The sequence below is a fragment of the Labrus bergylta genome, chromosome 15, assembly GCF_963930695.1.
Source record: "Labrus bergylta chromosome 15, fLabBer1.1, whole genome shotgun sequence".
In the NCBI taxonomy this organism is placed as follows: Eukaryota; Metazoa; Chordata; class Actinopteri; order Labriformes; family Labridae; genus Labrus; species Labrus bergylta.
Genome location: NC_089209.1, coordinates 23699852 through 23821747, shown reverse-complemented (window position 1 = coordinate 23821747; position 121896 = coordinate 23699852). Strand labels below are relative to the sequence as shown.

Here is a 121896-nt window from a genome sequence, read left to right as displayed (position 1 = left end):
AGATCTTTGCAACGAGGGGCCGTGCATTATCACGCTGCAACATGAGGTGATGGTGGAGGATAAATAGCACAACAGAATATAACTTTTGTGAACACTTGAAGTGTAAACAATATTGTTGTGTTTATATTTCCTTCAGGATGTAAACAGGATACAAGTTAAGATCCTGATGAAGCTGTTGTTGGCTCCTTTATACCTCAGAGTTCTTTTCAGTGTAACAGTTCTGTCACTGGCTCTAACAACCATTCAGGTTTCTGTCTGATCTTCAACCCCTTCAGAGTCTGCTCCTCAGTTCTCTTTGAAGGCCAAATGTACAAACATGAGTCTGATTTGACCTTCTTGACCTTCAGGATGCCCCCTGGCCTCAGATTGGGATCTCCTGCCTTTGAGCAACATTATTTAGGGGATGGCTTTTGCCTGTCTGTCTAGGATGTGGACTTAAGTGAAAGCAGCACAAAAACAAAATCATATACTTTGAACTTGATGAACTTGCAGCTCGATCGTACTGTACAAACTGAAGTGCAGGTGAAGGTAAAGTTTTCAGCATGAAGTTAAGTTTACTGTTCATAGAAAACCCTTCTTGGTGTCCTCTGAAGCCCGGGAGGAGACTTTTTACAAGCCTGATAATAACCCTGATGATGTCATTGGGTCATCAGGGGTTATCTCTGCAGGAAGACTACACATGTCTAATAGGAAGTTTGTGTTATAAACTTTAGGACTGGAGATTTAAAAAAGATACCAGTATTTGCCCTGTTTCACCCTAATTTGCACTGGAAGTGACTAATGTACATTTACTCAAAAACATCCATATTACTGTATGTTTAACAGAAAAAGGGCAAAAGAGCAAAAACATTTGAAAACACATTTTAAAAATGATGAAATGAACCCATTTTCAAGAGAACCCCATAATGGTCCCGAGATAACGAGATAAATGAGTTGAGAGATAGAGACAAAAACAATACAATGTACTCGTAGTCGTTATCGCAGGCAAACAGAGTTATTAAAGTGTGATCATGTCATCTTGTCTTGTCCGCTTAGAGCTTTCATAGTATAGCAAATATTAAATACCTGCCTGTTTGGTAAACTTACTGAAACGATATAATACATTGACAAGAGGTCAACATTCTGCTTTATGATATTGTTTCAGTAATGGATGCATGTCTATGGAAGCCTAGAGAGGACATGAATCCATGTCGTTTTCCCGCAATAACAAGAAGCCTACATTCCAAGAAAGCAGTTGAAATGAACCTGTTATCAAGAGAAACCAGCGTTGGTATCCAGAGATATCAGGGGCTTAAAGGTAAACTCCTGCACACTGTTTAACTTGCAAAAAAGGTCAGGTCCAATGCCGCAATGTTGCCAATAAATGTTTGTTTGCAAGAAAGACAGTGTGCAGGAGTTTACCTTTAAGTTTCTGATGGACACTGTGGTAGATGGTCTCTGTCTTATGAAACAATATGCAAATGTTTTTTTTCTATTTGAATCATTATCATGGGAAAATGGAGTTGCATAAAGTGCTTTGATGTGTGTCCTAGGGCTTCTGTACATTCAGGGGCGTGTCCAGACTTTCTTTTAACTGGGGTGGCCCAACTGGGCCACTGACTTATGCAAGGGTGGCATGAAGTCTGTGGGCACAAATCTTTTCTATCCCCACTAATATTTACTTGTGAGTAACACAATTTGGCAACATAAAAATCTTCTTAGCTTGATTCTCTAGGGACTTAAAAACAAAGATTTTTGTGCAAAGTAGCCAACTTAAAAAGTTGCATGCAAATGCCTGTACGCTGTCTAACTTGCAAAAACACATTTATTGGCAATGAAGTCCAATGCTAGTTAAATCATGTGCACAAGTATTTATTTACAACTGAAAGTACTAACATTTGCCTGTCGAAAACAGCAACAATCATTGATTTGTCCCGCCTCTGATTATCCAAATAGCCAGTCATAGATTTGGATTTTGGTGTTTGCACCTGGGGTGGCCAATCACATCTCATGGGGGGGCCCACGCGCCACGACTCTCTCTGTCTACATGAAATATCAGAATACTGAGCTATGCGTTTATTCATGTATGATCAGGATTTGACATTTAGTAATTATATAACAAGTCAACTTCTCAACTCGTTGCGCTGCATAATGATTTTAACAAGCTATAAAGTAAGAGTTTAATTCACTTGGTAATGGCAGGTTTACTATAAATAAACCAGACGTGGATTTGAGGTTAATAGTCCCTCCTCTCTGCGGTCAAATGTATAAAATGATTGATTCATTTTGACTTCAGGAGAGAGCTGAATACTGTAACCGAGCCGGGTCTTCCTCCTGTGGTTTCCCCGTGTTGACGCTCTGTCAGCCTCTCTGTTGACATGTAAATGAGACAGAGAAGAAGAAGGAGGAGGAGGAGGAGGAGGCGACAGAAGCGACAGGCAAACCCACCGTGTGTTTTCACTCTGGAGTTTCCTCTCTAACAGCAGCGTGCACTTCAGCGGACTCTCTGTCGGACTATTTCACACGTTTTACCACCCGAGTTTACACACTTTGTTTCCAGGTGAGTGTCTTTTTCTTAATTAATATTCTGCATTTGTCGCGTTTGGTATCTGAAATATTCAGGCTTTTCATGGCTGTGTTTTTTAAAGTGCGCACTGTGACCGTGACGAGCTCTGCCCACATTACGAGCCTCCTCCTCCTCCTCCTTCACCACAAATCACATAACGTCAATATAATCTGCTGAACTTTTATGTAACTTTATTTTTCTCTGTAAATCTTTTTCATCTTGTTGTTTTTGCCCAAGTCACTGCAATACAAGACTAGTTTATTATACTAAAATAAGACAACATGGCAGTTTTTACAGTGACTGTATCTGACTTGAACACCTTCAGTCTTGACTTTAAATGTGGACTTTGTTTCTCTGAAGTCCTTTTTCAGAATAAAATCTACAAATAAAAAAAGTTTATTTTAAAAATTACTCATTTAGCAATTTTTAAACTAGGACAACATGCTCCAGAGGAGAATGTAGTCATATAAGATTATAAGAAAAAGTGTATAAACTTCCCACCATTCATTTGTCAGAGTAAGAAAATAGTGATGTCCTGTCAGAAACACACTTGTAAAACGCTGGTCAGATCCATAAATGTACAGGGGGTCATCTAACCAGCGTTCATCACCTTTATGTTATTAATAATAATAATAATAATAATAATAGTTACCATTATGAGCATTTGAAGGGAGCACTTCATCCTTCTCTTTTGGATAAATTCTCTTCATTTTTCTTCAGGGACTTTGACAATCTTTGGTGTTCACAGGAATAATGCATGCGCTTAGCAGCACAATGAGAGATATTGCTGTCAGATGGGGCCCTCTCAGGGAGGTTTCTTACTGTCATCAAAATTTGAGCATTTTGAACCACTGCTGTGGTTTAGAGTTTGTCAGTGCCAGGGGGCTCTTACTGGCCTGGTGATATAAGGTATAACACATTAATACATTTTTAAATACCTTTTTTTTTAAAACTTTTTTTTTTCTTATATGGAGATATGGAAACACCAAGAGCTAGAATATAACAGTACAATCATTGAAAAACAAAATCAAATACTAGAATGGAATAGACACAGGCACAGTACACAATGCATAAAGAGTTAAACAAACGTATAAGTTAGATTGCTGTACTACACTCTCTGTACTGTCTGCACATGTAGCAGAGCAGACAGCAGTCCACACTAAAGCCTTTTTCTTATCGTGAACATTTTTAGAAAATGTCAGGTGTTCACACATGCACCCCTCAGTGGGAGTAGTTGTTGAACATGGGAAGGCAAATGAATGCTTTTGTGCAAGCTTTTGTTTTTCTTGTCACCTGTCTTCTTTATATTTCTTTGGACTGGCCGTTCTGGTGATGTCAGAGTACGAGGAAACACCCATCGCTACGTCTTTAAATGACTTCTCAACCTCAGGAAAAGCTCTTCTCGAGCAGCACGAGGCCAAAAATGTCCAGCAGAGACTTACACCAAGCTCTCCATCATGCAGGCTTGCTGCAGTGTGTGTTCTGTCTAATGCATGCAGAAACACTCACACTCACATGCTCTCATGCAACAGAGAGTGGGATCCATAATAGGTCTGCACGTTATAAGAAAACTATGCAACGTGCATGCATGCAATATTGCGATAACGATGTGAATTGCGATAAATAAACAAAAATAGAGTGCAAATCAGCTTTAAATTAGAGTTTCTCTCTATCTGCTGTTCTTCATGTTTGACACACACCCTGTGTTTGCAACATGTCACTTCTAAATATAAAATCCCCCAGAAACTTATTCTTTATTTTTCTTATTAATTAAATGAAATTAAATAATTTTCAGTGATTAATCTGATAGTAGATAGTTAGCTTTAGCTTCTTTTGACTTCATCTAAATGGTAAGAAAGGATGAACATTACACACAGGTGTACAACATGTACACATGCTGAGAGAGAACGCATCGCTTGACTGCATTCAAAGTGTTTTTTATATATAATGTGATAAATTCAGACTTTCATATTATTTTTTTATTGAGAATGGTTACATCGTGATTTATTGGCCAGCCCATAATAATTCTTCTACATAACTATGAGTGCCACCTGCAAGCAAGCCCACAGTTATTCAAGACTTAAGAGTAAAGTGTTAAATGTTCTTGAGCTTGTATAGCGCTGTTCTAGTTATCAAACTGCTCAAAGGGATTTTACGCCACAGGTCACACCTACACATTCACACACTGATGGTAGAGGCTGCTTTGTTAAGTGAACATCAGTATTAAAGAATCCATTCATACACATTAGAAACACCGCCAATGAAGTAGCGGGAGAAACTTGGGGTTAAGTATCTTACCTCAGGAAACATCAGACATGTGGCTGCAGGAGCTGGGGATCGAACCCAAAGACCATCTGGTTGATCCACAGCATTAAAGAACGTAACCAAGGTCTCCAGCAGGTAAATAAGTAGGCGTGAATACATTTTTACATCTCCTTTATTTCAAGTGAAGTGCACCTGGGGCTTAAAAGGAATAAGAGCTGACTCTGATTGGTGTATAATGTATAATAAAGCAATTTAATCCATCCTCTTTACCTCCTGCACATCGCTTACCCGCCCTATGTGCCGCTTAACGAACAAAATGTAGCGTGACACCCCCTGAATCACTTTGTGTCTCAGGTTTTACACACTCAACATGTGGCCCAGAAACCCATATTAGTCACATTTATCAGGGTCTACTTTAAACACTTACACAGATTGTTGGATTTGATTCCCACGGTGAGAATTCTTGACCCCTCTGTGTGTTAGACCTTCTTAATGTGCATCATGTTTCCTTTGTTTCATCTTGTGCTTCCCTCAGACATCCTCACAGAAAGTTAACTTTCTTTATCTATGTGTCTGTGTTTGCTGCTCACTCTTGAACGACCTCTCCAGGATACTCCCTCTGTGTTTTCATTAAATTCCCAGGTCGGGAGTCTCTGATAATACAGCAAAACAGCCCTCCCCCAAAAAAAACATGTTAATCACCGTAAAGGGTCTGTGGTGTGAACTCCCATGAGCTTTAGTGTAATCATGTGAGTGTTGAAGACTTCTGAAAAAAAACCCGGAATAAATTACCCCAATTTAAAAATTAATAATTAGGCTGTAAGATATGGTGTTTTATCTGATGCTAATGAGGCTAAATCTCCTTCAAAATGTGAACCGGAGTAAGCGGTAAGTGAATTCTCTTCTGCTGAGTGAACATATCTTGAGGCTTAACCTAAATATTTAAATCCAGCCGGGTTCAATCTGAGGGTGTGTAACGTTTAGAGATATGAGCTCATTAGAAAGGCGGCGCTGTAATGTGTTATAATGATAATCCTCAGCACTTTACAGACACTTACACCCAGCAGGCATGAGAAGGCCATGCTCACCCTCAGTGGTAGTAGTACTTTTTAAAATTGCTTTAATTTGAATGAGATTTGGTTATTAGGCTTCAGTGTGTTCAGGGTGAAGTCAGGGTCTATTTATTTCAGAGGAGAGATACCGAGTCAAGACAGAGGAGTCTTGTTATTTCTCTATAGATTGACCTAGTGAGTGAAGTGGTGGAGCATGACTGTAGACATTTGGAAATCAAAGGGCAAGAAAAAAGTGGAAGAAATGATCTGTCTATATGACATATTGTCATTTTGTGAATCGCTCTGAAGCACTTTTCAGAAAAAAGGAAATAAAGAAATATGCTTCTCAAAAAAACTACATTTGAATCAAAGCACTTCATTACAAAATATAAAACTTCCATGAAAGCAACAATTTAATTTTTTACATCTTAAAATAGCAGCTTCAAAGTGGATCTAATGGGACAACAACTTTCAACAGGGAGAATGGCGTCTCTCTCTCATGTCCACAGAGAGCCCTGGTTGGTTGTTTTCAGCACTGTGTAACTTTGGAAGCGGGCCGCAGTTCTCTCGTGAAAAGTGCATACGGCCTTATTGTACGAGTTGACCCAGCAGCCGTCAGCATATCCAGGTCATCTGTTCCCACAAATTCACTTTCTCTGTTGTCATCTGACAAGAATCTGTTTTCTTTGATACCTGGGCGACAAGTCCTGACCCATCTAGTATAAAATTGGCTGCCTGGAGAAGCGGTTATCCATACTGTTGATTTCACTCTCTCTTCTTTATGAGCAGCTCTGCATAGAGATAAATTGCACGGTTAGCATGCACTCTTACATAGAGTGCATGCTAACCTTGGCTAGCGCTAGTGGGCAGATTAACGTGAGCAGCTAAAATCCATCGATCACCTAAGCTGCTCTTTGCTATAAACACATTCAACTCGCTGGATCTAAACACTGAAATCCACTGTTTGTGGATGGCAACCTGTGGATTACGTTAGCTCATAAGCTAATAGATAGCTAGCCTATTTACTCACCATGATGAGCCAGTTGTATTAAACTGAACGCATACATACATAACAACAACTCACCACTATACTTTCTTCCAAGGATGGAACAACATCCCTCATTTCCCCTTTGATAAATCTTTATCCATATTGGTCGTTCCAGTCAGAGAGACCGGTGGAGATGAAATGCAGTTAGAGATGTATTAATAACCTGAAAGACTCAGGCTTTTGAGAAAACTAGGTGTGTGCTGTCTGCTCCGTTTTACTTTCAGCTGCTCTGTCAGCTGTGGATTTAAACAAAAAAAAATCAAATGATAAAAAATCCAGATTCTTCAGTGAATCCATTGTCTTCCCACCCTTTACCTATGAAGGTACTGAACGGAGCAGTCTCAAGCAGCAGCACTAATGGCTCCATGACGCCATCGTTTTGTGTTCTCTGTGTTAAAATACAAAAATTCATGACAGATTGAGTTACAAGCACTCTTACTGATCCTTACTGAATCCACTCAACATTAATTGTTTTGTTTTCCAACGTGTCTAAGTTGAGTGCAAGACAAAAGTTTTCAGTAGTCGCTCCTCCTTGTACTGAGGACTTTCACAAATCTCTTCTATTTGAATATAGAAATGTATAATGTTTAAAAGCTGCTTTCATTCGCTCATACAAAGGTGAAATAACTTTGACATGGAAGCTTTTCCATTTGAACGCAGCGTCCTGTCTTCTTACTGTGTGTGTGAAGCTGATGGATACACTCCCACAGTCTTTAATACAAACAGCTCCACCCGTCTGTCCGTCTGCTCACGTCCCCGGGGAGCTGATCAGCAAAGCACAGTGCTGTGGAGGTCAGAGGTCACCAGGTGTATAATGGGCACATAACGAGTCATAATGGACCACAGGGCAGAGGGGACCAGAGAGTGGGCTGTGGAAACCAGACACTGTAAGAGCGTTGGTTTATTAGATTGTCTGTCAGATGGTGAGGTGGAGCTTTTTATCCACATCAGACACCAAAGCTAACGCTGCTTTTCCCCAATGTAATGTATGTAATCTATGATATTAAAGCTGTGTTTTATAGAGATCATATCAATTTAAGGATTAGGTTAATTTAACACCAGAGTCAGGTGGAGGTTTAATAGGCCAGAGCCCAGGATTAGCACACTGTTAGTCATAGCACCACTTCCTACTGAGGCCCTGAATAAATGAATAGCAGCTCTGTTGCATAAGAAAAGGAGCTTTCTTTACGTCTTTGAGGCCATGCTGGGGCTCTAAATCCCACTTTACTCTTTAATTGGAGGCTTGAAACAAAGAGCTCGGGCACTGAGTGGCCCCTCGCTCTTTCTCAGAAATTACATCTGATGTCATTAAGTTTTCTCAGTCCACAGGATTAAAGAAGGAGGGGCGAGGGGCGAGGGGGGTGTATGGTCGCTTTTTCAGGAGCAGTGTGAAAAGAAACAAAAAGCGGATACAGCAGAGAAGAGTCTGCACTGTTTGTGTGTGTTGGAAGGAGAGTTGTGGGATATTGTGTGTGTGTGTGTGTGTGTGTGTGTGTGTGTGTGTGTGTGTGTGTGTGTGTGTGTGTGTGTGTGTGTGTGTGTGTCGGGGGGAGGGAGGGAATCAGTTCTGGGTTGGTGGATGCTCGGACACACAGCTGACACTCGGCTCAGTCCAGCTGGAGGAGAGGCAGCAGGAGCACCTGCACCTCCTGCTTGTTCTGGTTTCCATCTCCAGCATGTTCATGATGGGCAGCTCACAATATGATAAACATGGTACATGATAATAACATGACAATACAGCGATTCTGCTATAATCAATATATTTAAAGACAATTATACAAAGATATATCACATTCACAATATCTGATTAACTGGAGAATACAAAAAGACCATAAAAGGTTAAGTGAAGGATTAATGGATTTACTCACTTTAAGTGCTGAGCAGCCGGCCGTCCCAGCCAACGATCCAGAGATGAACCATCCACATTCCATTTAAAATAACCAGACTTTCCCAGGTTGAGCACTTTTCTCTTTTTCCTGGGTGAAGGAAAATGTTTTGATAATGTTATGAGCAGAGACCAGTGTTTGTTTTCTGAAATCCGTCGGTTGTTTAACCATTTCACACAACCGGCTAACACTTTCAAACTTGCATAAACACCTGCATGCTGAAAATCTGATGGCATGTGGTCTGACCACAGGAAAGAAAAAGTGATATTGGTGGCAATGAAACTGTGGTCTAACTCTAATACTTGGGAAAAATTGGGGAATCGTTGAGAGTCATGGGGGTCTAAATTAATATTTTAGGGTTTGCAAGGTGAAAGTCTACATTTAGGATTTCTCCAAAATGTCCAGTTGCAGTGATTTGATTTTTTAACTTCCTTCAAGAGACTGTTCAGATCAGACAAATATGACTTTGGCAATGATTTCTATCAGTTTGTTTGTGATGACTGACAGCACTGCAAAAAAAATGAGTAACAGGATTTCTTCTTGGAGAAAGTGACCATGTGAGGCACACTCCACGACCACATGTGGCGTTGCTGTGGTGTTTTTAGCTTTGCATAGCCCTGCGGGTGGTCAACTCTTTGTGCGACACCACTGAGAGGGAGGAGACGCTCTGTGAGGAGCACAAAAAGCTGTTTCTGCTCACTGCTCCTGGACAATGGAGGACGTGATTACAGCTAGCAGACAGGCGAGGGTCTTCTCCTCTTTGTTGTGCAGCTGCATCCTTCAATCAAGCCCCCACTGCAAAACATGCTGATTTTGAAAGCAATATTAATGTAGAGTGGGTGCACTCTGGCGCCCCCCGAAGGTCTCTGAGTGCAACTGAACTTTCATAAAACACACATAATACTTTCACACCGCAGAGGGGCCGCATGTGTGAGTGAACGCAAACACCCAGAAGTTTCACTCAGACTTTACTTTGAGTTTCTCCTGAAAGCAACATAGTTTTTTGTGTACTTCACCTCCAGCGAGTGGGAGATTGGTCATGTTTATTCCCTGTGATTGGTGCATGACCATAGACACGTGATCATTGCGATCTCTGCGCACGCAATTAAACTGCTTCATTAAGTTTCTGTTCTCCAGTATATTCTTCTCTCTTTTGTTGAATACTGTTGACATTCTCATTATAGCGCGTAAAGCTGAATCGGTTGCCTTGTCCACCACTTTTGTGTCCTTTTTTGTACGCCTGTCCAAGATGTCCTCTGGTCTGGTGTCTTGCTAACTCACTCTCTCATTTTCTTTTAGCTTCATCTGTCACCGTCTTCTTCTTCTTCTTCCACACGTTGTCAGGTGTTTTTAAAAAAGTAGTTATTTTTGTGTGTTTTGGCCTTTTTAGGTCACTGAAAACACACCTCTCATCTTTCCAGTGTGAAGCTTTTCAGAAACTCTGTTTGAGGTGTTTATGTGTAGACGTGGAAAATGGTATTTTCTGGCTTGTAATGTGCTCACACTGTGCTGAGGGGAGCTGTTCACCTCTCTGAGGTGGCTGCCTGACTGTAGTACAGTGTCTAGCAGCCTGGTGTGATGGCTGTCATGTATTGGTTGTGGGCCGTTCAAAGGATGCGTTTTCTACCTTTTTTTTTAATGTGATTATATTGGTGTTGTTTGGATCCTGAGTATTTGAAGTTGGGGATCACTCTCCTATGGTGGTGCTGTGGATATGGTAGGATGTGTTGTGTTGTAATTTTCGAGTGCTTCATTGAGCTGGAACTTTGTCATCAACGATGCCGTGACACCCTCTCTTTAGCAAGTATAAGTGAATGTGTTTGGATTTCATTATCAAATTTTCTTGTGCGAATATTTGGTGACGCCACCAGATTTTTCATACCAAAATCACCACTGGTAGCTGCTGACTAACTGACATAGTTGGGACATTTCTTGTGTATTTTGTTGAGTCTGATCCAGCTGGATATAACCCAACTCTTACCAATTTAGCCCTAATGGATGGATTGACTGATGGATGCATGTTTGAGCATTTAAATTAAACTTGTTCTTTCTCTGTTTTCTGGCTAGTCCTGCTCTGTGCCGTTTGATAAGATGTTCCCATTGTTGATGACACACAGCTGTCCTTCAGAGTCGCCACACATCACCACCCTGACTGAGACATTGAACCCGGGGTTGTGCTCCTCGTTGAGCTTTTCGTTTTCCACCGTTCATTTTACAACATGTACAATCTTCAAAATGAAGAACTAGGAAACTACTATTTCACATGTCAGTAACTTTTATTAACAGTCTGCGACTTATAGAGTCCTTACAGGCATTATGTTTCAGTTTAAGTTAACATCTATTTACTCAGATGACCTTAACATCTGCGTCAGCGTTCACATGACAGAAGGTCCATCAGTGAGGCCAGGTGCTGTTTCAGCTTCCTGCTTCTCTGCAGAAGAATAATAAATGTTTGTTAGTGATTAAAAACATAATAATACATGCACAAACATGTCTGCTGCACTCTCCAGGGTTATTTATGGCTCTTTTCGTACCATAAACGCTTCAGGCAGGTCAGAATGCCTCTGCTGAACTGCTGCAGTGAAACAGATCTTGGGATTATTGAGTGGGTCAAAGTATTGTTTTAATCTGGTTTTGGCTCACTGTCCCTGAATGGTGCAGCAAAGACAGATGGCCGAGGCTTGAGTGAAAGCTGGTGGGTGGAGTGATGGAGGGGGGAACTTTCAATCTGACTACTTATGCTCATAATGTAGGCTTGTGATGTCACTGATTCACACACAGGAGCGCGTGTGCTGTACGCTAGCAGCCGAGTGGAAGCTGCAGTTTAGATCTCTGTTGTTCAGGAGAGCTGAGTCCAACAGCTGCTTCTGTTTCTGCTTCATTGTTTTTTTTTGGACTTTCAACCAGAAGGACGATGGGAAATAAAATAAAGGAGAGAATCAGAGAGAATAAATGAAGTTGACTAAAACAAAGATGAAATATTACTCAAATTGAATTACACTTAGATATATTCTTTATTCATCCCGATGGAAAATTCAAAGCATCTAGTAGCAGTTATGCAGGATATGAAATATTTGTTACATCGAAACTACAACCACTGTCCCCCCGCCCATACAGTACGTATTAACCCGACTGTAAAGATTGTACAACAAGATGAAGATGTACGAAAAACAAATGATGGCATGCTTGACAATCCCTTTTTTTATTATTATATTTTTGGGCCATTTCCTGCCTTTATTAGATAAAAGCTAAAGAGAGACAGGAAACATTGGGAGGAGAGGGCATGAGGGGATGATTTACAGCAAATGGCTGAGATTGGATTTGAACCAGGACTGCACCATAACCGCTAGGCTATCTGGCACCCCTTTTTAATGCAATAGAAAGTTTTCCTTTGGGGGGGATGTGATTTTCCATTGAAAAAAGTGTCAACATGCAACATATAGTAAATGGATTTGAGCTTATATAGCTCTTCTCTAGTCTTCAGACTACTCAAAGTGCTTTAACACCACATGTCACACCCTTTCACACACTGATGGTAGTAATCGCTATGTAGTGTCATCCATCAGAAGTAACTAATCCCATTCATACACCACGCAAGCTATTTGGGGTTAAGTGTCTTGCCCAAGGATCAGACATTGGACATGCCGCCCAGCTGGGGATTGAACCCTTGACCTTCTGGTTTAGAGGCAACAACTCTACCAACTGAGCCACAATATATGTTCACAATGGTATCATATTTTTAGGAGGGATGCATCGATTGTGAAAACCAGAGCCGATACCAACACCTTTGTTTTTTTTTAACAACTTGTTTTTGTTCAAAACTCACATCATGCAAACACTTTGAGCTGTGTCTGACCACGCCCCCTCTCTGGAAGGGATTGGGTGGCTCTGGTTATCTCCTTCCATGCCCTGTTGTTTACGGTGAGAAGGCAGACTCAGAGGGCAGAACAACTTTGTGATATCACAAAGGGAAAATCTCCAAACGGCCTGTTTGAGCACATATTTTCTGAAAAGTGGAGCAGGCAAAAGATGGAGAGGATGGACTATTGTAATAATTGGGGGGTTTGTAGACGAATTAGGGACACATGTTAGTGTTAGAGAAACATGGTGAAGTGTATTTTGCATAATAAGAGACCTGTAAGTAAAGAAGTATTGAAATTTAATCTTCGAGGGCTTTCCAACCCCCACTGTGTCAAGGACCTTTAAATCTTAGAAATTTTACTTAAAGTGAACTTATCATAGAACTTAAACTTTACTGATGAAGCTACAGTCACCTTTAGCAAGAACAAGAATCATATCCTACATGAAAAAGTATTTTAAAATCATGAAAACCTACAGGACACATGAAACATTGGCACTCAGGTGGCTTGAACTGATTCTGTTCTCTTCATCCAGTCACATCTTTTTACAGTCTACACTGTCACATCTTGCACGCGTCACACACACACACACACACACACACACACACACACACACACACACACACACACACACACACACACACACACACACACACACACACACACACACACACACACACTCTCTTTCTTCTTCATGCTGCTGTGAGTGTTCATACAAACAGGGAGATGATGACCCACATAACAAGAACATGCAGCACGCTGGGTTGTAGCTCAGAGCACTGAAGTTAATTTTAGTGCGTTTACACCTGCATCATTTCACAAAGGTAAGACGTTTCATTGTGAGATAAAGCCTCGCTCTGCAGGTTGTGTGTTTTTGTGTGTAGTCTCTGACATCTTGTAGACGTTGTGTTTCTGTGTCTGAGAACATGAAAAGACTTCCTCGAGGGACGTGTTTCATTTCTGTTAACATGAAGCGTCTCACAGCTTCAGAGTTTGACGGTTGAACAGAGCTTCTTCATGTTTCATGTTTCATGTTCAGTGAATATGAAGAAATGTGAGAAGCTTGGGCATGTTTTTGGAAGAGTGGCTACAAGTCTAAATGCTCGATCTGAATGTTGTTCTGATGAATTCAGATTATTTCTGCTTATAAACTCTGAGCAGCTCATTAATCACATCAGAATAGTAAAGTTTTGTACCCCAAAATATACTAAACTAGTTATTCTCATATTCATCTATATACATTTTATTAATGTAACTGTATTGTTCCAACAGGAACAATGTTTTTTTTTTTTGTCCCTGACAGGATCAGATTGTTATTCTGTGTCTGACTATATTAAAGAACGAATCCCAACAGAGACAGACCTTTTCATCAGAGATCTCATTTGTATCGGTCACTAATGGTCACAACGTTGTTATTAAAAAAAATATTAAAATGAACTAAAGTCACAATCAGAGGGTCAGATATTATTACTGGCGGGCCAGCTTTGGCTCGGTGGCCACCAGTTGCCCACCAGTTGCCCACCAGTTGCCCACCCCTGAAGATTTTTTAATCTTAACGAATTTGAAAAATGTGGGAGACCACAGACATAAGGACAGTTTCAACCGACTTTTAACCTTTGCAGTTCGGCCAGACCCGACAACACACCTGCCGTTTGTAGTAATGATTCCCCAGTGAGTATTCCACAGGAGATCTCACAGAATCTCGTGTGATTGTATGTGAATACAGAAGTAAAAAGAAAAGTAGATGACGATTGAAGTCTTCAGCTGGCTGAATGGTTTGTCTTCCTAAATCATTATAAAGGCAGTTGTGTTTATGTTTGCTGCCATATTTGTATGAAGTACGCAACATCTGGCTGGTGATGCTTCCCGGTCTGCTTGCTCTTATTGGCTTTTGCAGGTTTTCCGTCACATAACGTTTTCCAGACACATAATCGTTTGTGACAACGAGCCTGGAATCAGGCCACACCCCCCGATCGTTTGGGGGGCATATCAGGCCTAAAATCAAGCCTAAAATTGTGAAGTGTGTAGCCAGCCTTATTTAGACACTAGATCATGTTAGAATGGGGCTGGAGTGGGGATCTGGTGGCCTGGTGGTTGGTGTGCGAACCCCAAGTGGGGAGGCTGCGGTCCTTTGGGTGGGTGGCCCAGGTTCAGGTCCCACTTGTGGCTCCCTTTCTGCGTGTCGTTCCCCACTCTCTCTTGCCCTGATTTCTCTACTCTATCCGATGTCCGGCCTCTAAATTAAGGCATGGAAAGCACCAAAATTGAAAAAAGAATAGGGCCAAAGTAAAAAAAAATGCAGTTCCCCTTTAAAGTAATTGGTGATGACCTTTCTCAGTGGGTGGTAGAGTAGACAAATCCCCCCACCCTCTGTTCAGCTAATCATTATTGGACTGTAATCCAAAACCTATTATCACCAGCCAAATGACTTTTTGAAGAGTAACTAATGGAAATTAGAAAAATGCAGCCCCACATTCCTCTCCTGACTCGAAGGTTCAAGAAATGTTGGTGCACCTTTCAGAGTATCTCTGGGGTCAGTGAGCGGGGTCACATCAAAGCCTCGTTTGCCAGCTCTAAAATTCTCACACCCACTTAAACTTTAATGAAATTTTGCAGGATGGCATTTTGAATGAGCTGCTGTGCGATGTGTGGACAGGCGAGCACTAGCAGCAGCATTCCTCACATAGTTTGGATATAATCGGCCGTCCGGGGTCTTAAAAGATGCTCCGTTTCCTTTTCACTTATCAGTCGTGGAGACAGTGTTGACAGCTGCCGACAGACAAACTTCAGCTCTGCAACATGAGCATGTTCATGAGAACCTCTAAATGTGTGCTGTTCACTCAGCATGACTCGTCAGATAAACACTGTTTTGAAAGGTGTAATTCAGGGCTGTCATTACTGTTATGGAGATTTGATTTAGTTTGCTCACTGTCTGCAGAAAACAGCTGAAACCTGATCTGACAGGAGAGTCACTTTGTTCTCATATTACATAATGTGTGGTTATGTAAACAGATGTTTCTTTTATATGTTTGAATATGAAGTGCAGAGATTATTGTTGCAGAAAATATCTGTATATCTCTAAATATACTCGATGCTTAAACATAGACTGTACAGTGTATACTAAACGGATGTCTCCAGGGTGAGGTAATGCTTTATGTTGTGGATGACCGTTTTGAAGCTGAGCATTTTGCCTGTAGCCATCTTATTATCTTTTTAGCTGGAAGTGACTATATTTTGGTTGAGAGAATGGAGCTGGAGAGTTAGCAAATGTTGCTCGGTTAGTGAGTTGTGTCCATCGTTTCATGATGTTTGTGGTGCTAATTATGGCAGCCAACTCCTCAGACTTACTTCTAGTGGAAACATACACTGAAATCCTCCACCGCTTTCTGGACTATTTGACTCAAAATGGATCATCATTTTATGAATAAATATCATTCTGTATTTAAGAAGATTTGAAACTAGAGACTGAGACCAAAAGAAAAGTAAATGTTTTATTTGTCTTTTAAAAGCGTCACACTGTGTTGATCAGAGAAAAGACTGCACTTAGATTTGGAAATAACACATTTTAGTTTCTGTTTATTGCATCTTTACGTAGTCATAATTTCAAGATAGATTAAAAAAGTGGGTACATGTTAGGATGTTAATGAGAAGCATTCAGTTAGCTGAGGCTTAAATTGTGACCCAGCAGAATATATAGAATGGGAAAGGAGCTAGTTCATAGGTAGTAGTTTTTGACTTTAACCATTAAGCCTGATTTATACTTCTGGGTCGAATCTACACCAGTTAGCGTACCCCTGTACATACACAGAAGCATCCTGAGGTGCAGCTCCTCAAAATTGTAACTATACCCTGGTAGCCTAGCGTTAGCCTTTGGTGGGCTTGACAAAGTGCAGTCTGAAAGCAAACCAAACCACTGTTGCAACATAGACCCTGAATCACACCGAGTCCACCGAACTTTCTCTGTGAAAGCGACCATAAAGTAGTGACTCGGTGAGTCAGATTGCCAGAGGAATGTGCTTAGAGTGACAAATGTATTTTCATTAAAATATCCATGTTTGGCACCAGCACTCATTTTTTAATTGTATGACACTAATCAGGAGAGGGACATCTAGCCGTATCGATATTTTGTTGCACCCTCACAGACCATGGTGTAAGGTGTGATGAGCATTAATGATCAAATTTAGGGTTAGATCAGGAAATGGCTTTCCTGGCTTTTGGCTCTTCAACTAGTCCATGAAAGGTGAGTGGGCAAAGAAACCAGACTCAGCTGATGACAGGTATCCCAGTTTGAGATGCTTTTTCTTTCAAGGTTTGGCTCCACAAACCCAAAGTGCCAAGTGATTGTAGATGAGTTAGTGAGGTCAGAGATGTTTATCTGTGAGGTTATCAAAGCGGCACCTCCCATCACAGCTGTTCCTCTCGATGAAGTCGGTCACATCAGCAGGAAGAGCAAGACTCAACATGTCAGCTGTCAGTCAAGACGCTCTGAACCAAACACTTCCGATACTGCTGATTCACTGAACATCCTGCAAAGAGCAATGTTTAATCAGATCAAGAGAATTACAGTCACAGGGTGTTTCATCAGTGTGTTCAAGGTTATCATCTTCTCTACAGTGAAGCTCTTTTAAAATTGTGCTGTGATCTGAAAAGACATAAAGTAACAGGCAGGTTGCATTCCAGTGAGGTAAGACCTGAGAAACCAGGTTTTTGACCTCAGACTGACCCTGAATGTTTCCCTCCAGGACAGAGTGATAAAAAAGACATGAAGGACTCAGGTGTGGGCAGGTAATAGTGTCCTCTCTAAAACACCTGTGATCCCTTCAGGAAGTAATCAGGTTTCAAGTGTCATTGGACACTTCAATCCAAATACACAGAAGAAAAAAATAGTAATGTTGTTTTATTCTGCTACTGAGGCAACTTGACTTCATGCAGGAAAGATTATTGGGTTGGGTTACAAACCGGAGGATTGCCAGATCAAGTCCAGGTGCAGACCAAAATATTGAAGTCGTTCTAATTGCTGAAGAGGTGTACTGCCTATAGGTGCTCTTGAGCAAGGCACTGAACCTCCAACAGCTCTGGTTTACTTCCTATGTAGCAGCCACATTCTGACAGCGTCCACAGGTCCTGTTTGTTTGTGCATGTGTGGCCTATGTGTGAGAAGCATAAGCTTGGTATTTATCCTCAAGATGATGCTAAAGTCAGGGGCATGTTACTCAAACATATATGGCTACACTGAGATGAATGTCTCCTTTCCTAAAAGCTTCTGATTGACACAGAAAAGGTGTTTCAGATAGAGGAGAGCAGACATGAAGTCTCCCAAACAAGACAGATACGAGGGGAGACACAACAAAGTGTCCTTGATTGTCGTCGTCACAGTGCAGCTGTTACTGTCAGACCAAGGAAGTGAACTACAGTAAGATACTGTAGAGGAGAGGGCCCTCTAAACGTGGAAAGCCTGGGACCTCAAGCTTGACCTAGATCACACAAGTATAAAGTAATGTTGTCCTAACTGGCAAGGCTAAAGCCAACTGAGATTTCTGAACATCTAACAGAGATGCAGATTTCCATCACATGAATTAGTGCTGTCAGACGTTCAATTTTTTTATTATTCTCATATCATTTAATCCTCCCTTTTTTTCAACAGAAAGAAGTGTCCTGATTACATAACAGTACTGTTGTAAGGATTTAAGGGATTCCAAGAATTTGAAGATACAAGAGATGACAATCACAATAAGTCACAATAGTGATGTAGACTCTGTATTTTTTATTTAGGATTAAAGCATCAAAATGCCTTCACGCTCTTCTTATGTTAATGATAATACGTCAGAGATTCAAATGTAGACGAAAGAAATATTTTTTTATGCTTCTTTGATCAGAATTATGTAATTGTTGTTGTTATTTTCAAGAAAACTGACTGAGATTTCTTAAAAACAGGTGCAATACTTGGATCATTTCTTTTGTAGTTTATGGACCCACATGCGCTTTTTTCTTAGATTGTACAGATTTGTTTTATAGGAAGCTATGAAAACACTTCAAAAGTGACCTCACAATGAGCAAAAATCCCAATGAGTACTGCATGACCCTCTTCCATCATGCTTTAACACTCAGCAGGGGTTTCTGTCTGTCAGTCGTGGCTGTGTACAGTTACACTTTGTTCTTCTTTATGATTTATTTTAAATATTGTTCTTATAAATGGATAAAACATGGCGTGTCTGACCGTGTGAGAAAGCAGCAGTATGTCAGGAGCGAGCAGGTTAATAAGTGTTCTCAGACCTCCTCCTCCCTCAGCGAGTGAAAGGAGGGCTCGGCATTTCTTGTTGTTGAACTGAGTCCCGAGTTCCTAAAGTTTGCATAAAAGGCACGTTGCCTAGCTGCACGAAGAGCCTCAGTGTGACTGCCAGCCTGCTTGTGTGTGTGTGTGTGTGTGTGTGTGTGTGTGTGTGTGTGTGTGTGTGTGTGTGTGTGTGTGTGTGTGCGTGCGACTGAACCAGATTGTCTGCAGAGAATTCCCCCCTGTGCTTCATCGTATTCAGTTTTGAGCCGGCAGGAGGGAGTTTTTTTTATTTTTTTATTTAAATGTTTCCATAGTGAATTAGCTCTCTTTTCAGATAAAGTGAATTGACCTCTGAGGGAGAGCGTTTCCAGGCTTTCTCTGGAATTCCACTTTGTGTGGTCTGAGTTCACACTTCTGGCAAAGTTTCAAAGAAAACTGTATAACTGTATAACTGTCAGTCTAACATTTTGCAGATTGCAGGAGCACCTTTAGATTTTTAAATATTGTCTGTACATGTTTGTGGTGCAGCTCTAAACTGCACTCACTGGAGCAGCCCTTATAACACAAACCCCCACCCCTTCAGCTAAACTTGAGCCGGCCCTTTTTTTTTTAAATTCATGGAATGATTGAAAAGTTGGCCCATCCTCCCCGGGCACGTATTATTTGGGAATAAAAAACTTGAGCATTCGTGGTTACAGACTAACTAACAACCTGTTTATGCTGCCATCACTGCCGCCTGGTGGGGGCTGTGGGGGTACCTGAGGGGGTACATTACGACCCATCACTGGAGGTACTTTGACTTGATTATTTCTTCAAATACAAATCTGTTTTGTGGAGAGTGAAACTAAGGACATTTTCACACCTAACCTGTTTTGTTTGGTTAAAACTAATTTGAGTCTTTTTGCCAAGTGTGAGAGCTGGAGCCTAGAAATAGAAATAGGCCAATGATATTCACCATATACATCCAATTAAAACCAGCAGAACATCACAGGACTCAACACCATTTACTGATTCAACAACTTCTTTAGGTTTTTTTTTCCAGCTTATGGAACTATGGGAATTTTAGTTCCCAAAATGTCACTTGTCATTGCCACTCAAGGTGGCAAAACTTGGCAATGATTTTAGAAAATATCCATGTCTGTAGATTATATTTTGGGATGACCTTCCTGTGTGGCAGCTGAGTCACAGAAACCAGCTCATGAAGGGTAATATGGTGACATATATTATCCTACATTCTGAATGTTGCAGAGGTGTAATAGGGGGACGAAGTTATCCCCCCTCAGTGTCCCCTTTGGAGGTATAACAGAGGCGTTACAGGGGCTAGACGAGATCATCAGAGCCAGCGGGGGAGCACAGCGCTTCGTGTGTGTGTGTGTGTGTGTGTGTGTGCATGTCTGACTGTGTGTGTATGTGGTGCCGTGCTCTCTCAGCTTCGGAAATGCTGTAAGGGAAAGGGAATTCACAGACTGGGACACCAATTTCACACCATTGTGGAATAAATATGAACATCTTAAGGTGTAATGACCGCAGAGCTGCGTCTGAAAAGGGAATGTGATCGCTGTAGTTACAATGGATGTTGAAAACAGCAAGAGAGTTTAGGATAAAATTAACTTTTGTTTTTAACAGCTGTTGTTAAACTCAGAGACATTCTGCTCAATGTCACCACCTAGCAGGGTAACACCTTAAACCGTAACACCGGCAGAGCATTAAAAGTCTATCTTGTTCATTCAGTCACAAGTTTGTTAACTTCTGAGGTTTTTCATACACTAATGTATTATTACAGCTGATGCAGAGTGTTTGATGTGCTACGCTGAACTGGGAGACTGTTGGAAAGTAAAAAACACATCGGCCCTGAGACGTGACTTGGACCAGCTTTCAGTTTGAAAGTTTTGAAACTTTCCTCAGTGGGAGTGATTTGGCTGAGGAGCTGCGATGCACAGCCATGTTGGATGGCAGAGTTGAGATGAAGAACTAATGAGTTGGAAGTAATCCATCCCTCTCCGTGGATTTGTCCACGTTGCCCCGCAGGGCCGTGAATCAGACGTGTTGATGTCATCTGTACCATGTTATCTCTGTGTTTGCAGAAATGAAACACAGTCATTAGAGAGACTGTCAGCACAGATTAGACTCCGGGGATCCGATTGGGACATGTCTCTTCCTCTGCTAAGACGAGACGTACAATCAGTGCTGAGTAGAAAATGCTGTTCGCTGTCTCTCACATCCTGCGTCTGTCTCAGGTTACCTGTCTGAGCCCCTGTGGAAACAGGCGATCTGACAGTGCACACTTGTTTTATTATGTTAGCATCATCTCTTTGATATCGTTCAGGATTTATGAGAGTATGTTTCTTTTGATTTCAGAAGAAGCCAGAATCCAGATAACACAACCACAATTACATTAAGTTTTATTGTCTTTTCACCTTTTTGGCTCTGAGCTATAGAAACACGTAGATATGTACCCACTATAATCTGTGGATTGTGTGAAATAATGTTTCTATGAAGTAAACCACAAAATATAGAAAATGGAAACATTAATGAAGTGCATCGAGGGCAACTAAAGGACGAACACGATATTGTGTAAATAAACCCCTGCTGAATATTTTGGATACTTCCTCGTTTTTAATCCCATCCCTATTTCTTCTTGCATTCAGAGAACCCCCCAACCCCACCCCCCAATGTAAGTAGGATGAGGAAAATATGTAGGATTACTAGTCTACAGATGCACAGGAGCTTGAAATACGGGGCTCCGGTGGCCTGATGGTTAGTTTGTGTGCTCCATGTTCAGAAGATGTACAGTAGATCTTTAAGCGGCGGCCACAAGCTCAAATCAGACCTGTGGCTTCTTTCACTGCATGTCATTCCCCCCTCTCTCTCTCTGGATTACCACTATCTACTATCTACTATCCTGTCTCTAATCAAATATAAAAGGCCCCAAGATACATCTACAAAACAAAAAAAATCCACATATTGAATAATAAGTATTTTTTTTATTATTATTTTTGCATTGAGGAATGTAAATATATATAAAATATTAATCTTAATTGGGGCAGATGGCCTAGTGGTTATGTCGCACCTCATGTACGGAGGCTATAGTCAAACACATTCCTGTATAACCTGTGGCGCCTTTCCCACATTTCATTATCCACTCTCTCTCCCTGGTTTCCTTCTCTGTCCACTGTCCTCTCAAATAATGGCAAAAAGCCCCCAAAATACATCTTTAAAAGTAAAAGAAGGTTTTCTTCATCGAGTTAATAAACTGAAACCCTTCCTGAACACATCCACCATGTGATTCAGTGAATTTTGGGATTAAGTCAGAAAACAATCCAAGTTCTTCCTCAGGAACTGTGCAGGACGTTCTTGATGAAACATGTCGTCGTCGTAGTAACAGACCTTTGATGTTCAGCTGCTGGATTTAGTCGGATCTTGTGTTGTGTGTTTAACTTCTCCTGGACGACAAACTGATTCTCCTCCGTACACACTGGTGGAGCTCGAGTGGAGCACAGTGTGTGTAGATCATCATCATGTATTTTAAAATGTAATTTTACACTTAAACACATCGTCAATAAAGGGACCCTGCCCCTGAGTTCTGACAGAACCAGTAACATGTAATGCTGTGTGTTCATGTCAGGACGTGCTCGCAGCGTCTGTCTTCACTCTGATATGATACTTTAATGACTCTGGATTAATAACTGGTCATAAAAAGACATTTGACATGAAAGAATCCCACTTACCCAGACTGAACATATTTATGATGCTTCAAGCTGACAGGTGTTTCCATCTGCCCGTTTTAGCTGTCGTCTCTCAGAGTGAGAGAGACGAAGATGTCGGGACTTTTTCAGAGGCAACATGGAGTGGAAAAGTGAGAGCACATACAACCCAGAGAGAGGGGAGTTTTATTTGACATTCAATCAATTTTTAAATACACACATTTATGTTTAAATCCACTGAGTCTCACTTTAAATGTCAGTACTTTTGTTCATTACAGTTTGTAAACACAACATTCAAACTCTGGCCCTTCCCCTGATCGCCCCAAGAAACACATTTACTGCTTATACCTTTACTCGATGCATGCTAGCACAAGCTGACTGCTGGTGTTTGGAACCTGCCTGTCCAACTAGAAGCTATACAATTCTGCGTCCCCGGGTAAAAGCCAACACAAGGTTCATCCTCTTCTCAGAACGAGCTGTGTTTCGCCTCACTATTATTATATTTTTTCTTCTTTGCTGCTATATGTATGTATGTCTAATTGGCCTAATTGAATTGTGTCCAATCAATGAATTGTATCCACTCCTTAACTCACCTGTGCGCTGTCATTGGCTGGGGGAGACTCACCAGCCCCCGCCCAGAAACGTGATAATTTAGTGGCCTTACTTTTGTACAAGTCTATGTTTTATGTTTGAGGAAAAGGCTTCTGTGTCTCTCTTTAAAGTATTTTTGTTCCCAGCTCAACACCAGCTCTTCAGGCACACCTTACCAGAAGTCTTAGTTATCTGAAATTCAAACAGGGGATCAGACTGGATTTAGATTGGTTCTCCACAAGTACAGGTATTGACATGGGTATAACAAAGTTAGCTTTTTGGGAACTTTGGTATCTCTACCAATGAGTTTCCCCCCTAGTGGTTAAATAAAGTATTTCTGATGCTGATAAACAAAAAAGTAAAAGTCCCACCTGAAAGTTAAGGATTTGAATCATCAGTTGAGATGCTTGAACTCTTAGTTTAAAGAACCATTATTGTGTGACTTAAAAGTAACATTATGGGGGAATTCTGTTTGGCTTTGTCTCCCACTTGAGATCTCTTAGTGTAACTGCAAATATAAAACACACATAGTGCTGTTCCGCTTCCCCCTCGTAGACCACATGCTTTTGTTGTCAAGCCGAGGCTGGCTAAGCAGGTGTTCTATCAAATAATGCAACCCATCAAGATGTGCTACCATACGGCTTTGTGCTGTACAGGGAGCATTATTTGATCTGGGACACGTATAGCTTCTGCTATCGTTTAGCGTCATGGTAGCATTTTGGACAACGTAGCACATCTCTACAGAACACCTGCAGACATAATGAGAAGCCAAACAACCAGGTCAGCTGACAAGGTGCACTATTTCCTCTTGTCTGACTTCTTGCTCGGCCACTCTCTCTTTTCTCGTCTTAGCTTCATCCATCATCCTCCTCTTCCTCTTAGCCTCACTCAATGTATCAAACAGTACAGAGACGGGCTAACTGGCTGCGTTGTAGCATAAGGCTGCTGTGTCAACTAGTGCCCAAAGTTACATACTGCTGTAAATGTGACTGCAGCGCTCTGTGGACGTGAGAGAGACGCCATTCTCCCTGTTGAAAGTTATTGTGCTATGATACTGACCTTTGAACCAACTACTCTAAGGTGGAACATTTACCAAGATCATCCATAACATCCAAATATTCATATTAAATAGAAAAATCTGATCCAACAAATTAGGGTGCTGTTACTCTCTCCAAGTCTCTCAGAAACATCAAACTGGCATTGACTCTCAAACTCAGAGAATAAAAAAGCTTCTACTTTTGACAGGTGGGATGATTTCACAGCTCAGCTTTGAGCCCCTGGACCTTTTTATCCTGAAGGTTACAGACAGTTATTCACAGGAGAATGAAGAAAACAGGGAGATAACTGGATCTCTGTAGACGACTGTGAGATGTCTTATTGCATTCCAGAGATCAGAGATATGACACCTCGATGCCTGTCTGTTGATGTGTTTTAATGATAAGAAATCCTGATATATTTGAGGCTTAGCTGCTCTCCTCTCCCTGTGGTCAAACTACAGCAGTGTGTGTGTGCTCTTTCAAGGTTTTTTATTTCTCTCTCATGGTGTGTGAACTTGCAGCAGTACAGCCGGCACTCTGACCAAATCTGACCCCACTTTTTTTTGGCTCTCTTTGCAGGATTATTTCTGTGCAGCTCACATGACTCCACGAGGGCCGAACGTGGGTTTTTAACAACCTGGACAGTTGGGATGTCAGACCAGTCCTCCCTGTTTTCCTGTTTTCACTCTGTGTTTCCTGTTCTCTTCCCAGCTGCTGAGAGGATGAAGGGCAGGAACCCGGGCGGTGTGTGGAGTTTGTAGAAGAAACAGAAACACGGGGCGACTCCTCTCCAGCTCGTCTGTCCGCAGCAGAGCTCACCATGAGTTAGAAACGTCAGAGACCCCGTCACCGCCGCTGCCTTCCTCCCCCCCCCCCCCCTTGCTGTCCTGAGCTCCGTGTTTGACTGACAGCAGCATCACTCGCCCCACTTCATGATCCAGCAGGATGCCGCTGAGGTCCTCGCACTCTCCGAGCGCCTCCTCATAGCCTCGCACAAGGGACAGGCAGACAATGTGGTCCAGCTCATCAACAAGGGAGCAAAAGTAGCCGTCACCAAGGTGAGTGAGTGAGTCGCCCCGAGAGTGGTAAAGACAGAGGAAGCCTGTCGACACATTTATCTTCATTTTATTTCTTGGTCTAAAAACACATGAGACAAAGAAAGGCAGTGCAGGTTGGTTGGTCATGTCTTCAGTTTCAGTTTCAGTGTCTTCAGCAGTCCTGAACGCATAAAGCAGGTTACACGCTGAAACATAAACTAGCTGACTTTGGGCCTGATTCCTCTCTTTTGAAAAAAACAAAGCGATGTCCTGATTCTTTTGATGATGTTTAAAGATTATCTCCCCAGATTTCCCTGTGGTAGGAGGTGTCTTAAGATTTATCAAACCACTCTCAGAAGAACATCTTGAGTGCACTGATTTCTTAATGTATTTATTAATGATGTTTAAGGTCCGATGATCCCGTTATGTGGGGGGTCTTTATATTGTGTTTTATTTTTAAATTGACCAGATGCTCTATGCGTTCCCTTGTCTGACTTCCTGTCTGGGTCAATTTGCTCTGTTCAGCTTGACGCCTATCGCAACAGGTTCTGTTGAAAAATGGACTCTGTACGTATTTGTAGCCCAGTGGCCCCGCTGGCTGGCACTGGAGACGGACCACAGCGTGTGCCGTGGAAACATGAGCTCCAGAGTGTGCGGCATGAATTGAATAAAAATGAAGATTAAATTTGCAACACACAGGAGTTGCTAGTCTACCACTGGCTCCATCAGTTGATCAGCATCTCCAACATTGATCCTAGTTTGAGCACGTTTCTGCTCGTGGAGCTTATTAGAAACATGCAGAGGCTTTTCAGGTCGGGTATAATCACTTCTATCTGAACCACTTCTCTTGCCCGCTTCCATCGCTGCAACACCTGCTGGTTTGCAGTTTGCCTGGCAAACCAAGGGGTGTCCAAAATGACTGTGTGGGGGTGCCGTCTACAGCACTTCAACATAACATGTTTCTTTAATTTCTGATGATATAGTAAGGTCATTTTATTGTTTCATTCAGATATCTTACAGATTGGACCTTTAATTAGATTCAGAAAATATAAAAAGTGGAGCTTTGTTTAATATTACAGCAGAATCGGGGCGCTGGTGGCGCAGTGGTTGGTGCGCGCTGTGGTCCTCCAAACGGGCGGCCCAGGTTCGATTCCCACCTGTGGCTCCTTTTCCCACATGTCATTCCCCACTATCTCTCTCCCTGATTTCTGACTCTATCCACTGTCCTATCTCTCCATTAAAGGCACAAGAAAGCCCCCCCCAAAAAAAATAAAATTAAAATTACAGCAGAATTTTGAGTCAGGTTAACACTTTCTGTAGTTCAGTAGACATCAGATGTGTTTTTGAGTCATTCTGACGTAAATCGGTTCTCCTGCTCTGTGAGCTCATCTGTGTGTAATTAAATCAATTAGACACAAAACGGAGCATGAACGTGTGAGCAGCACTGGAGCCGCTAACGTATGAACACAACCTCATCATGTTTCAACACTCTGCTCATGAGAATGCATTCAGCTGCTCTACATTCAGCCGAGAGGATCGTGTACTGCAATGTTTTCACTCATTTGAAGTGTTTGAGGAGTCAGTGGAGCTGCTCCAGGCTGCCTCAGTGCTGCTGTGTGTTTAACACTAAAATATGCTTTAATTACTCTTCAGTGTGATCGCACAGGCTGGATTAATTTAAAGGGGACATATTGTCAAAAATCCACTTTTAGTGTTTTTGAACATATATTTAGGTAACCTGAGGGGAACCTGACCCACAAAATGTGAAATAAACCCATCCAGTCCTTTGAAGTCTTGCAACATAGAGAAAAGTGCTCCATTTCAAATTTGCTCTCCTTGTGATGTCACAGTGGGATTCTGGTAAAAAAAAAATCCCCTCCCCTCCCCTGGTATCTCCATCCATGGACTCCACCCCCAGCCTAGAACAAGTCCGCCCATTTTTATTCTCGCTAGCGAAGGAGTGATATAATTTTTTTACGATAATACGCTTTTGGGCTACTTGTCATTTAAAATGTTATCATTTGTACAAAGGTGAAACAAAGCAAATATTTTTGATATTTAGAATTTAAAATCTTGTCTGGTGGAAGCCGTGTGTGAATAACTGCGAGAGACGAGGGAGGACAGTAATAGGTGGACAGTAGTGGTGACCCGCTCAGGTGTGCAGGACAACTGTAACGCATCTGACAGTTACAATCTTACCTCCAGCTCTCACTGAACAATATACAACACATGTTGTCCGTGTCTCTTTTAATGTTTTTGTTGTCTCTCTACACAAAGCGAAAATAAACTCTGTTGTTTACGTGAGGTCATGTGAGGTGGTACATTCCTCCGCTGGGTAAAATCCTGTAGTCTGTGATGTGCCAAGGTTTTCATATCTTATAGTGTGCATGCACGCAAAATATCTGTTAAGATTCCCCTTATGTGTGATGCTGCCTTATTTGAAAATAGGAAATGCTTTTAAACCTTCTGTAGTGTGAACCAGGCCTTAGAGGTAAGAAACGTTTTTGAATTATTCTTGTAGATTTTTCAGCCTGCGGCAGTGAAACAGGCTGCAATTGCTGCAACGTCAGTCCTACATGAGTGTGCATTCGATTACAGCTCGTCCACTCATGTTGTAGTTTTTGTCCCTGACAGGCTCAGATTGTTACTATAAGTGTCTGACAACATTTCAGAAAGTATCCCTGCAGAGAGAGACCTCTTTGTTACAGAGGAAGATCATTTGTAGCCCGCAAACTAGTGTATCATCTCTCTCTTCAAAGCTGCGCGAGGCCATTAACAAAAACAGAAACTTGCAAAACACAGGAGTTACTCATCTACAGCTCGATAAGTTTCTTTATGTTATTTGTAATATAATATTGTGTGTTGAATAAATCTATTTATTAAATAAGACGCCAGACTCTTTTGACAAAATCACAAATTGTACCTTCCTGCACCTTTAGGAGTGAGCTGCAAGGTGCAGTGGTTAGCACTCTGGCCTCAGGTTAAGGTTCCTGGTTCATGGTCTTTGAGTGTGGAGTTTGTAAATTCTCACTGTGCATGTGTTGGTTCTCTACGGGTACTCCAGCTTCCTCCCACAGTCTAAAGACATGCTTGTCCAGCATGTGAATATTGTGTAAGATTCTCAACCATCAACTTAGCACACAACACAATGATGTGAAACAATCTGAGTCGGTTTCAAGGCAAGAATAAGAAATTTAGTGGAGATACTTTGATTGGTGTGTTTACCTGCAGGGCTAAAAGGAGCAATATGTAACTTCAGTGTTTAACCAGCCCTGCGTCAGTCTTTCCTTTCTGCGTTCTTACCTCTCTCCAGTTCTGTCTGAACCACTTCACTTGCCTGCCTCCACCTCTGAAACACCTGTATGGTGGTCGTTTGCCGGTCCAACCAGGGTGCGTAGATATCTCACATTCAGTATTGGTCCTTAAAGTTGCAGTCGTTACTGCCTGTTTCATGGTTACTGGCAAAGTAATCTACTTGAGCAAATACATAACTTTTTGTACCAATTTGTTCCTCTAGATGTTAAATATGTGATTTTGAAAATACAGAACACACGTTGATTTTCTTGAGTCTGTACTGCAGTGACTTTGGTTTCATCCCCTCTATCTGTAGCTCTCTCCTCCCTTTCCTGTCCATCTCTCTCTCTCTTTAGCATGAAGGTTAAAAGGGAAAAAAACAAACAATAACAAAGTCACAGCTGAGCTGCCGAGTGAACAGATGGATCATTGTACAACACACACACAAACACAAACACACTCACACACACTCCCCTGAGGTCTTTCTTCATTCTTTCATCCCCGCTCTCACATCTTCTGAAACACACCGAGGTTCAAAGGTCACAGGAGCAGTGCACAGGATGTGATGTAACACTCCTGTGTGACGGTTCGGTTCAGTGCTCATCCAGAACAAAGACGGCGATGTGCAGAGGTATTTATAGGTAGAGCAACACTTCACTAGATGAGTCAGTCTGTCAGAGTCAGTGTATCAGACTGAATCCCTGACAAAGAAGTCACTCTTTGTCAAATCATTTGTAAAGAGAAAAAGGGACAAACATGAAGATCATTCTTGACTTTGAGGACAGTAGCCTGACTCAAACAGTTTAATGAAAGGGACACGACTACCTGTTCATTTTTATCTCCCTCCACATGAAATGAGCATCGCTTCATATCTAAAATACAAAGTCGATGCATACAGGTAACTAGCGTGGCTAATTTGTAACCCCTGTCCCTGGCTAAACCTTTAGGATTAAAACAGAACTATTAGACTTAAATAAATACAGAGATAAGATAAAATAGTACTTTATTGATCCCCAGTGGGGAAATTCAAGTGTTGCATATGAGTACAAATAAAAAAATAATATATAGGACTCCAAATTAAAAATAAAGATAAAAATACAATGTATTTACAATTATTATAATCAAGAATTAAGTAAACTATACACCAAATAAGATCTTAACTATACACTACAAACTATACAGGACATTGAGACATATTAAGTGGCAAGTTGATTTTAAAGTGACCAGTTATAAGATAAAGTGAGAGAGATGAAATAAGAGGGCAAAAACAAGCAATAATATCAAAAATAAACATCTAGAAATAATATGAAATGAATGACAGAGTTGAGGGTTTGTCAGTGTGACAGCCGCTGTGGGTTAGGGGGATGAAGACTGACTGTAGGACACTCTGCTGTTGTACAGTCTGATGGCTCATCATGTAGAGAGGAGTGAGAGGAGTTTTCCAGGATGGCTGTGAATTAGTCCTTCATCCTCCTCTCAGCCACGGTCTCCAAGCTGTCCAGTTCCAGGCCAACAACAGAGCGTACCTTCCTCACCAGCTTGTTCAGCCTGCTGACCAGATTTAATGCCACCCCACCAGCACACCACATCAAAGAAGAGGGCACTGGCCACCACAGACCAGTAGAAGGTCTTCAGGAGTCTGTTGCAGACACTGAACGATCTGAGTCTCCTCAGGAAGAACATCCTGCTCTGACCCTTCCTGAAGAGACAGTGATATTATACCAACACAGACATCATAACTCAATACTAATAAGAGACTAAATAAGGACAAAGGATTATAAGAGGAAACAGAAATGAAAAGAGAAACACACAAAGCCGTGCTGAGCTCTGTTTGTGGTGTTTCTGTATCATGTGCTTTCTGTTTTCTGTTCTGGCTCTGCGAACAGATCTTTCATGACCACATGGCATCCTATTGTCACAGCTAGAACAACATGGTGTGTGTGTGTGTGTGTGTGTGTGTGTGTGTGTGTGTGTGTGTGTGTGTGTGTGTGTGTGTGTGTGTGTGTGTGTGTGTGTGTGTGTGTGTGTGTGTGTGTGTGTGCTGCTCGCTCTGATGGTTCAGTGTGGACCGGCTGTATTTTGGCGTTTTGGCAGGAAGCCTGTATAAAGCCTTAATCTGGGATAAAAAAGGGGGCGGAGCCTCATATGAAACATTCTTCTGTTCACAAATAGGAATGTGGGAATATTTCTTTATAGGCTGAAATGATGAATGAACTGAGACTGAGAGTATAAACAGACGTGAAGAAAAGGGAGGATTAAGGAGGAGCTGAGATGGAGAGGGTAATTAAAAGAAACATACAGAAGAAGACAGGATGGAGGTTAAGAGTTCACGGCTGGGTTCTGAGACTGGAGAGGTTAGAAGTAGGAGTGTAAATCTCTCCTTTACAAGACGGTGCTATTCGATGCTCTGGAGCTACAATGATTAATTTAAATACAGAACGATTCATTGTGATTCCACTCGGTATGAGTCCAAATTGATCATTGTATCAAAGGAGAAAAAGAAATAGCCAGTGTGTCGTTTCAGAACAACATGTCCTTCAGTTTATTACTTTGCAAGAGAATTGGCCGACTGTCTAAACAAATATTCTGTTGATGATGTGAAGAGTCTTTATCACACACACCTGTCCAGGTTTCTCACTGAGAGCTCGGCGGGGGAAGAAATCACTTTTGTTAATATTTCCGTACCCTCATGTATCGACCTGCACTGGTCACACAAGGTTCCTTCCTGAGCAGCCCGTTAAAGTTTCCAGCCTGTACCCACTGTTTGTTTTTGTTGTTTTAATATGACTTTGTATGTCCACATTTCCAACGTGGGCACCTGAAAACACACTGCAATGAGTGCAAAAAGCAGCGTACTCACTGCCTGGTACTTTTTGAAGGAGGCTGTAACTTTCCTACAGGTCTTTGGAAAACGCCGACTTTCTTTTCAGTACGACAGCTAGCTTACCTGTTGTTACTCAGCAGGTCCTGTTAGCATCACAAGCTAGGCTAACTAAGCAGTAGCCGCAACACTGAGATTGATTGACACATGTAGAGACAAATCAGTGTTGAACTTTGACCCACAGTGCATTAGAGATGTTTCTCTACTGGTTACAACAGTAACAGTTGGCAACAACATTGATTGACATCTATAGAGACAAGTGTGTTGTTTGAGTAAGTGTAAACTGGGACATGGACTGTTCAAAACCTGGACATATTAATGTTTGGTAGGTATTTGTGGGTACTCGGGACACAGAGCTTGAAAAGGAAACAGTCCCGGTCAAATTGGGACGTATCGACACCCTAGATGGCTGTCCTCTTCGGACCTCTGTAGTCAGGGGTTGAAAGAGTCTCTCTGCTGGTCTCAGACCGGCTGTTCACCTGAACTCGCCTCGTGGCTCCTCTCCAGGTCAGGCCCACTGAAACTCAATCTGAGGTGCACATAAATGGAGGCAGAGCCGCACCCAAACAAAGCACGAACCTCCTCAGACAATATGATACCTGAGGTGTAATGGGGCTTGTGCTTCTGTGTTACACACTGTACTGTATCTGGTATTACACTGAGTCCACTCGGATTAACAGAAATCATCTGGACTGATTTGAAGTTTGAATATTTCCCCTCATACGACAATGTGCCTTGTCGTGAAGTGAATCCTCTCAGAGAAAAGTATTTTAACTTCATCTGAAAGGGAGGATTTCCTGCTGATTTTTTTTACATGTTACCCTCTGTGCTGATGAACAAAGCTTCATCTTTTCTTTTTTTTTTTGAAGATTTGTTTTTGGGCTTTTTGTGCCCCTAACAGAGAGATAGGACAGTGGATAGAGTCTGAAACCAGGGAGAGAGAGAGTAGGGAATGACATGCGGGAAAGGAGCCACAGGTGGGCCCCGAACCCGGGCCGCCCGCCTGGAGGACCGGAGTCCCCATAGATGGGGCGCGTGCACCAACCACTGCGCCATCAGCGCCCCGGCTTCATGTTTTATAGAAAAAAGGTTGAAGCGAGTGCTGCACTGTCTAAGAAAATGAAGAGGAATCCGGCTTCAAGGATTAGGGACAAAGGTCAAATAGCTAATAAATAAATCAATCACTGTCACTGTTTATAGTGTGATTTATTTATTTAGCTAATAAAAAGATCACACTATAAATCACATTATTAGTCATTAAAAGTCACAAATAACACATTTTAACAGCTAATGTTTTGTCAAGATCACCCACTTACATGTCAGGGAGAACATCTCCAGCCATATGTTTCCACCTCCAAGTCATTAAACACCCTCTTAAAAACATCCAATGACAGCAGCTCGTTAAAGTCAGGGTTGGTTATTTTCTCCAGATAAACTTTTTAAGATTTGTGTTGAAATTGTCTTTATGTCCTGACAGAAATGAATAATTCATGTTCTCTGAAAAAAGAACGAAGACAATCTGTCATCTGTAGCAGTTGAGCTTGTAAAAACTTTGACCAATGTCTGCCACGAGGTACCAATCTGATGAACCAATCACACACCTCCCTGTCTCCCTGCTCCTTCTCTACTATCTCACAGTTTATACTGTGAGTCTGTCGTTGGCTGTTGTGAGTAGTAAAATAGTCTGTTTTTTGTATGTATTATGATAAAGTTTAGTGTTTACTTACCGCTGAATGAGACATGAAATGACATAGTTTCTAAACAATGCAAGTGATGAGCTGAGGTCCACTTCTGGAGGAACGGCACTCGTGCATGTAAGTGAGGGGCGTGGCTTTTGAGGGAGGGGGTGGGTGTAGAAGGAGCACTGAGGGAATGCTACTTTCAAAATCATGCTAGTTTTTGAAAGTGAGCAACCCTGCCTTTAAGTTTTAGTTTTTTGTTTTTTACTCATTCCAAATAAAGGGAGCAGCAAATTTAAACATCTTTTTCCCCAGTTCAGTTCTGACCTTAGGAATTGACGGTGAGAAAATGTCCTCATAAATGTAAGAGCATCTTGTTTTTCTTTAACGCACAAATCCCAGAACAAGGAAACACTTAATATGTAGAAGAAAAAACGTGCTTCTCGTCATGATGTTGAATTTAAGTTTATTTCTGTGTTTCAACACTTACATGACGATTGACTCGATTTAATCAGGATTAAGTTAGAACTATCCAACGATGAAAACTTACAACATCTGTACGAGCAGATACAACCCAGTGTTGGATTTTTCTGCTCCGTCCTTTTAAACCCCCTCAAGGTTAAGTAACCGCTCGGCTCTCAGGTCCTTATATTGGCAGGATGCAGAGTTTATCCTCTGCTCAGCTCACATGAACAGCTGTGCACTCGTCTCTTAAACTCAGCTGGATTAAGGACTTGTTTGTTTTCCTGTCGACTCATTACTGAGACGGATGGTTCTCTGCAGCAGATTGTCTCCAGTCATGCCATCAGTGATGAGCTCTGTTACCTACTCTGCAGAGATCTCCGACTCAGCGGCCTGTGGTTCTGTGTGCAACACAGCAGGGGTGGGTTTCTGTTTCTACACTCGGTGTTGTCTGTTCACTGTTTCATTTTCATTGTCTACTGATTGTGCTGTGCATTAGTGATGTTTTTGTTGTTTTATGTCTGAGGGAAGTGTTGTCGCTGTCTGTGTCAGAGTCTCCACTTTTAGTTGTGTTGGATCGCTGCAGAGAAACGCTGTAAGGGGACGTTTTTAAGTCTCATGCCTGGACTTCAAAGGGACGTCTTAAGAACGGCTGCAGGGGAAATCTTAAAAATTAACAAAAACATCCACTTGGACTCGGGGAAGAACTGATTTGAATTCATTGGTGAAAGTCAAATATCACTTTGAGCTCACGTATGCCTCTTTGTCCTGAACGGGATATCTTCGGTATATCTGGAGGGATCTGCTTTTAATCCGTTGGAGACACCATCTTGGTTCAGCGTTAAGTGGTCTACACCTTTTGCCCCTGTTAGATCTGCTGTGGTGAGAAGACTTGACTGATAATCACCCGTCCTGCAGAGAAACAGAGAGATATGTTTTGTGTTATTATGTTCTTCCTGTAAATGATTGTGGTGGAACCTTTCCTGCATAATTATTATAGGGTGTTTAGGGGTATTCATTATTTTAAATACAAACAAAATCCACATCCCAGACAGACTTTCTTTCTTGGTAATCATGGCTGGATGGAAACTACCCCCCCCCCCCCCCCGCCCTGTTTCACCAGCGAGTGTCTGTGAGACGGAGTGCGGCAGATGAGTGCTGATAAACATCTGAAAAACACAATTCTGCAATTAATTTAAAAGTGGCAACATGCATCTCAAAGTTGATCCTGTTTGTCTTTTTAGGCCAAAGAAAGTGTTTTCTTCAGTTTAAAAAGTCTGTCAGTTTGTCTTTAGTTGCACTTGACATATTGTCCTTTTGCCACTAGAATGACTGAGGGGCAGGACTGAGGGGGCCGTAAGGGCTTACGGTTAGAGAGAGAGAGAGAGGGGTTCATGAAAATATGTATGAAACATTTGCCTCTGAGTGAAACATGAACAAACTAAAGAAGGCAACGTACTGTCCTTGTGAACACAGAGCTCAGAACAACAAACCCAGAGGGGGTTTGACTTCACTTTACTTTTAGGAAGTCATTGCTCCCAAAATCTATTTTGCTTGATTTATATTCAGAATGTTGCGTATTAAGCTTTTACACTGGACTTGTAGTTTGCACATTCTTGAACGCACCTTACTGCGTTGTTGACTGAGTTTTGTCTTGTGTCCACAGTATGGCAGAGGCCCCCTACACTTGGCCGCCTACAAAGGCCACACTGAGGTTGTGCGCCTCCTGCTCAAAGCCGGCTGTGACCTGGACATCCAAGACGACGTGAGTACATCCACCCGACTGTCAGCTGCTGTTTCCCGTGTTTTATCCACTTCTAGCTCAAACTTCAGTCCTCATTGGTGATTTCCACTGTAGAGCTCCTATTTTTGCTTTTTTTTAGATCCACATTACTTTTTCTATTCTAACACAAAGATAACGGTGGTCTAATGACCTCCAGTGGCCTTGAATGGGACTCTTTGGACTGCCCCCTTGTGGGTTTGCCCTCAGGATGCAAGCCCCCCACAGACAGTGATAACCAAGATCTCGGTCGTTGCCAAATTCCCTCTCTGTGGTCAATGAGCTCCGCAGATCGCTGCAGTACATCCTCCAGGACTGCAGGGGGCAGGAGGTGCAGACTGAAGCAGGAGGAGGAGGAAGAGGGGATAAAGAAGAGGGCTGGGGAAGAGCCTGGAGGATCAGGGAGAGTGAAGGAGGTTAGCCAAACCTGATCCTACTGACCCCCAAACCTTCCCAAACTCCCACTGCTGCTGTGCTGGGTTCAGTTCTTATCTTCCCCTCTCCTCCTCCTCCTCCTCCTTCTGCTCCTTCTCCATCACTGCTTCTTCCTCCTGGGCTCTCATGTCACCCCTCACCTGCTGTCACTCATCACTAATCTGCTCGGTGTTCAGGGTTTCCTTCATGGCTGAGCATTCATGTGAGCGGGAGCTTTTCCTGGGACTGTTCACTCACTGCTTTCATTTTCTCAAACACACCACTGTTCACCTTTAACAGCAAACACAGCTGTGTGAGGACCTGCTGTGGTTTAACTGTGTGGGGACATATAAACATTATTACTGATAGACTCAGTGAAAACCCTGCACGACCGAGGGATACATGATGTTTGTTTAAAGTGTAAGTCTGTTATTTTTAAACCTGGACCCTGATTTTTTTTTAATTTTTTTTTTACATATATGGGGGTACAAATTGGGCACTTAGGCTCTGTTTAGAGAGTTTGTTTACACGATAACAGCGTTTTTGGTGCCTGAAAATGCAAAGTTTTGAAAACGGGTTCCAAAGTGCAAACTTTAGAAAACAGCACCATCTCCGTCATGATAAAAACTGTCAATATACAGTTCCTCTGAAAACAGAGAGAGAGACGTGAGAGACCCCTTTCTCCCTGCAGAAGAAATAGTGGTCTAAAGTATACCTGTGACACATCTTTTTTAAGGTGGAACAGTTACTTATTGTGGCTTTAAAATAACTGAGATATAACTAAGATTATTAACACTGATTTACAAAGTACATCCATCCATCTTTGTGTAATTTTAAAGATAGTTTGTGTTAGAATAAAACACAACCAGGTTGTTATTTCCGGTCTGTGTGACGCCTTGAAATGTTAGAGGTTGAAGCTCTGATGTAAAGTCCTGGTTTCATCTTTGTTAAGTTTGTTTAAGTCATTACCTCAAACTTCTGGGCCCGGCTGTTCCAAAGTAATCCAACATTATTTAAGCTGTCAGATAGGATTCAGTCTTTAAATTGGGTCGATCAGGTTCACCATTGGGTTGTTTAACAATAAAGGATTTGCCCTCAGAGAATATTTCACCACAAAGCTTCATTATGAAATGTTTAATTAGGACTATCAGCTTTAACGTGTAAAAATCATGATGTCATTAAGGGCAGAAATTAATGCTTTTTTTTTTTATCTCATGCCATTTTGACCATTTAGTCACCGTGAGCTTCTCTATGTAGTCTCAGTGATGTAAAAGAAAGACACTGCTGCATCTCTGAATGTCTCATTTCACTTTAACAAACCCTCAGACAGCTCAGCTGACGAGTCCAAAGTAATATTCACCTCATGACATCACACATTGACCTTATGACATCACACATTGACCTTATGACATCACACATTTACCTTTTCAATCGTTCCTTTGAGCTGTTTGACATCAGTTATCCATCTGTAGCAAGTTCCTTTTTCCATAGTTAAGTTAATTTTGTAATCTACGAACCACCGGTAGTTCCTTATTTTCTTTCAAAATAAAAGTGTTTTCATACCCAAACAGGAAGTAAAGTACATTTAGCTTAAGATTGTAAAAAATAAAAGCACAAAAAAAACTGTTTTGAAATGCAAAATAAATACATTTCAAACATGCGATTGAAAATGCGATAAATTGTGATTAACTGTTGAAATTCAGAGATAAATTTAAAAATGGTATCATTTGACATGAAATATCTAATTGAAAGCAGCTGTAAGAATATGTGCATTTGGGTGAATTTTGGCACCCCCATGTGGACAGAGCATTTAGTGTAAAGTCCCCATAAAGGCTCTGGGGATCTGGATTTGGTAATCGTTAAAAGTCTGTACCTGGATCAGGGGATCATATCCACTTTAGAGCTGCTATATCTGATACTTTGTAGAAAAGAAGAAGGTCACCAAAACATCGGGTGATTCAAGGGAATCATTTTTTTGAAGAGGTGGTGAAAAAGATCAACTATATTCAGTTTGTTAATATTAATTTCATAATTGATATCAAAGCCCACTAAAATAATCCTCAGAGCTGCTGATATCTGAAGGGTTCTGGGAGTTGCAGTCATTATGTTTATGTTTTTTGTTGCATGTTGCTGCATTAATTTGCACTGGGTGTGGTTTACAAAGAATTACACTTTTTGCTGTGTTGTTGATTTTCTTCTCTCTAAAACATACAAAGTAGTCTTGTGGCCTAACCAAGCTGCTCCAGCTTAGTTTTGTCTGGCACCAGAACTACTTGATAAGGTTTACGTAAAGATCCTTGCTATAGTACACACAGTGCGTCAACACTGAATGTTGAGTTCACAGTGGACACGCAGTCTTCAGGTCGAAGGTTAAACAGCATCACCAAAGCGTGCACTGACAGACCCATCCAAACCCCGCCCACCAGGTTTAAACCCCGCCTCTACAGGGAGTCCTGAAGGTTTCTTATTTAATGTAAAGAGTTTATTGTGTGTGTGTGTGTGTGTGTGTGTGTGTGTGTGTGTGTGTGTGTGTGTGTGTGTGTGTGTGTGTGTGTGTGTGTGTGTGTGTGTGTGTGTGTGTGTGTGTGTGTGTGTGTGTGTGTGTACACAGGGCGAGCAGACGGCACTGCACAGGGCCGCCGTGGTCGGAAACAATGACATCATCAGCGCTCTCATCCAGGAAGGCTGTGCACTGGACCGACAAGACAAGGTGCAGATCAATACACACACACACACACACACACACACACACACACACACACACACACACACACACACACACACACACACAGTGTAAGAGCTGTGTGAGAAACAGGGAGTTTAAAGCTTCAGGAAGTCTGCATTAAAACATCTCATAATGGCAGAGAAACGCTTGTGCCTGTAATCTGCTTAACCTCAGAGTGCTCGCAGTACAAAGAGAAACGGCCGACAGAACGGGGATTATAACCATGAACAACGTTTTTACTTGCATTCAATGTCAAAAGTCTTTACGTGCTGAATAAAGTGAAATTAAAAGTGTATTTTAGTGGACACTCAGAAATAATCCAGATGTAATAAATCCCTTTTCCACACGACTCCTTCACAGATTACAAATAATCACTCATCCTAACATCCTGTTATATGTTCAAATAAAACAAATCACGCAGTTAAATACACAATGATATCAACAAACAATGTCACTGAATAAAAAGAAGAATGTAGGATTGTCAGACTGTTTGTTGATATGAAAATTGACGGATTATCATGACCACAGGCCCTGGACACAAACTCGCTTTGGACCCCTACACATGCAAATATCCCACACACACACACACACTGCTTGTGCCCTCCCCACGCACAGAGTTTGTCTGTAGAATAACAGAGGCCAACCCACAACCACACACAGCACGTATTCCTTTGAAATTATGTTATTTATTATTTAATAGTTATTTAACCCTGTCTCGGATCTTAACAGAAAAAAAACAAAATGATGGAAAGTTAACTTTCTTATGTGCATTATGATCCTTGCACAATATTAAGAGGTAAAACACTCAACTCTCTCTCTCTCTCTCTCTCTCTCTCTCTCTCTCCCTCTCTCTCTCGTTGACCGTCCCTGAGAAACCACAAAAAGCAAGATGACTAAGAATACTAAGTCAAATATCTTAATAGCAAAAATACTTATACTACTAATACTACATATTAAAAAACATAATAATCTTAAAACCAAGACCATTCCATTGGCCAGGACCCTGCGCGCTGCCCCCGTGTGGTGATCCGCCTTTGGATATGAGGTCAGTTTAGTTTAGCTTGGCGCTGCAGTGACTCTTTGCCTTTGAAATAAAGTTTCCTTCAAATATGGATTTAAGTTTTCAGTTAAATTTGAAATCAAAGTCACAATATTCACCATTAACTAGTTGCTTATTAGCATGGTAATTAGTAGCATACTGGCTGCTTTTTAGTAATAATATTATTAACTTTATTTATATCGCACCTTTAAAAACACAGGTTTAAAAAGTGCTTCGACAAATAACAAAGGCAAAACCAATAACAAAGCAAACTAAACCAAAGACAGAAGAACATTAATAACAGCAAGAACATAACAAATGCAAAATACTAGAAATAATTACATACAATCCAACAGGAAAGAACCCATAGTGCACGATACCCAACAGACATATTTAACCCGACTATCACAAGAACCATTATAAGAACCCAGGCAACACGAGCTGAGACCAAGAGGACCAAAGCTTTAAAAAGATGCAAGAAACTAAAAGAGCTAAAAGCAAATCAAAAGATAACAGCAATAAGAAGGTAAGAGCAGTAAAAGAAATAGAAACGAGTGATTTAATGATCAGAGTAATAGTAACAATAATAAGAAGTATATATACACATATAAAACATAAATTATAAAGTAGGCAAAGTAGGTAAGATAGAAAATTATCAAGTTAGAACAAAAGAGCGGTTAAGGGAAAAGAAACAGTTATACGAGATAAGAGCATAAATAAAAGGACAGTAAGAAGTAAAAGAAGATGAAATTGGTAAAGTTATGAATTAGTCCTTATTAAGCTCTTATTATTACCTTATTCTACATGACCAGAGTCTAATAGGATATTAACTAAGAGTTTGCCCTCAATACCATCTTAATCACTGCTTATTGGCAGTAAGTTAAGAAGTTGTTGAACATGAATTGTGTTTGCTCATGGTTCTTGTAAGGTGAAGTAAGCAAAAGCATATTAAGATTATAATTCATGTTCATCAACTTCCTATCTTACTACTTAGTAACACATGAGGGATGACCCTCTCTCCCACTAGGCCACATCCGCCCAGTTAGTGCAAAGTGTCTGGAGTTAAATATTCAAATAATACAGAATAGAAAGAATAGCGCAGTCAGAGAAAAGTAGATGTTATTTATTGATTATTAAAGAAAGAATAGAATGAATGAAATTCCATCATTGTTCAAGAGTTTCCTTCAAAAGTAAAAAGAGGAGGCGCATCACCGAGTGTTCACATGAAGTCCGGGCCGTCGGTCTGCCTGTTGTTCAGTTTTCATTCTTCTTTTTGTCAGGATGGAAACACAGCGCTCCATGAGGTGTCCTGGCACGGCTTCAGTCAGTCCGTCAAACTGCTGGTGAAGGCCGGAGCCAACGTTCACGCTAAAAACAAGGTCAGTCCAACACATTCTCACAACAACAACAACAACAACAACCAAGGCATGGATTGAACGTGTTTGACCAGGCCAAAACTGATCTTGATGAAAGACTCTGACTCTGTCCTGCATTTCTCTCCAGGCTGGAAACACGGCCCTCCACCTGGCGTGTCAGAACGGTCACGCTCAGAGCTCCAAAGTTCTCCTCCTTGGAGGCTCCAGACCCGACAGCAAGAACCACGTAAGTCTGCAGCAGGGTCGTCATTCTCTTAATTACTCACTAACACGAGGGAGGATTCATGTGATGCACCCAGCAGCTCCCTGTTGTACACTGGTGTCTGTCAGCCTGCCATTAACTGCATTATTCATTATTTATTTATTACAGCATGACGGGTTTGAGAGGTGAAAGATGTTCTCAGTAGTCGTGCTCTCATCAAGATCCATCTCCTGACTCTCTTGAGTTCAAAGTTTTCTTTTGTGTTTTTTCCTGGTCACAAACTTTCTGTTTAGGTTCTCTCTCGTGGCTCTCACTGAAGTGGTTTTCCTCCAGAGGAGTTATTGGATGAAAACGATGAGCTGATCTCTTTTGAAGCAATAATATGTACCTTTTCCACCTAAAATAGTCGCTTCAATGGTTGATTTAATAGCACGATAACTTTCAACAGTGTCTCTATCATGTCCACATAGCGGCCCAGCAGCCTGTTTACTGCAGTATGTAACTTTGGCAGCAGGTTGAGGTCATCTCCATCAAGAAGTTCGTACGGCTTTACACTACTATTTTCACACAGCCGCCTTCAGTTATATTAAGCAGTCAGTTAGCCTGTCTCTGTACTGTTTGATACGATTGGATACTGTGATGTTCAATCAAACTCTACATACAGTATCAGCCACCATTTGAATGAAGGTAATTCCTGGTTTCCTTGACCTTACTATATGATCAGACATTATGAAAACATGCTGTGTTGAAGTGCTGCTTCTCTGACAACAATGTAGCAGCCAGTATGTCCTCCTTCTAACTTTAGATTCTGGTCCTGAATGCTCTGGATTTGTTTGGACCAGAGAAGATAGCCGGTTTTAAGGCTCCCCCAACCGGCCGTTTTGGATGCCGCTTGCTTTGGCTGATATAAGAGTAGTTATCCCAACAGACCAACAGATGTTGTAGTGATGGAAGTGATCAAGAGAAGTGGTTCAGATAGAAGTGATTGTAACCGACCTAAAAAGCCTCTGCATGTTTCTAATAAGCTCCACGAGCAGAAACGTGCTCAAACTAGGATCAATATTGGAGATGTTTTTGAAAAATGGAGAGAGGTTAGAACACAGAAAGGTTTACAGACCGATGCAGAGCTGGCTAAACACTGAAGCTTCAATGTCTGAGACATGACAACCTGCATGCACATTGACTCTATGGAGGAGAGGGGAGCTTTCTTCGATGATTTGAATTTGGACTGCAGTACCCATTTAAAACGCTTGGTGTCAGAGTTACATTCTGCTCCTTTAACCTTGACCCTATTTAATTTTGACATATTTGGGATCTAAATGACTAACAAGTACAAATTAATGTCATATTGCTTCAATAATTCGCTTCAGCCTGCAGCAGTGAAACATGCTGTCATGGCTGTAAAGTCGTTGTGACTCCTTCACTGCAGATTCCAAGTAATTTAAAATAAATAACATGTTCCTGTAGTTTTCATTTAACCTGAAGAGACAGGAAACTTGAAGAGAAACAAACTCGTACCTTTACTTCTTCCTCTCTTGCTCACATTTCCGTTTCATCATCCAGGATGTCGTCCTGCTGTGTACCGAGCGCTCACACGGCGCAGGACTCTCTGAATTATGAAACACTGTACGGTACATTTGCACTTCAGACATAATGTGCAGCCTCATGGGGAAACTTGTGTTACTCAGCGAACACACAAACAGGAGGAGCTGGTTGTTGACTTGTTGTTGTTGTGGGTCTGAGCTGGAGCTTGAGTGCTGATTGTTGGAAATCACTGACGAGTCCTTCATGTTTAAATTAATGAACAAAAGTTACTTTAGTTAACCAGAAGATCTAAGGACGCAAAATCTTCACATTGTTAAAAGATGACAATAAGAAATGAACTTTGCTCACTATTGGTGTTAAATAATAAATGAAATCACATAAAAAGATTCAGAGCAGAAGCCAACATCCTGATATTTTGACTGCTGAGTAATCTCTACTTTATCCCCTGTATTTCAAAGTAACAACTTATTATTACATTTTAAATGTCACATATAATGTAAAATACACTTCACCATGTTTTTTTAACACTAATATGTGTCCCTAGTCTGTCTACAAACCCCCCAATTATGAGAAAAGTCCATCCTCTCCGTCTTTTTCCTGCTCCACTTTTCAGAAAATGTGTGCTCAAACAGGCCATTTGGAGATTTTCCCTTTGTGACATCACAAAGGGCAGTAACCCCTCCCCCAGGTGGGTGACAGGTGTTTGTTCTGCCCTCTGAGTCTGCCTTCTCACCGTAAACAATAGGACATGGAGCGAGAAATACTGAGACACCCAAGCCCTTCCAGAGAGGGGGCGTGGTCAGACACAGCTCATTTACATATTTAAAGGTACAGAAACAGCCTGTTCTGAGCAGGGCTGAAATAGAGGGGTTTATAGACATGGCGGCTGTGGCTCAGAGGTATTATAGAGTTGGTTGTCTCTCAACCAGAAGGTCAGGGGTTTGAGCCCCAGCTCCTGCTGGCACATAGCAGTGCACTGCAAAACACTTAGCCCCAAGTTGCTCCCACTGCTTCGTCGGCGCTGTATTAATGTGTATGAACAGTTTTGATGTCACTCTCGATTATGTTGTAATCATTTCTAAATCTCCATAGTGTAATTTTGATTATGATTCATCCTTTAAATTGTTTAATGTCGAACGGAAGTACAATGTCTTGTAAATTATCTAATCTTTACTTTTGTTCGGCCAGGTGGGGGACACATGTCTCCATGTCGCTGCTCGGTACAACCACCTGCCGATGATCCGCATCCTGCTGGGAGCGTTTTGCTCCGTTTCAGAGAAGAACCTGGTGAGTAACTGAAGGATGGGAAATTATCACCTATCACCATCTATAGTGAATACTCTAAAAGAGGACATATTATCCCCCTTTTTAATGTTTTGGTTTGGTTATCATGATAAATCAATGGCGAAAGAGAAAGTTTTTCTTTTTTATATTTAAATATTATACACGCTTTCATTTATTTAATAACACAGTACAGTTTATTGACTGATATATTTCTATTTTGCTCAGGTTGTTGAGATTCTAGAGATATTAAGCATTAAATTGGAAGTTTTTTTGTTTGCATGCTATAGATATTCATATATAGAGATGGTCGACGCTCATACCACAATTTCTTGTTCTGTGTGTGTGTGTGTGTGTGTGTGTGTGTGTGTGTGTGTGTGTGTGTGTGTGTGTGTGTGTGTGTGTGTGTGTGTGTGTGTGTGTGTGTGTGTGTGTTTGTGCGCGCTTGTTCAGGCAGGGGACACACCGCTCCACGTTGCAGCTGCTCTGAATCATAAGAAGACAGTACGTTTGCTGCTGGAGGCTGGAGCAGAGAGCCGCATCTGCAACAACGTGAGCGCCTGCAGACTCTCTCTAACATCTTTACAGCAAACTAAAGACGTGTTTGTGTTGTGTCTCACACTGTCCCTGCTGCTGATGTCCATTTACAATAAATGAAGGCAACATTATACAGAGAGGAGGTCGAGAGGAACTATAAGAAACTATATATAGATATATTGTTGTTACACGGCTCATGTTTATTAACGAGGCTTCTTTAATGGATGTAAACCAGGAGATGTTGCTTTATGTCTTTTGGTCATTGTAAAAAAGACCGCTCACACAAGTCTACAGGCTGAAAAGTTAAACCATCAATAATATCAAAGTCTCAAAAGAAAAATAAATACAGGGTAGTCTCTGAAAATGTTGGGTACAATCCAGATCCTGAATGCAACTATTGATGTAAAAAAAACAACTTGAGGCCGTGTAGGATGAAATAATAGACAGACAACAGTGAAATAAACATTAAGCTCATGAGCCACAAAAAACAAACAAATATACTACATATGATTTATAGACTTTTGGTCTTTGATAAATAAATGGGATCTCTGCCGAGATCTTGTTGACCTTGTTTATAAATCAAATCAAATTAAATAAAACTTTATTGTCATTTTGCAATGCAATGGTTGTCAAGAGCAGAATAAAGACATGTTTGACAGGTTATCTCTGATTAACTTAACCCCTTGTTCAACAATTATGACTAAATATTTATATTAAAAAACATCACAAATAAAATACACAATGGGTCAGAGAACATATTCTGGTCACTGTTGGGGTTGCAGCTTCTAGAATAAAGTGATAAGTTAAAGTTCAATTTAAAGTCAAATAATTATTACCGCCATTTCAAGTTATTTGAGGATTTTTTTTTATTTGGGGAAAAAAATATAAGTCTAAATTGTTCAGAGCTAGTTCAGACGCACACTACAGTCCACAATCCCCTGATAACACCAATAAGTGGTCTATTTAAGCTACAGATTTCCGGTCTCTCCCCCTCTTTGCTCTTTCATTGCCAGCTTTGACCTGCATCAGTACTGCACTCTTGTTTTCAACCCCAACAGCCCCCCCCCCCCGCCCACATCCACCTGTAGGACTGGGAGTTTAAGATTTCATCCAATCATTACTCAAATGTCTGCATGTAAATTAAAACTGTAAGGAGTGGTGAGGTCAGAGCCTAGACGCCGAACACAAACTATGAAACAATTAAATATTTAAAAAGAAACTAACGTGATTTGTTTGACTGAACTGAATTTTTTAATAAAGGCTGGTCCACCCATCTGCATCTCCTGCAAACAAACTTTAACCACTATTTGAGGATTTATGATAATTCTATGATCTCTTTGACTGTGTGTGCGTGTGTTTCTGCAGGCAGCTCAGACAGCTCTGGACCAGGCTAGAGAGCACAACAACCCAGATGTTGCTCTTCTCCTCACTAAAGCCCCCCAGGTAAGATCACTAACTCTGCTTGTCATCACTACAGGCAGCATATAAAACAAAGGTTGTTCCAGTTGTGACTTCCTCCTGTGTGTGTGTGTTCAGGTGCAGAGTTTTCTGCGAGGCAGGAGTGTGAGGAAGAGGAGAGATAAGCTGAAGGCGGAGGGTCGAGCTCAGTCGGTGCCCAGAGACGAGATGCTGCCCTGCAAGGTAAAAATAAAATGTATCTGATCGTGTGACTGCAGATCATTCATACTTTGGTTAACTAGTGCAGCAACAAAACACTAACACAAAAACTCAAGCTAGAGTATTTCAAGGTCCACTAGAATATGATATCAAGGGATTAAATAAAACGTATAGTACTTGATGTTAGGTTCATGGTGGAAGAGGGAACTGGAGGGAATTGGTAATGCTTTTGAATTTTTAGAATTTTTAAAACCTACTGCAAATGTTGTTGTCCATGCATTTTTTTAAAATGTTGAGTACCCAAGCGTCTAAACATTTCCTGCTCTACCAAACCTTTCCTTCCTCTTGCTCCCTGCAGGACAGTGCGTCTGCTGCAGAGGACACGCAGAGCAGCGACCGCGCCGCCTGTAGACACGCAGAGGTGACCGAGTCAAACACCAGGCAGGGGAAGAGCAGGAAGCAGAAAGAAAAGGTGAATCCCTGAAGTCCCCATCAAAGAAACATTATCACATAAATGTTCTTTGGAGGGAAGAGCTCTTGTGAAAGTTCTGAGCAGGTGGAGTAGAGATGTGAGAGTGACTCACCTTTCCTGCTGTTGATGTTTCAGCCGTCGCTGTCCGACCCCCTCCGCCGCAGAGATACCCGGCACGGTGAAAGTTTTAACAAGAGGAAAGACAAACTGAGAGGAGCTGCATGCATCCCTCCTCACAACTACAAAGCCTACCAGCTGTACACACTGTACCGCAGCAAGGACGGAAAGATCATGCAGGTGAGATATGAGTCCTGGAATCTTTGTGTACTTTTTCAACCTTAGTTAACCTAATTAGTTTATGGTCCCAATTTTCTAGTTTTAAGCCTTCTTCAATACAACATGGTGTTCATTTAGTAAATGATAGTCCATTTATGAGTCCTAGCCATGTGCACTTCTGAACATTTCTAGATCATTTCTGGAGGACTGCCCATGAGTCCCATAAAAGAACAATGACGTAGTAGATGAAGCAACAAAGTCCGCTATACAAAGCTATAATGAGAATATTTTCCTTAAATCAATGCTATGTGGAGCTCAACATATTCAGTGTTGTGTTTCAGGCTCCTCTGAACGGCTGTCGCTGTGAACCTCTCATCAATAAACTGGAGAATCAGCTGGAGGCCACCAAGGAGGAGATGAAGACCGAGATCCACACAGTCCAAGACCTGATGAACAGCAAGATGGGACAGCTGGACCGCAAGAACAAGCACCAGGTAACACACACAGCAGGTAACACACACAGCAGGTAACACACACAGCAGGTAACACACACTGCAGGTAACACACACAGCAGGTAACACACACTGCAAGTAACACACACTGCAGGTAACACACACAGCAGGTAACACACACAGCAGGTAACACACTGCAGGTAACACACACAGCAGGTAACACACACTGCAGGTAACACACACAGATTCAAAACTGTCAGTGCAGTTCAGTGTTTCAGATTAAATCTTCTCAAAGAGACGGCACACAGCTGTTGATGTTGAGTGTCACTGCTGCATGACAAAATACAGACGTGGATAAATGCAGGAATGCATATCAACACAATCAGGTATGAAGGCCCAAAGGTAATTGCAGGAGAGGATCATGGGAAGTTAAAGAGGACAATGAGATGTTTTTCTACAGCTTACCGACCAACACTGGGTGCTGGGATGAGGCTTTGGCTACTATTCAAGAAAAATACTTTCAGTGTGTTTCAGTGTTTTTTCACCATGAACCAAACAAAGGCTTATCTTTGCTTTATTGTTTCTGCCCGCTCTCCTGATCCGTGTGCTTTTTTCTCACCGTCAGATCCGAGCTCTGGATAAGATGACGGTGGAGAGAGTGTCTGCAGAGAGGAGCGAGTGTGTGCAGAGGATTGAGCAGCGAGCTCTGCAGGAGAGGCAGGAGGCAGAGAAGAGACAGGTAACAACTAGCAGAACTCGACGTGGACACAGACTGCACTCCATGTTTACAACTTACTGCACTGTTGTCTATTACATCAGATATAACAAGTAAAGGTATGCAGTCTGTACTGCATGTATATTTTACCCCCCCTTCTGAACACAACCAGAAATGACTCCTTATCACGGGAAAGTAATAAAATAATAATGAATAAAATAAATACATATATGGATGAATGTTTGCTTACTCCATAAGTAACAACATCTTCTGTAGCAGGGCGACATTAGTTTGACTTGAAGTAATAAAGACTCCGATCTGTGTGTGGTGTTTGTGGCCTTTAAGCAGGCGTCCCTGGTCAGCGAGCTGAAGAGCTGGTGTCTGTCCAAACTGCAGAACATGGAGGTCCGCTTCACCGGAGACCCCGCCAGGCTGCAGCGCTCCTCCTCCGTGACCGAGGGCCTAAACGAGGCAGAGGGAGCCGGCCTCACCGTGCTGCCCCCCGGCTCACAGTGCCTGGAGCTCCACAGCAGCCCCGCCCACCCGGACTCCAGCTGGGGGGAGGCCAGCGTGGCAGAGAGCGGCGCCAACAACCACTACTTTGTGGTCCATGTGGAGAGTTCTCCAGGTAACAGCTGCAGTGAGACGCTCACAGAGAGTCCTCAGGTCTTTGTTGATTGTTAGTTTTGAGTTTTGATGCATGTTAACATGTTAGTCCGACTCAAATGATAGTTGAATAATGCAGATGGATTAACTCTTGCATGTATACACCACAGTCGGGCCCATACTGGACTAGGCGTTCTGAGTATACTCCACAGTCCCCGCGCCAGGCTTTGACCCCGAAGTCCTACTGCAAAAGTGTGTTGCATGAGTGTAGTCTCGTTGTCGTCTGCCTTCAGATATATCACCGTTAGCTAGAAGGATAACTTGCATCGCATTTGAACCAAAAGTGAAGTGTAGAGCTGTAGAGATGTAGAAAATGTACAAAGGGTTCATGTTTTAACCCTTTCCACAAACAAACCACCACATTGCCATCTGCTGACTTGCTAGCATAGAATGAATAGATTATCCGTCAGTGTGTGTAGAGTGGGACACATTACTCCAATTAAACGGCCTCATAGAGCTGGACTTAACTGTGTGTGCAAACATTTTAATAGTTCAGCTCTCATTTAAATTTAATTGACATTAAGACAAACAAATGTTACCACCATTCGAGTTATCAGGGAACAGTTTACATACGATACATATGACTTTAAGAGTAAATGAGAGAAATGAAACAAGCGCTGCACTGTTGTCAGGGTTTGTTTTGTGGCGAGAAAAGACGCTTTAAGTGAAACCCTGTGAGGATGATTTGTTCTTCAGGAGGATGTGATTAACATTTCATGAGTTCCTCCGTTGAGACGTTTTGGGAAAGAACCAATTCGCTGCTGGAGAAAAAACACAAAATCACTGAAAATGTGACTCCGTTTGCCAAGAAGGAAATTAAAGATGCAGAGTTATGCTGCTTTGAAAGCAGGAAGTAGACCGTGTAAAAATAAGCAGCCAATGACAGCCTTTCACCCGTCATCTGCATGTTATCATTTTTTTTAAATATCCCTATCATTACTATACAAATAAAAACCTTTAAGATTGTATAACGTCATTGACATGCTTTGTTCTGTCCTTCATTTAGAAGTTTAATGCTCATAATGTTCCATAAAATCAAGATGCTGCATCCGTGGCTCAGCAGCACTCAAAACAATCATAGCTGCTTTGGGGGAATGTTAATAGTGTTCTCCCTTAGAGCAGAATGATAAAGGATTCAGGTCTAATAATGGCAGTGTATGCATGTGGTGTACGGTGCATACTGCTGATATTAGCTACACAAGTACAGGTAGATCAGCCATGACGGATCTGTCTGTGTCACTTTAATACCATTTCAACTGCTTCTTTTGCACCACATCTGGTAATATGGACCAAGTCCCTACAGAATGGTAGGGGTAGCTCAGTCTGTAGGGACTTGGGTTAGAAACCAGAGGGTCGCCGGCTCAAGTCCTGGAAATTGGTCTGGTTCCTGTAGAGGTGCCAGCTCACTTCCTGTGCACTGCCAAATTACCCTTAAGCAAAGCACTGAGTCCTCAACTGCTCAGGAGCGCTCGCTGTGGGCTTCCCCCTCACTCTGAAACCTCTCCATTAGTGTATGTCCACAGGATCCTGTTTGTGCATGTGTGTGTATTTCGGCCTATTGGTGTGTAAAACAGAGTGTAAAAATGAATATCCCCTCGTCAGATTAGTAAAGGATATCTTCTTCTTCTTCTAACCCGTGTTTATATATTATAAACTACCTCTCCTGTAGCATCACAGACCTTGACAAACCAAATCTCATTTCTCTGTGTACTTGTTGTTTATGGTTGAAATGACAGTAAAGAAACCCGTGACTTGACTTGATGTAGTTTTTTAAGCATATATTGAAAACTACCAAACAGAGTGGATTTAAAGGGTCATTCTGGTATTTTTATTTTTAGACCTGTGTTTTATTTATATTTTGGGGTAAATGGACACAAAGCACAAAAAGTTTTGCTATTCTGGCTTCAAGACAGTTTGAGGCAAAGCATCTGATCAAAGTGTGTTCGGTAAAAGTAGTTTTTTGTCCCTGTCAGGATCAGATCGTTCTTCTAAGTGACAATTTCAAACTCTTAATCAAAGAAACGATCCCGACAGAGATAGACCTTTTTTTTTGAAAGAGGAAGATGATTTTTTTTTAATATCAGAAACAGCTGTTGCTTCACTCTCTGCTAAGCCACCAAAATCCATTTACAAAAACCCTACATTTGAGGTTGTAGGACATGGAGGGTTCCTTATCTAGCATCGTGCATGAAAAGGTTTTCTGTGTGTCTGTGTGTGCAATTGTGTAACTTTGGTATTTTACAGTTGAGCTGATTGTCTTACTCTGCTTCATTTAGTGTTTCAACAAACCAGCTATATGACCAAGGCAGTGATACACAAAATATCCTTGTAACATTAGTTTTTTTAAACTTCCAAATAGACTTAGTTTCTAAAGTACTGTAATTACTCTTAATCTTTAAGCAAATGGGCTCAGTGAATCTTACTTGTAAAATTCCCTGATGTAAATAAGTCTCAGTGAAGAAGTCTGAAGATGATTTCTTTAAACTATAAACTGTATCATCAGTCTCTCCAAACCACCAGACTGCATTGTCAAAAACAATAATGTCCCCTTGCAGAACAGGGGGAGTTGCTGGTCTACCTTTGACTCGCCTGGTTGTTAGTTTGTGTTCTTGTGTTTCTATGGTGTTACACTGGTTTAGTTCAGTTCATACATGATATTTCTGTAACGTAGAGGGATGCAATCAAGGTGCACAAAAAACCTATTAGTCATTTAGTCTCCAAAATATGTTTAAAAAGTAGGTCAGACGTTCTTCAATAATAACTCAGTCGTGCTCATTGAATCTCTTTTGTACATTTCACAGATGTGAATAAGACTCCCGGTGCAGAGGTCGCCTCTCCTGCATCAAAGACCCCGCTGTCTTCTGTCCAGGTGGTCCGACCTAAAGAGCGCTCAGTGATCTGTGCAGAGGCTCAGAGGAAGAACCCGGACCTGAAGGATGTGGACATGATGGAGAACCAGACGACAGGGAGAAGGATTCACAGAGCCAGCAGCCTGTCTCCGGCCACAGAGCGGCGCTGCAGCAGCAGGACTGAAGCCGGGGTCAGAGACAAGGAGCGAGGGCGGGACAAAGGGAAGCACCACAGGAAGCACTCCCAGGGCAGGACTAAGTCCAGGGGGGCTGCCGGGGTGCGGACTCTGGAGGTGTTTGGAGAGCAGCAGCCCGGCGAGCCCTCCTTTGCCCAGGAAAAGGACAACATGCACGCGTTGGAGGTGACACAGTACTTCTTCGAGGCGGTGTCGACGCAGATGGAGCGCTGGTACGAGAGGAAGGTGCAGGAGGCTCGCTGGCAGGCCAATCAGAGAGCGGAGGCTGACAGAGCCGCTCTGATCGAGAGGATCACCTACCTGGAGGACGAGCTGCGCATGCTGAGGACAAACAGACACGATGACTGCTAACACACGGCTCATATGATGTTACCATGGAAACTGGTAAACACCATGTGTGTAATGATATTCCCACATCCACTAGTTTTCCTTTTTCTTATCTACTGACAGTTTGGAAGCTCAAATTATAAAAAAATGTGAACCTGATATACAAGTTGTAAAAAGAAATAGAACAGAATATAACCATTTTTTGATTGATTGATTGATGACAAACTGAAAAGACTGGGGCCCCAGATAGCCGAGCTGTTATGTTGCGCACCGTATACCATGGCTACAGTCCTGGTCTAAGGTGCTGTGGGTTGGAATCTGACCCCGGCCCTTTCCTGCATGTCATCCCCAACTCTCTCCTCCCAACATTTCCTGTCCCTCTTTAGCCGTCCTATCCAATAAAAGCAAAAATAACGGTGATTGACAATGAAAAATGTAAATCTGGAGGGACATTTTTCAAGTTTAAGGACATATTCATTACCTATTAGCCACTCTTAAACAACAGCTCGTTAGTGTGCAAAGCTTACTTGGCTAAAGGAACCCTTTGTGAGTAATATGACAGGAAAGCCAGATATGAGCCAATGAGAGCCTGAGTTGAGAGTAGGTGCGTGCCTCTTCTATTCTGAACACGAGGATAAACTGCTTGAATCAATAACTAAAAATAAAAGGGATTCTGTCTTCAAACAGGAAGGACAGTAGCCTCAGCTTAAGACAGTACAACATGTCAAAATAAAAGCCTAACACAAACAGTTTTTTTAAATGCAGAATAATGGAATTTCAAACATGCGATTAATTATTGAAATTCAGCCATTAATCGCCATCAAAAACATGTAATCGTTTTGAGAGCCTTAAGGCTGTTGTCTTCTTTTGTGTGGTTCTGATTCTAGTGTTTGGTTTAGTTATGTATTCAGTGTTAGGGCACAGCTGTGAGCAACATATATGCTTATACCCCCCCCCCCCCAAAAAAAAAAAAAAAAAACTTTGCTTAACCAGGACTTATGGCCAGATGTCCCTCCAGATTTGTCCTTTTAGTTACTGGTGGAATCAGGAAATATTGACACCAACACAACTCGATGAAAGCATTTGAGCTTCCAAACCCAGACTTCACATCGGAGGATTATGGCCACAGAATGACAGCCAAAGACTGTACAAGCAGTGGACATAGCCACCATGCTGTCACTTACTGAAGCGTCTTAATGCCATCTTGTTTCTCGTAGCTTGGAGGGAGTGATTTGAAGAGATGACAAACCTGAAGAGGAGCGAGGGGTTGCACTTAGACAGGTGCATCACTACTTTAAATAACTGATATTAATTAGGATTCATATTTTTGCAGGTAAAACCATTCTTTGAGCTAAAAGAAGAAAATATCCTTTCGTTGTCTTTAGTTCTACCAATCACTGAGTCATTTTTCTGATTTCCCTGGTATCTCCTTAAAATCACAGGTAACCCCGCCCATAAGCACCCCCTGCTCTCTGGTCTCTTTAACTCTAAATGGGACCATAACTTACTGAACGAACATCCTGCTGTATTGAAACGGACTTGAAACTACAGATTGAGACAGTGATGTCATCAGGAAAATGTTTCCTGAAGGAAGAAATCAACTGCGGACATTTCATCATAGACATCTGTACAATCAGATGTCAGGAATCTTCCTACTCTTTTTTTATATTCAGTCAACAGATGCCTAAACAAAGCTCCATCTTAAAAACACCATCCTGTTGGTAGTCATGGTAACACTGCACAGGTGAATTGAGATGTGTACATACAGTTTTATAGTAATAAGGCAGCTCTCGTGCACTGTGTGTTGTAAATAAACCAGTAGACTGAAAGCTAGATATTGATCTCATGTGCCATTGAAAAGATGGACTCTGTGCGTCACAAGAATATTAACGACTCTTTGTTGTGTCAGCGTCTTTAACACTAACGAGTTTGAGATGATCTGAAGAAAGTGATTGCGGTCTGAATGGAGGACTAACAGTGTAATAAGCTTTGTGTTTATCAGTGCATGCTGGAATCAGACCTGTGACTTCAATGAACAACCCACTGCCTATTTATGACGGGCTGAAAGAACACAGTATGCACCACCACCACCACCACCACTACTACTACTACTATATATATATATATATATATATATATATATATGTATGTGTATATAGTGTTTCTTTTGATATAATGTGTATTTTGAGGCTGGAGTGTGCCCAAACTATATATGAAGACTTCTACAATGTGTCAGTTAAACAAGTGAGTAGGTGGATCCACACTAAAGATCCATATTGTTATGCTTTTATTCTTTATAACTTGTCATTCTTAGATGATTTTCTTGTTAATTCAGCAGATTTTGTGTATTCAATATGCTTCTTCTTCTCACCAGTACACTGTAGTGTGTTCATTTCATACACCCTGATGTTACACTGACCCACCCTGCAGAGGCTTTAACACTTAAGGAGTGTTGGGGTTTCCCTCCGGGTACTCCTGCCTCCTCCCACACTCCAAACACAGGCTCTTTAGGTTGATTGGTGACTCTACATTCTCAGTAGGTGTGAATGTGAGTGTGGCTGGTTGTCTCTATATGTCAGTCCTGTAATTGACTGGTGAACAGTCCAGGGTTTAACCCCCGCCTCTCACCCAATGAATGCTGGGATCGGCTCCAGCTTCCTGCGACCCTGAACAGGAAAAGCGATATAGATGATGGATGGATGTTTAAAAGTGAGGGAAATCTGCTTTTTCTTCATTTCTACTAATATGGACATTTTATAATAAAAATACAAAGACACGACTGTGAACACTGTGAAAGTTGATATCTATTTCTGTGGCACACTCCAGACTCTTTAGATTTGGATAAACAAGAAACTTTCAAACAGCGTCAAACTCTAAATGTCCTGTCAATTAAAGAACGTATCCTCCCTCAGACATTCATCCACACCAGGTTCCTGAGTGTTTTTTAAACTCTGCAGCGTATTGTAGCTGAACTCTGACGTCTTAAACTGTTGTTAACCGTCCCCTGAAAAACCCTCCTGTGACATTTTTGTAAATGTAAGGATCTGTTAACGGTTTCTGTTTTATAGCTTAAACTACAGCGGACACTTCAGCTTTAAAATGAGTTTGTTGAAAAAGAATCATCAGCAACTACTTCAGAGATCATTATTCCTCCCTTGCATGTTTCTCTAAAGTGATGGTTTGTGAATTTTCTGTATTCAGTTATGAAATCAGGAACATATTAAAGGTCACATATTACATAGAATACACTTCACCATGTTTTTCTAACACCAATATGTGTCCCTAGTCTGTCTCCAAAACCCCCAATTATGAGAAAAGTCCATCCTCTCCGTCTTCTGCCTGCTCCACTTTTCAGAAAATGTGTGCTCAAACAGGCTGTTTGGAGATGTTCCCTTCATGACATCACAAAGGCAGTAACCCCTCCCCCAGGTGGGTGACACTCCCACAGCTAGGTGTTTGTTCTGCCCTCTGAGTCTGCCTTCTCACTGTAAACAATCAGGCATGGTCCAAGAAAGCACAAGCCACATCCCCTTACAGAGAGGGCGTGGTCAGACACAGCTCATTTACATATTTAAAGGTACAGACACAGAAACAGCCTGTTCTGAGCAGGACTGAAATAGAGGGGTTTATAGACATGATCAAATACAGGATCAGAGTGGATTTAGAACAAGAAACTTCACACACGTTTGGAGGAGCTCTGAGATTTATTTAAACTGGTTAAAAAGGAGAATATGTGACCTTTAACTCAGTACTGAAAAAGAAGCATTAGTTGCAGCTCTCTTCAACACAAACTAACCCCTCTCCCGATCCTGAACAGCTAACTACATTTAACCTCTGCTGGTCTTTGTCTGCCTGTACATGATCGTTGTAACATAAAGCTGGATTGTGTTTGAAGCTGTTGTATGAAGAAAGCTCAGAGTTGTGTTGCAGTATTCTCGTCTGCTGTGTGTTTGGTGTAGTGACCGTCTGTTCAGCTCAACAAAATCTAACTGCAGAGCCACAGCTCCCATGACCTACGTTTTTTTAGACGTATGCATGGGCAGGTTTGTGGCATTATTTTAAATGTAGCTCTCTGAAGTTGTGTTTTTTTTTACTTTTACTACCTAACCAGGCAGGATATTATGTTAACCTTTGATGAACCTGCACAGCGGTCAGGATGCTGATGCCCAAAGTTGGTGCTCTGTGGCTCTGCAGTTTGATGTTAGTTGGTTAGTTTTTCATGAATAAATGTTGATATGAATAATGCACTCTGAAAACACATTTTGTATTAATTAAATGATCTTTCTACTTCTGTCTGTGATTTCATGACTTCCTGTTTAATACACACAACACATATGACACACAGCACAGTCAGAGGTGAGGCTCAGTTGGCCTTACAGGTTCATGAGTTCTTCTGAACACGATGAGCAGCAGCACAGACGGTTTTACAGAACGATGCCTCCGCATCAGTTCCATTAATCCGTCCTTCAGAGGGCGTCCAGGCAAAGACAGGTTTCAGAAGTTTCCCTGTTATTTCTTCCAGAGTTTCAATCAAACACTTGATGGTCTTCACAGAGTGCAGATCCAAAGTAGTCTTCAATCTGAAGCAGTGAACGAGAGTTAACTCCTGGCCAGCGCCAAAGACTTCTGCAGCTCCTCCAGGTGGTTGTTGGCTTGTGACACCATCATTCGGATGGCATCCTGAAAGAAGAGACAAGAGGGAAAAAACAAACGTGAAGATCAGAGCAGACGATGATCTACCTCATAAATTAACCCTGTGTATGAAGAGTGTTTGCACACGTTCTTCATACACAGAGATTTAGAACTGAGGGTTCATTTATGAGGTTTTTCTGGAGCCTTCACTGAAGCCCCTTTTCCACTAAGCCACTTCCAGAACTGGTTCAGACCCAGTGCCTAAGCTAGCACCAGTTCTTTGTGTTTTGAAAGCCAAAGAACTGGCTCAGGGCCAAAAAAGAAAAACAGTTCAAGAGTAGCACCAAGTCCTTGCTGGTCTAAGAGAAAGCACCGCTTACATCACAGGGACTGAGGGCAGGGTTATCGTGACCAAAACAGAAGCACGCAAAAATGTGTTATGACCACCTCAGCGACAGACCTGTTAATGTTTTTGAGCTCCAGAAACGTTGTCATCACATACCTGAGTTATGACCTGAATTATACTGTTTTAAAACAATTCCGTGAGTTGTATGCCACTAATGGCAGGGATGCATCTCTCTGCATAACACCGGTGTGCCAGCTGACCGGGGCCCTGAACTCTGCAACGGTGATGGACATGTTGGAAGCGATCTTGGAAGAGAACGTCCCTCTGCTACAGACGTCCTCTGTTACTAGTAAGTGTATTTTTTTAAAGTGTTTCAGAGTTCACATGGGCTTGAGTATCCCTGTTATAAGCTGTATCCCAGTTTGATCATATTGTGAACGCAATATGGGATATAGTGTTTACATGGACTCTCATTTTGAATCCACCTCACGCATCATCCTCAAGCTTTATGTCGCTTGTGACTGTATGTCTACAGTTTACATGCAGGAGAAACAGTCGGTCAGTTCTGTAACAGCCGAGGGTGATATCAGACAGACTGTTACTGACGAGAAAACGGGCATTTTCTGTTTGCATCAAACAATAGAGAAGAGGCCGCATTACATTTTAAGTTAAGAGTTGTATAGGTTTTGTTTGTTTGGAAAAAGCCACAGTTCAAAGATTTTTGGGTTTGACAATGCGTCATGCGTCATGCTATAGGCTTAGACTACCGAGGGAACTGGCACCTTAAGCTCCTCGCTCTCTCTCTCTCTCTCTGTGCATATACAGTACATCATATTACTGCATGTATCTATCTGTAAATCTCAGTCACTAACCACCTACTTTCCTGAGAGCTCTTGAGCTCTCTTGAGCTCTCTTAGGCTCCTCAAGATCGTTGGTTGACGGCCTGCCAGAACAACCCCTGATGTCAGCATGTGACTAACGCACATGCTGACATCGCATCTGATATATTGTTCAGCCATTTTGTAAAGCCACCAGACTCCCTGAACAAAAGAAGTTATTTTAGGTCACTGAACATGCAGGTTGCTTGTTTACCCCAGCTTGTTCTGGTGTTAGATACTTTTGTGTTTTACATTTTAAGTTTAGATAAAACATATTATTTGTGAAACACACAATTTCAAAAATAAACTACCTGATCAAGGTAGCAGTAGATCATCAACTCATGTGTTCTCAAAGATAAGATAAATGTCAATGGATTCTGGTGGCTTCATGAGAGGGATGTGTCCCGTCTCTCACCATCAACATCATCTGTTCACTTAAACAGAGCCTACAGAGCAGTTCTATTATTATAAATGTAAAGGCGAACACGTTCAGACTCTCTCTTTACCGGGTTGGTAGCGCTCTTATTCCTCTTGAACTCGTCTCTGGCCCAGTCTCGGAGGTACTTCCTGTCTCCCTCACTTGGAACCTGCCGGATGGTCCTCAGCATGTTTCTGTAAATCCCCAGGATCCTCTGTCTCTGTAAAAACTGACAGAATACATTGTTTACTATCACAGCACATTATCTTTAGTGCTATTTTATTTTATTAATCCAGAGGGAAATTGAGACTTCCTTCCATTATTGACTTTGTGAGATATGCTATTCGCACACGCACACACGCGCACACACACACACACACACACACACACACACACACACACACACACACACACACACACACACACACACACACACACACACACACACACACACACACACACACACACAATGAAGCAGCAGTAGCTACTTGGGGTTCAGTAGGACATGTGGTTGCAGGATTTGGGTATTGAACCCCCCACCTACTGGTTCAGAGACATCTGACTTTACCACTGACCACAGCCGTTTAGTGACCCTCCTCCCTGGTGTCAGAGGCCTAAACCCTCCATGTAGGGTGTGATGAGGGGTTTTGTTACCTTGCTAAAGGGTCTGTTGGCACTTGTCCATTTCCAGAAACTAGCCCAATTTCCAAACTTTGGTCCAAAACCCTGACTTGAACCTGCGACCCTCCAGTCCCTGCAAACTGAGCTGCTGATGTCATTTCATCATGTCCAAAATTAGTATAAGCAACACCCATTAACCCAATCTCCAACCCATTTCATTTGATTACATTAGTTATGCATCTGTTACAGTACATTTATCAGAGTGCAAAATCCACGCAGGAAATGTCTGGTTTCATTTCAGCTTAAGAAAACCCTCCATCACGGTATACTTAATCTATTCCACCTCAAAAATCACATTTCTGCTTTATTGGGACACCTCTTAACACGGTTACTCTTTTAACCATAACACCGGCAGCCCATTTGACTGACAGCGCAACAGCTACTAAGCTATCACAGCTGGCTGCTTTATAAGTATAGTCCGTGAATCGTTCCAATTCTTACTAATAATGTGAATTTTCTTCAACAGGTGTGAGTATTTACCTGTTTTAAAGAAAGCGCTGCGGTTGGTAACCTTGAAATCGTCATCTCTGTCAGATTGTTGTTACAACTTGTGTGACAGCGAACTGTCAGACCCGGATGTTGTGATGACGTTGTATCCGCTGAGCAGAGTGTTGTCTCCCCCTGGTGGAGCGGAGGACAGCAGGCTGCACAGAAACCAGCCAAACGCAACACAGGAGCTGAAAGTCTTTCTCTCTGTATTACACATTCCTGATTTTAAATTAATATAGCCTATCATAAAAGGGGATGTTTTTTTTCTACTTATTGCAGATAGGCCTACATTTTAATGTAGACAAAGGTAGACAAATGTTGAATCAGCATATAGTACAACTTATACTACAATGGTAATGCTATAAGTAAATTCTTGCTGATAGTTCCCTTGCTTGAATATCCATGAGGCTATAATACTGTACTTTTTCAGCTGGTTAAAGACCCCATGGACCTCGATATAATTACTGCGTTCATTTTTAACTTGTATGTTCTTGCACAGATAGTTAAATCCTACAGATTGTCTCAAACGGTGTATTGCTCTCACTACTGAATGAAGAATGGATTCAAGAAGCTTTTCCAATAAATTAACTTGGATGGACATGGTGCCATCTTGTGGTGAGAACAGTAAATAACAACATTTAAACCCGCTGGACTTGTTTTTTAAGTGGTCATCTTTTTCGGTGCTTATTAATTTGATATTTTCCTTTCTTTCATCTATTTGCTCTTAATATTTTTATCCATCACTAACCTTCATGTATTGCTTGTATTTACTTTGCAGTAATGACTGGAAGTTGTAAGAAAAGTAGAAATATTCTGGGGGGAAATTATTATATTTTTTACATGAAAACATTATGTAAAAAAAGTGAAATAGAAACTGGGGAGAAATTAAATGAAAGAAAATGAAATGATATAATGATCATATTTAGTTGATTGTGTGCTGATGTCGTGGGCAGAGACTATCAGTTGTTTAAGTCATCTGATTCTTCTGAAAGTTTATTTTGTATTCTGTAATTATTATTTTATTTAACCAAACAAGCACTTTTTTCTAAATCAAAACAACAACTACAAAATGTTTTTCATGCCTCTGAAGTGTCCACCTTGTATCCTGTGATTGGTTCATGTGATCAACCTTCATGCAGGTGAAAAAGTTGATTGTTTAAAACTGGAATCTTCTCTGACTCAGATTATTTATAACAGTTTCCATCCAGAAACAAATCATTTGACATGTTGGATGATTCCTGTTGGAAACCTCTCACTGATGTTTGTTTAGATTGCTTCTCTCTCTGCGTCTCCTCCTCTGCAGGCTTTTCCGCTCATTCAGCACTAAATGATTGGATGTTTGATGCAGAGTGACAGATAGAGTGGGTAGAGTCAGTTGTCTATAAAGCGGAAGATTGGGGGTTCGATCTCCAGCTAATGTAGCAACATGTCCGATGTGTCCTTGGGCAAAACACTAAACCACAAGTTGTTCCGTAAACTCATGAACACCAGCAGGTGTCAGCAGACGGACACATCAGAGGGTCAGTGAGTACATCCGCTGAGCTGATCTCCTCTGACCCCTCGGTGACCTTCTGTCCACATGCTTCATGAGTTGAGCTTCAGTGAACATTTATGTTTTATACACGCTGTAGCTGTACATACAAATCCATGTATTGTGACGTAGTTTCCACACTGTCAGTCAGTAGGATAAAACGACTTAGTGATCATCATAATAACAGGTGGAGTCTTCTTTTACTTTTTGTTATTTTTAAAGCTGGTCTCTGATGTTTACGGTCTATTTGATTTTTCTCTGACCGTCCACTGACTCCTGTCGATGACTTTTGAACAAACCTTCAGTCAAAACGATTGATAATTGATCGATGAAGGGGTAAATAAAACAGACAAACTTAAACATGGGGGCCACACTACAAAAACTCAAACTGTAGCAGTGTATTTGTCTCATTTCTGTTCAGAAAGATGTAAAGATGCGGCGCAATTCTTTCAATTCACTTGACTCCCCACAGTTTGCTGAGTCACGTCACAATGTTTGGGTTTGGTGACCAAAGCTGGCATCGTACAGAACACTAGTGTTGTAGTCAAGACCACACTAAGCAAGAGCAGGACATACCCAAGACCAGAGTGCTCCAAGACCAAGACAAGACCGAGACATTCAGGGGTCGAGATTGAGTCCAAGACCAAGACCAAGACCAAGACCAAGACCACCAAGACCGAGACCGAGACCGAGACCAAGACCAAGACCAAGACAAAGACCAAGACCATAAAGTTCACTGAAAAGTGTGCAGCAGGCGTGTCACTCACTTAGGCTGTACCAACAGGAAGTTTGCTGACATAACCAGGGGATAACAATCTAACTACAAATTCATTAAAGTTATTTTTTCTTTTAAAAAGGGGTGTTTTTCTTCTAATCACAGTGATGATTTTGAAAAATAACATATCAGTGGTGGTCTTGACCGGTCTTGATTTAAAATCCAGAGTCCACTGAGTCTGAGACCGAGACAAGGCTGAGTAAAAATGCTTTCGATTCCGAGACGAGACATTTAAAACGTTGTCTTGAGACCCGATTTAGAGTACTACACTACCACAAACGTCACCTGCCTCCATCAGCCAATAGAAAAATTCAGTTGCAGTAGCTGTGTTTCAACCTGTACGGTGCAATCGCTATGTAGGTTTCTAACACAAATGTAGAATTTAAATACTTTGTACTCAAATGTCCTGGTTTGGACCCTAATTGATCAAAACACTACTTTTCCAATGCCTTTAAGACTCAAAAACACTCACAGTTTGGATTTAAGAGGAGGTCCACTCGCTGGCATTTCTACACTTGAATTGCGTCTCATGTTCTTTGAGGACAAAACAGTCTAACACAGAGAATGTAACTTTGTATTTATAAGCCAGTCTCTGCTGCTTCTTATATCCTTTAAATCATCAAACTTCTTTTTATTGAAACAGCAAAGTGTGACTCGACTAATGACCAAATTAAAGAAACCAACCTCATGAAGAAAAGGACATTAAGGGAAGTTCAGTAACGACTAAAGTACTGAGCCAGCACATCAAGCTGTGATCGGTCCGCAGGCCAGAACAGAAGCCGTTTTCAGAGCGAGTGAGGACAGAGAACGCGGACGTCATCAAAGCTCAGAGGCCACGGGAGGAAGTGTCTCTGCAGAGCTGAGCAGCAGTGGGTCTGGATTTTTCTTCAAAGCGGCTCGTTCTCAGATCTGGCAGTTTGTCTTCCTCACATACAAACCCCAGCTGTGAGCAGAGCGGACTCTTGGACCGGACCCAGAATTGAAGTGTCATCCTGTTAAATAATGTCAGGCTTCTTCTCAGCGTGCTCCATTAGCTTCATCATTTGTCTGAGACACTGCGAGGAACATCTGAGCCGAACAGCTGGGTATGAGAGTGTTTGAGCATGCTCAGAAATATGCAAAGATGTTACAGTGCTTTTATCTTTATATCTGCAGATTGGTTACAGCTTAAAGAAAACTTTTTCCATGTTTCATGTCGACCTCCCACAGTCTTGATTGTTAATGTATCAACTGAACTGCCAGTACAGTTTTTCACTATTGCAGAAACACAGTACATGAAAGTCGGGCCCTGTTTGTCAAAACTCCACAAACACACAAACACACAAACACACAAACACACAAAAATCAAAAACATGAAATGAAAGACACAACAACTTAAATCTCCTGCAAAACCAAACACTGCTTTCAAAACTATATAAACTCTCCTTAAAATGAATCTTTTACTTCAAAACTGTAAGACGGTAGCTCCAGAGAAGATTGGTCAGTGAGGACGTCGCTGGTGATTTCTGTGTGATCTGATTGGTTACATGTGTCATCAATCAGTCATTATACATGTGGCCAGTTAAAATGTTATCTGCAGATAGTGTACAAAAGAAGCCGGTGTAGATTTTACTCTTTGTTAAATTATTTATAAAGACCCAAAATTAATCCATCTAGTTTAAAGGGTCAGATCAGTGTGGGTAGTTTTGTCTTCACTCATGGAGCTTAGCGTACGTTCAAGCAGGAAGACTGGTTATATTACTACCCTACCCCTCTGAGTGCATGAAGTCATCATGACATCGCCAAAGACATTGCAAATGTATCTACTGTTATATGAATAATTGTAAACTCTTACTTAAGTCTCTCCTGATTGAAATGCACAAAGGGGAGAGTTGGAGACATGTCGTCCATCTTTATTTGCGGTGAGTGGAAGACCAGCAGGTAGACACAGCCAGTCCTGTGTTCAGTGAGGTAAAATCGTTGTTTTTGTCAATGGAGTCAGGTGGCTTTGAAGTGAATGATATAAAAAGTGTTTCTGGGGGACGTCGGTGGGCTAGTGGTTAGTTTGCGCAGCCCTTGTACAGAGGCTGTTGTCCTCAGAGCTGGCTGCCTGGGTTTGAGTATTGTATTTGAAACAATCATTTAATCGGGTTCTTTTGCCCCTAAAGGTTCGGTTGCAGCTGTTACAATAAGTTTCACTGCTGCAGGCTGAAAAAATCTATACTGGCGCAATTCAAAATACAACATTAGTCTTCATTTATGAACCAGGACGGCTCCTCAGATCCTCTGGTTCTTCTCTTTTTCTGTTCCACAGAGAGCAGGATGAAATCGTTTGCTGATGCTGCGTTCAGGTGTGTTCAAAAGAGAGCTGAGAATATCAATTGTTTTCACTATCATCAATTCATAAAGCTTTAAAGTGAACACTTGAGTGTTTAGATGATGGTTTTTAGTATTTACGTTTATTTCTCATTGTGACATTATCTAAATGTATCAACACTTGATCATATTATAATTTTTGCGGTTGTTTGAGAGTTAGGCTGAGACAGGATATCCAGCATGGCGGCTGCTGCTGATGAGCCTCCGGAGCCCGCTGCAGTAACAGATGGGTGATGTCACTCAGGCTTCATCCATTTATATTTACAGTCTATGGTGGACACTTGATCGAACTGCAAATTTTTGCACTTCAGCATTGACATTTTTCAACACTGGAGGTTTCTCTTTGATCAAGCCTTGAATCACCTTAAAACTTTGATTGTGTAGCCAGCATTATTATCTAAATCATTTTTTAACATCAGGTCTTTTTTTCTATCACTTATCCGCTCACTAGTGAAGCACCTGAGTCTGAAAGATGCTATATCAATCAAGTTTGATTGATTAAAAAACAAATTGTTAATCAACAACAGCTCAACCCATCCCAGTATTGTTATTTATGATATACTCTATTTACACCACGTACAGATTATAAAAACCTTTCCCTCGTGTTCTGTAGATATTTCTAAATATGGGAAAGCAATTTCGAGATAAGTCCATCCCACAGTTTCCTTGTTGATGACGGTCTGGATCATAGTATTTAAATAGAGTGTTCTTTCCCTCCTGTAACCCAGACATTAGTTCATGTCTACTGAACAGATACATAAAAACAGAAAGAGCCCGAAAACCCCACATCTGGGTCACTCTCAGTTCATATCAGATCCTTTTACTTCCTGTTAAATCCGACCAAACTCCCCAGAGCCGCCAGCTTTACACGCACACACACACACACACACACACACACACACACACACACACACACACACACACACACGCGCACACACAAATGCACGCGCACACACACACACATGCACACACAAACACTTGGATTTATGAAACCATTTATATTGTGCATCCTTTTTTTGAGCTCTTTTCAAAGAAATTTGTGTAAATGCTTATTTAGGTTTCCCAGACACAACATGTTACGATCCTCAGCACAGTCGTCCTTTCAGGACAGGAAGTCCTAAAGAATCAGCCGGCGGCTCCAAACAGCCAAAAATAAGAGAGCGTGAGTCTGTGTGTTACTTTCAGCGGCTGCATTAATAAACATCAGAGATGACATGAGTGTGGGATCCTTCCTTCCTGCTCTGCTGTGGTTCTAAGTGGTGGTAGCACGGGCAAATCCGACGTGGTTTGTCTATTTGGGGATTAGAAGTGCCCGGAGTGCTCTGAAAAATCAGGATTAAAGACGGATGTGCGTCACACGGGAAGATTGTGTCTGATACATTATTCTTGGAAGTTATGAATGTTTTCAGTGGAGCTACTTCTTAGCAATCGCCGAACACATAAACCTTGAATCCATGTGTTGTTTTTTGAAAGGAGTAAACCAGGAAGCAGAAACATGTGTGAAAGAAAGACTTTATTTATGAAATTTGCTCTGAAAGCATTACATTCTGAACATTTCCTGGAGTAGAAGGTAGAAGTGATGTTTGATTGGAAGCTGACGGATCTGAGAGCGTGCTCGTCTTCTCTTGTTCAGAGAAACCATCCGTTTGTCTGATTCATCCCAACAATGATATGAAACACTGTGAGAAGAAGTGACATTGAGACTTGAAATATTTGCTGAAATAAGTCCACAGTCCATTGTTGTTGTCTAAAAGGATTTTTAGTTCACGCTGAGACCTCGGCTTTATGAGGATTTCACATTTTCCAGAATGAGCTTTCTCATATCTGTGCTGCTTGCATGTTAGCAGGGGGAAATAGCTAGCCTTTAGTCTGGTTACAGACCCTGAATCACCTCAGATTAGTCAAATAGGGTGATTCATGGTCGGTCACTAATACCTCCTAACATTCAACCAATCAGAGCTTGGAGGGTTGAAAAAGAATTAGGGGAACCTTCTTGTACGTCATAACAATCCAGCTACATAACTCACCAATATAATCACAGACAGTCTAAGGATGGATACGGTACTACTCTGTGATTGCTTTGGATAAAATTGATTAAAGTGACCCCCCCCCACACACACACACACACACACACACACACACACACACACACACACACACACACACACACACACACACACACACACACACACACACACACACACACACACACACACACACACACACACACACACACACACAGACATCATGTCCCACTTAAAGAATAACATGATATAAAATGAACAGCCTCATGTTATTGTCAGTGCATGTTTAAAACTAGAGCCCGACCGATAAATCGGCCAGCCGATAATATCGGCCGATATTATCATATCTAGTGACTATTGGTATCACCTAATTTTATCACAGATACGCACCGATATTACTAGATTTATTCACCAGTCAAGCATTTTATTTGAGTATCATAGTATTACACTAGCAGGTATCTTTACCCAGCAGAGGGCGCTATATGGATTACAACAAGCATCATCACTCTCCAGTGTTTCGAGCAGTGATGCTCGTACATGTGCAGTTATTTTCCAGTTGAGTGACCATCTTGTATTTATTACATATTAGTGTTAGTGTCTTCATTTGAGGGATCAACACAATCAATTTGTGTATTTATACGTATCAATCTATCTCAACAGATCAAACTTAGATCATAGAAAGATATCGGCCAATTTATTGGTTTTGGATTTTTGATATCGGCCCCAAAAATTATCAGTCGGGCCCTATTTAAAACTTGAAAAATAAGATGTGAAAAACAACTTGATCTAATTTAGTGTTTTGTTTTTTAACCATGCTAGAGCTAGAATAGCCATTTACCCCTGCTTCATAAGTAACACCATGTCATCTGTTCCAGCTCCATCCAGTGCATGCACAGACATGTTGATCGAAGCCGTCTCATCAAACAACAAATTCCCCAATATGTGGACATTTCCTTTAAACATGGAGATTCTGTTGTTTCAGCCTCATACATTGTGGGACTGTGGAGTGAAACTGAAGCACTTGTCATCACAGCATGTCCAGCCTCGGAGTAGCTTTTACGCTAACTATTTACTGACGTGATTAAATGCTAAGCTGGATGAAACACAGCTTAGAAATCCCAAATATATACTTTGCAGTCACTCGTTGTACTCAAACAGCAGCGAGAAAAAAAAAGAACAAACAATAAAAGCACAGCCATCAGACCATGTTGGAGTATAAAAAAATGTTCACTTAAGGCGGTTACATCACTGATAAAGCTCTCCGTGTTTTTTGAAAGTCCTTTCTATTAAATATACAACAAGAAAGAATTAGTATTGCACGTCTGCAGCATGCAACAAGCAGTTCTGTACAAGCCCTGTGTCGTGCTTCTTTGCCAACTTAAGGTATAATGGCACATAGATCTATTGCTGCACTAAAAATAAATAATTCATGTTAACTAAAAGGACGCCAGTGAATGAAACAGGCCCATAAATACTGTAGATAGAGACTTTGTTCAGTTACGGAGGTGTTTGCTGCTCTTAAGCCCATAAGATGCCGCTCAGTCCTGACTTCACGGGTTGATCCAGTCTGGTTAATGCCAGCAGCATTTACTGTCACTTAAATGGGAAATGTTGTCAGTGTAGTCAGAGTGTTGTCAATGGAAGAAAGCTTGGTATTTAGCTCACTTATTGCCTCATTAGCCATCTGCTCTGGACACTTTCTGCTCCAAAGCTGCAAAAGTCACAGAGGCTAAGGCAGCCAAGTTATTTATGCTGGTATTTCTCTGACAGTCTGATCAGAAAGATGGAGTACTTCAGAGGGGAGAAGAGTGGTGTTATAGGGAAAGTCTCGAAAGGGGGCTGATTGCACAAAGATTTGACTGTGGCTCAGAACTACGAGTCCAACATCCTCTAATAGACGGTTAAGTTCTGCAGTTGTTCAAAGCTTTTTCTTGACAATCTCGGACAGAAACACGTCAGACTGCGTGAACTAAGGGGAATATTTGGACACTAAAGAGACAGATGTTTGTCTCAGGACATGGTTGAAACCAAAACAGATCTAAAAAAAGAGTTAACAATTTAAAAAAAAAGGTTTCCAGAAAACAGGCTCACGTTGCTCTTCGTATGCCAAGGTCAGAACCATACAAGGACAGTATGCCCCCCCCCCCCCCCCCATTTTGTTGCCGTCAAAATGGTAATGGTTTTCATTGATAAAATTCTACCAGAATAGGCAACAGATCTTTAGGGCGCCCCCTAGGGGTGTCTGGACCCCAGGTTGAGATCCAATGCTCCATAACATTGCTTCTTATTAATATAGACAGATATCTGCATATGAATGCAGAACCTGCAGACAATGAACAGATATTTGGGTTGAAAGAGTTGTTATAAATGTTTATTACAAGGCTGGTTTGAATACTTGATTCTGATTGGCCAATTTGCTAGCTAAGCAGCACACAATCTGGCCGCTAATATTTTGATGGCGGACTGAAGTTTTATTTCATTACATCAGAAATTATCAAAAATTTGGAATCTTTGGTGTTATTCTCTAATAGTGTGTGTAATGGGCACTGGACAGTCGGTATTAATATTTGTGATCTTGATTATCAGTGGATCTCAAAGTTATGTTTCCTGCCCCCTCAAGATAGAACCATGCCCCCTTTGCACCTGACCACACCTCATTCTAGGACAAACACACCCCTGAATGCTCACTGTAGCGCAAGTTCATTTGTGCTGGCAAACAATAGAGCCCTACAACTTGTGCAACCAGCCCCAAGAGGTCATTTAATATGACTGTGGGGGATCCGAGCTTGTGATATGACTGTAAAGGAAAAGGAAGCTGCATATGTGGCCCAGTCCAGCGCTGACCTCTGAGTCAGTTTGAGATATTCAGCCAGGCGTCTCTGATATTCCAGTTGAGGCTGAACCACACAGGCTCAGCAGTACACACACCAGTAGATCAGGTTAAACAGGATGTAGGATCCAGGGAAGATCATGCGAGAGTAAGTGTCGATAGCATGGGTGTTCTGGATGATCCTGAAGCCACGGATCCCCTTCTTCTGCTTGTTCCCTGTGGGCTCATTGTCCAGGGAGAGATGCACCACCATCCGCTCCTGTTTTTCTGAAGCATCCTCTGCTGCCATGGAGGCCCTCGTGTACCCGGCCAGGCTGTTTGCGTCCGCCTCGCTGTACGTCCCGTCCAGCATCATGGTCCTGGCGTGGGACATGCCGCAGGTGCAGGGGAGTGTCTGCGACTGGAAAAGAAGGTAGTAAAGAATGGAAGGTTGATTACAGAGTTGAAAACAGTATTTGGAGACACATGCTCTTTCTGAAATGGTCAATGTACCTGCTCCCTGGCTTTTTCTCTGAGCCTGCGGTCTTTTCCGTCTCTCATGGTTGTCAGGTAGTTGACGGCAGCGTATTCAAGCACAGACAGGAAGACAAAGACGAAACTGACCCACAGGTATATGTCCACAGCTTTGATGTAGGAGACTCTGGGCATGGAGGCGTTCACTCCAGTGATGATGGTGGACATGGTGAGCACCGTGGTTATACCTGAAGCACAGAGAACAGACTCAGATTCCTGCGTAATTCGGTGAATATTCCTAATGACATCATCTCTGAGATCTCAGAGTTCAGTACACAAAAGACTCCTGAACTTGTAGAACAAAATAACTAGAAACTTGATGAACTGCTAGTTTTTTCAAGAGTGGTTAAGAAACTGTTCAACAACTGCCAAGGCTATGCTAACCAAATCCTGACTCTGCCTCTATTGACTACTTAGCTAGCTATCAAAAATTATTGAAATGTCCCAAAATGTTGGGCTGTCTGTTTCATTCTCTCCGAGGGCACACTCAAACTAGGCAAAGTTGTCCAGTACAGTGCTTGAGCACTATTGTCCCCTCTCCCCATTCCCCAGCTGGCCTGCACTCACACTGCTCCAGGACTAACTGGGCCTGAGCATGGTTACCTCTTGTAGCTACATTACGTCGTAGAACAACCATGCATGGCTTCATGTTATTTTTGAAGTGTGTTCAGTTTACAAGACAGGTGGACTCCAGAAAAAAAAGAAAAGAAAAAGAAAAACGGAAGCGCAGTCGAGTACACGTCCGAACATTGGAGAACAACACAGAGAACATGACCGCTACTTTACTGACTTTGTGGCTTATTTTGAGAAATTTTAGTCAGATACAGCCAGGACACTCCATGATGGGGATTTCTCCATGACGTAGGCTGTCCACGTTGTGTGCCCATGCTTGTGCATGAACTTATTTGCACAGATCGAAGCGCTCATACTAGTCAACCGAACTGGACTTTAGGGGTAAAATGTGCTTATGCACAGTAAGGATTTGCTAGTGTCAGTGCGCCCTCACACTAAGCCCATATGTCCTTTAACATGCCCCAACATGATTGTCCCCACCCTTCCCATTCCCCCGCTGGCCTGCACTCAAATTTTCCTAGGCCCAACCAGGCCTGAGCACAGTTACCTCTTGTAAGTACATCATCACGTCATAATAAGACAAAGGCACAGCTTTACATCATCATAAAGCATCTTTAGTTTAAGAAAAGTGCGGTCTCAGAGTCAGCACATTTGAGAACAACACAAAACATGACTTCAGCTTTACTGACTGTGTGGCTTATTTTGAGTCATTTTAGTCTAATACTCCCCGATTTTCTTGTTTATGCAAGGCGGTGTTTATACATCTGCCTGTGCAGAGTATTACTATTATCTGTTGTCTGTACTTCGCTATGTTTATGTTTTTTATTTACCAGCTGCTCCAAACCATTGCCCCATGCAAGGCGGATTAATAAAGTTGTTTGAATTGAATTGAGCCACTGCACCGTGCCAAAGCACACCTCTTCCACCCATGTCAGGACCAAGGAAGTCTTCCATCCTTGAGCAAAGTACAGATCTCTCACACTAGTCAGCAGACTGGACTTCAGGGGTCAGGCGTGCTTGGTTCACGGTACAGATTGCCTAGTGTAACAGCCCCTTCAGTGTCTTTTTGTGCTAACTGGTTCTGCTTTAAATACACATCATATATTGACAGGTAGCGTTTTTATTGTGTAACTATGAGTTCAAGTTCTGACCTAATGAGACTCTGGCAGGGACGGCCCTGCGGTCGATCCAGAAGGACACCCAGGACAACATGACCATCAGCGTGGCGGGGAAGTAGGTCTGCAGCAGGAAGAAGAAGATGTGACGCCGCAGGGTGAAGTTGATGTACAGACGGTTGTACCAGCCTGGAGACAGAGAAGAAATGTTCAGCCTGTGTTTGCAAAATTGTTTTACAGTACACGTGGGAAATAAAACAGAGGGATTACGAGCTGAGATGACACAGAACCAGGTAAAGTTATCAATTTATCTGAGCAGGAAAGACAGAAATCTGGAGGGCATTTTAAACATAACAAAGCAAACAGTGAGGCAGTTAATGACAGAAGAATAATGTGAGGGAAAGTATTAAAAAAGCCCAAAAGGAGTGTTTTTCATATCATTATTCTAGTTTCAATGACGGACACATTTCTCAGAGGAACACCTTTTCTCCAGGTACAGTTCTAATCGAATTATCTAACTGAAAGTACCCACGGCGTCCTTGAGTGGCATTGTCAGAGTGCTCAAGCATTGTGTTTAAAACTAGGACAGTGCTTCTGCAAAGACGAGCTGCTTCTGATGTCAGATTATTGTTCTTTTTAAAAGCCTTTAAACCGTGTTATGTTGTGATAAGGTTAAGGTTGTCACTGCTTTGAAATCCCCTCTATAATGGCGCCATTTTGTTTTGTAATTATCAACATGTAGGTTTTTCTTTTAAGATTTTTTTTGGGCTTTTTGTGCCTTTAATGGAGAGCTAGGACAGTGGATTGAGTTGGAAATCAGGGAGAGAGAGTGGGGAATGACATGCGGGAAAGGAGCCACAGGTGGGATTTGAACCTTGGCCGCCCGCTTGGAGGACCACAGCCTCCCTGCATGGGGGCGCGCTAGCCACTGCGCCACCAGCGCCCGAACATGTAGGTTTAAATGTTTGTACCAACTCGTTTGCTGATGAGTCAAATAAAAGTAATAAAGTTTAGGGAAATGTCTGATGGATTTCTGTTTAATAATTATTCCAAATACAAATGGTGGAAGGATGAACCATCAAAACTGCTCTTTGAGTCCTATGTCATAACCCATCCCTTCACTGAAAGTATTTCAGCTGGTGTCATCACTAAAACGTTTGCAGTCTCTACTTCTCAGTTGATTTATTCCTTCAGTAAATATTTTCAGTTTATGGTCTCAATCTCTAGTTTGAAGTCTTCTTCATTACAGTATGATGTTCCTTTTGTTCATTATGCTCCTATTTAGAGTCCAATAGTCAATAAAGTAGGGTTTGTTACAGGGTGGGCTACCTATGATTGACAAGACGCTATAATGGAAACTTGAAAAGTGTCTAAAATCCTGTTAGTATGGAAGTAGTTTTACCTTCTGATGATTTGTAATAAGTGCAGAGGTTGTGTTTTTTATACCATGCAAATAGATTTCTATGATTTATAAAAGTGATGATTCCATGTTTCAGCACACACAGAGGTCCTTTGATAATAGATATCCAGTCCGAATTGTCTCAGTAATCTAGGGCGGTCTGTTTTTTTTTTACTGGTCGAGAATGATGGAGGTTTTGATGGATACTGTTAACAAGTTTTGACAGTTTTTTAAAAGCATATTCTGTTGGTTGGTTTGAATAAACAGGAAGAGCAAACAGATTTCCATCCGAAGAACCAGATTCTGAAGAGTGATGACAGAAAGATTTTCTATCTTTCAACAGGCTCAAATTAAAGGTCACATATTTTGCAAAATACACTTCACCATGTTTTCCTAAAACTAATATGTGTCTCTAGTCTGTCTACAAACCCCCCAATTATGAGAAAAGTCCATCCTCTCTGTCTTTTGCCTGCTCCACTTTTCAAATAATGTGTGCTCAAACAGGCCGTTTGGAGATTTTCCCTTCATGACATCACAAAGGGCAGTAGCCCCTCCCCTGGTGGGTGACACTCCCACAGCTAGGTGTTTGTTCTGCCCTCTGAGTCTGCCTTCTCACTGTAAACAATAGGACATGGAGCAAAAAAGCCTGAGCCACATCCACTTCCAGAGAGGGGGCGTGGTCAGACACAGCTCATTTACATTTAAAGGTACAGACACAGAAACAGCCTGTTCAGAGCAGGGCTGAAATAGAGGGGTTTATAGACATGATCAAATACAGGATCAGAGTGGATTTAGAACAAGGAACTTCACACACATGTTTTAATGAGCTCTGAGACTTATTTAAAACGGTATAAAAGGAGGATACATGTGACTTTTAAAGCCTATATAGTCCTACTTTCCAATCAATTTCACTAGATATTGACAATAGAGCAGAAAAAGCCACTCAATGCAATCTGCTCTATTGCATTGTTATTTATGTAGTTTATATGACCTAAAATCAGCCATCTTGTCTCAGCCTAAACTTAACTAAAAGGTTATTGTAGTTGGCTGTAATCGCTGTCATGTAAACGTGGCCTATAATTTCGGTCAACCAAGTATCAGCCAAAAAAGGGGAGCTGACAACATGCCTGCATTCAGACCATCAGAGTGTTTAGCACCAGGCTGTAAACCTGCGTATTCCTGCAGCGAAAAACAATATTTTATACAGGATGTCCAGAGGAACTGCAGTGTTCTTCTCTTTCACATTGGCCTAATTGTTCAACACCGGAAGTTGCTGCTTGGGAAATACTATTGCATTATTATGCTTTATTCTGCATGTGGGTTGTGCTAAAACACACCTTGAGGTGTCTGCTGTTTACGGAAGAGGATTAGGGTCACTGGAAAAAAACATTTTTGGTTCTGACTTTTTTTTTCTTCGTTCTGACTTTAATCTCAGAATTCTGATTTTTTTTTCTGGATTCTGAGATTAAAGTCAGAATCCTAAAAAAAAAGTCAGAACCAAAAAAACTTTTTTCAGTGGCCCAATCCTCTTCCGTAGCTGTTCATCTTTTCTGTGCAGCACATTTGGTTTTAAGGCTCCTCTTCTCTTCAAGGCAGATATTTTCTTCACAGTGAATTTCGGATGCTTCCCCCTCGCTCCTTCCCACATTGCCAACATTTGTCATTTTAAGCTCTAAAATAAAAACAAGACTATGGCCAAAAAAAAGCCAAACTCAAGGCTCAAAATCCACAAACAAATGGTTGAAGTTACGATGGCTACGTCTGCTGATAGAGTCTATGATCAGTATTCACTCTATTCTTCCATCCTTAGAAACCTGCTTTCTAATATATTATTTCTCTCTCTCAAAAATCGTCTTTCCATTAGAGCACATGTGAGGCATTTCCTTTGTGCATTAAATATGTTATGTAAATGAACTTTCCTTGACAGCCTTGCCTCGCGGCTCTTTGACTTTCCTTATAGAGGTTCAACTCTGCAGAAGTGATTACTTCTGACTCTGCAAAACGAGGGTCTGAATTACCCCTCAGCTCGCCTCGGGGCAGAGAGTCCCTGCTGATCACCCCCAATTTTCTTTAACTTGGGCGGCTTAAACATGGATTTGTTGAAGAATATGCTAAATATTAGCATAATGTCAACTTTAATATAGATGGTATTAAAAGTAGATTTTGACACAAGGTTTCTGATCACTAAATCAAAGCAGTATGACCTGACTGCCACAGAGTGAATCTGGGGTCTCCGATCGCTCTCGAATGCACTCGCCCAACATGACCAGTGAGTGATCAGTACTCGTATGAAGTCAATATAAAACCTGTGTATCTACCTGTGCTGCTGTAGAAAGCCAGCCTGGAGGTGGTGTGAAACTTCTGGATGAGAAACTGAGACAGAGAAATCCTGTCGTCCGTGCTCAGAGACTCATCGCCGCTCTTCCAGTAAAGCATCAGGTCTTCATCGGTGTAAGCATCTGCAGGACAGAGAGCATACATGTAAGAAAAGAGACGCACTGTGTGTAGTATCAGCTGCAGAAGTTTGATTTTTTTCTGACTCACGCACAAGCAGAAGGTACAGAAAAATTCACTCATAGCAACCTTGAATGCTAACCAAATAGATAATAGCCAATAAAGGTCGGCTTAAAAACAGAATCATGTCATGTTTATTATGACCTGCAGCTGCCCTCTTGGACAGGAGTGAAAGAGATCGTGATCTCAAAGGGTTAATTACCTGGTTAAATAAAGGTTAAAATTAAAAAATCTAATAAGTGAGTGTTACCATACTCAGTAGCTTTTTTTTTTTAACTCACTTTTCATTAATTTGCTATTTTCAAAATGTTTTTTTAACCGCCAAAATATCTCATGCAATCCAAAAGAAATGTCTGCATGTAATGACAGTGGATCAGTGGCTTGAAAGGCAATGTGCACATTTTTAAATCTTTCAGGAGTCCCTCGGAGGGGTTCTCATTGGCAGCATCTCCACAGCAAATATTGATTCACTGACGAGTGATGTGAACGGGTAATAAATGAGTGCAAACATTTCTGATAAACATTGAAGTCAAAGATCAATATTTTAAAATGCTGGAGTGGGTAATTAACATGAACATCCAGAGTGTCTCTCTCTCACTGAAAACAGTACTAAAACAGTAAATAATTAAGCCATATCTCAGAAGAGGGAGCAAAGTATTAAATATCAGCACTGCTGTGATTCGGTTATAAGCACGACGCTGCTGACTGAGTGCCAAAGTTAATCTCAGTACTGCTGATATTCAGAACTTCATGACCTGAAGTGTGATGAAGTTTTTAGACTAAAGTTTCACAAGCAGCAACAAGAAGTGAAGCGCCTGTAACTAAAGACAGTGCTTTTTCCTCTGGCAGCGAATCAATACAAACCCAATGCATACATAGTTCGGTGTCTCTAAAGTCTGAATTCATCACAATAAATAAAGAATGATTATAGTGAAAGAAGAAAGGATCTCTCACTCAATATGTGCAGTGTTGACCTGTTTGATGGAGACCCAGGAGTATCGGCCAGGACGCTTCAACAACATGTTGAAGATAGCTCAAGCTAACTATCAGCTACCCTCAGATTGATTGGTGAAGATTTAGTGTTCAAAATAGAAAAAACCTTTGCACATGCATATTATAAGACAGGTGCGTAGCAATGTGTCCATCAAAAACTGAAAGGTGAACTCCCGCACACTGTCTAACTAATCTAATTTATTGGCGACATTTTGGTAGTATACCTCATCATTCGCCTGATGAAGGTCTAGTACCAAAAAGTCTCCAATAAATGTTTGTTTGCAAGTTTTCAGTTAAATGTGTTTTAAATATTTGTTAGTTTAGTTGTTTTATTAGTTTTATTCGTCTCTGTATTGTAAAATATTCAGAGAATGATATCAAGCAAAAAAAAGTATAATTAAAGAAAGTATAAGAAAGGAAAACAGTTCTGCAGTCATCAGCTTCTTTCAACATAAACTGACGTGCCTGAGACAGATTGTAAGGAAAGGTTGTGTGCTTGTAACATTTTCTCTTTAATGTTATTTCATTTTAGTTAGTTATCTTCTTATAGCCTGGTTTTTATTATGGTTTCAGTTACTGAAAATGTTTTTTTACATTTTGGTTTTCGTTAGTTTTAGTTAACGGTGATATAATAACCTTGATGCAGAACTGTAATCTATAAGTGACAACAGAAACGTGCTAATTCAGTTTCTCTGTGAAAGTATCTTCATGCATTTCTGTTGATTGAATTAAAATTTAATAAAATATAAATTTTGCACGTGTTAACAAACAGATTTCTTGTGTTTTTTAAACCCTGTTGTTTTGAGCTCTCGGGGCCACCGTAACAATCAGTGTTTATAATCGGCAAGTTGCTAATTGAGATAACGCTCCACAAAAACACTTGAGGGCTTTAATAATGAGGAGCTCATTATCTTCACTGTCTCCTCAGCGCTACAGTAAAGTGTGTGTGGGACACACAAACACTCACAGCTCTCCAGCTCCAGCGTGCACGTCTGCGAGTCCAACGGGAATCGACTGAAATCCATGTTGCACGCGGCGGTGACTGTAACCCTGACGGATTAAAAAACAAGAGTGTGAATGTCACCAGTGAGGGCAGATATCTATGCATGTGTTTGTGTGTGAGGTGGGGGCTTCATGTCTCACCTCAGGCTGTACAGGACGTGACCATCAGGAAACACCCGCAGCATGATGTTGTCGGTCGTGGTGTCGTGGATGAACGACCTCTTGGAGTGGACGAAGAAGACGTCGGGCACCCAGATCTTCTTCACCAGGCGTCCGTCAAACGTCATGCTCTTGTTGGTGGTACTGGGGAAGGCGAGGCGCTCGTCCTTCCAGTAGTGCCTCAGATACAGGGTCATGGTGAAGTCCTGAAGGGGGGTGGGTTAGATATGGAGACAGCATCTGGATTTAGTCTCACAGTGAGGACTCCTGAGCTCTGGTGTGATTACACGGCTGCAGATCCTGGATTATATGGATTCTTTATGACTTAATATACACAGCGGAGAGAGCTGAACATATGTTAACTAAGCACAGCACCCATTAGTCCTAGATTACCCCCGTCTGCTCGCCCCCCATTCCTCCTGTTTCCATGCAGGGAGGAGCGGGCCTGCAGACTCACATCCCCTCCTCTCCCCACTTATATAAGAGCAGATCAGTTAAGAATAATGGCTGAATCAACACATCACACTCTTGGCACCGATCATTAAAGAGGCTTTTATGGGTGGAAGACGAGTTCAGGGGCACGCCTGAGTGTCTGCAGGGAATAACAGCTGTAATGTGCTGTTAGTTTACTAATGAGAGGTGTTACCCTGGGCTGTTAACTCTTGCTTTCACTTTTTTTTTTTGTGCCTTTATTGTAGAGATAGGACAGTGGATAGAGTTGGAAATCAGGGAGAGAGAGAGAGAGTAGGGAATGACATGCGCGAAAGGATCCACAGGTGGGATTCGAACCTGGGCTGCCCACCTGGAGTACTATAGCCTCCATACATGGCGTGCGCACTACCCACTGTGCCACCAGCGCCCTGTCATTTACTCTCAAATGTGTTATAATTTGTTTAAGGCTGGCTACACACTTTACATTCTAGGGACGAGTATGGACCGAATTTGAGGCTTGGTGCAATCGATTATTCATCCAAATGATTGTCAAGTGTCAAAACTATTTCATTGACTGCCCTCGACTGATTCAGAGCCTCTCCATCTCAATTCAAACCAATTCCAGATCGTGCTGCCTCCGACAGAATATCTGTAGTAGCCAATGAGAGGGAGCAGACCAGGAGGTGTCACCAACTGGATGTTGCTTACTTTTAAAACTCATCTGCAAAATGTATAAGCCGCGCCCATACCGTCTTCTCAGCAAGGATTTCACCCAAATTCTTTTCTTGTTTTTTATGTTTTTAGAATGCAAAAGAGAATGCACGCCAACACAGCCAGCTGACGACATTGATCGTACTCCATATTTGTTTTCCATGGGAAGTCATGTTTGGAAGATTTTCTATGAGCTCTTGTGTCTGTGAAATCATTACTACAAACTGCAGGTGTGTGATCTTGCGGTCTGGCTGATTCACCCAGTGTGTTCATTTAAAATCGATTGGAACTATTCTAATGCCTGTGGTCTCCCAAGTTTTTTTAAAATTGGTTAAGATTTGAAAATCATCTAGTGTGTATCCAGAAATCAGCCAGCAAACATTGAGAAATTGATTATTAAAGTCCTATAGAAGGTTGCACCAGGTCTGAATAAGTTCAAATGTAGCCTAGATGAACATGAATTCTAATTCAGGATGGAGTTTACCAACTTGTGTTTTGATAATGTGTTGAACTTCTGTGATAGCAGCCAACAGCCGAAGCTCGTCGGGGCAGTAGACATTAGTAACAGTGGGCTTCATCAATCAGAGACATCACTGTGACACTCAAGGTTTAAGAGTAGAGTCATTATTTTCCCCGAGATCACGAATCAACCATGTTTATCTGAAAACGAGGTCATATCATTTACATACTTGTGTCTTTTACAGGAGCAAACATGGCTAAATATCAAATCCGCTATTGAGAAAACAAATGGGATTTTTACTTCAGGAACCACTCTGTTGAGCTCTATTAGGCACAAGAGAAAACACTGGAATGAACACAAAAGGTCAGATCAGGACAGTATTTGTTTAGTTTGGAAGTTACAGTCTACTAGTTAAGATGAACCTTCCGTCTCCACGGTAACCCAATAGTGACTCTACTTAAGTTACAAACTAGTTTACAGCTTAGGCTTATTGTGGTACACTAGAACTTAAGGCAGATGTTATACAGAGGAGCTGAAATCTGAATGTCTTGTGTGGCCATTAAAAGTTTAAGAGCAGTTGTAACAATTATTGTTAATGACAATTAAACATTCAATTTATTAGCAGCAAAATGCACCTTTGATGAAGTTAATGCACGCTCATTTAAAGAGCTTCATTTAGCATCTGATGAGCTAATTTGAGGAAAGAGTTTAGATGGAAATAGCTGAGTGGATGACATTACAGTAAGTTTTCTGTCCTTATGACTGCATCCAATTATCAGATTCACAGAATTTGGATTTCTGTTTTCTGGCAGTTTTTGTGCTCGGAGGGCTGTTTTAACCCCAAATCCACCCAGTCCATGAGGAGCACCATGCAGACTTTCTGCAGACTTACAAAGGACCCTGGTTGGGGTGTAGACTGCACAAGAGTTTACTGTTTATTACCCATTACCTCATTACAACACTGAGTGTTTCTATTTGGAGACAAAAAAAGCTTTTAATGAACATGTGAAACAAAAACTTTAAAGGACCAATGTGGAACCCTCACACATAGGGTTTAAAATGTGTACTGCAGTCCTAATCCAAAACATTGGAGAGAGCTGTCTGCCCCCTTCTCCCCATACTCTATAGTCTATGCTCACGCAGGTTGCCATGTCACGGACACTGAAGCTTCAGTGTTTAACCAGCTCTGCATCAGTCTGTAAACCTTTCTGTGTTCTAACCTCTCTCCATTTTTCAAAAGCATTGCCAATATTGATCCTAGTTTGAGCACGTTTCTGTTCGTGGAGCTTATTAGAAACATGCAGAGGCTTTTTAGGTCGGGTACAATCACTAATATCTCAAACAGGTCTCTTTCCCGCTTCCATCGCTTCAACACCTGTTGGCTTGTCTTGTGGGGGTGTCTTATAACCACCTACTGCTCTGGTCCAAACAAATCCAGAGCATTCAGGACCAGAATCTAAAGTTAGAAGGAGGACATACTGGCTGCTGCATTGTTGTCAGAGAAGCCAGCACTTCAACATAGCATGTTTCCTTAATTTCTGATGGTAAGGTCATTTTATCATTTAATTCAGTAGATAGCTTACAGATTGGATCCTCTTTAAACATGTCAATCTGTCAATTATGAACTTGAATCATGTGAGCAATTCAACATGAAAGGTAGCAACACTGCAGCAGTGTGAATCTTCCTTTAAATGTCGCATATTCTCCTTTTCAACACGTCTGTGAGTTTTTTTTGTCATGAATCCACTCTGATCCTGTATTTGATCACGTCTGTAAACCCCTCTATTTCAGCCCTGCCCAGAACAGGCTGTTTCTGTGTGTGTACCTTTAAATATGTAAATGAGCTGTGTCTGACCACGCCCCCACTCTGGAAGGGCTTGGGTGTCTCTGGCTTTCTTTCAACATGCCCTATTATTTAAGGCAAGAAGGCAGACTCAGAGGGCAGAACAAACACCTAGCTGTGGGAGTGTCACCCACCTGGGGGAGGGGTTACTGCCCTTTGTGATGTCATGAAGGGAAAATCGCCAAACGGCCTGGCAAAAGGCAAAAGACGGAGAGGATGGACTTCACTCATAATTGGACATTTTGTAGACAGACTAGGGACACACATTAGTGTTAGAAGAAAGAAAGTGTATTTTGCATAATATGTGACCTTTAAATAACCATATCATTTAAAGATTATAACTAATAAGCTGTTTATTTAAAGATGACTCAGCACTTTTCAGCCTCTGTTTCCAAGTTGGCAGTATAAGTACTGTGATACTTTTATTTTCAAAGTTTTCTTTGACGTGTAATATATTTGAAAATTATTATCTTCATGGTTGTTTGGACTTTCATTTTTCAAAGAGCTCTGTTAAAGGTAGAAAATAAACATCATGCTTTAGTGGAATTGAGTCAATTAAAGTTACATAACACAACAGTATGTCTCTGACGTTTCTGTTGCAATATACTGTAAGGATAAACTGCTCGTGAGAGTTTATGGTAAAGTTCAGTTAAGGTGAGCTCACTCTGCCCTCCCCGACATGAGTGGATGTTGACCACTAGTCACAAAAAAACGTTTTTAGTCTAATTGTACATCTTCAGCAGGAGTCAAAGGTCACTCAAGAGTATCAACATCACAGCATTTTGATACATTTTTAATTTTGGGTAACATAGTCATCTGTTCTGCCACTTGTTTATTTCGTATTTAAAGTACTGGAGAATCTTTTGTTTTTCTATTTGTATGTTTATTTAAATCTCATTTTGAATAAAAGAGGGAGAGAGTCAGAGGTCTGGTCATGGTCAGGTCAGACAGGGACGCCTGAGGCTGGAGTTTTGTGCACAACACAAGAGCAAAGTTGAAGTTCTGCTGTTTGGTCAAGGCCGAGGGTTGTTTTGTCGGCCGTTTTGGCCAAATAAACAGGTGAGTTCAGGTTTTATCCCTGAGGGGAAATGTTACAAACTGCACACAGATGAAGGTCTCAGCTGAGATCTGAACCCCCTGTCGCCCATTCTGACACAATTTACTTTCAGACATGTATTCAGAAATACTTTGATTTCAGTGCTCTAAAGTGTGGAGTTTTCTTGATGAGAAAATCTTTTGAGACCTTGATCTGGATGAGTTGTTGGTTGGTGAGTGGACGTGCAACACACACCGAGGCATATTTGGGATTTTGATCTTTTCCCAAAACTGCTTCCTTGTCCTTGAAAACCTTGTATTTGCATAATCTGCCATCTCTAAATGATACAGTCGAAGATAATTTGCTGTGTCACTGTCGAGCATGGTGCAGCTTTGTGATGTGACATAATGTCATTAAGAGGAGCCGTGGTCTGACATCATTATTTATTTCACCGCTCTCTGTTCAAAAACAATTAAATGCACGACGCTGAGATCCAAATTAAGATTAATCCTCGCTCGTCCTTCAAACGGGAGCTTACACGACATCAGGACGACAGTTTTTTGGATCCAATTTTTGCTTCCAGACCAGAAGGTTGATTTAATTACATTACTCAACATGCATCAGTCTGACTTTGAACACATAAAAAACATCCCGTCAATGAGTTTTTATAGCCAGACGCTGGTTATCCAACTGAAAACAACAGCTTCATTACAACAACTAAAAGAATGTGTTCATCTGTCCTTTCCAAATACAGAACCCCTCTGATAACAGAGCTTCACATCACTACTATCTAACAAGGAGGACTATTTTACATTTATATATTTACGCGTTGTGATCTGGTCGGTCTAATTATTAACATGATTGGACAAGTCACTTCTAAACAAAGTTTTTTTTTCAATGTGGAGCTCATGTGTGTTCACATGCTGTTAGTGGTGTTTTAAAACCTAGAGCCTTTTTTATTTTTTAGTGATAAAAAGGTACAAAAGTTTTGGAGTTACGCCAGCATTGCTCGCTCCTGCAGCAGTGAAACAGGAAGTAATGGTTGCATCATAATCCTCCTGCAAAATGTTCAAAGTCCTTGATTTGTCCCTGACAGGCTCAGATTGTTATTCTAAGTGTCTGACAACATTACAGAAAGAATCCCCACAGAGATGGACCTTTTTGTTAAAAAGGAAGATCTATCCATCCATTTTCTATACCGCTTTTCTTGCTTACCCGGGTCGTGGGGGGGCTGGAGCCGATGCCAGCTGTCATCGGGCGAGAGGCACCCTGGACTGTTTGCCAGTCAAGCAGGGTTGACATATAGAGACAGACAACCAGCAACATGTTAACTCCACACAGAGAGGCATTCTTTGACAAGGATTCGAACCAGGAACCTCCAAGCTGTGAGGCAACAGCGCTAACCACTGTGTTGTTAGGTGTTTCATAAATATTGTGATGGATCTGAATGTGTTACTTCAAATGGAAAACAGGTGGAGAACCAGGAACATCCTCAGTGGGCCGGTCTGATTGTAGGGCAGCGATGGCCAAGTGTACAGTCAGTGATGGTAAATAGATCATCAGGCTGCACTCGCTAGGGATGGGTACCAGTTAGAGATGAGCCCGAATCTGAATCTGAATTCTGAAAGGCACAATGAGATGCAAAGACGCCTGAATGGACTACTGAGGTCACTGCTGCTTCAAACAACACTGCAGCAACACAAACCCTGCGGCCAACATCAGTGGTTTTGGAGGAGACCTTGTCAGACTTCAGGTTGGTGGGACAACTTTGAAAAATGAAATGGTCAAACCTCTGGACCCCTATGGATTAGGCTGGGCTTGCACTTTAACTCTAGAGCACCTGGACGCATCAATGCTCATGTGCACTGAGACAGGCTGAGATTGCAGAAAACTGTTAATGTTCTCTTTATTGTTCAAATAAATAATAGTTGTGACCTTAGGGTATGTGCTTGAAGGTATGTGCTTGAATTGGAAATGTGATTTCTGATCAAATGCAATATGAATAACAAGGTCGTAGAAAATAGTTCACTGATTCAGACTTCTATACTAGAAAGGCTAAAACGATATATCTCCTGTAAAAGGTTGTGAAGTAAAGCGGGCTGGTCTGAGCCATGAAACTCAAAGGCTGAAAAGAAGTCAAACTCCAGCCCTGAATGAAAATGACATAAAACAGATATAATGTAACCAGTTGCTGCAGTGATATATCAGTAATGTTACCTGCAGTTAAAAAAAATCATCTTTCATTACAAGAACTTGTATTTATAAGGTAAATTCACTGTTTTGTAAAAAGAATCTGGTACGTTTAAGGCAAGCGATGCATAGAACTTTCTGGTTAAAAGAAGTCTAGAAGTCTAGTGCTATATAAGTTCAAGTCCACTTACCAATCTGAGCCTGTCAGGGACAAAAACAACAACTTTTAGAGGGTGTTATCATAGTTAATTGGGCACATTTACCACAAAGCATTAGTATTCAGCCATTACAGTTTCACAGCTGCTGCAAGATGCAATCTACTGGATCAATTCCAAAACTTTAGATCATTTAAGTAATTTGAACCTAAAATATGTAAAAACAGGGTTTAAATTTAAAAAAAGCAAAATTATCCTTTAATGAAGATAGAGTTTTAGGATCATTAGCTGCCTTGTCTCAGCTTAATCTCCATGTGTTGAAGCAGTCTGAGTTTATTTGTTAAAGCCAGCAGCCTTGGACTCAATCTGTCACAGATTTACTGGTCAAATTCAGCACCAGTAACATAATCCAGTGGAACAGTAGTGTTAATAACGACATGATATTTCTTGTCCTTCTCTAATCTCATTCAATTCAGTTTGTGAGTCTGAGATTTCAGATCTTATTGAATATTAAGTTCAATTGATTCCAGTAATCCTCTCTGAATACATCCAAACTAAGTCGACTTTAACGACTTATCAACACTCTGCAGTTATTTCATGTTTAATAGCAGCTCAACCCGATTTACCAGAATATGAAACTTAGATAGGATTCTAGTAAGCTTCAAATCATATGGATACTTGTTTTAATACCACGACAACAATTGCGCCCCCCCCCCCACCCCCCTCGTTAGGGGGACAAAATCGCCTAAAATTATCTTGTGTGACGCCAGCCTTTGACCATGCTCGTTCACTTTCATTTGCAGCACTTTTCAGTTAAAAATAGGACTGAAGGTCTGAAGTTTTTTATAGCTATGGTACCTTTAAGGGAGATTGTTTTGTTTTGGCATCAAAAAGTTCTAAAGCATTGAGCATTTTGACAACTTAATAACAATCATACTTCAGATACTGCAGTGTGTCATTGAGGCCACTCACCATGTCCACCTCTGATATGCTGTCCAAACTCTCCACCTGCACGTCCACTCCCACAGGAACAGCTGGACCTGCAGACCAATAGCAAACAGATGTTAGTTTGCATTCATGTGTGTCACAAAGAAACAGCTCTATACTCTATACATAAACTGTTTCAGGTTTATTAAAGTCAGCTTGTTCATATATTACGTAGAAGACTTGAAACCAAGACTAAAAGTACATTGAAGAACGATTTAAAGTGCAGTGCTGAAAACACTACTACTGCATATAAATATGAATGCCATAATAACCTGGAAAACCATTTGAACAAATTCACATAATGGTAAATGGTAGATAGACTTGAGCTTGTATAGTTATTTTCTAGTCTTCTGATTACTCAAAGCACTTTAACACCGCAGGTCACACCTACACATTCACACACTGATGGTAGAGGCTGCTGTGTAAAGTCACAATCAGAAGTAACTAATCCATTCATACACATTTATATGCCGCTGATGAAACAGCAGGAGCAACTTGGGGTTAAGTGTCTTGCTCAATGACACAGCGGACATGTGGCTGCAGGAGCTGGGGATCGAACCCCCGACCTTCCGATTGAGAGACGACAGACTCTTCTACTGACCCACAGCCGCCCTATAAGCAGGTGTTAAATATAGGGTTATATGTAAGAACTTGATTTTGGAGCATTCTGAAAACCACAGATGACTATCAATGACAGTGTTCTTTAAATAATCACAATCTTTATGTAGTGTACGAACATGACAGCTAGATGATAAAGTGTTAATGCAGCACTTTCGTGCCACATGTCACATTCACTCTTTTACTCACACTTTCTTACACACTGATGTCAGAGGATGCTGTAATGAATCAGACTGACCAGCAGGATGTAATCTCATCACATTCACACAAACTGAGGCTTTGCATTCAGGAGCAGTTTTGGCTTCAGTATCTTGCCCGAAGACACTTCAGATCAGAACTGAAGGAGCTGTTAGAAATCTGGCTGTGGAGTAAATGGTAGCCTGCAAATCTTTGCTTCTGAAGTAGTTTCTTCAACAAAACACCACCCTGCAGTGAATAGCACTACACCGCAGTTTGAAGATGTTTTCACACATGCTCTGAAGGCTGCCCCTGAAATCTTCCTGAGTTGACAGTTCACATATCTGAATGATTATTCCGACTTCACGTGGAAATTTAGCAGGGAAAATTCCAGGTAAAGGTCATGATGAAAACTTGGCCGTATGCTTTCACATAATGCAGCTTGCCAAAAAAAATTCTGGAATATTTCAGGAGTTTTGTGCATGTGTGAAAAAACACAGAGAGTTTACAAAAATGGCGAAATCATAGTGGTCAATGTGCAAAACTCACTAGAACAGGGGTTCCCAAAGTGGGGATCGCAAGACCATGAGAGGTGGGTCGTGAGACTCCTTCCAAAAACACGTGTAATTTAAGTAAAAATAGATTTAAAAAAGCATATTTTAACCATTATTGTGAACATATATACAAAAAAACTATATCAAGAAATTCATTATTTTCTGCTTCTAGCATTTCTTTCAATACATCACTAAAATAACATTTGCCTATTAGTCTGCCTGGCTGTTTTAACCACCTCCATGGACAGTGAGGGTCCCCATGTCTCTAGCACCTTATTTTGGGGCCACATGCCGAAAAGTTTGGGAACCCTTGCACTACTAGAAAATACAGTTAAGGTGATGGGAAGTGATGCTTAAACTGCTTCACATCCTGTTATATCCTTTTTTTTCTCAAGGGAAGAACATTTCCCAACAAAATTAAGATATGCAAATATTTAATTAGATTTAGAATAAAAACAGTTATTGTCCGTATCCCTGTCTTTAATGGTACCATCATACAAATGACAACTTCCTGTACATAATATAATACTGTTTATAATTCAGTCATGTGTGGTGTAGCATTGAGGAGAAGTGATTTAAGGTTCCACTGAATTACGTCCTGGTATCCGTTTCATTAATCCACACACACCCTCTTTGTGTTTGTGTATTAAAGTGACATTGGCGGCTGTAGTATTGTTAATCTGAGCAGCAGGGAGGGTGCCAGCCTTACATAACGGGTGGCATGACAAAGCTGCTACCTGGAACAGAGAGGGAGAGAGGGTATTTTATCGTCCCCGGTCCAGCTGTCGTCAGAGTGTACTCCCTGCTTTTACTCACACCATATGTCCCACATCACGTGCCAGACTCTGTAATCCCTGAGCTCCGAGGATGACATGTTGCCTCACCGGGTTCAACACCGGACACCTGCTGGGAAAAGCACCCGGACCAGCGGGGCTAATGGGGCCGGACGGGTCTGAAGCCAGAGCTAGAACCAGAGCTGGACTGCACTGTGAGGACATATGGATATATAACTGTGTTTCTTTTTAAATGACGATGTACAGACGCCTGTTTTGCGTCAGAGTGAGAATGAAGGGAAGAAGTTTGTGTGTGCTCAAGCAGGACAATTGTGCACACATTAAAAAAAACATGTAGTTTTCCCCTAGAAGATTTCCTGTTTTTCTATTTTAGGCCGACAGCATCAGCGAATTATTCCACTACACTGATTATCAGATGAGGCCCACAAATGCGTCACTGGAATGCTCCACTTCACAATGCTGTTGGTCTTTTGTAGCCCTCAGTATCACATCTGTGTGCTTTAACATCATAATAATAGTTGTTATTTTTTTTTTTTTTGTATAGCACATTTCAAAAAGTGGTTACAAAGAGCTTCACAAGAGCAGTGTAACGAGATAAAAGCATTTCAAAAGAGCATTAGGACAATAATAATTTAAAAGAGAGTATAAAATAAGATTTAGATTGTAATACGTTGGGGTTAAACAGCAAGGCTTCAAGCAAAAGTGCACTTGAGAGGCGCAAAATAAAAATGCAGAAAATAAAAATGCTGAATCTGTATAGGCGCTGGACTGGATTTTGGTATCAGAAGAGTTCTGATTTTATTTGGTCAACCACTAGTATTTCAGAGGGATTTAGCTGCATGCACGAAAACAAAAATTCACTCTAAGCACCTCTCTGGTTTTGAGGCCATCTTTAAGCATCTAACAGCTCTTCTTTTAAGATTGAATCAGCCCTCCTCGTACATTTCTTATCTTTTAACTCTAACACGGGTTTAAAATCCTTCAGAGCATGCATTTATTTTACTTGATAACAGCCTTTGACTTTGTAATATTTTAAAATGTCACATTAGAGATTCAGGTATATAGTAGTATATAAAAGCAAGACTATTAGGGCTTTCACACTTGCAGGAAACTCCTGAAAAACTCCTGATATTTCCAAGAGGAAGCAAACAGCCACATTTTTCACTCAGACTTCACCCTGGTGTTTATCCTGCTAGAGCCCTAGCGTTTTCTCCGCAGAAAGTCTGAGTGAGGTGATGTGAGAATGCTGCAGGATATTCTCTAGAGAATTAACCTCGAGCAAATGGCAAGGGGAGTGACGTTTCTATACTGTGACTGCTGTGACTGTGACCCCCCTCCTATCTGACAAGTACAATCTCTCCCTGTGAAGAGCATAATGTGAACAGCCAGGTCAGGAGAATCTCCCGAGCAGTCCTCCTGAAGTTATCTAGATATTTTCAGGAGTGCAGATGTGAAAACAGCTTAATATCATCTTTAAGAAGTGTTAAAGGAGATATGGGGGTTTAGAGTCTTGCCCAAGGACACCTCAACAGGAAATTGGGGATCAAACATCCAATATTCTGGTCGATTCATGACCAACTATACCACTGAGCCAGAGCCGCCTGCAAAACAAAAGAGGGAAAATGCATCGACCACAATGCAGTCTTGGAAACCCATCAGGGGTAATTTTAAAACGATTTAGCTTCATAACTGTATACAAACATATATCTATGTAAACGAGCAGCTATCAATCCATGCTGGGATTTCTTCTTTCAACTACAACAGCATTCTAGACTCTCAGCATGCAAGTCTGAATGTAAACAAAGGCAATGCACCAAAACGGAAGTCATTGCCTGTAGTCTCTAATCGCTTTCCAATGGTCATATTTAAAAACCCACAAAAGTTTGCTGTTGCTTCCATCAGATATAAAGCATCAGATGGCAGCTGATAGGCTCCCAGATTGATGAAGTGAAATTAAAAGAAAACGGAGATGTAGCAGTCATGAAAGTAAAGGCTGGGTGTCCAATGGACCACCAATAAATTTACATCTGTCACCTAAACTTTTGAAATCATGAATATATGAAGCTATTATTAATGCAATTAAATTGTACCAATTGTTTCGCTATGTCAAACTCCGCTCACCAACTCTGTCTCATTTTTTTACCATCCTGTTCCTGCAACAGGTCTCCTACTCACTGAGAGTTTACGTCCCAGTCACTTACTGTACAGATCCTTTCCACTGAGAAACAATCGGAGCCAGAGAATACAGGGCTATTCTGTCAACTTAACTTTCTTGCTTGCAATAGCCCCAAAGGATTGCATTGCAGCCATTAAAGCCATGTTGGTCTGGAGTCTGAAACAACCTACTGGAGTAACTCGAAAACCTTTTGAGCATACACTTCTGCAGAAGTTCAGAAATAACCCTCAAACTTCATTAGTACATTTCCAGAGAGCTATTTATTCATAGTTACTGCTGACATAAGAGAAAAATAAAGCAGCGTGTCGTCTGTGTAAAAAGAGACACAAGAGGTTTTTTTTCAGTGTTTTTTTCCCCACAAACATGAATACACACAACACTGAGTGTTAACATCACAGAGGAGTACACACTGTGAATTTAAACATAAAAAACATCCTGCTTATGAGCACACAAAGCTGCAGAACAGGCACACCAATAATTTCCTAAAGCTCCACAAAACCCCTGCAGCTTTTATTTAAGTCCACGTCTTACTCTTAAAAACAGAATTATTGTCCAAGCAGAAACAAAAGAAACAAAAGCACATAATCCATACACAGCCTGACATAAAAGCAAACATTTTATTAAGCACGTTCAGGGATTTATTCAGCTACTGAATATTTTATCAGGCTAATTATTTGAGTTCCTGTGTTTATGGACTTTAATTTCCCACGCTGCATGAAAGTTTGTAAAGTCTTTAATTAAGAAAGTTACACTTACAGCCTACAAAAGGATGATAAATCCAAAATATACAGGAAGAACGTTTTGTGGAGGGACTCTTAGTTTGATGTGTGCTAAAGAATATAAGTGTTACGACTGAAATTGGACATTAGGGGAATCTTTCACTTATGGAAGCAGTTTTACAGGGGGGTTTCTGCAGGTACTTTTAAAGATCTGCAAGTTTTACCTTGTCTCTTTACTGCTTTATGCTAATAGAATGAACTTCTGCGCAGGCATCCGGCCAAAAAAGAAAGGGAGGAAATAAAAATCAAGAAGTAAAGGGCCAGTTCCCAACCATTAGGGATAAATGTGCACCCACCCCCACCCCTCCTGTCTACCTGCAGGTTGTGTCGTTCTGCAGAGAGACCTGCAGGATATTGATTTTCTTTTCAGCTTTATTTTACAAAAGTGTAAACCAGCCAACTGTAGAACATAAAGAGGCTGGTTTACTGCTGCTAGTGCCGCAGAGCTGTGGACTAGAAATGCTTCCTAAGATTCATCATTATAGGGGTGTGTTAAAGGGGGGGGGGGGGGGGGTATTACCTTATTACCTTTGTTTGCTGCATTAAAGCAAAATCGCCTTATTGTCAAGCTGATTAAACAAAGTGCGTGCACAGTTTTAGTTTTAGTTTAATTTTAAATCACCTGTGCATGGTTAAAAGTTTTTTCTGCAGCTGGCATGCTTTCAGGTGAACCGTTTTCTCGGTGTTGCTGCTGTCAGAGTTGATGATGATTAAAAATGTTTAATCTGGCACCCTGCTGTCACCATGGCAACAGACTTGTTAGAACACATCTTTAGCAGCATTGATCATAAGGGGGAAACTGTAGTGGAGAAACTGTACCTACATCTGTTTTTTTTTAGTTATATTACGAACACTTCTCTTTATTTTAGGCAGCCAAACCTGCTTCATTCAGCCGCATGATGATAACACAGCAGGTGGGTGGATAAAGGAGCCTGCAGCTAAAGAAAAGAGACATTGTTAGAAGAGTTGGAGAGCGGAGAGGATCCAGAAGCAGAGCTGCAACCTGCTGCTGCTGATTCAACAAGCACAACATCAATGACGCCTGATGGCAGCAGCTGCTCACAGTCTGAAAGAACCTTTATACACCTGGATGAGAGCAACAGAAGAGACCAACAAACATGTCTCTTGATAAGTTAGGGGTTTAACTTAGAGATACACTTTTAAAAGTTTTGTGTGTCTGTGTGTTTGACAGGACATAATACGTAGAGAGGAGGGTAAAGCAGTAATTCAGATTAAATATTCAACTTGTTTTAAGATAGTTTTTCTGATTATAAATACCATAATGTCATTGTCACATGGACATGTGACTTATGTTAAACTTGTGTAGAACAGATTCAATAACAATAACAAGTCTATTAGAGACTTGGGTTGTTATGAAGGTTGGATCAGATGCCTTTCATTAGCGGAGCGTAGTGGGCGAGAGGGAGTGTAGACCTGGATGAGAGAGTTTAGGTAAGGAGGAGCCGTTTTTGTCACCGCTTTGTAAGCGAGCAGCAATTTTAAATTTGATGCAAGCAGAAACTTTGTTGCTTTGTCAGTGTAAGCCAACAATCAAAGATGTGCCATGCTGGTACAAATGATAAGTTTCTGACAGTATATAATTATGTTTCAGACATAATCTAATAAGATCATGGGTAATTGCTTGACTGAAATATTATTGATTTACTGTTTAGTATTACAAATATGGCTCATCATGTTCCAACTGTCACTTGTTACATCAAACAGCATCCACAACTTATTTTCTCCATTCAAACGTTATATATGGGGCGCGGGCATGTTGTTTTGAATTCTAAAAAAAAATTCTAATCCTCCTCACAGCCCTGATGATACAGTAGACTATTTTTTCACTCAAATTGAAGCTTTCACAGAAAGCCAAATATCTGCAAATTACGGCTCCACTCTATTCTTTTACCCAGTCACATTTTCACAGATTGTTTTGTCCTGTGCTGTATAATTTCTCCTCATGTGCCCAGAGCAGAGGGAGATAAAGACTGTATCAACTCTACCTAGCGGTGCTGGACGGCTCGCCTCCTGTGTTTGTGGATTAGCAGCTGCTGCAGACAGATCCAGCAGAGAGGAAGTGTTTATGGAGGGTTCCTATGAATGAAGCGGGTGAAACGAGGAGAAAACAAGCAGCCTCTTTAATGCAAATGTGACTAATGCATGACGGGTCTAAACCCGAGGCAGACGGGGAGGAGGAGCTTTATAAATAGAGGCACGCAGGAAATATGATGACAAATATTTGGTCCCAACAAGCGTCTTCTTCCCTTCAGCTTCCTGTTTGATTTGTGAGGCCACCGCAGGGGACCAATCTGAGCAGTGCAGGTGCTTGAATTAAGATGACATGACACTTTATCAACTCTCACAGCTCCTCCTGCACACCGGTGATAACACGAACATGATCCACTGGAGAAGCAGGAGAATCTTCACTAGAAAAATTACCACTTCTCTGTTCAGTATTTTCATTATTAGGGATCATAACAATGTGATTTTTGCTGTCCAGACGTACACAACGAACTGCTCCAGTCAGGATTTATCAGATGGAAACTCAGAAAAGTTCACCAACACCCCTGTTGGCGAGTAACAACATCGTTCTCGATATGGTTCCCCGAGTGTGTAAGAGGTTTTCATTAGTAACACTGCAGCCACTGCCAGGAGGAACCAGAGCATCTGCTGCACTCAGACGTCCTCCTCCGATACATGAACACACCACAATCTCACCCACAGCAGCAGGGCGCTTACACGAGTCAGCTTCTTCTGATGTTTGACTAAGACCATCTCATTCTTCTTCTTCTTCTGCGTCTGCAGCGACAAACAAAAGCTGGAAAACGACAGAGACAAAAGTGATCCTCAGTGGGATCCTCGCCTCCATCTGTGTCTGCTGCTGCAATCTCACAGGAGCATGAAATGCACCATGGGACGTTTCATTTAGCTCACCACCTCCTCCTGTGTTCAAACTGCGCCCCATTTATGCTAAACACAAGAGGATGGAACTCTTTAGTCCAACAAATAAGCTTCTTGTTTTTAATTGCCTCATGAAAGTCACAGCAGCAGTGCCACAGGCCTGACAGTCGACGTGTGAAGGAAAGACACACACAATGGCCTTAAATTGAAATACTGCTTCTGGCTGAAGACGTTTTCTTGGAGAAATGCCTGAACTTTTTTGTTTTCTTCACATCGATGACAGGCAGCATAGCATCAACATCGCTCTATTCAAATACATCAGACTCCACTGACAAAAACAGGAGCAATACAGAAGTTATTGTTTGACTGCTAGCCCCATTGATTAGTTATTTTATTATAATAGATCCAAGAAACCATTTAAAACACACCCTCACACACACACACACACACACACACACACACACTCACTTTGTTTACTTGTTGTCTGACAGATCTGACAATAAATTCACACTTGCACTACATTTATCATGATGTAGTAGCCTCCTTTCAGTCTGTTTATTGTAATTAAATCTCATTAAAATATGTTTATTTTTATTTATTTCATTTGGGTTCAGTGCTGAAGTACGACAGATTTCAGCTGACAGCTGAGATAGAAGGAAAGAACAGAAGTTAGTGTCCATCAGAGGAATCCTGATGTTTGGCTGTGTTTGATGTGAAATTGACGTTTTAACAGGAGCACAATAAAAAGGAACTCCTGTTCTGTGAGGTAAAATTTCTGTTTTTGTCTGTAATATAAAATAAAGTGTCTGGTTTTAAAATGAGATCACCTTCCTCTGTAGCAAAAATGTCTCTCTCTGTAAGGATCCTTTCTGTAATGTTGTCAGACATTAAGGGTGCATTCACACGTAAACCGTTGGTCCGTTTGAAACGAACTCTGGTGCTTTCTGTCTGATAGTCCTTTTGGTTTGTGGTGGTGTGACTATTCAAACAAACTCTGGGGATCTCAGTTCATTTCCAAGTACATCAGAGTTCAGTTTGGCGTAGGTGAGAATGCATTCCGGACCAAACAAGGGAAGTGGACCAAAAAGAAGTGCATTGTGGGTTTAAATTTGCCGTTTGTAAACCATGTCAAACAGTTTTGCAGATTGGGTTAACATTAGCATCACTAACAACACCAGCCTTCAGTCCTCCTTGCAGGTTAACGTGCTGATGCCTGTGCTAAGTGTGGTTACACATCTCTGCGGTCGATCTGCCACTTTAACCTGACACAGACTACATACATGTATAACTGTATCTCCATTTTGTTGATCAAAATACTACCCAACTGCACCGCACTAGGGGATGCCATTCTTCCACTGTCCTGTTGTTTTGGGTCATAGTGATTAATTGCCCCACTGACCGAAGCTACGGCCCTAAGTGGTCAATGGCCACAGTACACAACATTTAACAGGCTTTGGTGAGCTTGACACAGTGTAGTGTGAAAGCAAACTGAACCAAATGAAAAATCCAACACTGTTACAACCGCAACCCAGAACTGAATCCACCGGACGTCATATGTCAAAGCAACCAATAACAACAACATTTAGAGGACAGACTTTGATCAGGTGCTTGGATCACATTGCAGCCATTACAGCCTGTTTCATGGCTGATGAACCTGTTGGTCATTTAGAGCCCATCCTATACAGTAAAAGACTTTACAACATAATGCCGCAAAGTTATCTCTGCAGTATTTCACACAGTGTAATAAAACTCAATAATTCTCTTTCTTCTTCTCTGGCTTTCACTCTCTTTTCTTCTCCATCTTCTTCAGCTTTGTGGAGTGGAAAAGCACACAGGTGGGATAAATAAACCTGTTTCTGCTCCGTCAGTCAGCGTGCTATCAACATTTACTTCATGCTCAGGTTCAACAAAGGGTGAACTGAAACTAATCCTGTGGGTGTGTCACACCCCTCAGAAGAGCAACACACAAACACACACAATCACAGACGAAACACAGCTCTCAGGTTTTTACCTGCGAAGGCCGGCCTCATGGTGAAGTCGTGCTCGTCGATGCGCAGGAGGTGACTGGTCTTCAGCTTTTTGGTTTTAGTTCCATCTGATACCTTCTTGGACAGAGGGCTGCAGGCAGACAACAGAGAGGACAGGTTTTAACCCTTTCATGCATGAAGTATGAAATAAAAGAGCAATACTTTATTTTTTAATGTTACTTTCTACTTCTTGGGACTTGCAAAGTCACGTCACTTTGATCTATTTTTAATATTTGTAATTTCTAAGATGTTACAGAAGTGTTGAGTGGACATCAACGCTTTTATTCAAAAGATCTTTAATGCACAAAGTAGATATGAACACATTTTCAATTTGTTACACATTCAGGGTCCATTGAGGGGGTCCTTTTGAGATCTTGAATTGGAGTTTTAAATATTTCCTGACTTATTTAAGAAAAACATGCCTTGATAAAGATTTATTTGATGACTTTTTATATCTTTATATAAAGATATTCAGTAGAGAGACAGCATAGAGCTGGAAATGGGAGACAGAAAGCAAGTGAGTAATGAGTAATGAGCCACAAGTCAGATTTGAACCTGCGCCACTCGCTTTTAAGACAACAGCCTCTGGGGGCTCACAAACTAACCAGCAGCAACAGACAAAAAGAAAGCTCTGTCGGTTCAAACTAACTCCTTACTAACGCCAAATGTTTTGCCTGAAGGCTGCAGGAACAGCACAACAGCAGACAGTTATGATGAGAGCAAATATTATGGGAAAGCGAGGATTTGAATCCAGACTTTTTTTCATAGAAATACATTGACTGAAACCAGCGTGAGGCTTTAAGTCACAAAATGGATTGTTGTTGTTTCTAACAAAACCAATTAATGATAGCAACCATTCCAGGTACTTTGTCCAAACTATGGCCCCTCCCCTTTCCAGGTGAAAACACTTAAAATCTAAAATGAATGGGGGTTAATGTAAAAGATTATCTTTAGTGACTAACAACACAAATAAGACTAACAACACAGGTGAGACTAATGACACAGGTGAGACTAATGACACAGGTGAGACTAATGACACAGGTGAGACTAGGAGACTTAGGACACAGGTGAGACTAACAACACAAGTGAGACTAACAACACAGGTGAGACTAACAACACAAGTGAGACTAACAACACAGGTGAGACTAACGACACAGGTGAGACTAATGACACAGGTGAGACTAAGAGACTTAGGACACAGGTGAGACTAACGACACAGGTGAGACTAACGACACAGGTGAGACTAACGACACAGGTGAGACTAAGAGACTTAGGACACAGGTGAGACTAAGAGACTTAGGACACAGGTGAGACTAACGACACAGGTGAGACTAACGACACAGGTGAGACTAAGAGACTTAGGACACAGGTGAGACTAATGACACAGGTGAGACTAACGACACAGGTGAGACTAAGAGACTTAGGACACAGGTGAGACTAATGACACAGGTGAGACTAACGACACAGGTGAGACTAATGACACAGGTGAGACTAAGAGAGTTAGGACACAGGTGAGACTAATGACACAGGTGAGACTAACGACACAGGTGAGACTAACAACACAAGTGAGACTAATGACACAGGTGAGACTAAGAGACTTAGGACACAGGTGAGACTAATGACACAGGTGAGACTAACGACACAGGTGAGACTAATGACACAGGTGAGACTAAGAGAGTTAGGACACAGGTGAGACTAATGACACAGGTGAGACTAACGACACAGGTGAGACTAACGACACAGGTGAGACTAACGACACAGGTGAGACTAATGACACAGGTGAGACTAATGACACAGGTGAGACTAACGACACAAGTAAAACTAAGAGACTAACGACACAGGTGAGACTAATGACACAGGTGAGACTAACGACACAGGTGAGACTAACAACACAAGTGAGACTAAGAGACTTAGGACACAGGTGAGACAAACGACACAGGTGGGACTAATGACACAGGTGAGACTAACGACACAAGTAAGACTGAGAGACTTAGGACACAGGTGAGACTAACAACACAGGTGAGACAAACGACACAAGTAAGACTAAGAGACTTAGGACACAGGTGAGACAAACAACACAGGTGAGACTAACAACACAGGTGAGACTAAGAGACTTAGGACACAGGTGTTACTAATGACACAGGAGTGACTAACAACACAGGTGAGACTAACAACACAGGTGAGACTAATGACACAGGTGTTACTAACGACACAGGTGTTACTAATGACACAGGAGTTACTAATGACACAGGAGTGACTAACGACACAGGTGAGACTAACAACACAGGTGAGACTAAGAGACTTAGGACACAGGTGAGACTAAGAGACTTAGGACACGGTGAGACTAACAACACAGGTGTTACTAACGACACAGGTGAGACTAACAACACAGGTGAGACTAACAACACAGGTGAGACTAACAACACAGGTGTTACTAACGACACAGGTGGGACTAACGACACAGGTGAGACTAAGAGACTTAGGACACAGGTGAGACTAACAACACAGGTGAGACTTACAACACAGGTGTGACTAACGACACAGATAAGACTAATGACACAGGTGAGACTAAAGACACAGGTGAGACTAACGACACAGGTGAGACTAACGACACAGGTGAGACTTACAACACAGGTGTGACTAACGACACAGGTAAAGACAATCAAGCCATCATTATGGAAGCTAACCAGAAAAAGGGAGGAAGTGAGACAAGAAACACTGGTGACAAGTACTACAAAATAGGAAACACTGTAGACAGAGAACTCAAGAATGTAATAGTGACAATACACACAGGAAGTACAGAAACACCAGGATAAGAAATTACAAAATAAAACAGGAAACACTAAAGACTAAACTAGGAAACATTAAATTAAATAATTATGAAAGGAAAAAAAAGCAACACCAGGGAAGAAAGACAAACTAAAACAAGACAGGAAATCTAAACTGAAAATATAAAAAAACAAATCATGACACATAGCTGCTAGCCTATCTGGCATCCCTCAATACCTGTACATTTTACAGTTATAATAATGCTCATTAGTTGATGTCACCTGCAGGGGTCAGGTAGAATAGCAGGATTTTCAAGGTATTGTTGAGCTGCACTGCATTTGTGACCTTCTGTCGGCCATTTTGATTTTGGAGACATTTCAGGTACACTTACTACTTCTGGCCATTAGGTGGCAATGTATGGGATGACTTACTAACGTCCACTCGTGATGTTGAGAAACCATTCCATCCATATTTAGGAGAAAACAGCTCTTGAATATATTTCCTCTGTAGTGACCCGTAGACATGAAATGTTAAAATAGCATCAAAGATTTGATCCCAAAGTTGAAAACTTCTGTTATTCTGTTTGTGGTCTTTCAATACTCTCCACAACGCCAACCAAACTGCCAGAGAACAACATTCAAACTTGATGATTATAAACTCTGTGAACAAGTCACTTTCTTTTTGGTTACAACAGAAAAATTATTGTTGAAGTTAAACAGTGCAAACACCTGCTTTAAAAAAAAGGACAGATTTTAGTAATGTGAGTTTATTTATGGGGGAAAAAAGGGCAACTTAGAGGCAGAACAGCAAAACACATTGGATACAAGAATAGCTGATTTATGAGCTGTGGTGCCTCCTAACATACAGAAAATGAGTCAGCAAACTTCAGTAGATGGAGCACAGAACTTATCCATAAAGAGAAAAGCTAAATGCACAGGTATAAAACGTCACAAAAATAAAAGGAGTGCGGGCGAATTTTCAAACAAACAACACGCCGATTTGCCTTTTAATTGAGAACGTTATTGACATCCTTATCAGGAAGTATTGCAACCATCTGATGTGTTATTGCTCATTTGTTTTTATGTCTTCAGCTTATCCAATCAGAGGAAAATAAAAATAAACAAAGGTTGAGACAACCAGCACAACTAATCATCTCTTCTTCCACAGGTAAAACATCAGCACAATCTGTAACCTTTTATCAGCAGTGTGAGCCCGATGAGGATATTGAGTGGTGAGTGACAGTGGAGCAAAAATGGCAAGCATTTCTTTGATATAGTTAAATTATATCTGCACTCCTCAACCCTCTAAGTGTACCTTTTTGAAAAACAAATACAGACTTCTGCAGGGAGAGACAGAGAGAGAAAGAGAGAGAGAGAGAGGGAGAGAGAGACAGAGAGAGAAAGAGAGAGAGAGAGGGAGAGAGAGGGAGAGAGAGAGACAGAGAGAGACAAAGAGAGAAAGAGAGAGAGAGAGGGAGAGAGAGAGACAGAGAGAGAAAGAGAGAGAGAGAGGGAGAGAGAGAGACAGAGAGAGAAAGAGAGAGAGAGAGAGAGAGACAGGTATCTCCTGTCATTTACGTAGGAAATCAAGCTGCAACCTCTGGTGTTGGAAATCAAGCCAACGCAAAAGTATAATAAAACCTGCAGTTCCTCGAGTGCCCACTTGAGGCTGGCTCTATTAGCCAGATAATCCCTGTTAGTTCCCTTATTAAAATGTCAATTTTTACAGCAGCAATAAACATGTTTACAGCCTGGTATGAAAATGTCTCTAAAGCTCATTTCTATGTGTGTACACACTGTACAGGGGTAAATTTTGTATTAATCATCCGTTTTGAATTCATTAAGGTTAAGAGTTATGCAGATTAGTCATGTGACATAATAAGGCTGATTTAACCAACGTTGTGCGTTGTAGCAATAAGCCATAAGGCTCTGCCTCACTTTGCTTAAACCCTGACTCGACTTCTGTCAGCTTTGTATTGTTTCCAACGTTTGGCATATGCTAGCTGGATAACAAGTTCCACCTATTTGCTAGGTGGAGTTAGGTGGAGTCAGTGTTTCCAATGTGGCGACCACCATTGTTCAGCTTCATAACTCCTCAACAGACGTCACTGAGCCTGGCGACTTGTTTCCACTTATTGTACTGTATATGACTGGTGTCGGCAGATCTGTAGAATAGATGATGCATCCTAGTGTCCAACGCAAGGAAATGCATCTCTTTATGGACGGATAGAAACCTGATATTAACTACCTGTAGCCGTGGGGAAGGGGCTAATCGAAGAAACTAGCCTGTTAGCTAGTTAGCAGCATGTTAGCTCCCTGAAATCAACCCCAAAGCTCAATTAATTTAATGTATTTTAGGCACATTTTGGCTAAAATATTACAGAGGGGAGGAGTTTTGCAGGCACATCTGATATCACAGAGAATTCCACAGTAATAAGTGGACTACTACGACGATGAGTTGTAGTACAGTCACAGGATGTATTGGTTTTCTGTTTTGAAGTGTAACTTCTCGGCCCTGACACAGGACTTGCGAGGCGACCACACAGTCAGCCGTTATAAGAGTTAATTCTCTGATGTATGTTTGGTGTGTGTGGGACACAGCAGTCTCTGATTGTACAGCGAGGTGGTCAGCGTGGATGGATGAGTCCACAAACAACACTAGAGGCCGCTGTTTCTTACCAAAAGTCAAGTCTCATTAAAAGATGAATGGTTGGATGATATTATCAGAGTTCTTGATAATATGAAGACGTCATGGTCAGAAAACACAGAGCTCCACAAAAAGCTGCTGATTGTCGCTCTCTGTATTATGTCTCTCAGGAATAAACAGTTCCCTGCTTTCTTCATTGACAATTTGAGTGACTGGTGCAGAATCATACAACATTATTCTGATGAAACATGTTGTGATTTTCTGAAACAAGCCAACATGAAAATGCAAATCTTTAAAAACATCTCATAGTGTCTCCTTTTTGATCAACGTTGTTTCTATCAAAGTCTGATGAGGACCAATCCCAGCAGCAGAAGAGCAGCACGTGTATGTATGTATGTTTGTATGTTTGTATGTATGTAGAAATTAGGTATCAGAGGTTTGGATAATAAATTACAAAAACATTTCTAAGCATAAAATTAGATTTTTATCTTGTCGTCTGCTTTTTTTTTTTGCTTTGCTCCTCCTAAGACAAACTGAGCAGCTGGCGTTGAACAGGTTGAATGATTTCTCTCTCTGATTTTTATTAAAGGTGATGGATGTTCTGCAGATTTAGACAACAGGAAATCCATCTTGAAAGCAGCTGCTTCTGCAGGACGTATACGATTCTGCTCAGAACTTTTTTGCTGTATTTTCTGTGATCAGTCTTGAATTGTGATTTTAGCAACTAAAAATAGAATATTCAGTCCTCTTTTTTTGTCCTCTGTAAAACTGTTATTCTGGTATGAGACGCAATCTGAAAAGGTCGACTTATTTTTTTCTGAAAGTGTAAGAGCAAATAAAAAAAGATTACAAAATAAAGTTGATTTAACAATAAGATGCTGTATTTTTTTTAATGGCTCAAAGCAGAGCCTGTTAGATCGTCCAAAATCCAGGTTTTTCCTGCAGAATAAATCCATGCTACATAATGAGAAATGAAGTAAAGCTGCTGCAGAGTTTGATCCTGTTTGAAGTCTGACTGTCAGTGAGGAGAAAACAGCCACACATCAGGATTAAAGGGAAGAATTGGCCTCTCTGAGAGTCTTCATAAAGAATTCACCTGAAATAACATTATTCACTGTGTTCTTGCAGGGAGGGACTTTCTCCTCCGATGTAAACACAAACACAAGTTTTCTGGAGGACGATGGGTCAGTGTCTGCGCTCTGTTCGGTTCATGCACAAAATAAAAACCAAATGCCGCAACTTTACCCATATATTTAGAAGGTAAAGTGATGTGAAAGGGTTCAGAGTATGCCAGGATTGGAAGTAAATGTTGAGATTCTGATTATTCTTGGTAATGAAGAGGAGAGAACACTCTGTGTTCGTTGGTCTGTTGCACACAGTTGTGCGTAAATTTAAGCTCTCAGAGTAACGATAAAGAAAGAGCCAGGGATTTTCCTGTTGATTGTGTGTCCCATGGTGACTTTGGATGGCCATGTACATCTCTTAAAGAAAGCTTAATAAATAAAGATATTACAAATCAAAGGTTTTCGCTACTTACGTCCCGGGTTTGTGCGTCTCCGCCGGCGCAGACCAGCGCTTTTTCCTACTTCTGTGTTTCCTGCACTCCCCGATCAGGACCAGGCACAGGATCAGGAGCACAAACCTTGCGTAACAGGGCATAATAATAAGTTTAAAAGTCCCGCAGCGAGTTGATCAGTGCCGCTCTGGGTGTGCGTACGGTACGCTCGGTGCGCGGAAACATCGTCTTGTCAGCGGCGGCAGGAGAAGGAATGCAGGGAGTCCGGGAACTGTGTTGGAGGAAGAGAAGAGTCAGAGAGGAGGAAGAGAGAGAGAGAACGACGGGATGCTGAAGTCTGATCCGCGCTCTGATTGGTCTTCAGACTCTGGAGTGTTTTTTTTTCTCTGCGCAGCATCAGCACCAAATGAAGCCGCGCGCGCTGCAGAAAACAGAAACACGACGACGTCCCCTCTGAGGAGCCGATCCGAGGCAAAGACATGAGGAGAGTAGGACGTTTTTTCTCAGAGGAAAGAGAACAAGCTGTCCCATATTCCCTGTACTTTATTATTTTTTATGACAATATACAGAAAGAAAAAAAAATCAGGAAACAAGAACAGGAGTTCTGATTTGATGCAAAATCTGCTTGGAAAATGTTTTAAAATGCCATGCAAAAATGTCTCATGTTTCTCTGATTTAATTCTCCATGAGTGCACGGTTCTATTTGCATTTCTTGCAGCGTTGGACATTATTTAATTATTTCTAACACTTTTGCAGTGTGGGACATGTGTGAGGGCATCCTCTCTCTCTGAGGTAATATGCTGATGTTCACATCTGTCTCACTCAGGACTCTCTAACCTTCAGTCAGTTAAAGGATGGTAAATCACTTTAGAAACCAAACAAGATATGATAGGCTACTTCATGTAGTATTCTAATATCTGTCCTTAGATTCAGCTCAGTCAGGATTAATTTATTATACAGATGCATCGATCCACTTTTTCAGTTCCAATCAGTTTACGATATATGTACTGATATTTTAACCATAATAAACATTGATATAGTTGTTGGTATTATGTGTAAGGCTACATAAAGTTGAAGTAAATATAGCAAAAAATAATCAAAACATATAAAAATAAAAATGATTCCAAAGAAATGGAATCATTTTTATTTCTGAACTTTGTGCTGGCTTCACATACAAACAGGAAGCAACAACAACTGAAGGTTTTCAAATTAAATGTGTTAACTGAAGAGTAAGAATTGTAGTTTTTTTTGACATAGAAGGAGCTGTTTCATCTCGTCTGAATGTCCTGATTTGAGGGTGCTTCATGCAGTTCCATCTGAATGTCTTTACAGCTAAACTTTGTCTTTAAAGGTGACGTAGATCAAGTCTGTCAGTTCAACAACGATATGTAAATTACACCAATATCCGACCTGATACAGATAATTGATTAGAATCCCTAATATTTTTCATACATTTTCCAATATTAGCCAAATCCCTGCCCCATCTTTTTTGACCCATAATGAGTTTGGACAATCAAAATATTTTTATTTTAAACTAGATATTCTATTATTGTATCCATACAGCTCCATTTAAAGATCATATCAGAGTTTACAATATTTATTTGAAAGGACAATGTCAGATATTTATCCAAATGGTAACATTCTTGCTGAGAAATTAAGTGCCAAAAACTGCAGTTCCTTTAGGGTCCACTTGAGGCTGTCTCCAGAAGTGACTCAATCCCCATAAAGCCCCATGTTACACTTTACATTTTTTACAGCCTGGTAGAAAAAACTGTTTTGTGTCTGCAGTTCATTTCTCTCTTCATGACTTCTGCGCATGCTGAATATTTACACAACTCACCTGTGTACATTATATTAAGGCTTAAAGTGATGTAGAATTAGGGGCGTGGCCTCTTTGAGTGACAGGTGGGAGCTGCCTGTGTAACCTAAGATAATTTAGTCACTGAACTTAACATCCAGGCCATGTCTGTGCTGTTGGTGGGATTTTTGAGGGAAAAAAAAGGACAAATAGTCGGTCTTTTTGTGTGATAACATAACTACATATAATATAATTTAAACAGATGATTTATATGAAAATCCATTATCCACTTATCGTTGTCATGATTGAAAAATGACCCCTATAGTTTTTATGTACCAGGCTGTAAACACATTTATTTCTGCTGTAAAGTTTGGTATTTAACATGTGTCTCTATGACAGTTGACTCACTTTTGGAGACAGCCTCAAGTGGACACTCGGGGAACTGCAGTTTTTATCAATTCTGCATTTGCTTCATTTTTTGTAGATTGTTTAGCGTAGATAACTAATAAAGAACCTTGCTATGTTTAATACACCTTTACCATTGAATGTCCATGAATCATACACAGTGGTCCTTTCAAAGTAAAAGACAGGCTACATATTCCCTTGTTGGTTATGGAGGCAGAACAAGACCTTATGAAATCTGACACGGAACAAACAGAGTTTCATTCAGGCGATTTATTTTCTGTTTATATCCCGTACACCAGCCGAGAGCAGAATCATTGTAGAGACAGAAACTGTGCTGCCTTCAAGTCAAACCTGAACATGTGCAGGTGTAAGATGTTGCTCCAAATGCAGAAAAACAACAGAGACAGATTTGTTCCCCTCAATAGGTCGACTGCTACGAGCACCTCTGAGATATTTTTCCATGCTGCCGAGTTCTGTTCGTGTCAGAAAGCCGTCAGTTATGAGGAGCAAAGAGTGAATGTAAATTACCTCCCAGTTTCTCCGAGTCTCATCAGAGCGATAAACCCTCCTCAGAGTGTATCAAAGAGGGTAAACGGCAGACAGTGTGCGGGTCTATTTATACGGGGAAAATTAGTGTTTGCGGTCGGCTTCAGAAAATGCAAGACAAACAAGAGACTAATGCACAGAGACGTGGAGTGAACACCATCAAACATCAAGACTGTCACAAACCAGAGGGATTCAAGCGTCCACAGAAAAATGACTTCCTGTTTCAAATTAAATTTAAAAAATCTGTTGGATGTTTTAAAAAAAAAAGCCAGTTGTGTTGAAGGAATACAGACTGATAACTGAACCTGCTGCAGATCAGACTCGTGGTAACTGGTGAAAATAGTCTTATAAATTATCTCACCAGTAAACGTTTCCATGGTGATAACAGCTCAAAGCACTCTGCCCTCCTGTGCTCTTCAGAAAACCATAGTTTTATTTGGCAGAGCTATTCCCTTCACAGAATTGTCTTTGGATTTTTTTTGTTGTTGCTCCAAAAGTCTTTTCTTGACCTTCAAATGCTTTCCTGTAGTTTAAACGTTGTTTTCAGTGCAGCTGGAGTTTTAAATTTAAGGGTAGTTTTTTTTTTTCTTACATCCAGGCCCTGCATAATTTGGCATATTATTGACAGTAAGGATCAAAAGGTTGATGGCAAACACTCCGACTCGCCCTCTGGTTGGCTAAAGCCTGGCTCACACTGCAGGATTATCGGGTCCGATTCTTCCTTCCTGACAACCGCAGGGTCGCTCAAGACTCAAGGCTGCTCTGAACCGATTATCTGCTCAGATTCTCTTGTAGTGCGAGTCGTACAAGGATCCTATTTTAACATCCCCGATCTGCTCGGTGAATGTCGGGAACGCCTCGATTTATTTCAAACAGGTTCGATATTTAGAGTGTTACAATTACGTCATGAAAGCGTCTGACAGAAGTCGAGTATGACTGCAGTCACCAAGAGACGAGGGAGGACAGTAATAAGTGTTACGGTGACCGGCGGCAAAATGGCAACCTGAACGGGGGCGCTGAACAACTGCATGCTCGTAGTTACAATCTGAATATACAACACATGTTGTCGGCGTCTCCCCAGACATGTATGTGTTTACCTCTGCACAAAGCATTATAATTGCAAATTTAACTGCCTGCTCCATTGTTTATGTGAGGTGGTGCGTTCCTCTGTCGGGTACCATAATCTTAAGTCAATCCTGTAGTCTGTGATGCGCCAAGATTTTTATATCTTGTAGTGGGAGCGTGTTTGAGATCATGGAGAAGATCTGTTAGGATTCTGTTAAGAGAGAAGTGTGTGATGCTACTGGATTTTAAAACTCCTGCAGTGTGAGCCAGGCTTTACCCTGATATTCTTACTAAACCAACCAAAAAAAGGCAACAGTGTTTACTGGCCAATAGGAGACAGAGTAGGGGGTAGAGAGGTATCATCCCTTTGTGATCCTAGGAAGAAAAATTGCAGCATACTTTGGAATATTGTGAATCAGAGTGGATTTAGAAACGGGGATCTATGGAGACTGGAAAACAAGTGGGTACAGTACACCCTGTATAACCTGCACTACACTACTGGGTAACAGGTACTAATGTCTCTTAAAGGTGAGCATTGTGTATCTTTTTTTAATTGTTAGTTCAAAGCTGGGAATTACACACACATTAAAACACACAGTTTATGTTTCTGGCATAAAAATAGGATTAAATATTTGGGTTTATTTCTGTAACATTGCCTGACACTTAACATACTGAATAACAATCTGAAAGAATTAAACATACTTTAACAGGCTCCTTTGATCCAAGAATGACATTGCAGCCGCTACAGCCGGTTTTAGCCGCAGGCTCATGAAGACATCTACTGGGTTGATCCCAAAACATTTTGTACCTAATAGTCGTTTAGACTCCAAACTAGAGCCCACGTTTAAAAACGTACCACATCAATCGCACCTGTATGAACTGAAGCTGGAGCGCTGAGGCTGGAGCGCTGAGGCTGGAGCGCTGAGGCTGCTGCAGAGGTATAATGGACTGAAGTGACCCAACAGGACATTAAAGCACATGATGATGAAGAAGAAGAAGCCCTAAACACACTCTCTGTGAATAATATACTTTTCCAATAATGACAGTGAGACAAACCCCTCCCACAGTTCAATGAGGATTACATGTTAAATTACATTTTGAATTAAATAATGAGAACATGATGCAGCTCTAGGACAGACAACAGACACATTAAAGAAGGTATGTGATGTGTGTGTGTGGAGGTGTGACTTCCTGTTCTTAAAAAATGCACCACACTGGAGAGTAAAATGGACACTGATTAAAAGACACCCAGGAGGTCTGGTGGTGATTAAAGTGCCTCCACTGCAGGAATGAGATCTCCCCTCAGAGGAGACTGAACCTCTGCTGACGAGCACAGTGGGAGGAAAGTCTGTGGAAGCCGCTGACTCGGCTCTGGTTCCACTGCAGCGGGTCACAGTTCTGTGGTAGGAGGATTGGACTCGAGAGAAGGAGGGCGTGAGGGGCCTCGCTGGTCACAGCTCAAAGTCGAACTGGTACTCATTAGCCAGGTAGATCCTGCGGAAGATGAGAGCGGCCAGAGCGAGGGTGAGGAGCACGATGAGAACGGCAGAGCCCGTGTGGATGTCCTCCTCCTGCTGCTGGCGAGGAGCCGGGGGGAAGGCCGGCCTGCTGGCTGCGTCTCTGCCGTCTCTCTGACCCTGCTGGCTCTGCTGCTGAGCCCGACGCTGCCGGGGGCTGAGGGGGCGACCCGGACTGGGGACGGCAGTGGGTCGAGGCTCCTCTTCTGAAGCCTCTGCCTGTGGAGCAGTGAGACAAAAACTAAGCATCAAAGAGTCTTCATAACAAAAACAATATGCACCTTGTGTTACTTTTACCACAGAATCATTTCTGAAGCATTTGTTTCTATTTGACTGTCAGAAGCTGCACACAGCTGACTTAATCTGCCTTGGATTCTCCCCGGGATTTCTATGATGGCGTTCAGTTTCAGCTGTGAAGATCCGGCCTATCTGTCTGAGTGACAGTTTCACTGTTTCTAACAAGCAGTATTTGGAGTTTCTTAGTCACGCCTTACTTTAAATCCTCTATAATTTGTGGTTACTAGCAGTGAAGGGTATCGAGCTACTCTTCAGATTCAATAGTTGTTACAATGGCAGACATTTTTAAAGCACTCATTCCTCTTTAGTTTACATGAAACAGTCGACAACTATACAAGATTTAGTGACATGGATTCAGCAGGCGAGGTCACGCTAACGTCAGTCCAATGGCATCCTGGGAGAACAAACCCACGGGCTGATGATCATTCAGGTGTGAGCTTTCTGTCTTGGAGTAAAAAATATGTTTTTCCCTGCTCAAGAATATAGCTGAGTTGTCTATGTGCAGGAAGGAAAACTCTCTCCATCGCCAAGGACAGTACGCTCTCGACGTATGGAGTCAAACCACACACTTCTACTAAACCAGCTGTCAGAGAGCTGCAAACACTGAGACCCAGGTGCAGCTCACAAGGAGTTGTTTTCTCTCACAGTGCCAAAACAACCCAAAATAATGTCAACATTAAGTTTGAGGATTGAAGCAAAACAAGTAACACTAAAGTTACTTTTATAATGCAGTAACTCAGAACCCAAAATAAAGAGGTTTTAATGAGATTAAATGACAATTAACAGACTGAGAGGAGGCTCAATTAACCACATCATGCTTAGTCAGGTCATCAGCAGGAGGGCCAGCGTAAACCTTCTAAAGTGTTTATTATTTTAGAATGGGGTTTGGTTAAAACGTTTCTGGAGAATCTCAACAACGGCAGGCGTCGCAGCACATCATGGATTTTCACTGAAGGCCAAATAATGAATCACGCAGGTTGAGTTTCTTTAAACATGTTAAAGTAGATATTACCTTCTCTCAGAGTGAAAACACAACTTTGAAGATGGAAACCGTTGACTCATAGTTGTGTGTGTGTGTGTGTGTGTGTGTGTTTACTTGTTTATTAGGATTCATCACAATATCTTGTGTGACAAAAAACAACAACACAGTAGGGCACATGTTTAAAGGAAGTCCTCTTTGTGTCATTAAAGAAATAATAAACATTATAAACCTTTAAGGTTAACTTTTCTTTGGCATGAACAATCTATGATCATCAAAATCTTCTATATATTAATCTGAAATCATCTTAAATTGTCTCTGGCGTTAATGTCCCTAAACAAAAAGAAGAGTTTATTAAAACAGATAAATGAACCCTGCAAGAACATCTTCCACATTTGTGCCACTTTTTTTTTTTTTGTGCAACTTTATAGAAATAATCGTTATTCTTGATCATCCTGCTTCAACACATTCAAACCTACGTCAATGTTTTTCCAGCATAAATACTGAAGGTTAAAGTTATTTCAGAGAAACTGTGAAACCGCTGCACAGGCCCCTAAAGTGCAGTTTAAGGGCCTGTGTCCACTGACGATGCTCTTAGCACTGGCAGCAACCACAACCACAGTTTCAGAGCGCTGCTTCTTGTTGCCAGGTTACAAAAGTTAACTTCTGATTCCCTTGGTAGTGGCCGTTAGCTCTGTTAAAAAAAGTTCCATATGATTAATATTTGCTTTTTATTCAAATGAAATATCACCAAGAAAATATATAAATGAATCTTGTACTGGCATTAGCAGCAACTCTGGACGTGGAAATTTAAAGAGTTGGATAAGTTTCTTCTCGGCTGTCATAGTTGATATGAGCTGATATCAGAAGTCCTGCCCCTTCTTGATTCGGATTGGACGGTAAGGGTGAATTGACATTGGTGAGTGAGTGAAATGTCAAGACGCTGAACATGTTTTTGCACTCTGGGTGCTGAGAGCTGAAAATGCTAAATTGCATTGTTGTCGTTTTCTTTCAAAATGTAATTCAGTGGACTCCTTCTCTCAGACAGGGACCAAAGAAAGTACTGAAGAACACTAATCACTTAAGGCAAATGTATATTGGTGCAAAGGATTAATGTTTCAATGCACTGTATCTCCTTCAGAGTTTGACTGTTTCTTAACTTTCTGTAGATTCTGCCTGAGAGACAGAGTCCACTGAATTAAATCTTGAACTTCTAAGGTCAATGAGAGCACTGACCTCCACCTGTGGAGCGGCTGAAGCGCAAGAGTTTCCTTCTGCTTTGCATTGGTTTGGTAGTAAGAATGGATGTTGCCAGTGCGAAATACAGCCATAGTGTAAAAAGTCTTGAGGCTCAGGTTTTACAGATAAAACATTTATATATTTCAGTCAGTCAGAGTCGGCTGTGGACAGAACATCCTTCAGGACTGTGCAGCGGCAGTGTAGGATACCTCGGTCCAAACAGGTTTTAAATCGTGTCCCTCCAGCTCCAGATGGTGAGTCCTTTTTCTGACCTCCTCAGTTTTATCCAAAAACTCACCAACTCTAATCTAAGTTGACCCTCCTCCCTGCTCCTCCACACTCTGCTGCTGTGGTACAGTGGTGAGCAGCTGGCGCCAAAAAAAAAATCAATCCTCTTAGGCGAACAAAGCTTGTCCATAACATCTGAACTGGTGAAAGAAAGCAGCGGAACCATCGACTCCAAGCTGCCGAAACAGATCCAGAGAGATGTGCTGAGGAAACGCTGATGTCTCGCTGCTTGATTTCACACACACACACACACACACACACACACACACACACACACACACACACACACACACACACACACACACACACACACACACACACACACACACACACACACACACACACACACACACACACACACACACACACACACACACACACACACACACACACACACACACACACACACACACACACACACACACACACACACACACACACACACACACACACACACACACACACACACACACACACACACACACACACACACACACACACACACACACACACACACACACACACACCCCCCCCCCGACACAGAGCTGCTGCTGCACAGTCAATCATTTTCATCCAGACTCATTCAGAGTGACTCGGCTCAGTGGGATGTCAACAGGTGATGAGAAGTGTCACCAATTACAGAAACAATGTCAAAGATGAGTGACTGACTGACAGATGGTGTTTTTAAAACCTGGACCATGCTTTAGGTATTTTAGAGTCTCGATGATTAGTAAGTACAAAGAGGCTTGGAAAAGCTCCAGTTGATTTCTTCAGCCAGCAGCCATGAAACAGTCTGTGATGTCTGCAATGTTATCTGGGGACAAACGTGTCTGATCAGAGCATGACTAATAGAAGTAGATCAATATTCTCAACATCTGACAGTGATACAGAAAGGATCCTTACAGACAGAGACCTTTTGGTTGAAGAGGAGAATAGTTTTAAAATGTGTCTGTTTGCATTCACACTTACAGCTGTGAATTGGATTTTTTAAATTCTACAAGTGTGAAAGTCCTGATAGACATTAAAAACTATACGGAATAATAATAAAAGGATACTAGAAGGAAAGGAAGAGAGAGAGGGAGTGAAAAGGAAAGACAGATTGTACGTCTGTTTGGAGGATCTGAGAGGGAGAATTGAGAAGGGTGTGTGCTCTGTGTGTGTGTGTGTGTGTGTGTGTGTGTGTGTGTGTGTGTGTGTGAGTTTGAACGTGTTGATGTGTGTATTCATGTTGTGTGAAAGGTGGTGTTTGTGTAATGTTTATGGGGCTGCAGCAGGGGGGTTTTGGGATCCAAGGCCCAAAGGTTGTTGTACAACTTAAATCTTTCAAACGGTTCATTCTAACAGAGTTTTAAATAACTTAGAACTAAAAACAAAATCACTGAGAGTGGCAGCAGTAGAACAGCAACTTCCTTCTTCCTCTGAGGTAAAAGGTTTTTGTCACTGACGTCTGGCAGCTTTGAAGACATTTGAAAGGGTTTCTTCTAATAGAAAAACCTCTTTGTATTGATTATTAAGCTTCATCTCTATAGCATCTGTTCTGTAGTGAAGTCAGGCACTGCTGTTATAACACTCTCTTCAAAGCTGGCAGACTCCATTCATTAAAACTCAGTTTTATTTTTTTTTGCGCCTTTTATTTTTGAGAGATAGGACGTTAACAGAGTCGGAAATCAGGGAGAGAGAGAGAGCTGGGGAATGAGCCACAGGTCGGATCCGAACCCGGGCCACCCGCCCGGAAGACCACATCCTCCATACATGGGGCGTGCGCTAACCACTGCGCCACCAGCGCCCCATTAAAACTCATTTTTCATCACGAACAGGAGTTGATGGTCCACCATCATCTCATTCAGTTGGTGTTACAGCCTGACTGTTTTTAAATGGTTAGTTCAGATCCAACACAACTTTTGTGTACAAACTGAATATTTGAAGTGGAGGTAAACCACTGACTCTGACTCCTGACTTCTGGAGGATAGAATGATAAAATGTTTTTCTTTCAATGGAGTCTGGTGTGTTTAAAGAGTGATTCAACGGCTGCTTCTGATAAATAAATGAGAATAAATAAAAAAAACACAGAAAGGAAACCTTCAGAGATAGACCTGCTTGTTAAAGAATAATATGACTTTTGTGTTGCCCACTTTTATATCACTATACTCCACGGACAAAATGTGTAATGTTACCAGCAGATACCATAACTGAACTGGTCTATAACTGCAGCAACTCGTTAGTTTAAATCTGATTTTGTTTCAAGTTACAAGTTTAGATTTCTGTAATGTCGTCAGACAATTAAAACAACAATCTGAGCCTGCAGTTGCAAAAAAAAGCACTTTTAAAGGATGGACAAGACCCTATTTCTGTTGTAAGACCAATTTCACGTGCAGTGTACTCTGAGGAGAACGACGGCTATTCTAGCCCCGATCTGCTGTCGCCCGGGAATCAGGGAATGTTTGTTATGATTTAGCTTTTAGTTAGCTTGTGTTTGTTAGTGATGCTGTGTGTGTGTGTGCGTGTGCGTGTTTGTGTGTGTGCGCGTGTTAGAGGAAAAGCAAGTGCATATGTGCTGATGTGTGTCTTTGAGCTGTGCACATGAGACAACTGAACTACAGTTTTCTATTTAAATTGCGCCATCCTGATTTCACTCATACAGTGTGAGCTCAGGTCATGCCTGACAGCCGGGTTGTACAGTGTGAGTACATAAATCTCGAGCTCTGGTGTGTCGTTAAGGACGACAGAGTGAGCTGAGATTCTACCACGACTTTTACACAATCGTACGGTGTACGCCGGGCTATATACACCACAGAGGACTGAAGAAATCTAATGAAGCTATTCCCAAACTCCTGTACCATTTAGTCATTCAGTCCCTAAAGTATGTCAAAGCAGGGAGCACTTTTAAAAATACCAGAATTATCCTTTAATGAAGATTGTTTTTGGATCATTAGCTGCCTCGTCTGAGCTTCTTCTCCATGTGTTCAAGCAGTTTGAGCTCATTTATTAAATGCAGAAACTTCCACGACTAAACACTCCACACTCACAGATGAACATAGTAAAATAATACAAATACTGTCATCCAACGGAATAGTAATAATAATTATTAATGACAAGTCTATCTGTTGGTGAGTCTCAGTTTATGAGTCTAACCTGGTTGGATCTTTAATTAGACTGAGTCCAGTAATGCTCTTTAAATACAGCCAAACTGAGTCGACTGTAAAGACTTCTCTACAGCAGGATTGTAGCTCATACATTTATTTTAAACAATCATACTGTCTGTGATATTTAACACATCAAAGCCACTTACCATGATTTCAATGTTTCATTTCCTGTTTTATTTTGTATTCCTCCCTCGTGTTGCTTTAATTCCTGTGAATATCTCTTTATTTTCTCATTTGTATCCTCTTGTGCATTTCCCCTTGTCTTTTTAGTGTTTCCTGTCTTATTTTGTAATTCTTTTTGCCTTTTTGTGTCATCTCTTGCTTAAGCTGTTGTCCTGTTTTATTTCTGAGTGTCTGCAGTGTTTCCTGTTTTATTTTGTAGTACTTGTCTCCAGTGTTTCTGATCCTGTCTGACTTCCTCTCCTTGTCTGGTTTCCCTCGTTTGTCACACCTGTGTCCAATCACTCCTGGTTTATTGTCTTCCTGCTCCTGAGATACGTCTCTTACCTCTCAGGGTTTTCTCGAAGCTCTTTGTTTCTCTTTCTGCATTTTTGGATAGTAAGCCTTATATTGCCTTTTGCATTTTTGTCAAAATTCATGCAATAACTTCTGGTTTTCTGCATGTGGGTCCTCCTCTTTGTGTTTTTTTTTTACCACCTATGACACATCTCTGACACACATGCTTTCTTCACATACAGTATCAGAAAGTTAGGCCACAAAAAAAGGAGAAACAGTCCTCAGTTGTTCCTCTCTGAAAACACTCACTGCTGTGTCCGACAGTTTGCAGCTTAAACAGATTGAAAAATAAACCTGCAGGACACTGAATCAGATTGTTTAATCCTCAGTATCAGCTCTGTTGCATGTCGCTGAAGGAGATTTACAGTGGAGTGATATATTTTTATTAAGTCTTCAGTGATGTAAATCATCAGCAGTAAGTGTTAGCTTTTAGTGTCAGCTCCTCAAGAGCAGATCAGGGACTTCTTTAGAGTAATCGCAGAGCTGTCACGCAGATCTGCTGTAGGGACAGAGGACGATGGAAACACCACTCAATCCTAGACAGAGACAGAGTAGAGACGTACAACACGGCTGCTGACACTCCTTTTCAGTTGTCACACCCCCCACCCCCTCCTGCAATTTCAGGGGTGCCTATAGCCTAGTGGTTATAACACACGGCCCACATACAGAGGATTTAGTCCTCATTGCAGCGATCGTGGATCCAAGTCCGACCCCGGCACTTTGCTGCATGTCATTCCGGTGACATGCGTCCTATTCCGGCGGTAATAGCAGCTGGAAGGGAGCTCTGTGATCTGCAGAGATGGTTTCAGTGTCTGGCTGAATTTCAAAAACCTTTCCCTTCTCTAAATTCACAACAAATAACCTCGCAGCGAAGCTGGGATTGTGTTTTTTTTTTATTATGTATTCATTACACAGATCTGTCAGCGTTGTCTAAACACTGAAGACAGTAATGATCACTCAAACATTCAGGCAGAAAAGAGAGATTGGATTTGTATCTTTTTTTTTTTATGATGTCATGGAGCCCTCCGTCTCCCCCGCTGAATTTAAGATTCTTTTTGATTAATGTTGAGGTTGAAGCTGAGAGGAATTGGTGTACATTCCTCTCGCTCATAAATCCAACATGTTGTGAAACGTAACAAAGTGGAGGAAAACTTAAGACCAAAAAACAAAAGGTAAACAGTTGTACTCAGACTCTGAACCACTGAGTGTTTTATGAGTATTTTAAAAGTGATTCTGGTGTACGGGGAGCCAGTGGAGTGCTTTGAGGACCAGAGAGATGTGTTCAGGACTCTGGCTGTTTATTTTTGAATAAGATGAAGTCGTCCTACAGATTGTTTGGATGACCCTGCATACAGAGCTTTGCCGTTATCTAACTTGGTTAAAATTAAACATGTTCTCAGAATTTAAATATTTTTTCAGGAGGAACCATGCAAGTTTTTTTGGATTCAAAAACACTTTACCTAATTGTCTACAATTTTCCAAAACATACCCGAAATGATAATTTCAGTTCATCAACAACGTTGTTCTAAACTTCTAGTTTTGGCTGTCAGTGATAAAATCAGTGTACTTAAAGGTGCAATATGTAGAATCTTTACACTAAAATATCCCAATTAATTTAAAAACCTGTTTTATATTTCTGTTGTTGTTGAGTACTTGCATTGCCTCTAATATTTACAACAGTTTTCAAAGCCAGAGAAATCCTTAATTTTATAGTTGTAACGGGGAGCCTGCCATAACAAGCTCGACATGTTAATCATTGCCATGGAAACACTGGATGTTACGTCAAAGACCGCTACATAAGGAAGCTTGAGCTGTTACTGAAAGTTGCTGTACTGTTGCTGTATGTGCTGCTGTGATAAGAAAAATGTGATGTATACTTGGATACGTCGTCAGTAAACATATCGTTTTCCTGCCCGTTCGTCTTGAGATCGTGTTAGGCGGTGGGGGTGGATTAGCAGAGAGAATCACTCCCATGATTCCCCGCCTGCCTCAACGTCATATTGTTTTGATTGAGCGCCCCCTGGTGATGAAAATTACATACTGTGTTTAAGCAGGAAGTATAAGTCCGTTGGTGAGGTTTGAGATGATAAATCCAGCAGAGAGGACAGTTAAGAGCCCATTGCTTTAACATCACACTTACATTCACTAAAAAGTTGAGCGATAATAAGACTGGAATAAAAAGATGACGTGGTCAAAAATATACAGTAGGTGTTTCAGTCGTTCAACATCGATACGATAGTGTCAGAGAAGTTTGCATCTATCTCAGCCTGTGGACTTGTTGTGGATTTGAAGCCCAGTGGAATTACTGTGTGGGTTATCTTCTCTGCAGTTTTTCAACATTTTCTCTAGCACCTTGTAACTCAGTCTCACACCTACTGACATATTAGTTATGAAAACATACTAAATAAAACAGATATGTGGTAAATAAAGCCGTGTAGAAACTATTTACTTTGCTGGTTGGTGATCTAAAAACCTGTGGAAGTGTGTGGAGGCTCTGTTCTGTAGGTGGTGTTTTAACTGCAGGGGGGTTAATGTTCTCTCCTGTGTTCAGTCCCTGAGCGGCACTTTAACACCTACCTGTTCGGTCTGAGGCTCGTCAGCCGCTTCCTGTCCTGCAGACGTGGAGGCGTCTCCCTGATCGAGCGAGGAGGTCTCGCTCTCTGCTCCTCCGCTCTCACTCGTATGTCTGGATAAACTGGTCTCCGCCTGCAGGAACGCACAGAGAGCTGCCGTCACTTAAACAGTACACGGACAATAAGAGTGTGATAGGAGGGTTTGGGGATCTGTCATGGCTCACTGAGAATGAGTTCATCATCATAAATAACCAGTTAAACATTCTGCATTGTAGATAGGATTGAAGGATGTTGATCAATTCAGGAAAAGGAGAGCAAATGCAGGGATTGATTAAATAAAAGGGGGACATTTAAAGGCAAGTTTTTTTACACTAGAGTGAGAGGAATTTATGTACGGTAAAAACTCTCAAACTGTTTTTACATCTGCATTCCTAAAAATATCTAGATAATTTCAGGAGAGCTCCTCATGAAATTCTCCTGACCTGGCTGTTTATAAATACACCTCACAGCGGGAGACTTTCCCTGTCAGATGGAGAGGGGGGGTGGGGGGTGTTGTCTCTTGAGGCAAGACGTGACTTAAAACCAAAGCCAGGGAAGTAGCCGACGAAGCAACAGTCAGCTTTGTGACGCAATAATGATAATATTTGCCTTCATATCAATGCAATGTGAATCAGCTGTGCAGCTCATCATCACTACCTGACACTGATGCTGTGAAGTGAAGGCCTCCTCATGGGGTAAATTTGCACTCCACATCTCTTTCAATCTCTCATTGAGAGGAGCTAAAACTCGAGGAAACAACGTGAGTGAGGGACGCTGGGAGAGACAATAAAGGCAGAGTTGGTAATTTTCTCCAGATACACTTTTTAAGATTTGTGTTGAAATTGTCTTTATGTCCTGACAGACATTAATAACTCATGTTCTCTGAAAAAGGAACAAAGACAATCTGTCATCTGTATCAGTTGTAGGAATGTAAAAACTTTGACCAATGTCTGCCACGAGGTACCAATCTGATGAACCAATCACACGCCTCCCTGTCTCCCTGCTCGTTCTCTACCTCATGCATCCAAGAGCCCACACTCAAAGCATGATCTGAGGTCCGCTTCTGGACCAATGGTGCCTGTGCATGTAAGTGAGGGGCGTGGCTTTTGAGGGAGCACAGAGGGGAGGGGGTGCAGGGAATGCTACTTTCAAAATCATGCTAGTTTTTGAAAATCACCAACCCTGTCTTTAATAAATGGATACTTTCATAATAAAAAGGCAAACAATATCCACAGATGAAAATATGATTCAAATCTCTAGAAAAGCTACTGAATGAACCGTCTGATCGTTTCTGTAGTAAACTGTTGTCTCTGAATCTAAGCATGAACTCTTGAACTCTGGAGTGTTTCTGTTCGAAACAGAAAGTCTGAGCAGCAGAGCGGAGTGAAGTATCCGACATGTAGGCCACTGTAGTCTGAAACGTCGTCATGTCAAAATAAAAGCATGTCAGCGGAGGCAGGGATTATATATTTCTGGCTGATGAAGTGCACAGAAAGAGAAAAAAGCAGCCGTTCCTCTCTGTAGCTGGTGCTGTCAGAAGCTCTTTTGCTCCGAGGGTTAAAGAGCTGACTGAAGCGTGAATCAAACGTGACGCACGTTGAAGCCGCTCGGTCGTACCTTGAAGTTGATTTGCTGAGCCAGTTCTTTGGCCTGGTGGTCCTCGGCGCTCGGGTTGCTGTTGGGGGTCAGAGCCAGGAGGGCGGAGCGCATGGAGCAGCCGCACGTCTCGCAGCAGAAGTCCTGAGACCTGACGGAGACAGAGTGATGGTGCATGGTGAGGTCATGGTGCTGCAGGAGAATCTTAAACATTCAGAGACCTTCAGTTTAAAAATAAAAACAAAAAGGAGGTTAAAACTTTTCATTTTCCCTCCTGTCTGTGAATGACCAACCTGCTTTATAAATCTGCTTCAGAAACAAAATATATAACCTGTTAATATATCAAACACACCTAAAATGTAAAGTTCTGCTCGTCCTATCACAGAACATCTGGTTTACCTGCCGTGTCACCTGAAATATTAACCAGCCAGACTTTCTCCCAGCCAGCTTGTACAATAACTACATCGTTCCCTGATGTATGTCCCACTCATAATTAAACAGCAGCTCAGGCCTGTAATGCATCATCGAGTGTGATTAAGGTTCAAAACAAAAAGACTTGTTCCACTTCATCCAAAAGAAACAACAACAACAACAACAACAACAACACTGAGGTATAGCTGCAACACGTCATCCTAACAGCTTCATGCTTCAAGGAAAACTCCAGTCTTCTTCTCACAGTGGTTTCTATGGTTTCTATCCTGTCTGCTATCTTTATTTCTGTCTACATGTTCTTCTCCTGACCCTCATTCTTGCAGCAGACATTGAGAAACTGTAATTTGGGGTGTCTGTGGTTTGTCATGGGTGCACAAGAATGCTCATAGACCAAAAAATGTGATTAATACCACTGAACAGGATCGAAGCAGATTGATACTTTTTAAAGGAAGAATGTACGACTTTTTACTTATAAATACAGCAGAAATGAAGTCTATCCTGTGTAAATGTGTCTCTGAGTCATGACTGTCTACAATGAGTGAGAAGTGTGAGTCCCACTGGCTGTGTTGTTGTCTGAGCCGTGTTTACATGGACGGGACGGCATTGTGTATCAAATTACTACATGTAGCCCTGCCCACAATCCTCCCATGTAGTATGTCCTATTTGACTCTAATTGTGTACATCATTTACTAAATGAACATCATGCTGTTTGAAGAAGACTTGAAACTGGAGATTGAGATCGTCAACTCATTATGAAAATGTTTACTGAGGGAACACATAACTGTGAAGTAGGAACATTTTATCATAGACTTCTATACAATCAGACTTGTTTAGCACCGGTAGGTTTGCCCCCTTCTGTTAAGTAAAGAGAAGACATTTGTGAAAATACTTCACCTTTTTAGTCCAGGTGGCTTTGTCCACAGCGCCTGACGTTTTGACATTAGCTGAATCTTTATGATGACTTTAAAAAGATTACCAAACAGAGAAGTATCACCGAGGATCGAACAGTGAAACTAACCAACAGTTGGTTTGAGGAAGAGCTACAATGGGATTTTTTTGGCTGGTGGTCAAAGATTGTGAGGTGGTCAGCACGGCCAAAGAAACAGAAACTAGACGATGGATTCTGATTTATTCAGACACTTAAATGTGAGCAGTCTGAGCAGATGGTGGCTCACTGGTGAATCTGAAAAACTGCAATTTGGCATCTTGATTAGGACGTTAACGAGGTTTTCAGAGTGAGGTGCCTGTATTTTTCACATTTGTGTGTTTGCATCCTGTAGAGAATCTGGCAAAAAAACAAGGCTGCAGAAGAAGCTTTGTTCGTTTGTGGATTTGGCTGCGTTTGATGTTGGCTGCGTCATAAAGCATCCTCAGCTGACAGCTCTGTCTCTGCCTCCTCCACCTGTGGCACACTCAACACCACATCCCTGCAAAAAGGTGTAGACTGTTGTGTGAAACCTTCACACCTTCGTGTCAGTCCTGACAGCGGGGTGCAGTGCAATATTTCTTAGAGAAGGAGCAACACATCCACTGAGCGCACTGACATAGAAATAAAACATAAAAAGCAAGACGTAAAAGAGGTTTGAGGGGACTTGTATCGGAGAAGCTAATCGTCCCTTGCAGCTGCTAATGGCCTGATGTTGCAGCTGTGAGGAGGAGAGATGAATCGTGCTCTGAGGAACACCACATCATCACCGTGGAGCTCCTCGGGCCAAAGGTGGCACGGATAGATTTGGATACATTATGGCATTAAATGATCCACATCAGTGTCTTCCTCTGGAGCCAAATTGAAATTCTGTTGGGAGTGAAGTTGAGATGTAGCCGGGGAAGAAGCTGGGTTTGTTAGGCATTCTCCATGACTCTGGGAACGATCTGGTGTGCCTCTAGTCGTCGTGTCAGTGGACTATGACAGCTTTAACAGGCGGTCTGTGTCTCCTGGAGCAGAATCCATGCAGACAGGCTCCACAGTTGGTTGATGGTTTCTCATATGAATGACTGTTTGAACCCTCCTTAGTGCTGATAATCTCACAGATAATAACACAGATTAGCCAGAAGGAGGGCTTTGGTTTGAAAAAATCTGACATAAATACTGAGAGAGGAGAAGCAAGCCTTTAGATTAGATGTCAGTAATACATCACACACACACACACACACACACACACACACACACACACACACACACACACACACACACACACACACACACACACACACACACACACACACACACACACACACACACACACACACACACACACACACACACACACACACACACACACACACACACACACACACACACACACACACACACACACACACACACACACACACACACACACACACACACACACACACACACACACACACACACACACACACACACACACACACACACACACACACACACACACACACACACACACACACACACACACACACACACCTCTTACTTTTGATATAAATTGGAGGAGCGTTCTTCTAAAAAAAGCGAGCTGCAACTTGCTGGCTGTAATTACATGACTAGTCCGCTGTTTGGTTGACAACCGGTGCTTATGGAGTAATTACCAATAAGAGAACCTTTTGTCTATGAGCTGAACTAGTCTCGGTTATGAACAATCACATAGCAGTAACAAAACAATACTGCTTCTCTAAACCCATCTTTTGTACAAAGGCAGAGATATAGGTCACGTCCAAAGGTAGAAACTTTGTATTTATCCAACAGCTCACACTGCTTTATGTGGAAAAAGAGAGGCACACAGTCCAGGAGTGCACGTCTGTTTTGGGGCGTAGATTCAGAATTATTATATTATGAAGAGTTGTAAGAGAGAGACAGAGGACAGAAAAGAGGGGGTTAATGATCGCCAGTGTTTAGACCAAACTTGGATTATTTTTGCATTTGAACATGTTCTAATGACCTGTTAGACATCACAGTCAATCTAAAAAAAGATGTCATGTTCATATCAGTGTTTGTATGAGACGCTTTGTGGGCTTGGTTTGTCCAAATGCAGCGAGAAACAGAGGGTTGTAAATGAAAGGAGATTGGTAAAACATAATTTAAAGGTGAGTTGTGTAATTTTAAACCCAGGCCCTGCTTTAATATTTTTTGGGGTCTACATGACTGAAATATACAAAATCTCTGGAGAAGCATGAGTACGGTAGATTAATTCAGCCAGCAGCAGTGAAACAAACGGATGCAACACAATCCATTGGGGTAAAAGATCCTGATCAAATAACATCCAATTAAAGTTGTTTTTTGTCACTGACAGGCTCAGTTATCCAAACTGTCTGAAAACATTACAGAGTGTCCCTCCAGAAATAAACCTTTTGTTAAAGAGGAAAGTTATTCATGATAACAGCTCTTACATTCACCTCTT

The 121896-nt window shown here is 41.4% G+C and overlaps 4 protein-coding genes across 7 annotated transcripts in view; 1 reads left to right on the top strand and 3 right to left on the bottom strand.

The window, feature by feature from the left end:
* Positions 1–2298: 2298 nt before the first annotated feature.
* ankrd6b (ankyrin repeat domain 6b) lies at positions 2299–56376 on the top strand. Of its 4 annotated transcripts, none has more exons than XM_065963749.1 (16): positions 2299–2539; positions 24974–25320; positions 35282–35380; positions 38421–38519; positions 40854–40952; positions 41077–41175; positions 43885–43983; positions 44431–44529; positions 45880–45957; positions 46051–46155; positions 46490–46603; positions 46739–46900; positions 47221–47373; positions 47957–48070; positions 48395–48674; positions 51514–56376. In XM_065963749.1, the coding sequence occupies exons 2-16, from the start codon at positions 25195–25197 to the stop codon at positions 52107–52109; spliced, it is 2322 nt and encodes a 773-aa protein (XP_065819821.1). In that variant the 5' UTR covers positions 2299–2539; positions 24974–25194; the 3' UTR covers positions 52110–56376. The 4 variants fall into 4 exon arrangements, with proteins under 4 accessions (XP_065819821.1, XP_065819820.1, XP_065819819.1 ...); XM_065963748.1 differs by having other exon boundaries at positions 2300–2539; positions 48392–48674; XM_065963747.1 differs by lacking the exons at positions 2299–2539; positions 24974–25320; positions 35282–35380 and adding an exon at positions 35425–35811.
* Positions 55771–59653, bottom strand: lyrm2 (LYR motif containing 2). The gene is made up of 3 exons (XM_020652631.3): positions 59521–59653; positions 58448–58588; positions 55771–56765 (listed from the first exon to the last, which is right to left on the bottom strand). The coding sequence occupies exons 1-3, from the start codon at positions 59563–59565 to the stop codon at positions 56685–56687; spliced, it is 267 nt and encodes an 88-aa protein (XP_020508287.1). The 5' UTR covers positions 59566–59653; the 3' UTR covers positions 55771–56684.
* A 6031-nt stretch (positions 59654–65684) lies between these two features.
* On the bottom strand, positions 65685–104393 carry LOC109997941 (gamma-aminobutyric acid receptor subunit rho-2). The gene is made up of 9 exons (XM_020652620.2): positions 102108–104393; positions 95140–95246; positions 85112–85179; positions 77295–77518; positions 77119–77201; positions 74963–75103; positions 71282–71434; positions 69537–69745; positions 65685–69444 (listed from the first exon to the last, which is right to left on the bottom strand). The coding sequence occupies exons 1-9, from the start codon at positions 102227–102229 to the stop codon at positions 69127–69129; spliced, it is 1425 nt and encodes a 474-aa protein (XP_020508276.1). The 5' UTR covers positions 102230–104393; the 3' UTR covers positions 65685–69126.
* A 2126-nt stretch (positions 104394–106519) lies between these two features.
* Positions 106520–121896, bottom strand: part of ube2j1 (ubiquitin-conjugating enzyme E2, J1) — a 49348-nt gene continuing 33971 nt past the window's right edge. The window contains exons 6-8 of the mRNA XM_065963530.1: positions 118109–118238; positions 116457–116585; positions 106520–107636 (exon numbers count right to left, since the gene is read on the bottom strand). Coding sequence (XP_065819602.1) covers positions 107352–107636; positions 116457–116585; positions 118109–118238 — 544 coding nt within the window. The 3' untranslated portion in view covers positions 106520–107351. The remainder of the gene's footprint in view (positions 107637–116456; positions 116586–118108; positions 118239–121896) is intronic.

Excerpts from the sequence above, each read along its gene's own strand:
- ankrd6b (XM_065963746.1), top strand. The coding sequence starts at position 35,545 with ATGACCTCCAGTGGCCTTGAATGGGACTCTTTGGACTGCCCCCTTGTG. Across the intron at positions 35,812-38,420 it reads GATCAGGGAGAGTGAAGGAG|GGCGAGCAGACGGCACTGCA; the intron begins GTTAGCCAAACC and ends GTGTGTACACAG. Across the intron at positions 46,901-47,220 it reads AGGACGGAAAGATCATGCAG|GCTCCTCTGAACGGCTGTCG; the intron begins GTGAGATATGAG and ends GTTGTGTTTCAG.
- lyrm2 (XM_020652631.3), bottom strand. The coding sequence starts at position 59,565 with ATGACGATTTCAAGGTTACCAACCGCAGCGCTTTCTTTAAAACAG. Across the intron at positions 58,589-59,520 it reads CAGCGCTTTCTTTAAAACAG|TTTTTACAGAGACAGAGGAT; the intron begins GTAAATACTCAC and ends GTATTCTGTCAG. Across the intron at positions 56,766-58,447 it reads ATAAGAGCGCTACCAACCCG|GATGCCATCCGAATGATGGT; the intron begins GTAAAGAGAGAG and ends CTCTTCTTTCAG.
- LOC109997941 (XM_020652620.2), bottom strand. The coding sequence starts at position 102,229 with ATGCCCTGTTACGCAAGGTTTGTGCTCCTGATCCTGTGCCTGGTCCTG. Across the intron at positions 77,519-85,111 it reads GCATATCAGAGGTGGACATG|GACTTCACCATGACCCTGTA; the intron begins GTGAGTGGCCTC and ends ACCCCCCTTCAG. Across the intron at positions 69,445-69,536 it reads GAGAAAAAGCCAGGGAGCAG|TCGCAGACACTCCCCTGCAC; the intron begins GTACATTGACCA and ends CTTCTTTTCCAG.